The sequence below is a fragment of the Carassius carassius genome, chromosome 28 (assembly GCF_963082965.1).
Source record: "Carassius carassius chromosome 28, fCarCar2.1, whole genome shotgun sequence".
Taxonomy (NCBI): domain Eukaryota; kingdom Metazoa; phylum Chordata; class Actinopteri; order Cypriniformes; family Cyprinidae; genus Carassius; species Carassius carassius.
Window position 1 is genome coordinate 11,452,141 of NC_081782.1, and position 144,179 is coordinate 11,596,319.

General features: G+C 37.8%; 8 protein-coding genes and 1 long non-coding RNA gene across 10 annotated transcripts in view; 6 read left to right on the plus strand and 3 right to left on the minus strand.

Annotated features, from left to right (window-relative positions):
* The first annotated feature begins 410 nt into the window (after positions 1 to 410).
* On the plus strand, positions 411 to 15,652 carry LOC132107939 (multidrug and toxin extrusion protein 1-like). 2 transcript variants are annotated; one of them, XM_059514302.1, is made up of 19 exons: positions 411 to 508; positions 4,328 to 4,541; positions 4,769 to 4,870; positions 5,081 to 5,146; positions 5,381 to 5,529; positions 6,755 to 6,797; positions 6,936 to 6,980; positions 7,215 to 7,312; positions 9,765 to 9,862; positions 9,979 to 10,092; positions 10,408 to 10,475; positions 11,100 to 11,208; positions 11,307 to 11,382; positions 11,467 to 11,536; positions 11,982 to 12,114; positions 12,409 to 12,503; positions 12,827 to 12,901; positions 12,981 to 13,301; positions 15,554 to 15,652. In XM_059514302.1, the coding sequence occupies exons 1-18, from the start codon at positions 486 to 488 to the stop codon at positions 13,251 to 13,253; spliced, it is 1,851 nt and encodes a 616-aa protein (XP_059370285.1). In that variant the 5' UTR covers positions 411 to 485; the 3' UTR covers positions 13,254 to 13,301; positions 15,554 to 15,652. The 2 variants fall into 2 exon arrangements, with proteins under 2 accessions (XP_059370285.1, XP_059370284.1); XM_059514301.1 differs by lacking the exon at positions 15,554 to 15,652 and having other exon boundaries at positions 12,981 to 13,851.
* Positions 15,558 to 22,811, plus strand: slc47a4 (solute carrier family 47 member 4). The gene is made up of 17 exons (XM_059514303.1): positions 15,558 to 15,827; positions 16,330 to 16,431; positions 16,531 to 16,599; positions 17,126 to 17,274; positions 17,389 to 17,431; positions 17,550 to 17,594; positions 17,678 to 17,775; positions 17,849 to 17,946; positions 18,508 to 18,621; positions 18,811 to 18,878; positions 18,954 to 19,062; positions 19,166 to 19,241; positions 19,424 to 19,493; positions 20,382 to 20,514; positions 20,604 to 20,698; positions 20,801 to 20,881; positions 21,264 to 22,811. The coding sequence occupies exons 1-17, from the start codon at positions 15,687 to 15,689 to the stop codon at positions 21,552 to 21,554; spliced, it is 1,782 nt and encodes a 593-aa protein (XP_059370286.1). The 5' UTR covers positions 15,558 to 15,686; the 3' UTR covers positions 21,555 to 22,811.
* A 588-nt stretch (positions 22,812 to 23,399) lies between these two features.
* Positions 23,400 to 29,932, minus strand: slc47a3 (solute carrier family 47 member 3). Its single transcript, XM_059515118.1, has 17 exons — positions 29,658 to 29,932; positions 28,904 to 29,005; positions 28,713 to 28,791; positions 28,560 to 28,680; positions 28,340 to 28,382; positions 28,072 to 28,116; positions 27,900 to 27,997; positions 27,719 to 27,816; positions 27,509 to 27,622; positions 26,191 to 26,258; positions 26,010 to 26,118; positions 25,779 to 25,854; positions 25,368 to 25,437; positions 24,816 to 24,948; positions 24,204 to 24,296; positions 24,053 to 24,097; positions 23,400 to 23,972 (listed from the first exon to the last, which is right to left on the minus strand). The coding sequence occupies exons 1-17, from the start codon at positions 29,769 to 29,771 to the stop codon at positions 23,758 to 23,760; spliced, it is 1,623 nt and encodes a 540-aa protein (XP_059371101.1). The 5' UTR covers positions 29,772 to 29,932; the 3' UTR covers positions 23,400 to 23,757.
* Positions 23,965 to 24,297, plus strand: LOC132108414 (uncharacterized). Its single transcript, XR_009424442.1, has 2 exons — positions 23,965 to 24,103; positions 24,210 to 24,297. It is a non-coding gene; the product is annotated as an uncharacterized LOC132108414 (long non-coding RNA).
* A 5,112-nt stretch (positions 29,933 to 35,044) lies between the features above and the next one.
* On the minus strand, positions 35,045 to 42,125 carry slc13a5b (solute carrier family 13 member 5b). Its single transcript, XM_059515120.1, has 12 exons — positions 41,959 to 42,125; positions 40,591 to 40,719; positions 40,357 to 40,493; positions 40,044 to 40,255; positions 39,288 to 39,459; positions 39,091 to 39,213; positions 38,800 to 39,012; positions 38,492 to 38,598; positions 38,262 to 38,383; positions 36,815 to 36,976; positions 36,294 to 36,431; positions 35,045 to 35,966 (listed from the first exon to the last, which is right to left on the minus strand). The coding sequence occupies exons 1-12, from the start codon at positions 42,058 to 42,060 to the stop codon at positions 35,841 to 35,843; spliced, it is 1,743 nt and encodes a 580-aa protein (XP_059371103.1). The 5' UTR covers positions 42,061 to 42,125; the 3' UTR covers positions 35,045 to 35,840.
* Positions 42,126 to 43,984: 1,859 nt separating this feature from the next.
* wdr81 (WD repeat domain 81) lies at positions 43,985 to 56,087 on the plus strand. Its single transcript, XM_059514304.1, has 12 exons — positions 43,985 to 44,225; positions 45,195 to 45,603; positions 45,832 to 49,355; positions 49,478 to 49,585; positions 49,689 to 49,882; positions 49,986 to 50,167; positions 50,286 to 50,451; positions 50,596 to 50,761; positions 50,854 to 51,681; positions 53,638 to 53,783; positions 53,951 to 54,133; positions 55,147 to 56,087. The coding sequence occupies exons 2-12, from the start codon at positions 45,245 to 45,247 to the stop codon at positions 55,471 to 55,473; spliced, it is 6,183 nt and encodes a 2,060-aa protein (XP_059370287.1). The 5' UTR covers positions 43,985 to 44,225; positions 45,195 to 45,244; the 3' UTR covers positions 55,474 to 56,087.
* Positions 56,088 to 57,592: 1,505 nt separating this feature from the next.
* On the plus strand, positions 57,593 to 62,064 carry serpinf2b (serpin peptidase inhibitor, clade F (alpha-2 antiplasmin, pigment epithelium derived factor), member 2b). The gene is made up of 9 exons (XM_059514306.1): positions 57,593 to 57,680; positions 58,533 to 58,604; positions 58,719 to 58,796; positions 58,875 to 59,175; positions 59,263 to 59,406; positions 60,572 to 60,760; positions 60,957 to 61,099; positions 61,177 to 61,381; positions 61,494 to 62,064. The coding sequence occupies exons 2-9, from the start codon at positions 58,548 to 58,550 to the stop codon at positions 61,823 to 61,825; spliced, it is 1,449 nt and encodes a 482-aa protein (XP_059370289.1). The 5' UTR covers positions 57,593 to 57,680; positions 58,533 to 58,547; the 3' UTR covers positions 61,826 to 62,064.
* A 525-nt stretch (positions 62,065 to 62,589) lies between these two features.
* On the plus strand, positions 62,590 to 88,110 carry rpa1 (replication protein A1). The gene is made up of 17 exons (XM_059514307.1): positions 62,590 to 62,752; positions 63,234 to 63,281; positions 63,673 to 63,751; positions 64,209 to 64,317; positions 67,477 to 67,565; positions 67,735 to 67,806; positions 68,851 to 68,977; positions 69,091 to 69,193; positions 69,267 to 69,335; positions 69,442 to 69,634; positions 70,206 to 70,342; positions 70,993 to 71,141; positions 78,923 to 79,055; positions 82,584 to 82,760; positions 83,348 to 83,455; positions 83,743 to 83,829; positions 87,459 to 88,110. The coding sequence occupies exons 1-17, from the start codon at positions 62,720 to 62,722 to the stop codon at positions 87,561 to 87,563; spliced, it is 1,818 nt and encodes a 605-aa protein (XP_059370290.1). The 5' UTR covers positions 62,590 to 62,719; the 3' UTR covers positions 87,564 to 88,110.
* A 45,949-nt stretch (positions 88,111 to 134,059) lies between these two features.
* Positions 134,060 to 144,179, minus strand: part of rtn4rl1b (reticulon 4 receptor-like 1b) — a 179,025-nt gene continuing 168,905 nt past the window's right edge. Inside the window, exons 2-3 of the mRNA XM_059514309.1 lie at positions 137,050 to 137,501; positions 134,060 to 136,965 (exon numbers count right to left, since the gene is read on the minus strand). Coding sequence (XP_059370292.1) covers positions 136,015 to 136,965; positions 137,050 to 137,501 — 1,403 coding nt within the window. The 3' untranslated portion in view covers positions 134,060 to 136,014. The remainder of the gene's footprint in view (positions 136,966 to 137,049; positions 137,502 to 144,179) is intronic.

Sequence of the window (144,179 nt, forward strand, 5' to 3'; positions counted from 1 at the left end):
AAATAAAACAACTAAACAATAGTTTACATTTTCTTCCTTTTTCCTTATGACATATTAATAGATTGCAGTGGGGGAGCTATACCAGAGAAAAAAAATCTAACAATATGTAATTCTATAAACTAAAAATAGATTACACTTTGGTATGCATTTAGCAATATTTAACTTGCAAAATGTCAACGCTAACAACATACTAAACATTTTACTTTTGTGTGAATAAGCGCAAATAACATTTAAAAAAGTAAAAAAAACTAGCATATAATTAACATTTCTTTGCAAAAATAGAAAGGCACTAACATCAGACCAAAATCTAAGAGACAAATCACAATTGTGTGATAATACTAGAGTTAACTGTAATCAATCCGAATGGCTAAACGCAATGCACGCATTCAGAGCGCGTGATTCCAGTAACGCCCAGATCTTCAAAACTGAGCCTCCCACCTCTGAGTCTGTAAACACAGAGATGTTAATCCCCTCAGAATTGGTACATGAAAATCGGAGACGTCAGGTGGTAAGAATCGAAACTCAAACGTAGTTTAGAAAACTAGTGCTAAAGGGTTTGTGCAGGATAAATAATGCTTTTATTTTGCTACCTGTTAGGCTACTGGATGAAAGCACAGGAGAGGGTGAAAGGCCCTTCAGATTTGGGTGATTTTCTTTCCAGGCTGCCAAAGCTAAACGAAGAGGACAATATATTATACCTGACAGAAATAGCCAACAGTGGGCTGAGAGTGTTTTGAGACCCCACTTCTGTTAATAGCACGAAAACCGGAGCGGGAATAAACAAGCAGCAGACCCATAAATCACACACGACAGCGGGATTTGACGCATCTGTACGCGGACAACAAGCCGTATTGATTTGGACTGTACCAGCAAACTAAATAACAGTGCCAAAGAGTCAGCATAATAGGCAGAATTTCATTAGCTGTATCATTTGCTGTCACCCTCCCTGTTCTCTAAAGCAATTTCTTTGAGCTGATTGGTGATATCGGGATGTCTATGTATGTGGAGGGAATACTGAGAGAGAGACTGTCATTGAAACGCTATTTAAGAACAGCGCGCTCCTCGGAGTTTAATCGCTACTATATCTACACGGAATCGTCTTGTTAGCCGTCTTCAACAGCCTGTTCGAACTTATTGTTTTTGGCAAAACAAGACGACGCAATCTCCATCATGTCAGCCCAAATCATGCGTTTCAGTTTGCTTATAGATCAAGACGTGTTTGCATAGTAATCCTACGGTTGCCATGGAGACCCCTGTTCCTCTGCGCCGCATCCTGGGTAATTAGTGTATGATAACACCTTGATACACTAAATCTCGGTGCGGAAAATTAAATCTGCAGAATTAAGCGTATGTAAATGTCGTATTACAAACAATTAGAGAAGTTAACAAAAGAACGAGCCCGATTTAGCCTGCTGCTTTAACTTTGGAGTCATTCTACGAATGTACAGACTCCAAGTGATGTTTTTACAGACATGCAATGCGTTTCATTCAATTCAGTCACGTGTACTGCAGAGTGGTGTTGAAGTAAATCATCAGGGTTTCAGGCGTGAATACAAGCAAATAGGGATATGTCGGAATCAAATTTTCATGTTGTGATTAATTGCTAATGCTTTTGTCATGATATACGGTATTATCGTGGTATTGAAATTTCGGTCTTAATACAGTATAACAGGTTTAATAACTTTTTTCTTATAACAAAAATAACTGAATATTTAAATGCAATATAGAAATATATATATATAAAAAGTTAAACGTTTTACACAAAGATTTATAAAGACTGATAGGTATCACTTTACAATAAGACCTCATTAGTTAACCATTAACATTCACAATGAGCAATAGCTACATTTGCTACAGAAGTTATTCATCTTTGTTAAAAAATACATGTCTTAGTTCATGTTAGCTCATTAAATAACACAGTTGCAAATTTCGATTTTAACAATGTGTTATTAAATATTGGAATACCTTAGATTAATGAATGTTCAAAAGAATCTTTCATCATCAGTTTATGTTAACTAATGAATTAACTATTGTTAACTAATGAAGCCCTAATGTAAAGTGTGAACAAACAATAAAGAATCAAAACACTTTCAGACAATATCTAGGGCATGTTGTAGTGCAGATTAAAATGTAAACATTTTTTTGAAAATGAATAGCCTATTAAGTCTAAATATTTAAGTATTTGGCACTGTGATGAACACCATAGCGAATCCACAAATCTTAATGGCTATTTAAATCTATTGTTTTAGAAAGTAGCGCAGCTGCTTTATTTATGGGGTTTCCAGGGTAAGGGCTGCATTTTCTGTAGTTAAGCGCCATCTGCTGTCAGAGAGTGAATGTGCTTTCATTCAGCACGTCTCTCAGTGTTCCCCCATGTGCTTCTCATGCATGCTTGTTTACATCAGAGCGCACACGGGTCTTTCAAGGAGCATACAGTGGTGTTGTGCATTTTGACCATTTGATGGGAAAAGTATTTTTAAAATGCATCCCATATTCTGAATAATTTGTAATGTATAATTGTTCACGGTATTTAGAAGTGCCCACTACAACAATATCGTGCATATTCATTACCGTGATATATCGCATCACCGAATTCTGGCACATGTCTACAAACCAAATCAGTATCAAACATTCCCCTAAGTTATATCACGCTAGATATTGTAGACCTATCTGTCATATATTATCACTAGATTTCTTTGTCAGGAAACATCCTGTCACGGTGGGTATTTGTTTAATAGCATGCACTTTATAAAAGGACGCAGTACATTTCTAGAAGAACAAGGCAACCGTATAGATAGACTTTATGTACATTATGAAGTTATGAAGAACGTGGGAAGTTTTCCAGTAGGCCAATAATTAAAGCTCTGTTGCCCCCTCTTGTGTGCAGTTCATGCTGTGAATTCGAACCATTGTCCAAGTTCTAGTTCATGTGGAAGAATAACAGGGATGAGAATCTGGAACGATTCCAGTACCTTAATATTCTATTAACGAATTGTTTAGCACTTTTAAATAATATAAATGAAAAAGAAGTGTTCCTTTGTCAGATGATGAGAGAATTTTAATTATAGAATTTTACTCCCACATGAAAAAACACTATAGTAACTTAAAGTAAATACTGTAGTGTTTTTGAACCATACTATAGTAAAGTCTATTATACTGTATATATTACAGTATTTACAACACTTTTTAATGAATGCTACAGCATACTGTACTATTAACTATGGTGAACTGATAAATTGTAATAAATACTGTAGTATACTTTAGTTTTTACTACAGTAAACTGAAGTGTATTGTAGTATACTATAAAATATAAACTTAGTACATTATTAGGTAAAGTAATTTTTTTAAATAACTATAGTTGTTATATTACCACAGCAACGACAGAATTACCACAACAAATTAATTAATGTACTTTACTATAGTATTGTTCAAAAGCAATAAAAAATAAATTACTATTGTATTTTTTCATGTCAGTTGTCTTTTTGCAGCATTGTAAATCTGTCAAAACACAACGAACAATGAGGTAACCTAAATTTATGTCATTATAAAATTTGACTGACAGAGCTCATAATGTGTATCTAAAGATAAAAGTTGTCGTGTGAACAACTAGTCAGTAACAATGCTAAAATTATTCTCATTAGTGAGTTATAAGCTGTATGTTTGATTCATTAAAAAGACCAGACTCATTAGAGTCGTTCATTCACTGTTGATTCAGTGGCGATATTGTGGCGCCAGTCTCACAACTTATGGCATACTAAAATGTCCTAATTCCGTAAATAAGAATTCAGAATTATTAGATAGATGGACAGTCAAGAAAAAATATATATATTTTCTTTTTTTTTTTTGCCAAGATTTGCCATGCAAATTAAGGCCTAGTAGACTACCCCAAGTTGGCTTTGTTAGTATTTGATCAAATGTGAGCTGTGCTTTAAAATGGCACAGTAAAAAAAAAAAAACGTTTCGAAGTTGTAAATAAAACAAATATTTTTGGAGTACGTTTAACAAGAAAACACTGTTTTTAATTTATTGTTACTTGACATTTCCTTGCAATTATTTGTGAAATTTACTAGGAATTTCTGAGTTTGTTCTAAAATTCAGTCAGTCAATTTTATTTAATGAAAATCCTGACTGTTCTGGCACATGCTGAACATATTCCTCAAATTCCCATCTTGTAACCATTCTCTAAAATTAAAGATACACAATATATAATACATATATACATACAATCTCTGTTTGTATTTAGATCATTTAGATGCAGATTTCAACCCTTGCACTCATATGCTTTATCTAATCAGAAGCTTTTAAGATTGCCACATTGCCCTGTTAGTGTACACAGCTGCAGCAGTGGGACCGTCCCTTACACTTCTCTGGCCTCACTGCAGATCAGGTTTAAGGAGATCATGGAGGTTTCAAGTCCCAGGACGGAAGCTTCAGCAATGGACCCTAGTTCCAAGCTTTTCTGCTGCAGATCTGTGAGGCGTTGCATCCCTTTGGTATATAGACAGGAGCTCTACCACATCCTGTGCCTGACTGGACCCATGGTATTTTTTTTTCTCTCACTTACACTCATGTATGAATGTAAAATATTCATCTATTCATATTAACATAAAGGAAACATTGGAAGTTTTAAATCAATTTCACCTCATGTGGCAAAGAATGAGACTGCAAGCCAGAAAAGCAAAGAACTGTCATTATTTCCTCCATATACTGTAACTCAGTGCTCTCATATACTTGTCATCCACTGAGAATTCTCAGGTTGTCATTCCAGGTTGCATCGCACATTCTGAATCATCTTCTGCCATTTGTCATAACAATATTTTGCGGTCGCCTGGGAAACAGTGTGCTGGCTGGTTATGGAATGGCCTCAGCTGTGAGTTTATGTTTTGCTCTGCTTATTGTTTCTCTGGAATGTTATGTACTTGTCTGTGGTAAAACAGAAAAATGTATATGAAATGCAAACGTTGGCACAGTACTGTAAAAGTTCAGCCATGTCACACGCTTTTGGTTTTAAAGCTTGTGTATTGAAGTAGTTCAGAGCATGGCTGAGAGGAAGCTGATGCTTGTTATTCTGATTCATCAGATGATAAACATAACTGCAGCTACAGGTGGAGGTCTTGCACTGGCGGCTGACACCCTTATCTCTCAGGTACGAAAATATGTATGGATATGCAGTGGGTTCCAACAGGATGAGACCAGACCAGAGAGCTGGGATGTAAACGTAAATTGAATTATGCAGAAAAAAGCAAAATTGGCCCTCCTGGATCTCCTGCAATGAAACATGAAATACATAACATTCTGCCGAAATTCTAAATTTGGTACAATATGAGACATTAGGGAATACAGAAGAAATTTTTTAATTCTGATCTAATGTTCTTGTCAGACCTTCGGTGGGAAGAATCTGCGCCGTGTTGGCATCATCTTGCAGAGGAGTGTCCTGATCCTCCTGATCTTCTGTTTGCCCTGTTGGGGTGTACTCATCAACACCCAGCCCCTTCTCCTGCTGCTGGGTCAAGATCCAGAGGTGGCCAGGTGATTCAGTGCAAAAATAAATAAATTAAATTAAATGATTGAATTAATTAAAATATTTTTGTCTTTTTGTTCAGTAGAATATCTAATTATATATAATATTTTACATTTATAAAATTTTTGTTCATATTAAAAAGATATTAAATATATTTCATTTTGTTTGTCTTACCCAATAAGCATTGTTGTTTTTTTCTTGTTTTAAAGGAAACTTTTAATGAACATTCTCTGAGTATTTCTTTACCTTCAGGCCATCCAAGATGTAGATGAGTTTCTTACTTCATCTGAACAGATTCGGAGAAATTTAGCATTACATAACTTATTCCCCAATGGATCCTCTGCAGTGAATGGGTGCCGTCATGATGAGAGCCAAACTGCTGTCAAAAACATCACAATAGCCCACAAGTAATCCACATGACTCAATAAATTAATATCAAATCAATAAATGAATGTCTTGTGAAGTGAAAAGGTGTGTATTTGAATAAAATAAAAAATGTATAATTAAGGTGTTGTGACCTTTAAACTTTCACTTCTGGCCAAAATACCAATCCATAATTCATAACTTCTGGATTACTTCTGGATTATTGAGATGTTTTTATCAGATGTTTGAACTACAGTGTTTTTTCAGCAAATTTTCATTTTTGGGGGGTTAACGTCTAACAAAATATACTGAGGTCTATGCTAAAAACAAGAAAAACAGATATTTTTCAGTGGGAAAAAGTTTCAAGATATATTCTCTAAAACATTTTGCTTCAAGGAAAATGTATATTGTTTCAAAGACATTTATGTTTTACTGGATTATACACGAAAACATTGATCTATCTGCCAACAGTAGGTGGTGAATGACTCATTGTTTACTGTTTAGAATGAATAAAAGATTTTGACAAGAACCAAAAAAGCTATATTTATTCATGTCAGTGTAAAATTATAGATCCACAAAGTTTTGTACAAATAAAGATAGTGTCTGAGAATGACAATCCTCCCTATCTCTTCTAGCAAATATATTTGGCAAAAAAAAAACATTTCTAAATAAATATTGACGATGTTGTTAAATGAGGCATTTTAATGTGCTCAGGCACACGCTCTAATACTTAATTTAGATGCAGGCCAAGATGAAAATGACACTGCGCAGCAGATTTATTCTGCTGTATGAAAACTCACAGCTCTCTTTTTAAAATCATTCATGTTGCCTTGTCCTCTATATCACAGTTACAAATGTGCTTCTTTTCAGGATAGCTCACCTCTACGTGGTTTGTTACCTGCCAGCGGTTCCAGTGAGTCATAAAAAATAGCATAATTTTCCTCTTGCCAGCACAGTCACATAATTTACATGACATAGCTTGAAATATGATACATATATACACACCCCACTTCAACCTGCAGAGTTTCTCATTCTCTCTCTTTTCAAACAGGCTATATTTTTGCATCAGCTGCAAGTAGCCTATCTCCAGAACCAGGTATGCAATCTTTTTTTTGGCAGATAAGTGTAGATAAGCACCTTAGCTGATCTCTTCAAAAAGCATTGTTGCATGCAAGATCTTAAAACCTGCAGAGCTGTGTAACTATCACAGTCAGCTTCCAACTGTTACGGTATGATCTTTAGTGACTTCATATGTGTCACTCAATGTAATGTCACAGCAGTGACTATAGATCCAAAGGATGGTTTAACAGTGGTTGTTTTGGGTCTGTAGGGAGTGATTCTGCCTCAGATGTATGCAGCCATTGCAGCCAACATTGCAAATGTGGTGACAAACTACATCCTTCTGAACTGGTTGGACCTTGGGTTATAGTAAGTTTGAAGGGTTGTAATCTCTGTCAATCATTTATACACAGTTGTGCTGCATTGGTTATTTACGCAATAGTTCCAGTTCTCGAAACAGAGTGAACATACAGGTGCTAGTCATATAATTAGTCATAGAATATCATCAAAAAGTTGATTTATTTCACTAAATCCATTCAAAAAGTGAAGCTTGTATATTATATTCATTCATTACACATAGACTGGTATATTTCAAATGTTTATTTCTTTTTTAATTTTGATGATTATAACTGACAACTAAGGAAAATACCAAATTCAGTATCTCAGAAAATTAGAATATTAGTTAAGACCAATACAAAGAAAGGATTTTTAGAAATCATGAAACTAACATGAAAAGTATGAGCATGTACAGCACTCAATACTTAGTTGGGGCTCCTTTTGCCAGAATTACTGCAGCAATGCGGCGTGGCATGGAGTCGATCAGTCTGTGGCACTGCTCAGGTGTTATGAGAGCCCAGGTTGCTCTGATAGTGGCCTTACGCTCTTCTGCATTGTTGGGTCTGGCATATCGCATCTTCCTCTTCACAATACCCCATAGATTTTCTATGGGGTTAAGGTCAGGCGAGTTTGCTGGCCAATTAAGAACAGGGATACCATGGTCCTTAAACCAGGTACTGGTAGCTTTGGCACTGTGTGCAGGTGCCAAGTCCTGTTGGAAAATGAAATCTGCATCTCCATAAACTTGGCCAGCAGCAGGAAACATGAAGTGCTCTAAAAAATCCTGGTATATGGCTGTGTTGACCTTGGACCTCAGAAAAACACAGTTGACCAACACCAGCAGATGACATGGCACCCCAAACCATCACTGACTGTGGAAACTTTACACTGGACCTCAAGTCCAGTCCAGTCCTTTTTGTCTTTAGCCCAGGCGAGACGCTTCTGACACTGTCTGTTGTTCAAGAGTGACTTGACACAAGGAATGCGACAGCTGAAACCCATGTCTTGTATACGTCTGTGTGTAGTGGTTCTTGAAGCACTGACTCCAGCTGCAGTCCACTCTTTGTGAATCTCCCCCACATTTTTGAATGGGTTTTGGTTCACAATCCTCTCCAGAGTGCGGTTATCCCTATTGCTTGTACATTTTTTTTCTACCGCATCTTTTCCTTCCCTTCACCTCTCTATTAATGTACTTGGACACAGAACTCTGTGAACAGCCAGCCTCTTTTGCAATGACCTTTTGTGTCTTGCCCTCCTTGTGCAAGGTGTCAATGGTCAGCCTTTGGACAACTGTCAAGTCAGCAGTCATCCCCATGATTGTGTAGCCTACAGAACTAGACTGATAGACCATTTAAAGGCCTTTGCAGGTGTTTTGAATTAATTAGCTGATTAGAGTGTGGCACCAGGTGTCTTCAATATTGAACCTTTTCACAATATTCAAATTTTTTGAGATACTGAATTTGGTATTTTGCTTAGTTGTCAGTTATTATCATCAAAATTAAAAGAAATAAACATTTAAAATATACCAGTCTGTGTGTAATGAATAAATATAATATACAAGTTTAACTTTTTGAATGGAAGTAGTGCAATAAATCAACTTTTTGATGAAATTCTAATTATATGACTAGCACCTGTATTTAGTCGTGCAGTAATGTGACTACTTGAGCAGTCAAACTGTTTCTCGATTTATTTCGAAGACTCTGATTCATTTAGGAGTAAATCAAGTCACTGTCTTTATGAGCGTCCTATTGCATCATCACTGAACCAATTTATTCAAAACACTGATTCAGGAAACAGGCTCTAATACTTAATTTTACATTTAGCTGACGCTTTTATCCAAAGCGACTTACAATTGCTATATATGTCAGAGGTCACACTCCTCTGGAGCAACTAGGGGTTAAGTGTCTTGCTCAGGGACACATTGGTGTCTCACAGTGGATTCGAACCCCAGGTCTCTCACACCAAAGGCATGTGACTTATCCACTGTGCCAACTTTGGCAAGTCATAATTGTGACATACAAAGTTGAAAATTTGACTTAAGCCATTTTTGCCTTTTTATCTCATACTTTTGACTCATTGTCATAATTTTTTTGGGGGGGGTCAAATTCTGAATTTAATCATGTCCTCAAATAAAAAAAAAAATCAACATTGTGTCATAATTAAGGCATTTAAAGTTATTATTTTGACTTTTCATGACTTACCACAGCATGATGTTTTTCTTATGTGGCAGAAAGAGGCTTCCAAATGATTCTGGTATATCATTGTATATGATATGGCTCTGTTTGGAACTATTTTTGTTTGTAGAATAAAAATACTCATGTGGAGCTTTTCTCCTACAGTAATTAGGTTTAGTGATAGGGTTAGGCCTTAGATCTGTAGAGGTGGAGCTGGACTAGGAAAAGCTCCACCCATGTTATCCATACAAGGACATGCAACTACTCTACCATTTTTACAGTCGTGTATTTTTCTGGCTTTTGTATTTTAGTGGATCTGCTGCTGCCAATACCATATGTCAGATCTATATTTGTGTTTTCCTCTATTTATATATTCGCTGGAAGAATCTGCATGTTGAAACATGGGGAGGTGAGCTAACTAGCTAGTTAAACTTACAGATAAACCAGTCAACCCTTACTATATTGTTTAAATAAATGCATAAAATACCACTCTATGTTTGTGAGATCTTTCTCTGCTCTCCACAGGCTGGTCATGTGACTCACTGCAGGAGTGGGATGGATATATGAAACTGGCCATCCCCAGTTCCTTGATGCTCTGCTTTGACTGGTGGATTTATGAGATTGGAGGATTCTTAGCAGGTGCTTTCTAAAGACTAAACTCGAAAACAAACCTTTGTGTTAATACACAGAAACCACTGCCTGTAAAATTAAATTGGATAATGCATTTTATTAGGCCTAGACATGAGGAATGGCCTCCAATTAAAATATCTGTTTGGATGTAATGCTTAATGTGGTTTAAGGTTATTAATTTCAGCCACAAATGATTTTTCATGCATGATTGCTTTAGGAAAATTGAAAATGCTTGTGTAAAAGCTTTAGCACAGAGAGAAACCACTTTTTTAGTGTAACATTATAATGCTTTCAAATGCATTCCCTTATGTCTGTCTCTTTCAGGCATGTTAGGAGAGTTGGATCTGGCAGCTCTACATGCAGTCAATATGCTGGCTCTTACAAGCTACGTGGTAATTTTAGTCTTAGTATTTACCCAATTATAAATTTCCCAAAGGAAAATGAACAGATGCTTCCATTTTCTCTACTTTGTCAATTGTCAAACAATGATTTACTTGATACATTATCAGAAAAACAAAGTATATGAAATTTATTAGAGAACTCATAAATTATGTATAACTAGGTTTACACATATCCATTCAAAGGTTTGAGATCAACAAGATTTGTTTTTATTGATTCATATATGGATGCATTAAATGGATCAAAAGACATTTTTAAAGTTACAAAATATTTATGTTTAAACAAATGCTGTTCTTTTGAAAATTCTAAATATCAAAGAATAATAACTGTATAACTGTTTCCATTGATAATAACATGTTTCTTGAGAATCAAATCAGTCAGCATATTAGAATGGTTTCTAAAGGATCATGTGACGCTGAAGAATGGAGTAATGGCTGCTGAAAATTCGGCATTGTCAACACAGGAATAAATTACATTTTGTAAAAATTTATTAACATAGAAAAGCGATTTTAAATTATAATCATATTTTAATGTTTTTCTGATAAGAAAAAAAGGTGTCCTTGGTGAGCATAAGAGAAGTCTCTAAATGACCCCAATGTATTTTCCTGGGATGCCAGTTTCCTTTAGCGATTCAAGGTGCGGCGTGTGTACGTGTGGGTAATGCACTCGGAGCAGGAGATACGGCCGGAGCCATCCTCACCAGCAAGGTGTCCCTCACCTGTGCAGGTTTACAAACAGTCATATTCTTTATAGACACAGTCATCTTTCATTGTCTGCTCATGTCTGACACGTCCTTTTTCTTTTCCTTTATCTTTTGGATGCAGCTGCCTTGGCTGTTTTGCAAGGTCTTGTGCTTGCATCAACAAAAACTGTGATTGGTTTGTTATTTACATCAGACGGGTAGGTATCTGTATTTGTTTTTCAAATCAGTCTTGCAGTAATGATGTTCTTTAAACAGTACTGTACTGGTGTCTTGTTCTGTAGGCATATTGTGGCACTCGTCTCCAAACTCTTAAACGTCTATTGTGTGCACCAGTTGTTTGATGGTCTTGTTGTGAGTATTTTACATTACTATAACCTTTTTTTTTTTCAGATGAATTGATAAGTGTTTTATTTTTATGCATGGTTTTAGGTTGCTGTCTTTTCCTTAAAGTAAAAGAAAAGAAAAAGAAATCTGTACTTTTTTTTTAAGTTGAAAAAGTGTTGGCTATATCATGATTTTAAAAAGTTATTAATAATACGAGATTTAAAAAAATACTATTTCAGTCTTTCTACCTAAAGCTTGTAATGTTTAATTCAATGTTTTACTTGCCATTTTTATGCATTTGTAACAATTGATAACAATTGTAACATTTTGCTGCTTAGGTAAATTTAAAAAAAAAAAATCTTTTGTCAGTGTAATCATTTAAGCTAATAGTTTTTGAATGCACAGTCAGATAAATGTACTGTAAATGCAAAAATGTAAATGTCTAAATGCATTCTTTTGTTCTGTCCTCAAGTGTGTCAGCATGGGTATTCTGTTGGGTTCAGGGAAGCAGAAGATTGCAGCTTTAGTTAATTTCCTTGGGTATTACTGCATTGGACTTCCACTTGGCACCTCACTCATGTTTGCTGCGAAATTAGACCTTATTGGTTTGTTTTTCATTTTTTCATGCTATGATCTTATTAACAATTCAAATAAATTGTCACTCATTGTATTCGTTGATATTCTTTGACCTTGTCATCTTCTGTGGTCACCATGTTAGCATCTGGTTTCTAAATCATAATTTTATTGGTTTGAAGCACGTAGAGAACATCAGTGGACTCAGTACAGGTCCCTGCAGAATTGCATTAATGCATCTCGAGCACTCAGAACAGCATTCATTAAAACATCTCTGTAATGGGATAACAGCTGTCCTACAGCAATGTCCTTTCTTGCTTTCACAGGCTTTATGCTGGGACTTCTCGTTTCTGTTTGTGTGCAGTCCAGTATTTTCATTGCAGTCATTCTTAAACTCAACTGGGAGCAAGTGACTAAAGAGGTATATTTCAGTATTTCAGGTGTGCTTTCTATTTTTAAATTACAATTCACAGTCTATTTTACTTAATAATGTGTTGAAAACAGATATTCAGTGAAACAAATATTCAGTGAGGGGAAAAATATAGGATGAGACTAGATTATGACCATCAGGATTTGATCAGATTATGAAAAGTGGCTTTTACATACTATTTTTTTAAGGCTGTTTGTTAACATTTTCCTTCCAGAAATGCAACTGTAATTTTTGTTAAAATCTGTATGCTTTTAATTCTTTTCTGTTCTCATCAATTATATGGTATGATGTATGGTACATCCGTAACATTTCAGGCAGTGGAAAGAGCTGGAAAGCGTAAAATCCCTGCAATGTCAACTCTGGATAGTCTCACAGCAAGGCACAGAGAGGTATGTCTGATGACTTTTACTGTATCTTAACACAAAACATATCTGGAAACTTGAGCTTGATGTCTTTTGTTGCTCTCAGAATGGGGATGAGTACATGAGCATGAACTCAAATGATCAGAACGAGGAGCCAGACATGGAGGAAAAGCCCTCAGTTCTGCTCTCTACCACTCAGCTGATCCTCAGGAGAGGTCTGACCACCCTCGCTGCTCTTCTCATCCTAGCTGCTGGGATAGCTGTCCATCTCACTGTACCTTTACCTGAGGTGTCTTACGCTGTCACAGCAAATACTACTTTGGACTCAAATGTTACTACGCCTTCATCTCTCATCCATTCAACTACAGTCTCAATCTGAAAACCAGAGGCTTGAGCTACAGCTGTTCATACATGCAGTTTATCCCAGGTATTTTCTGTTTAGCCATTTTCTAGAAAGTTATAGTATCCAAAACACTTTTAATCATTTCTGAAGCATTAGAAACAAACAGAAATGCAAATATATTTGATTTGAAGAATATTTTGTTTTGTTGGAAAACAAGACAAAACACTGATTAAGAAAGTAATATTTTAAGAAGTTTTATTTGAAAACCTATTTTTAAACATCATAGCTTTGCATAATATGCAACAAATAGAACTGCAGAGTTTTCAGTCATGAGCAGTCTCTGAATCATATTTCATATAATCAGGCATTCCTGATTTGATTTGTTTTGATTAAAAAAACTGATTAAAGGTTAAAATGTTAAAACAGATGGTCTGCTATTCATTCATCCTTGGCACACATCCTTAATATTTTAAACATAATTAGAAAATAATAAAAGGAGACATATTTTTGTATGCACAATATTTATTTGGCAATTTGTTGAAAGGTTACATGTATAAAATAACATACATGTATAATTTGTTACTCATCACACATTTGCATTATTAAAATTCATGAGTCCAGCTATAGGATCTCAAAGCAACTGTTTTCTCTTTTTTTCTTGAAATCTTGCCAGAACTTTCAGCTTTGTGAACATCACACTGGTTCAAAGGTTGGTGTGAGGCACTGGGGAAGGGGAAAACATGTTAATGTTTGCCTTTCTCCTTAAAAAACTAATCCTTTTTATGAAATCACATCTACTGTATATGATAGTCCAACACATTGTGGGTCTAATGTACATAAGTTTAGGTATTAGTCACTCGTGAAATTGATTCCTGAAACCCGATTGATGATTCAATGATTTGTTTGTATATGTTCTTGGCTGCGAGATGTACTATATGAAGAAACAAACCAAATCTACAATTACAGTGACATTACCAGCAAACTACAATCGAAAGCCAGTTGTAATGGTAAACAAACCTTAGCTTTTAAATGTTAAAGTCATATTTTCTCTAGCTTAAAAGAGCAGCTGGATGAATCATTTCATATGGGTTAATGGAGGGGGATGTGGAAAAGAGGAAAGATAACATGTAAATATTTGTCATTGTAATCTGAAGGTCATTGAAAGTGTAAAGGCCAAAGGTCATGTGGAGTATAAAAAAACCTGAGAACGAGATGATTTAGTAGCATAAGTTTTATGCAAAGTGTTTAAATAAGCTTCTACACACTCTGTTGTTTAATGTTTTTAAAGAAAGATTTTTCAAGAATACAGTAAAAATGGCAATATTGCGAAAATGATTACAGTTTAAAAATGTTTATTTTTTTATATATTTTTAAATGTAATTTATTCCTGTGATGGAAATGATGTATTCTCAGCAGGATTACTCTTGTCTTCAGTGTTACATGATCCTTCAGAAATCATTCTAATATGCTGATTTTCTGCTCAAAAAAAACTTTTCTTATCATCAATGTTGAAAGCAGCTTTATTATTGCTTAATATGCTTAATTTTGCTAATTGTGCACTGCTTAATATTTTTGTATAAGCCATAATACATTTATTTCAGGATTTTTTTGATGAAATAAGAAGTTCATAAGATCAACATTTATTTCAAATATTTTTTTGTAACAATGTAAAATGTCACTTTTAACCATGTTAATGCATCCAATTGCTGAATAAAACTACAAATGTCTTTATATATAAATATATACATATATATATATATATATATATATATATGTGTGTGTGTGTGTGTGTGTGTGTGTGTGTGTGTGTGTGTGTGTGTGTGTGTAAGAATTATAATAGCTTTTTTGTTTTAGCCATATAGTATTTTCATTAAAAAAAATGTTAATACTTTAATAACTGCCTTTTATTTTCTGTTTAGATTTTTCATATGTATTCCAGAGAAGACTCCACTAGTAAACGATTCACCAAGCTGTGATACAATAAGTCAATAATTTAAGTAACAATAAGTTATGTGTAAAGCTTTTTTCAAAGTAGTAACTTTGTTGTGGTGGAGCTAGAGGCAGCTGTAACTCAGGCATGGGTTACATAGTTAGAGGTGGAAGTCTGCTGTTAAATACACTAAACTATAAATATTAAACTCAATACTGGCTATATTAAATATAATCATTATATTTATTACATTTATGGGTTGTAAATACAGTTGCTAATCAACTTGTAATAAGATTTTAAAAATAACTGATTGATTGATCTTGTGAAAAAGTCTATTGCCAGGATTGCAAACGTCCTCCTCCCGTCCTGTGGATTAAATCAAAGCTTCTCGTTGTCTTCACTTTAGTTAATCAGTAAGCCTTCAAAGGTGCTGAATGCAGCAGACCTGAAGAAAGAACAGCAGTAGAAGGGTCCCTTACAGTCTATGAAGCAAAGCCAGGCCTCTTACAGCGTCTTCAAGGAACACTACTGAGAAGATCATGGACTTCTCGAGTCCCAGAACTGATGCCGTGTCAGTGGAGCCCAGTGCCAAGCTGTTTTGCTGTGGTTTTGTGAGGCGTTGCATCCCTCTGGTGTTTAGAGAAGAGCTATACCACATCCTGCGCATGACTGGACCCCTGGTGAGGAGTCTGTCACATACACATCATGATGATGTGCTATGCTTGTTTTGTATGTATAGTAGAGAGCTGGCAGAGAAATGCAGCCGCGTATACAAAAATGATCCATTACTGAATAGACCATGTTCTGTTTTGGGTACAGTTTGTATTATTTGCATATGACTGTATTATACTATATTTGTATTATATCTTCATGCATGTCCATTTGAATATAAATTAATCCTGGATGAGTTGATTCTTGATTGTTAAATGCATCCATAATAATGCATATATATCTTGTGTCTTGCATAAAATAAATACTGTAGAAAGAAAGATGCCTATCATGAATAAAATGAATGTCATGGATATTTCCAAAAGAAGATCAGTTAAAGAAATTGGTTTTATTTTACTTCACAGAGGTGCTTTGTTTTTGTTTTGTTTTTTGTATTTTCACAGCCATAATCCATGTGAGTCCAGAACTTTCATCTTCAGCTTGTGCTAAATCCTTCCTTGTTTGTATTCTTAGCTTGTGTGCCGGTTCCTGAATTTTCTCCTTTTCTTTGTGGTGACGATGTTTTGTGGCCGCCTGGGGAACACTGTGCTAGCGGGTTATGCCATGGCCTCAGCTGTGAGTCTGTTCGATTCAAAATTTCTTATGGACCACATTATTAAGATGTCCAATGTAGTTATAGAGCATTAAGCAAAATGTGTTCGATTTGTTTTTCAGACAATAAATGTAACGGCTGCAGCAACGGGGTTGGGACTTGCTTTGGCATGCGACACTTTGGTATCACAGGTGTGTTTTATACACAAATATCACTCCAACTGCTTAGTAAAATAATAAACCAAAAGCCTGAAATGAAAAAAGGAGAATTAAATAATGAAAGGACTGCCATGAATCACGCAACAGTTTTTGACAGTAATGAAAATTATACTGAGGGATTAAACATGCGTTTAATTTCTTGTATTGTTGTTTAACAACATACCGACTGTTCAGCTGACAAAATGTCTTTCCAAAAAAAAAACCTTTCAGTGGACAAAAACTCCATAAATAGTTGTGAAAATTGTTATCTATTAGTTTTTATTAGTTTTCTATAAGTGCTTGCTTCTAGCCTTAATAGATAACTTGTGTTGTTAATGTTAAAATACTTCAAAGGCATAAGAATGCAAATTATTCTCCATTGTTATATTCAATCATATTGTATCATGTCTTGCATACCTTTTGAAAAGGTATTGTCCCAGTGGGAGTTTTGTACCTTGCTTTCTGACATTGTATGCTAAAATAACTAATAGCTTATGACCGTCTTTCATCTTCCCCTCAGACATTCGGGAGTAAGAACCTTCTCCGTGTAGGCGTCATCCTGCAGAGAGGCATCCTAATTCTGACGCTCTTCAGTTTGCCCTGCTGGGCTTTGCTTGTGAACACCCAGCCTCTCCTTCTCTATCTGGGGCAGGACCCCGAGGTGGCCAGGTGACCGGCACACCCTTTCTGAACATACTTGAATCGATTTTGACTGTTGAATGCTTAAACTGATCATAGATGCACTAGAGTACACTATAGACACTGACACTTCCTCTCTCTCAGGATTGCACAGCTGTATGTGGTTGCATATGTTCCAGCAATTCCGGTAAGGTCCATAAATAGATAATTATGGATTGCATTTCCGGGCACAGATGAACTCATATGAAATAATTCTTTGTATACATTGCTGTTCATCCTCATTCTGTCCCATGTCTATATCACAGGCCATGTTTCTGTATCAGCTGCAACTGTCATATCTTCAGAATCAGGTACATAAAATGATTTTTTAAGGAAACTAACAACTTAATAACTGCATTCAGTTGTATGTTGATGGTGTCATGCTCATCTGTAGGGAGTGATCAAGCCTCAGATGTATGCAACTGCAGTTGCCAATGTTGCCAATGTGATAGTGAACTACTTTCTGCTGTACTGGTGGGATTTTGGAGTCTAGTGAGTATGAATGTTTTCCATATTATTATGTCTTTGATCTTCAGTATTTACATATCGTTCTGTTAATATTTAGTGGGTCTGCTGCTGCAAACAGCTTTGCTCAGGTTTTTAATTGTTTTGCCCTGTTTTGGTTCATCCGCTGGCAGAGGCTCCATGAAAACACTTGGGGAGGTGAGTTTTGTGGATGTTACCTTGAAACTGTAGTTTGCAAAGCTACTTGATTGCCTATTTTTTAAACTACCTAGTCAAGCTACTTTTTGTTACTTTAGTATTTTTCTGGAACAAAATAACGCTTTGAATGCAGTTTAAGGCTGAACCATTTTCCTACAATAATTCGGATTTAAGCAGATGACATTGTTTGGAATGATTCGATTCACTAAATTGTATTAGACTTTTCATGGCCATCTACTGGGAGTCGATTCACTGGAGTAATTATTGCGTATTTATATTCTTCTGCATATGGCAGAGAAAATACGAGGCTATTAACTAAACTGAATAAGACTTTCCAAGACAATAAACTGAATCAGACTAAGGCTTCGCACTAAAATGAATCTCTTATAGGACGGTTTTGAAGAGCGTGTTTGTCTGTTCAGCTTGTTGAGCTTGTTACTGGACAATCTGCACAGTTTTAAAAACATAACCTTTTCAGATATTGAATTCCTTTTCATAGAGCCTGGGGGAAAATAGTTGCTCTGTGGCTAATTTCTTACTGTTTTCCTTTTCCTCTGAAAGGGTGGTCTTCAGAAGCATGGCAGGATTGGGGGTCCTACATGAAGCTGGCCATTCCCAGCACACTGATGACCTGTTTTGAATGGTGGATCTATGAAGTTGGAGGCTTCTTGGCAGGTACATTGCATGGTTAAGTGAACTAAAACCATAAAAAATAAAAAAATAAAAACAAATGTAAAATATAGTTTATCTATAGTGGTAAAATAACAGTGGCATATTCAAAGAACAGAATATAAATATGTTTATGTTTGTATACTTAACCAGTTTTACTTTTTCCTTCATGAATAACTCTCCTCTTCCCATCAGGAATGCTGAGTGAGGTGGACCTGGCTGCTCAACACGTGGTTATCATGCTGGCGTACATCAACTACATGGTGTGTTTGGATGATCTTTGCCTTTTCCTTTTCATGACGGTGCTGTTTTTGTTCACCTCCTTTCTTATATGCCAGATTCCATTAGGAATGCAAGGTGCGGCGTGTATTCGTGTGGGAAACGCACTTGGTGCTGGGGAAACAGCTGCTGCCATCCTCACCAGCAAGGTGTCTCTCATCAGTGCAGGTAAAACATTTGAGATCAATCATTCGCAAGCCTGTCATAACACTTAGACAGTCATATGCAGCACTGATTGATGTCATGTAAACACGTTCATTTTGTTCCTAAGCTTTTATAGCAATCTTTCAAGGTTTTGTTCTGGGCTCGACAAAAACAGTCATTGGCTACATATTCACTTCCGATGAGTAAGCCACTTATCTCATTATTTCAAGCACCAAAAAAAACAACTAAATGTTTGTTTGCATATGTACACATTAACAAATCTGTAAACACTCCAGTCTTCAAATTAAGAATTAAGATTAAACAGAAACAATGTCAACAACAGCTGCGTTTCAGTTTTCCATTTTGTGATGTTTGTCATATTTAGGGCTATAGCAGAGCTTGTGTCTCACCTACTGAACATCTACTGCCCTCTTCAGTTCTTTAATGGAATACTGGTGAGTTCTTTAACTGAATTTTTACCAGTGACAGTATATAAAGGGAGGAGAATGGACCACCTGTATTGAAGTGTATTGAAATGAATGGGAGAATCTGTAATGCAGAAGTATAGGAGTGTAGGAATAAAAGTCCATCCTTTTAGATAAAACTTAAAACTTTTTAGCATGAATTGAACTAAAAAAAGCCCAATTTATAATGCCTTTGTTGCAGTGTTATTTTAGTATCATTGAGATAGTATTACAGTTTTAAAATTTTAAGTTAGATTTTATATTTTTAATTATTTTATATTTATTGTTTAAAATGTATAAATAACATTTTATTTACGTTATTTTATGTATTTTAATTATATTTTCAATAAAAAATGTTTTTGTTCATTTTTAGTTTTCTTGTTATCGTTTTAGAAATGTTGTTGTTTTGTCATGTTTTTTTTAAATGTCTGTATATTTTTATAAATTTCTATTCATTAATACTTAGTTATTTCAAGTTGAAAAACAAAACAAAAAAAGACTGAAATAACTGAAATGAATGTATGTATATGTGCCTGTGTGCTGTTACTGTATTAAAATGAATATTCAAGTCAAGTCACCTTTATTTATAATATGGCACTTTTTACAATACAGATTGTTCCAAAGCAGCTTTACAGTGTTAAACAGGAAAATTGTGTGTTGATAATGCAGAAGGACAATAGTTAACAAAGTTAAAGTCAATTCATTGTTGATTCAGCGATGTCATCATCCAGCTCAGTTCAGTTCTCTTCAAACAGTCAAGCAGACAATATTGCCAGAAATTAAGTTTATATTATATTATATTATATATCAACTTCATTGGTTTGTACGTGTGTGTTTGTGTACATTATAAGTTCCTGTACAACAGTTTTTTTCTTTCAGTGTGTTGGCATGGGCATTCTTCTTGGCACAGGCCAGCAGAAAATAGCTGCTATTGCTAACCTCTTTGGCTACTACTGCATTGGACTCCCATCAAGCATTGTTCTGATGTTCACCGCTAAATTACAAGTTGCTGGTTCGTCTAAATGTGTCATATTGACTCTTGTCACAATTACTGGTGTTTGATTACAGTGAACCTTTTAATATCTACAATTATTTATTCAGGCTTTTGGCTGGGCCTCCTCATTGCAGTATTTTTGCTAGCAATTTTTTTCATTGTGGCTATTTTTAAATTAAACTGGAAGAAAATGACAGAAGAGGTAGGCATATCAGGTCTATTAAAACGGCACCTTTCTTCTAATTATACTCCTCATGATCATGTGCTGAGTTGATGACTAAAAGAGCTTCTTTCTCTTTTCAAGGCAATTGAGCGTACAGGAAAGAGTTCAAATGGAGCGGCAAATGGAGCAATGACTCCGAACCATCGCAACAGCTTCTACCAGGTGGTGCTCAATGCAGAGCTATTTTTTTCTCTTTGTTGTTTTATTTTAAATAATCATTAAGAACTAGAATTTTAATGCATAAAAATAATAATAATAATAATAACAACATGCTAAAAAATTAATGCATTCAATGATCTCTGCTGATTTGTACATTCATACATACACTTTTAAAGGGATGGTTCACCAAAAATAAAAATTGTTATTTGCTCATCCTCATGTTGTTCCTATGATAACTATATATACGTTTATTTGCATTTTACAGAAGAGATTAAGACATTATGAAGAATTTTCAACAATTGTGTCCATATAATGAAAGTTGGGGTCAAAAACATAAATTTTACCTCATTTACATTGATTGTGTTGACAGAAAAAATGCTTATAGTTTCAGAATGAGAATGGATACGTGGTTGTGAGCTCTCAAGACCAGGATGAGGGGCTCAACCATACTGTGCTGCACGATGGGCCAGACGTGACTCAAGTGGAGGAAAAGCCCTCAGTTCTGCTCTCTACCACTCAGCTGATCCTCAGGAGAGGTCTGACCACCCTCGCTGCTCTTCTCATCCTAGCTGCTGGGATAGCTGTCCATCTCACTGTACCTTTACCTGAGGTGTCTTATGATGCAGGTGCAAATTATACTTTGGATTCAAACTTTACCACAGCCACTCCCATCTAGTCCATGAGTATCGTTTGAAACCTGGACCTCAGATAGATTCACCGTGAATATCTCTATGCTGTGAACATGAGAGGTAATGAAGAAATTGTATTGAATTAGAAAAGTAGAAGCATTTTCACATTGATCTAAGGCTGTATATTGTGACCTAGACACGATTATATTTTATTCTGTGTGCACTTGCTTTGTCCACAGCATTAGGCCAAGTAGTAAGAAAATCGAGCAGCTTAGCAGGAAAAGGTCTGTTCCCCAGTAACACAGTCATATAATCTCTTCAGTTGACATTTCTAGTCAGGCGGCTGGAGAAATGCTGCCAAAAAGAAGACATTCTTCAAAGCCGCTGTCATATATTGAGAAATCTGTATTATGGAAACTCGAAGCAAATGTTGCCAATTGCATGCGGGACCTTCCTAAGGAATCCTGCCGGCCTATATTAAGGGGCTGTTTAAACGGAACACGTTTTTGTGTTAAAAAGTGTGAGTTGCAGGCTAGCGGAATGAAAAAAAATAGCATGGTCTAGAGACATGCTTTTTAAAAGTTGAACTTCGCTTAATTTAAGCACCACACTTTTGGAATTACATATCACGTGCAAGGTCCTGTGAAAGAAACAAGGGGCTTTTCACTCAGAATACACTTATGTTTTCAGTTGTTTTCTGTGTAAAAAAAATGCAATAGATGGGCATGTTTCAACATAGCATTCTAAAAACACAGTGTTTAAGTTAAAAGAAATTCAACTTCATATTTCGATCATCCTTTTTTCCAATCATATTTTGTCCGTCCGAAATACTAACGCTCCATCCTAAGCCTACTAATATATATTCACATGCCGATATGCATCTCCACAGCTCTGCTGTCACATTTTTTGTTGCTAGCTTGTTATACTGTATGTAAATGTTCAATCCACCTATAGGCCATTAAGATTAACTAATCATATGAATTTTCCTGGTTAAACAGTCTGATGTGATTGTGACTCTGGGCTGTTTTCAGATAAGTGTCAGGTGTGGAAGGGTAGTTCAGCTGCAGGGAGCAAAGAGTAATATTAGAGGGGTTATTTCATTTGAACTGGTAAAGTCAGTGACACAATTTAAATTGAACAAGACATATAAAAAAACACACATGCCCTGTGCTGAGCAGTTGTTATTATTGTAAAAAGTTACATTTAATTCATACTTTCAAACAGCTGCAAAAGATTGCACATAGCTGACTTAGAGCAGCTTATCACAAATGAAATCCCTGGGTCTATAAATCATTGTCCCATTACATAGAGAGTGTCTGGGATTATTTTTCTATATCAGCTATATTCAAAGCCAGGTATATACAGACAGAATATATAAAATGCACAGCACATCGCCAGATCCTTGCATGTTGGTCCAGCCTGAAATCATAATTGCAATGTGGCATGGTCTCAGTCTACACCAAACTAAAGTTTTCTTCCATATTGCAACATATGTCTGAGTTAAATGTTTTTGAACCACAAGAAAAAAAAATGTTGGGTGGGACTTGATTTTGTCCACTGGATCATTATTGTTTGCTAATTGCTGAGATCTTAATGACCGGTTGTATGTTTAAATTAATTTTATGAGTACACATGAATTATATGCATAAAAAATCATTTCTAATAAAAGCTGCATTATTTTATAAATAAGGATACTGAATTTTAATTTCATGGTGGCTTTCTCTATCTACTTTTTTGCACCAGCATGCAAAAAGTAGATTTAAGTGCATTTCAACTTTCTGTCCATGAAATAGCATTCACTTAAAAGGGTTCCTGAAATGTTTGTCATTTGTGTTTGTGGCAAAACGTTAGCTTAATATAAATTCATGAGATGATAAAGACGTGAGAGCATGTGGGAATGAGAGTATAGCCTTACATGCTGGATTTATTGCAGGACTCGGTATTGTACAAGTCGTTTTTGTTTGAGTAAACAACATATTAATAAATAAATACAAAAGGAGTAAGTACAAAATGACATGGCCAATGTCATGTAAACAAAACAGTGCCTTGATATTTAATGCCTGGACAATGACTGACATCCCAGAAAGCTGCTCTGCTTTGTGCCTGACATGCCTCCCCTGTCTTGTAGATACAGTACAAAGTCCACTGGTTGCTTTTGGGTAGCACCCTGACACGCAATAAGCTGGACTCTCTATCTGCTTTAAGACACTCTAACATTTCCCCAGTAGCAATCCTTCAGCTGTTATAACATCATCTCTTTAGAAAGAACCTAACGGAGAGTCCAGCAGCTAGGAGCGCAAGCATAGTTGCCAGAGCCAGACCGCGGCGCAGCACTAACACACTCAATGGCAGCTGCACCCTCACTGTAACAACTAGTGTTTCAGTCTCCTCAATTACTACCCCATCCATGTCTGTGGTATTATTCACATCACAGCCCCCAATATATCTGCCATCCTCTTGCGCACCTGTCAAGAAAATGACCCTTATTAGCACGCCTCATTAAATAAAATGAGACTTCTTGAGTTGTTAGTCACAAACATATTACCATCATCCGCCCCTCTCGTCAGTACACCAGCCCTGATCTGTGCTTTGGGAAGTGAAGAGTTCATCAGAAGATCAGTGAAAAGTTTCACTTAAGTGCACTGCAAAAGGACTAAATCAACTTTTAATGGAAGGAAATCCTTTATTCCTCACCTCTTCAGAGACTTTCTTCCAGTTAAGTTTGAGAAGAAGGGCAATGAGGAACACTGACTGAAGGAAGACTGAAATTAACAGACCAGTCCACAGACCTTGAGAAGATTAGAGGAATGGATTACATAGAATGCAAGACAGAGTGAAACAGGAAGAAATTAAATATACAATAAATAATAATAAATGTCATTATAAAATATATCAAATGCTATTTTTCATCTGTATTTATATTTTAAATTAGAAATATTGTCAAATATAATGTACTATTAATACTATTATTATTACTATTATTATTATGTTTTTCTTTTACATGTAATATTAATAAATATATGAAGTCATATAAACAGATTTTAAATTCTATTCCTAATGTATATTTAATATTAATTATAAATATTAAATACATATTATTATTTTTATTATATACACACAATTTATTAGTATTAAGATAAAAATATACAAATTCTGAATTCATTAATTACCTATAATATATAAGCATACTACTAATAAAGATACATTGTATTTAACAGTAAAAAAAAAAAACAATATTTAACTGATAATACAATATGTAACTGATAGAAAATGTATATTTATTTTCATTTATTATATATATGCCTCACCAAAAATTCCCCATTTCGCAGCAAACATCAGGGTAATTCCAATAGGAAAGCCAACAGCATAATATCCAACAAGGTTGCAGACAGCCCCAATCTTCTGCTTGCCCAGAGCTTTCACTATACTGCCACTTGCTGCCTGGTTGGTTTGAAGGAATAAATAATCATTAATATTTTCTTCCTGGATGACCCTATGCAGTGTCTCTATGGAAGCCCGTTTCCGCCACTGAATAAAAAAATAAAAGAAGGTAACTGTGACTTTATATCTCGCAATTCTGACTTTCTTTTATGCTCAGAACTGCGAGTTCATATTTCCCAATTCTGAGAAAAAAAGTCCGAATTGCGAATTTGTATCACACAATTCTGAGAAAAAAAAAGTTGCAATGACCTTGTTTTATTTCTTATTTAGTGGCGGAAATGGGCTTCCATAAGGGATAACATTCAATATAATAAGGGTTTGAACTCAACTTTTCTGATCAGTGTGTTAGTGTTGTCAGTATTGTTATTAACACTAACGAGGGCTGTGAGTGCTCTAACACAACCCTGCCAATGACTTACCGCTGTGGCGTCAAGAAGATGGAAAGGAGCGAATAAAACCATTACCGTGGCAACCCTCATTGTGATGTCTCTGTGAGAGGAAGAAAACATTTGCCCCAATATTTGTCTTGTTTTTCTCAAAATGCTGTTTTCCAAAGTATCAGTTTGACATATAATTTTGTGGCTTTAAATGATTTTTTTTTTTTTTTCGAAGCAGGCTAATTTTATGTTAATTATAGATGCAAATATAATGCATCTGTACTAATGTTAAACTAAAGATTTTGAAATGCATTAAATACATAAAGTTCATTAAAGTACTACATGAGCAGAGTTCATTCTAGAGTTGCCACTTAAGTACTAGTTATATTAGGAGAAATAATTATGAAAAATAGTTAAGAATCAAATGTTTTTTAAATGTGGAAGAACACTCACTTGTCATTTGTGAAGATATAACCAATTACATTCCTTGAAGAACCAACGACAGTTGCCAAAACCACTGCAACAGAGACTGAAAATAAAATGCAATGAAATATTTTCCACATTATCATAAGAACATTTGCATGGTATAAAAATAATTTACAGTACTAGCTAGTGATGTATACAGGCATAAAGTATTGATTTGTGTAAGTGGAATCTAAAATCTTTGTTCTTTCTTAGTATTACCTGCACAAATCATAGAGAGTTTAGCAGAGAGCTTGGCTTGGGCAACATCTCCTGCTCCCATGGCATTGCCCACCCTCACATTGCCAGCTACACTGAACCCTATAGGGAACTGAACACAAGCCACTGACTAAGTGTCCATGCAACCTTGAAATATAACACTTTCACACTAATAAATATATACCATATATGCAATATTTGCCAGTCCATACACAACTGACTGTGCTCCGAGCTCCACCTCACTTATCAGACCTAACATAAAAAATAATAATAATAATAATAATAATAATAAAAAAAGATTAGGAACAGGGTTGTTTTCAGTCAAATCTAAATTAAAATGGATGCAGAATTAAAAAATTAGAATTAAATTTAACTCATACATCAAAAATATGCAAATAATGCTGCTGCAGTATAATGTCCATAAATCAGTGCTTTTTGGATGTGGGATTTCTAAATTCATCAAAAAACAATACACTTCAAGGCACTAGAAATTATAGTAAAAATGTAAAAAGGCTATATTCACATGGCTTTACATGAAAAATAACACACAAGTGTACCAACGAATTGTAGTTAAGGGTGTCACATATCATTTCAAGCTCCTTGGAGTGATTCCTTTTTTGAAAAATTTTGATCACATTCATTCATACATTTGTTTACTGTAAGAGTAGTTTTAAAAATACATCTTGTTATATCAATTTTATGTAGTTGCTGTCAAACGATTAATTGCGATTAATCACATCCAAAATAAAAGTTTTTTTACATAATACATCTGTGTATACTGTGTGTATTTATTATGTATATATATAAATGCAAACACATGCATTTATATATTTTAGAAAAGTATTATGTTTATATATTAAATATATTTTTATATAATATAAAATATAAGAATATGAATATATAAATGTATATATTTTCTAAATATATATTGTATGTGTGTGTATTTATATATACATAATAAATACACACAGTACACACACATATTATGTAAACAAAAACTAATTTTATGTTATCATACACAAGCAATCAGAAACATTTTAAAATACTAATAATCAAAGAAAATACATTTTCAGGTATTTTTAAAAGCCTTATTATTTGCATTTTAGTTTTTTGTTGCGATAGGACAGATCAGAACTAACAGGAAGTGAACGCCTGTAGCACAACGGTGCTGTATGTCGACGCACTGCCCACAAGGCTATCGGTGCTGACGTACATTTACATATTTTAAAAGCATTTTATTTCTGTCTTTTTATATTAGGTTTATCATATACTTTATATAAGAACTCTTATTAATATTCAAGTTTATTAACATATTAAAGTCATAATTTCTAAAAACTAATAATGTATGTAACTTCTTTCTGTCATTCCAATTCCACATCCTGTAAGTTGTGGTCTATTCAACTCCAATATCTACTCGAATTATACCAAACAAATGACTAGACTTATTCTAGAAATGCTCTAAAAATGTTGTATAACAGTTTGACAAGTGTGCCCTCTCTAACCTGACAGCAGTCCTCCAATCTCATAAGTCCACCACTCTGCACACATCATGAGCATACTTGGAATGGCCAGATGGATGAATGAGTCCCACTCCTGCAAACAGTCCATCGACCAACCTATACAGCAATGAAGAAATGCTTTAATGTATCTGTCAACTGGATCAGCTTGGAGAGAGGACGTACTGTATAATAACAGATTTATCACCAGCTTACCAGGCCAAGTATCCTTATGAAGGCCCATGCATCGGATGTAGATAAACAATATGATCGCCAAACTGTACTGTGAGATTGTATTAGCAGCTGCTGATCCACTGCAGGTGAATTGCACATGGTGGGTAAGTTCTCGAGTTACTTTCTGTACTTTAGTTTAACAGCAAATATCATGGAAACTCACGGAACACCCATGTCCAGGACAAAGAGGAAGATATAGTTGATTAAAGCATTTAGGAGATTTGCCACTACTCCAGTAATGACCAGCGGCCAAATAATTCCCTGTAATGAGAGATTTCCTTAAATTTCACATACATGCTTTCACAGAGCATTACATTTTAATGTCTTTCTCATACCTGATTCTGTAGATATTTTGCTTCAATAATGAACACAAAAGCAGCCTGAGACAAACATAACAGTGTTATTTTTCTACACTGAGAGCACCTGAACACTTTAAATAAGAAAAAAAATCATATTTTAGTCACAAAATCTACGAAATAACAACCATTAGACCAAAAAGGAGAGCCTTTCTTTTAAGCGTTTAGTAGATTTGAGACGTGACAAAATAAGAGTGTGTATAACATTGAAGTGGGGATCACTTTTCTAGATAATGGAAGTACATACCAGAAGACCAGGCAAAAATATGTTCACATACAGCTGAGATACTCTGAAACAGAATAACAGTTATTGTTTTAGCCTTTTTCTTCTTTAATAACCAATTCCTGTTGAGCACATGAACATGTTCCATAAAGCTATTATTGAACGATGTTATTGCATGCATTCTCGTTTTATTTCAGAGTCAGTATGTGCCAATATGCTAATTACAATCTTGAATAGTGCTCACCTGGCAACCTCTGGGCTTTGCCCTACAAGCAGTAATATTGACTCTGTATTGATAAGAAAAGCACAGCATGGCAAACATGCGAGCAGCAGAATTAAAATTGCTTTCTGAGTTATAAGACCAACTAGAATGTTCTTCCTGAATGTACAGGAAAACTCATTTCTACCTGAGAAATCAGTGTGTCACATGCTGCGGACAAGCCAAAACCAATACCAATACCCATAACACTGATGACCTGTAGGTGAAAACACAATGAACTCTCATTAATCGCTTTATATATATGTATATTTAAAATTACATTACACATATCAGTTAAAGAGGAGATACAGTAGATATATAAAACTCACAGCTGTGGCAAGAGTCACACCATCAAGCTCTACTTTTCCCAGGTGCCCACAGAACACAGTGCTTACAAAAATAATTAAATAGTCAAAAAGATAGGACAAAAACTATGAGAAGAAACAACAGAGACATGGGTGACATGGTCAGTGAATAATAAAGCTTTAGCAGCATGCCATTTCTGTGATGCTAGCTCAGTTAAAGCTCAAATATTGTTTTATATAGGCTAAAGATTTTTTCCCCCACCGAAACGATACTATTTTACTGCTTTTGCTGGCTTGAAACAATCGTGGTGACAACTGGTTTTCAAAGCAAGCAGTTGTCCATTTATTTGCTATTTTGTAACTGGTTGCAGGTAGTGGGAGACATCAATTCCCAGACCAGAGGACATACTAGATCAAATAAAATAAAACCGGTTTGACCAGCAGGCGTCACCAGCGTGTGAAACACTGACTCAGTTTGCGAAGCATTTGCTTGAACTGGAAATTGGAAAGCTTCGTGTCTCCCATCAGGACGTTTCTAATGATCTTGAACATCTTGCTTAGCTGCTTCAGGTCTATATTAGGGAACTAAACTCTGATTGATGGATGGGACACCTCTGACATAACTAAACAGGGCTCAAAAAGACACACTTATGGATGATAAATTGATGTGCTGTACAAAATTAAATACTGGTTAAAAATAAAAATGTTCGTAGAACAATTCTAAACATTAAGTTGACCGATTAAACCATACAATAAAACAAGGACGTACTGTACTTACCACAGGCAGAGCTAGAGAGCATAAGTTTACAATTTCTCTTGAAATGTGTACAGGTAAAAAACGAAAACATTTCAAGCACCCTTGACATCTGGATGTGTTTTCTGGTTCGTTCATCCTCACAAATGGTTTAATATATCAGAAACAGAGCTATAACTGAAGCAGAACCTGGAATACGTGCCTTTAGAAAGCTGTTCTTATATCTGTAGTTCTGATTCCACAGTTTATGGTGGTCACAATAAATGAGGCACAGTTCAAATCCAATCCAGCTGACGTCGAATGGGCTACTGTTGTATGGCGAAAGGTGAGAGGATCGATCCTCACATATATTAATAATTAATATATGTTTCTTAAACTAGTGGTTTCAGTATTTGTTTATCACCCAGATTAATCTCTATCGTAAAGTTTTAGTGAAAAGTAGAAAAACAAGTTTGTTTGATAGGAACCACTTCTTCTGCTCAAATCAACACGCGCAGAAATACTGAAACACAGAGCAGATCACACACAACAACAAAGTTAGAGGTAGAACACAAGGGTTTGTGGCAGAGCTCACATCGTGTAGGTTACGTGTCTCAGTGTGCACCCCAGTTTAAATAAATATATTGTTATAATAGCTTGTAATATAAAAAAGCAAATGTGTCCTTCAGACATTCCTAAGTTTGACAGGTCAGCAATCAGAGACTGTGTTTTGGGAAGTCCTCAGAGCATGCTTGTTGCAGTGGCGCCCCCAGAAAATTTTAACAGGGGTGGCCAGATGAGGCCACAGTAAATCTTGGGGTGGCACACCAAAATAAAGAGAAAATAATTAAGGGTTTCCAATATTGACAAAAAAATGGTATCCCTGGTATTTCTGGGATTTTATCGATAACGATAAATAGACAATAATGTCACTTTAATTGTGCTGATATCTTATTTCTAATTGTGCTGACAGATGACTCCTGAATTTTTTATTTTTACCTTTACGCCATTTTTTTTAGAAGTGTGCACCATCTTTTAGGTCAAATTCAAATGCAATCAGTATCAACAAAAATGATCTTTGCAATGCAGAGAAAACAGAAGCTGCATCTGAAGTGCCATTGAGATGTTTTTACACACTGTTTAATGCAGCTCTGTGGGACATGGTAACTTTAGCCTGCAGTTATAAATTAATAAATAATGTTCTGACATTTTAAAAATAAAACATTGAAAACTGATGTTCGAAATTATTTAAAAAATAAGAAGGTACCGTAAATATGAAATTAAAACCAGCAGTAGGTGGCAGTGAGTCACTGTTAATAAGTGAGTCATTGCGATTGAACCGAATCATTTAAACGGTTGATTTATTCAGGAACGAATCACTTTCATGTTGCTCAGAGACGCAAAACAGTGGCTGTGTTTGGAATGATTTTTGTTTGAACTGTTGTATAAAAGCAATGTCACACTTGTAATTATGCTGACTTTTAGAGAAAAATGTAACTCTTCGTGTGATAATAACTATATGAAATTATATAAACTATATAGCCTAGATCTATAAATTTTCTGCCCCATATCTTGAAAAATGTGATAATTCTAAATTTCCAGTCAAAGAACGCACTACAAATGCGTATGCGAACCAGTCTAGACCATCTAGACGTATGTGCACACTCTGTGATTTGTTTGGACGGGGGAGGGCGACGGGGGCAGGACTACTCTGGTGCTGCCAATCTGCGATCTTTTTTGATCGCCCCCCCCCCCCCCCACACACACTTCTTAAACTATTACGAATATACATTCTGCATTTAAATTTATAGTAGGTTACACACTGAAAATCATCATAGGGGTGGCCATAGGGGTGGCCACAGGGGTGGCCAGAGTTTATTCAGTGGTGGCCGTGGCCACCCCTGGCCACCCCTTGGGGGCGCCCCTGGCTTGTTGTATCTTTCGATATCCAGTAAAGTTTTAAATCCATGATTTATTGAACACTATCCTCATGATGGTGCAAAAAATGACATTTGATATTTCTAATCGGTTGCTATGTTCAGCCAAACACTGCTTGCTGCTCGTGGACACACACTACTGCTGCTGCAGTTCCTAATGTCGCCAACTGGTGGCGTTATTTGTTCTAACATTCTATGAGTTTGAATACTTGGATTTTTGTTCCAGTAAAGATTTCACTGGGTTGATTTATGTATTTTCTATTTCAGCACATACCTTGACTACATGTAAGTATTGGCTACAACAAAGGATATTGTGCATTTCCACTACTGCTCAGAAAAAAAGAAAAAGAAAAAGTTTTGACTTACCAGTGGATGTTGTTACAATGGAACCTGCCATTAAAAAGCTTTTTATAATATGTAGAGCTTATTTTAGTTTTATTACAGCCTGCTATAGAAAATTGGACCTTTTCCTTCAAAATCGTATAGATGCTATACATTGGCCCTTGTGGGAACTCCCTTTGTGACCCCGTCTCCACCAGAGTATATACTTCTTTGTGACACTAATACTGGCTAGATGTAAATTAATTATCTTTTTAGCCAACATATTATTATTCCGAAAGAGTTAACCATAAAGGGACAAAAGGTCTTTTACAAGAATAACTTCCAAGCAAAAATGAACATTTTTTCTCTTACTATATTTTTGGGATCTCATATGTTTACAGTCAAATTGGAGGCTGAGGTATATGCGCTTTTTGGTTCAGATGGATAATGAGTGGGTGTTGAAGTTGCCGAAAAGCAGAAAAGGGCACTGTAATTATATCTGTTCTACGATCATAGTGATCACAGTGTCACTGCACACCCAACCGCTTGTTAGATGCTTACTTGTTAGGCCTATAACAATTTAATTTCTTAAATAGAAAACAGGCATTCTGTGGTGAATGGCAGACCTTTTTGGGGACCTTTTTTCTGTAATTCAATTTTATCGCTTTGTTTCATGCCAGAGATTTTAATTTGTGTGTGACTGTATTTTTAAGAACGATTTCTTTGTTTGGCGCTTTTGGCATCATGCATGTGATCTAAACCTAACCAAAATTGCAACATTCCTCTGTAGTTATTGCAACAGTTGTAAGAAATTATAATGAGGTTTTAACCTGGTCATACCTCAGCAATTGAGGATTATTATGCACTATGGGGATGCTGTGTGGCCACTTACTGGAGACTGTAAATACATAGTTGTGAAGTCTAGTCTTTTGTCTCTACAAGACCGTGAACTATCATTAATCCAGTGCTTCTGACCTTGCCAGGTTTATGAAATCATCAGGTGGATTTGCAGTGGTGCAGCGCTGTCTCCCCTTAGGATTTAGCTTGACCTTAAAGATTTTCATTGAGAATCACAGTCACAACAAGTACATCATTGACTTCACCAAGAGCTTACTGATTTCACCGCTTTCTACCCTTTTTGTGTGGAACCCCCTGCTTTCTTTTGACATTAATTGTAAGCATACATCATGTTCCTGCTCGAGTCCAGAGCTTTCCCACACTTTCTTTTCAAAGAAAGGAGACTCAGCCCAGCTAACAACTTTTGGTACCCAGAACATTTTGGTTATAAAATAAAACCGTAAAAATAACCATAGAGAATGTTCTGTATTTGTTCTCTTTAGGTTGTTACAAGACAAAACTCCCTGAAATGTTCCGACAAATGATTTTGGTTACAAAAACCTATGGAAAACATTCCTAGAATGTTATTATTTGGATCCCAAAATTACCTGTAAGCACTGATTGGAGAATTGAAGAAACATGTGGTCTCTACTGTATGTACACAGAATATTGAAGTTGCATATTTAACAACTGTAAACTCTGTTAAATGACAACAACATAGAGAGATTACTATAGTCTGATTGCAAAAAAATAGAAATAAAAAAACAGGAAATTCCTAGATTGTTATTATTAAGTTTCTAAAATATCCAAGCGGGAACCATATGCCCAAGTTTTCTGGAAGGAAAGTTAAGAAGAAAATAATATATTGAATTGTCAGTCTTGAAGTTTTATTTCCTGTACTGATCCATCATGCGGAAAAATGCTTTTATTGTGCTCCAGGCAAGTTGAAACACTAAGGATTTGACATTGCACTTTTGGGAAAATCCGTTTACTTTGTTTTTACATTACAGACTGGCATTTTAATTTTATTTTTAAGTGACAATGGGCATTTCTGGTTCTGCTCGCATGAGCGAGAGTCAGCTGAGCTATTTTATAGGACTCACTGTTTATAGTACACTGTCATTGCTTCTGTGCCATGTTGTTTCCCCAAATAGTTTTTGCTTCACATTTAATTTGTACTGGCGGAATCACTTTGAACATAATGAAACTTCTTGAGCTTAATGAAAGTTGTAGTTTTAGTTTACTTGATGTACAAGGTTGAAGTTATTTTAAAACAACAGCTGTCAGTTTTTCTCCATCTTCATATACCAGTATATAATAGAAATTATTGATGCTAAATTTAACATTAGGCATCTGAGATGTTATGAAAAGCATATTGTGTATATATACAAAATGCAGTATTTCATCCACAATAATAAACATAATGCAGGGAAAGGTTTTATACAGTTTTATTCAATTTGATCTCTTTAACATAATAGAATAGCAGTTTCAGGACATATTCCACTCACATGCCCTATACTGTAAGTGCTTTATTTTTCATAAACAGCATTATTTTTTTTAATTTTTTTTTTGTATAATTTCTCCAAAATTGCAAAATAATGTTTCAGTAAGCATTGCAGTATTTAGTCAAATAAAATGTTATACAGTGTATCAGTGAACTCGCACATCACACTGGTAATGTGCATTAAACTCTGAGAGACCATCCCTGCCTGTGCGTTAATGTCATACACTTTCCAATTGTGCATTATTTTCATTTTAGAAATATTTCTAAATAAAGTCATTTTGATGCTATAGGTACAGACTGGAACTGTAAAACGTAGATGTACACATAGTATTAAAGTTGCATATTTGAACTCTGTTTAGAGAGAATACAATAGTTTGATGGCCCAAAACGAAACACACTCACAGAAAAACAAAAGAAAATCAGTTGTTGCATTAATACAAGGAAAAAATAACATTTTAAAATTGCACTTCTCCAGTGATGTAATAATGCATTATTCATGCAGTTTGTGGCGTTTAACACTATAAATTGTATATATACTATATATATATATATATATATATATATATATATATATATATATATATATATATATATAATTTATACATGTTCAAATGTTTCAGCATACCTGTTATGAACTAGGACTATTTCATGTGTCAAAACCATGAGGTATTTGCAGAATTGAATCTAGGAAATTGCCCGTGATGTGTCTTACTAGTTTAATGGCCTGAGATTTTTAAGGCAGTTGTTGGTGAGGCTTTCACATCTCAGTCAGGTTTTTCCCAGAGAATTTCAAATGATTGGAACGAATTTGTAACGAATTTCAAATGATTATAATTGAAACGAACATCCACAATATGTTTTTGTCTTCTGGGTCATCGTTTAGTCTACTCTTATCAGATAATCATGCCATCTAAAGCTATGTTTGTGAATATATGAAATGTTTGAAACATTTGATTGTTTCAATGTTTGAAACATCTGAAATGCATATTTGGTTGATAAAGTTGTGTTGCAAAATGTTATGACAATGTAGTGTTCAAAAGTTTGGGGTTAGTAAAATTCACCCTTTTCTATTCATCGAAGAATCAAACAAACATGGTTTCCACAGACATTTTAAGCAGCACAGCTGTTTTCAAATATGATAATACGAAATCAGCATATTAGAATGATTTCTGAAGGATTGTGTGACACTGAAGACTGTAGTAATGGCTGCTAGAAAATCCAGCTTTGCCATTACAGGAATAAATTACATTTTAATATATATATTAAAATATAAAATGGTCATTTTGTTGCAAAAACTTTCACAATATTATTAATATTAATTAGAAAACTATTTCACAATATTATTCTTATTGTATTTTTTTAAATCAGATTTTAATGCATTTTTGATGAGCATAAGAGATTTCAAAAACATTAAAAAATCGTAAGAGCCCCAAACATTTGAACATACTGTAGTATATCCTGGTGCTTAGTTACTGTAGGTCTGAAAGAGGTTATGAGTGTGCAAAATAGTCCTGCAAGACATGACAGATTTCATTTTCTGTCTGCTGCAGCTATGATCCACGATGTTTATGAGAATGATGAGAAGAAATTAAGCAGCTTGCTGGTTTCCATTTGGCCTTGTAGTGTCTGTCATATTACTGTTTGGTTGGCCCATGCAGGGAAAGAGTCTAGGTTGAACATAGCCCTGCCCCAGGTGTTGATGGATAAGGTGATGCAGAAAATCCCTATGATATTCATCATCATGCCAGTTTTTGCCTGAGAAAAAAAAAAGTTAAAGATTGAGTGAGTTTATTGGTCACTTGAGCAGCTGCGAAGGAATTTTTTTAGATGTGGTAAAATGACTTGTGGTTTGTCTATATGTGGGGCCATAATTGTTTTAAAAATGCTACGTCACTGACATAACTACTTATAAATGATTGATGTCTGGCAGCTGATCATGTAAACTGGTTATTCTGTATTATGATGAGTTTTTAAACACACTTTGAATATGGAAATAGGCTGAAATTGCCACTTGGGCTGAGAACACCAGGGAACCCTTTTTTCTGTCTGGAATAAAATTGGTTGCCAGATTCTGAAACTCACCATGTCTGAAACCTTGAGGTATCCGTAGGAAAAGACTATAGCGTTTGGTGGAGTTGCCACTGGTAACATGAATGCAAAGGACGCACTGAGTGTGCATGGCACCATGATGTAAAGAGGGTTGATTCCAACCGATTGAGACTGCGAAACAGAAACAGAAATGTCTGATGTACTTATAAAGCAGAAAACAAGATTTAATTGTGGACAGCGCTGACTCATATGTCTCTGATCTAACTGCATGTTTTCTAAGCTCATCACAAAGTGTCTGTAATTGGGCTGTAATTCTTAAAGATTATAACAAACTGTGAGTCATGTCTACACGGAGGCTGACGTTTCAGTGAAGCTTTGCACAGCTGGTGAGCAATACACTTCACAGCTGATGCTATTTCAAGAATTTAGGCACCTGCCTAAAAATTATGCATACAGATATGATTTACATATTTCATTATAGATTTTTTCTCATCTTCTGAGCATCTATCATTTGGTAAATATCAGACCTTTACAGGTTTATATACCAGTCTTACCATAGAAGCAAGGACAGGAAGAAATAAGGTAGCTGTGGCAACATTGCTGGTACACTCAGTGAAAATGGCAATCAAGAGGCACAGGATGATGACAATGGCCCAGGGAGGGATACTATGCAGAGGAGTCAACTGGTTTCCCATCCATCTGGACAGACCTGACTCCTGAGATACAAAAGAAAAATATGAAGTCAGATTCATCTTACAAATGGAGTAAATAAAGAAAATGATGGTAGTTTTTATCATAAAAATGATAATAGTCAACAAATTTTTTTTTTTTTTTTTTTTTTACAGTTTACAAACAGTTTATCGTAGTTTTTCCCTGACTATCCCTTTATATTAATCAGACTGCATGAAACAGTTGCAGAACCACTGCATTTTAATCATGATCCAAACAAACATGCATATTGCTTGAGCGGTTTTTGATGTAAATTAGATTGTATAATTTGTTTAATTTATAGCAAAAGCAGAACGGTCTGACCTTTGTGAAATGCAACATAAAACATCTGAACGGAACAAACAAAAACAGCAGACGGACTGAATGAAAATGCAAATTAGTGATGTAACATACAGCCAAGTATGGTGACCCATACTCAGAATTCGTGCTCTGCATTTAACCCATCCAAAGTGAACTCACAGCAGTGAACACACACACCGTGAAGAGCCATTTTTTATGCTTCGGCGCTAGGGGAGCAGTTGGGGGTTCAGTGCCTTGCTCAGGGGCACCTCAGTCGAGGTATTGCTGGCCCGAGACTCGAACCCACAACCTTAGAGTTAGGAGTCAAACTCTCTAACCATTAGGCCACAACTTCCCCATAATTCCCACAATTTAAATGATGATAAAAAAAGCAGTGATACCACATTTCCTTCACCGCTTTAAATAAAGCAGCGCTGCGCTTTTAAATATGCATCATACGGAGATAGGATAAAAAGAAAATACCATCTAAACTTTTCCAAAGAAAAGTCAGTTCCCCTCAATGATACATTCATTTAAACCCGTCACCCTCTGCGTTTAGAATTTTCTTCCTATATTTTGTGCATCGTGAACAGTGAGCTTGATCTGCCTGATACAGAATTCTCTCATCTTTGCATCCGTCTCCAGCTTCTGTGGCTTCTGTTAATGGCCATTTACAGTCGGACAGTACAGCCCTTTTCTCTGCAAAGTTTCACTAATGTGACTGATTTCTAAACATATTGCCACTATTGTAAATGTAGTGTTAAATAGATGCACTATTATAAACACAACGTAATTTTATTTATCCTGTAATTAATGTATGTTTGAATAAATCTTCTGTCAAAAATTTCTAAAAACTGCTTGCACACTTCAAAAGCCATTTTCACAAAAAAAGCCACAGCCACAATTTAAATGATTATCTTCACAGCAGTTTAAAGAAACATAATAATTATGACATTGAGAATGAGACATTCCTTTTTCATTGAGTGTTCTCACCTCGCTACCTTTGGCCAATGCAAATCCTCCACCTAGGAGCAAAACTATGTTCCAGGGTAACTTCTTTTGAGCTACTTTCCAGGAGAGCAGGGCTGGACTGGGCGCAGAATAGGGTTGAGGCTCTGTAAATTAATATACAAAGTACAGCGAGTCAATCCAAAAAAGAACAATAGATCAAAACTATCTTAGTCTTCTTTGTAGAACTTTTCATTGTGTAAAATTCTTCTCACCCGTTTCAGAGCCAGTTGATGACCCGAAGCAAAGCCGGGGTGGTTTAGATGGCAGAATGAAGAGCAACAGGGCAATGAAGACTGCAACTGTAGCATCTGTCACATATCTAAATGAACGGAATATTACACACCAAAAAGTCATCTTTTTATTCCAGTATTTTTGGAATAATACCTGCATACATACTCTTGTTAAATATGAATATACATATTTTTATTTACTAATTTACTTTATTCACATGGTTAGTGACTTTGATAAACTGCACTTTTGCAATAAATTCATTGATCTAAGCCTGTAGTGTAAATCATACTCTGCTTCAATGTTAAAGGTGTGTGTTGCCCAGCCTGTTACAAATCCAGGATCTCGAGTAAACCACAGTGCTATAAGCAAACTGAAGAGAGCCAGAACGCTGAGTTCGCCAAAACACATCGGTCCCAGCTGAAGATGCTGCTCCCGGATCACGTTATAGGCAGCTATGTCCTTCTCTGACTTTACCGCTCCACATCCCCATGTCTTCCTAATGCTGGAGACATGAATGAAGCACTTCATTAACGAAGTGGAAAAAGAAAATATGAAATGTAACAAATCAATTATCTCATACTTGAATCCTATGAAAATGAACTGAAGATACAGCCAAGCTATCGTCAGCATGATGATCATGTTGGGGAAGGCAAACCCAAACCATGAGGCAAAGTTGATGACATCACCATTATCAGGAAATAATCTGAGGGAAATAAATAAAAGGGTTCAGTTTCTTGAAACAAAATGGTAGAAGTGAAGTGTTTATTCAGTACTCACTGGTTCATCTGACCCTTCAGTACTAGGTTAGGTCCAGTGCCTGTGAGTGTGGCCGTTCCCCCAACACTGGCCGCATAACACACACACAGAGTCATTCCTTTAGCCATGAACCGCTTCTCTGCTGATTCCTTTTGTTTGGCCTCTGGTGAGACATCTAGCATGCGTAGCACCACTAAGAAATAGGGAATGCACATCAAGAATTATGATAGTTGATCCAAAAATTAAAATTGTGTCTTGAAATGAAAACTGTACTGTTCAAATATTTGGAGTTCATGAGAAGGTGAGAAAAAAAGCCCCTGGGGATAATAGTTTAAAAAACATGATACATTACTCTCATAACCTACAGTTCAAAGGTTTGTGGTCAGTAAGTTATTTAGATGTTCTTAAAATAAGTCACCTAGAAGTTTTTTTTGCTGATTTGGTGCTCAAGAAACAGTTCTTCCTTTAATGTTGAGAATGTGCTGATTTTAGTGCATACCATGATGCAATTTTTGTTGTTGTTTTCAGAATTTTTTGATGAATAGAATTTGTTTGTTTGAAATGTAAAAAAAAAAATTAAACAATAAGAGAATTAACTATAATCAGTAATCACTATTGTGAGTTATTGTGAGCTTTAATGCTCCTTTGCTAAATAAAAGTACACATTTCTTTCTTTAGTTTTTTTTTTTTTTCACTGACCCCAAACTTGAACGGTAGTATATGTACGGCTAAAATACCTCTTATTGCATGGACCTCATAAACAATTCTTTGCCTTACCTTCTGAGTCTCTGTCTTTTGCTGTCTGTTTGTATTCTGCCTCAGGAGCCTGGGGCCGTTCCTCACCACAGGTCGTCTGTGACGACTCTGTCTCCTGTTTGTTCAGCTGTTCCAGCACAGCCTGCACTATTGGGACCATCATGGCCGTAGTAGCCGTGTTACTGATCCACATGGAGAGGAAAGCTGTCACTCCCATGAAGCCCAGCATCAGGCTGTATTAATACAAAGGAAGCAATCAGAATGTGAACACAAAGAGTAAAGATTGGATTTAACAACCTATCAGTGATTGTACCCATTACAGGGTTTAACTTACAGCGCTGGGCGCACCCCAACAATGAGAAGCACTCGAAGGGCAATGCGTTTGTGCAGGTTCCAGTGCTCAACTGCCACAGCGACCATTAGTCCACCCACAAACAGCATGTTAGTGTCCTTCAGGTATTGCATACACACCTAGAGAACCAAATCGGAGTCTTAGCTGATGTGTGCTTTTTTTAATCTCTAATGAATTTTATGCCTTTCTTAACCGGAAACACTGAAACCAACTTACCATTTTGGACTGCATGATGCCAAGCATGGGGAAGAGGACAGCAGGTAGCAGTGAAGTGACAGCTAAAGGAAGAGCCTCAGTACACCAGTAAACTGCCATCAGTATGATCACATAGGCACAGCTGGCCTCCTGGAAGATGGAAACGTGCTCTTTTTAAAACCACATGCTAGTATGATTCTAGACATAATTTGGGGACATTTTGTTATGGGTATCTGTGTTTTGCGTTTGCTTTAGTTGGACTTTGAGTTTTCACTGTTTCTAGATCAATTTCTTTTCTCTGTTTTCTCATGGTTTTGTTAGTGTTTGCACCTGCTGTTCATTTAGTTGATTGGTTAGTTTCAGTGTATTTATCCCCTGTGTTTTCTTCTGTTCGTTGTCAGTTCTCAGTGTGTTTAACCTGGTTGGTCTGTTCAGTTCCTGTTTCCAGTTTTGAGTTTGTGTAAATCTAAACTGCTTATATATCGCCTCATCCTTATTTGCAACCATTTTGTAATGCATATTATTATTTATTTATTTTCTCAGAATGTTTTCATATTTGATATGATCTTTTGCTTGGAAAATGGAAAAGGAAAGATGAAATGTAACAAATTAATTGTCTATCTGGCTCATCCTTAGAGCATAGCTATAATAAGCATGATGATCATGATCATATTGGGGAATGCATTAGCATGACGCAAAGTAAATTTTTTCTTCCAAATACTGTATTTTATTGAAGTTATTAACTTTTTTTAAATTATTAAAAAAACGACAGTGGCGCTCATGTTATTCAGCATGATTCGAGTGTATTTTGTAATTCAATGAATGGAAAGACATCTGTTTTTGATTATCTGTACAAAGTAGTTCTCAAAATCAGTATCACAAATTTACTGAAGTTGCGAATGCAAATTTACTGATTTTAGTGAAGTGCTCTTTGATTTATGTTTATTATTTTTGAGAGTATAATCCTGGCAATAAGGAATTTTTTTCGAGAAGTGATTTTTGATCTTACTGTCAATGGGAGTAGTTAATATGAGCACTGTCTCAAATATGCACATGAGGGTCATGACCACAACACATTGACTCAGGAATTTAGACTTATGTGTTCCCACGCTTGAACATACACAATGACAAAGGGTTAAAAAAACAAATTTGAGGCACATTGAATTATTGTACATGGAGGCCTCAGTGTATGAATGTAGTATCTATGTATTAAACAGAATTTGTATTAAACAGTGTTTATATATGCAGTGTTTAACAGGTGCATAAAAACTAACAATTATAACCTCAAGACAAAAGCATACAAAATCGACTTAATAGAAGTAATAAGACAAGTGTAATTTAATTCAAGTGCTAAATTAAACATTTGTGGAAATTTCCTTTGATACATACCCTTGTGTTGATGACCACTGGGAGTGGAAGAAAAATCAAAGGAGTGAAGAAAAGAACTATCCCATTCTTCATGTTCCATATGGATTTTAGTGTTGGGATCATCTCAGAATAAAGAAAGTTTGTCCATATAAAGTAAGTTTAACAGTGTTGGACACGTCCTTTTAACCTGCTCTCTGGGGTGGAGTGAGAGAGAGCGAGTGAGGGAGGGAGGGAGGGAGGGAGAGTGAGAGAGAAAAAGCAATTATTATTACAAAATCCTGCACACAGCCATCTTTTAAATCATATTCTTAGGGTGTACTCACACTAGGCGTTTTGAACCGCCCCAAAGCCCGGTTCGTTTGACTATTGATCGTCTGCCGACAACTGATTGGCGCCTGTAATCACTTTTTGGCAAGTGTCAATACATTTAATTCAATCAAGTTTATTTAGGTTTGTAAATGGCTCTTGTTCTTACCTTATTGATAAACAGGAAATATAGTTTGCGAGTAAAGCTGCAAATAATTTAATTAACCTCAGTTGTCTCCGTAATAATTTTCTGATACATACAAGGGAAAATCAATGTACGGAGTAGATAAAAAAAATATTAATAATAAGTGGTTTTCTCCGTTATCTCATACATGACGTAAGCGTGTTGCGGCCATGGTTGCGGCTCGGAAAGTTGTGTGAGTGCCTGCCAGGGCTCGGGCTCGGGCTCGGTTCAGGGCAACCGTGCATAGTGTGAGTAGGGCCTACACCCTTAGAACTTGATGATACTGTAAGGAAGCAGCTGCTGTTTATGGGCTGTGTAGATATAGCAGAAGAGTGGATGTCATTTAACATTGTTATAGACCTGTCCCTGTTTAGAAGTTATATTAACAACTTTGCCTTGAACAAAAGTGGTTACAAAAGTTTGATTGAATTGTGTTTAATCGTTTAAGATTAAATAAATCCATGTAGGCTACAACTCAAATGTTTAGTTCCATGTTGATTAATGAATTCTTGTTATAATCAAGCCAGAAGTAAGGGAGTAGTTTTGATACTGTTTGCTAGTGAATATTCCCCAGACTAGCTGTATTTTTGAAAGTATCCTATTTTTGTATAGACATACCTTAAAATCTTAAATGCATATTGACACAATTTAACTTGCCATAAAATTGCATATTATAAATTTTGTAAAAAAAAAAAAAAAAAAAAAAAAAAATTAGAATTCGGTGTAGTGAATTGAAACAATACTCAGAAATTGCCAGTCAATTTGACAAATACTGACTTGACAGTGTGTTGCACTTGACATGACAGTTATAAGTAGAAAGACAGAAACAGCATTTTCTTTTAAAACTTCTTTTTTCACTTATTACCCAAACGCAAAAAAATTGGATGATTCTGAAATTGTAGACTGGAGAACAGAATTTGCATAAAATGTAAATTAAAGATGGTTTTGAAAACCACGTCTATAGAAACCACACACTTGTGTAACTGGACGTTTTATTCAAAACCTAGTTTTATAATACCGACAATTTCCCAACAGCTATAGTTTTTTGGTGGGTCTGTGACTGTGCTGGAACTTTTGAATAGCTAAGCTCAGTCATAAATCAGAATTAATAGCAGGACGCCCTCTAGTGGATTTCTTTAGACAACAGGTTTATTTTTCGGAGTCAGCACAAGACACTAGTCATGTATCAGCGGCATGTCATGTGTTTATCATAAACTGCTCAGTAAATTGCAAAATTGGTAGTAAGTACTTTCTCATGCCACCTGTGAATAGGCCTATGACTAAACGTTATATATATTTTTTTCATATTTCTCAATCTCACGGTTTCTCCTGCTCTTGGGCCTGCACATTTTCAGCTCATGCTCTGGAGTCTTTTATTAGAAGTCATAAACTATTCGCATGGCCATATGATATATAACAGTGGCTCTCATTCGGGGGTCAATCCGGGGTCCTTAACCAAGATTAATCAGAATGACGATATAAGTTTAATGTTTGATCATTTATTTATTTTTTCTTTTATGATCGTGAGGGGACTTGTATTATGACACAATTCTACTGGCTGAGAATCACACGGTCTGGGAGCGCACGCAGAGAAGGGAGTCACGTGACGCTCTGAACTCAACACTGTGGCTTCTGAGGACAACAAAATATTCTCGAGTTCTTAGGAAATTTTTGTGCGGTTATGGTGGTTCTCAAAGTACTGGAAATACAATTTGTACATCCCGCAAACATGGGACTTGGCATTGCGATGGCAGCTGTTCCAGAGCGCAATTGCTGACAAGCAGCAAACAGTGCAGAGGTGAGCAACAAAAACATCTTTATGGACAGATCTCCTCCTTTCCAAATGTTTGCTTAACGGTGGTGCTCGTGTGTTTACATTAGCCAAACAAGTTGTGGCTTAATGTATAATGCAGTGCTCTTTTGAATCTGAAACTTTACCATCGGGAACTGACAGAAGTGCACTATTTCCTTGTTGTCTGTAAGAGGAACTAAAAATGTAGAAATTAGATGCAGAAATCAAAGATAAATGTATGTGCTACATTTTACACTCTCGATCTTTTGTTTTGGATGTTATAAATTAAGTTTATTATTTCTGATGAAGTGTGGAAAAATACATTCACGGGGTAATGCATGACATTTTAGGCGATGACATCAGTGTCCTCGACAAATCATTAGTTGTTGCTATCCTGAAGATGATTTGATCTGCAAGCTTCTACTGAAACATATTCTATAGTGTTATTTGCATAACATTATTTTATTTGAATAATAAAATAATTCTATAATTATTAAATACTGTAATTATTTTGTTTCTATTATTCTACAGGATTTTATTTTAAAATAGTTTACATCTGTACATCAGAAACATTACATTTATGTTTTTATTATTAGTAGTAATAGTTTTAGTAATATGCATTGTTGCCATACAGTGTTGAGTGGATTTCTTCTGAAATCTACGTATTATGAAACTGTAAAAAATTATGTTACTATAAATAGTGTAATCAGTAACAATTTTTTGACTACACTTTTAAGATAATCTTTGATAAAATAATTTTTATTTGGATTTCACATGACTTGCACAAAGCACATTAAGTATGTTATTTAAGTATGCAGTGGATATAAAACCCACGTGTGTCTCCATACAAGTAAATTTTTTATTAATTATTTTATGTCATGAACATATGTGTGTGTGTGTAATAGTGTCTACAGAAACCGACAGAAGTATCTTTAGTGGTTTTCTTTTAACTTCCTGTGCCGACATTTTTTTTAGATTCTTATAGGGGCCTACAAGGGCTACAGTCTGGTTAACTGAAAGAGATCATGGAGTGGCTAGCACCAGCCTTGGAGAGGGACCTTGGTATTGATCAGCGGCAGACTAGACCAAGTCAGCGACCCAATGAACTGGTGGTCCTGGTCCCAACTCGATGGGTAATGGCCCTGAGAAACAAGAGAGTTACTCGCAGTGCACGATACGAGTGCTTCAGCGAGGGGGAAATCTGCACTCTCCTCCAGCGCTCTCAGATGAAATTGCCATCTGGTTGGACACGTGTTTGTATCCAAGGCCTTAGAAAGCACAAACTGGGATACCGATTAGCCAGGGAGCCAGGCTGCCATGGGGAGGGACTCTCACAGGACTCTTTCATGACTCTGATGCAGGGAGTATCCCAGTCTAATTTCAGGTACAATACTGTGTGAGAATATATTTGTGTAATTGTTGTGTTTTTAATTCTGTTGATTAAAACAATCTATTCAAAATCACCTTGTATTCAGATGGGCAAAACGTTCACTATATATCTGATAAAATGTTAGAATTGGATATTTAATTGTGCTTGTGTTACTTTTATAAAATGTGTTAACTTTTTCAGTCAGTGTTGACTTGTAATATCATTTTTTTATTTCATTTTCAGAAATCTATGGCATGAAGCTTACATGAATCATGTGCAACCATATGCAGATTCCAATGAGCAAAAACCTGTTTTGGCAATTGATGCTGTTCGACAAGCCTTACAGAAACTGTTTTGCTCTAGCATTATCTCTACCGATCGAGTGTCACCATCCCTCTCTCCAGCCAAAGAGAAGGAGAAAGACAGTCCATTCCCATCCAGCTGCTCAGCTCTTAAGCAAAGTACTGATAGTTTGTGTCCAAATGTGCTACCTGCAGAATGCTTGCTGGAGTCGGAGGAGGTTCTTTATGTGGTTTTCCCTTACACACAATACACTGTTCATGACATTGTCACTTACAGTCCAGCTAAGCTGGCTAACAGCCATGCTAAGATATTGTTCATTTTGTACCAGCTGCTCATAGCAATGCGCGAATGTCATGCCTCAGGGCTACTGTGTGGTGAACTCTCCTTACTCGACATTGCAGTTGATGAGCAGCTCTGCAGTCGCCTAAAGATATCTCTGACACATTATGAAAAGTTTGGAGAGTACATTAATTCTATGCCGCATGCATTAAGAAGTAAATTGCCAACAAGTGTTACAGCAAAAGACAATCAGAGTCATAACAGTGGTGTGAATGAACATCTGTGTAAAAATTGTCTGGATGAACTCAAATCTCTGGTCTTAGACTGGGTTAATGGCCAAGTCAGCAACTTCCAGTATCTGATGGAATTAAACCGACTGGCAGGGAGGCGTGAGGGAGACCCAAACTATCACCCGGTTTTACCTTGGGTGGTAGATTTCACTGTGCCATATGGAAGGTTTCGTGATCTCAAGAAGTCAAAATTTCGTCTGAATAAAGGTGATAAACAACTGGACTTCACATATGAAATGACCAAAGAAGCACTAGCAGCAGCTAATGGAAGTGGTGGAAGCAATTTTGCCTTAGACTTTGGTGGGCCAGTAGGACCTGGTGGCTCAGGCCAGTTGGATCACCTCCACGTTCCCCATCATATCTCAGATGTTCTGTCAGACATCACTTATTATGTCTACAAAGCTAGACAGACTCCCAAATCTGTTCTGTGCAGCCATGTTCGTTCCCAGTGGGAGCCCAATGAATATCCGGCTAGTATGGAACGTATTCAGAGTTGGACCCCAGATGAATGCATCCCAGAATTTTACACGGATCCCTCAATATTCCACTCCATTCACCCAGACATGCCAGACCTTGATATACCTCCATGGTGTAACTCCTACGAAGAGTTTATTGCTGTGCATAGACAACTGCTAGAGAGTCGAGAAGTGTCTCAACAGTTGCATCACTGGATTGACCTGACATTTGGCTACAAGTTATCAGGTAAAGAAGCCATCAAAGCCAAGAATGTGTGCTTGCACTTGGTGGATAGCCACACACATCTCACCAGCTATGGAGTTGTGCAACTATTTGACCACCCTCACCCACCTCGTCTTGCACCTTACCAGTATTCACCTCCAGAGCCTCCCCAATTTGGGCCTATCAACGTAACGACCTGGCACATTCCATCACTTGAAACCACGATGGATGGTGCGGATGGACTGGTCCCAGAAACAACAGGTTGTGAATCCAGTGGTTGGTCAGTTGTAGGCCGGGACGAGGAGCTTGAGCAAGCAATGGAAGCCCTTGACTTAAGTGGCTCATCATCATCTAATTCTGTTCCAATCCCTTTGGCTGGGTCTGCTTGTGGAAAGACCAGTGGAGAGACTATTGCTTTGGCTGTGTCTCCTTCTCATGGTTCTTTCCCTGGTGAAACACCTGGAAATGGCAAAAATACCCTAGGATCAGGTATTAGAGCACCCATGCTTCACAGAACAGCCTCTGTTGGTAAAAGGCCAGAGGCTTCTAATTTTGAGGATTTTAAGATAAGCCTGCCAGAGGGATTTAAACCTTTGCAGCCTTTGGAAGAGTTAGAGAAGCTCAACAACTTCTTGGTGAAAGGTCTACACTGTCAAGCCCAGCATACAATGGGTCTTGACATGATCAAGAAAGACTTGAGACCTGTACTGAAAGTTCCTCTGTCATTAGCAGATCTTTTCCAGAGAGATATACAAGCCTTGGGTGTTCTCATTGCTGAGATCTTTTATTCCTCCAAACTGCGGGGACTGGGACCTGGAACACATTTGAGTGATCGATTTCAAGTAGTATTGAAGCTGTGCTCTACAAACTTTCGAGATGTTCCACTACCACTCCATCATGCACTAGAGTCACTTCTGCAGGTCCACAAGCATTGCTCTGAGACAGAAACATTCACAAGACACCCGCAAGGACTACCGTATCTGTTCAAATATGACCCTATTTGTGAGGGTCTTCCACCACCAAACCCTTGGCAGTTGCTTAGTCCTGTTCTTTCCCCTCTACCGTTTCCAGCATATTTCCCAACATTGCACAGATTCATATTTTCTTACCACTCCAAGATGGAGTCCATTAACAGTGTTCAGGGCCGTGACATTGTGTTCAACTTATGGCAACAGCTGGAGACACTTCTCAAGGACAACATAAATGCAGAGGGGCTTGAGATTCTTCTACCCTTTGTGCTTTCTTTGATGTCAGAGGAGTCCACTGCTATTTATGCTGCCTGGTACTTATTTGAGTCTGTGTCCAAGGTTCTTGGGCCTCGCAATGCCTCCAAGTACCTACTAAAGCCTCTGGTATGTGTATACGAGAATCCCAGATGCCTTCGAGGCCGTTTCTATCTCTACACGGATTGCTTTGTGCTGCAGCTTATTGTAAGACTGGGTTTGCAAGCCTTTCTTTCCAGCCTTCTTCCACATGTTCTACAGGTCATCACAGGCTTTGAAAGCTGCAATACAGCTGCAGGGACTGAATGGGAGAGCTTGAAGGTTTTAAGGGGAGCTGCTGGTGCCTTAGATGAGGAAGAGGAGGACTATGAGTGTGAGGATGGGAGGTCATCTACTGTCACATCATCTGGCAAAGTAGGAGGAGGCAGTGGAGGTGGTAGTGGAGGTGTTGGCGGAGATCAAGGACTTGTGGATTACCCAGGCATCAGTCTCAATGACCAGGTTTTTCTGACTGAAGGTGAGGACTTTCAGAATGGCTTTTATGTGAATAATAGTGCATCTGGGGCAACAATGGCACTTGGCACTAAACAGCAGAACCAAAGCCTAGCAAACAAAGATCAAGACCAAGAATCTCTCAGCATGGGGAAACTGAGTGACAAGAGCAGTGCTAGTGAGGTGTCCATTGGAGACCGTGCAAGTTTAAAGTCTGCTGATAGCAGTCAGGACCTAAAGCAAGCTAGTGATGGTGAGGATGGTGTAGAGCTTGAGCATGAGGAGACAGTGGAAAATAGAGAAAATACTGTGCAAAGGGTGCCCAGTTTAGAGATGACTCTTTCAGTTTGCAAAAAGGAGTCTGAGGCAACCATGGCCACACTTGAGGGAGACGTCATGAATGGAATTGTGCAAGAAGATGCAGAGAAAAACATGGAGGAAGAAGACACTGAACATGACTCTTCAGAAGATTCTGAGGAAAAAGAACACAAGATACTTTTAGGTGAGTCAGAACAGATATTTTTGTAATTTTTATGCATTTATTTGATTTATGTCTACATGTTTAATATTCAAAGTAGCAGTTCAATAGATTATGCAGTAACAAAAATAAATTGTGTTTTCCAGACACTGTTTGCAAAACTGTCAGATGGCTGTCTGCAAAACTGGGGCCGACATTGACATCTCGATTCATAGCCAGAAACCTGCTGAGACTTCTTACTACATGTTACATAGGTACAATTTCTGAACCGCATACACTTATCACTATATTCTGCGGTATTTGGTGATTTTAGCTTAATTTATTATCTCTGTCATGAGTAATCTTTTTCTTTTTAAGGTCTTGATAAACACCAGTTCATGCTATCTGCAAATGAGGAAAATAGCCTTGAGAGCGTTGGAAGTGTATATGAGAAGAAGCCAGTTGTTGGTGATCAGACTGCAAGACCAGTTCTCGAGTGTCTTATTTACATAGCACATCTCTATGGAGAACCAGTCTTGACTTACCAGTATCTACCCTACATCGGTTACCTGGTAACTTGGAAATTCCTGAATCTTACAGATTTACAGTTAGGCCTGTACATTTTTTTTTCTTTATAGATTTTTACTTAAAATTTTACTTCCGTGAAACTTGCAGGTCTCTCCACCTTCTTCTTGTCGTTTGAACACTCGAAAAGAGGCAGGGCTTTTGGGTGCAGTGGTACTCACTCAGAAGATTATAGTATTCCTGTCAGACACCACTCTAATGGATATGCTGATGAAGATTAACCAGGAGGTTCTGTTGCCTCTGCTGGATTTGTTAACATCAACTAAGATGGGGTAATAGCTTGCTTATAGTGCATCAGTCATAGTCAGGAAGTAAAAAAAAAAAGGAAGTTGGCAACTTATAAAAAAAAATTTGAGTTGTCCTCTGACTTTTTTTTCCATCTGTGTCCAGCTTTCCTAGTGGAGTGCAGACTCGTTCCGCTGTGTGTCTAAAGACTCTGAGCCTCATGGCACTGATCTGTCTGCGGATTGGCCGAGAGATGGTACAGCACCACATGGCAGAAACCCTCTCCAGGTTCTTCCAAGTTTTTTCCTTGCTGCAGTTTCTGCAAAATCAGGTAACCAAAGACAATTTACAATATTTCATAATGTATAATTATACTTGTACTTGTAATAGTACTTGGCTGAAATAGTTTGTAGTCCTTTTCATAAACAACTGCATCATTACTCAATAACTTAAAATGTATTTTCTTTATGTGCAGATGGGAAGTGCCCCACGTAGGGAGGTTGGAGACAGCACATACCTGGACATGTGCAGTCCAGATGGAACAGAGATTACATTTGAGCTTAGAGTTTTGGAGGAACTTCAGTCTGTGTTTAATCCTGAAATGGCTTATGCATCTTATATTCCTTTCTACTGTCTTATTGGTGAGACACATTTGTACTGGTTAGCTTTTAAGCATTGATAAATGTGTTCCTATTCATCTTCATAAGATGAGTTGTATATATTTTTTTTTTAGGTGATGCAGCGATTCGGAAACTAGTTACAAATCATGAGCTAGTTTGGAGACTGGCTCAATCATATCATGAACGAGCAAGTCCAGGTAGCCCAGAAACCAACCCTGCTGGAGGTCAGAAAACTACTGCTATAGGCCTCTCTCCTAGCATGGGCCGCCAGATGGGCCGTAGTCCCTTCCCTGCTCCCTCGTCCACTTCCACACCACTAGGTGGAGACATCCTGCCTGAGTCAGGAACATTTGGCAGTCATCTGGTGGGAAACCGTATCCAGGTACTCCGGGACACTGAAGCCTGTGGGAGTCCTAACTTGTCTTCTTTGGAAACATGGACACGACAATATGGTAGCAGTGCTCCTCAGACAAGTCTAGCCACCACTGCACCTTCCTCAGCCAGACCATCTTTCTCTCACTCCTCATACTCTTGGGTCCTGGGACCCACTCCAGAGGACAGCGCACTGAAACAGGACCTCCCACACAGCAGTCGCTCCCTGCAGGGCAATTGGCTTGCCTACTGGCAGTATGAAATTGGTCTTAACCAGCAGGACTCACATTTCCATTTCCACCAGATCCGTCTTCAGAGTTTCTTGGGTCACTCAGGCACGGCAAAATGTCTGGCACCACTAGCAAGGGAGGACTACTTCCTGTCTGGGAGTAAAGACAAAACGGTGAGGCTGTGGCCACTTTATAACCACGGTGATGGCACACGAGAGGTCGAACCTCGACTCATGTACACAGACCACCGCAAATCTGTCTTTTATGTCGGCCAGTTAGAGGCCTCACAGGAAGTGGTGAGCTGCGATGGTACTGTGCATCTGTGGGATCAGTTCACAGGTGAGAGAACAACAGTACTTTAATTTGAGCATCTTACAGTATTACAGTAACTGTCCTTTTTATGTATAGGATAGGTGATTTTGTGTGATTAATTGCTTAAATTTTTTTGCATTCACATTCACTACCGTTCAAAAGTTAACGGGTCAGTAAGGTATACATTTTTAAGGAAAATAATACTTTTATTCAGAAAGGATGCTGTTTTTTTTTCTCCAAAGAATCCTAAGCTCAACCCTGGTCTAAAGTCTGGCGCAATATTTTTTTCTTTGTTATTTAAAGAGCATACACGCTGCTTATTAAACACAGGGACACACAGCAGCACACAAACATGCCAAATATAAAAAATTGCAATGCATAAGATTTTTTTGTGGGCTAAATAATAATAAATAAAAAAAAAAATATATATAGATAGTCATCGCATGTATCAGAATTAGGCTATCTATTTGCTCACACACGAGCAGCTCCGTTTCATCTCGGAGATGCTTTCTGTCTTTGCACTTGCCAAATTCCACCATGTAAATAGCAAATCCATCATGGCACGAGTGCAACTGGCTCCTAAAGGGAATGGAAGATGAGACTCTGATTGGTTTATTGCACTTTACGCACAAAAAACTCCCATTACTCATTAAGAGAATAGGGACAACCCATTTAGACCATGCGCGCCAACCATTTTTCCTTCATTAAAATAGCAAAAGTGGATTTGGACAAGCCCTGAGTGCACCTGCGCCGTGCGCTTTACACTTGGCGTTTAGATCGTTAAAATAGGGCCCTCTGTCTTTGGGCTTATTCACTTTTATCAGGGGTAAAATGTTTACAACACTGATAGGAAGAAATGTTTCTTGAGATATAAATCGGCATATTAGAATGATTTCTGAAGGATCATGTTACACTGTGTTTACATGCACAATTTTTAGTTCAATCAGACTGAATTCATACCTATTGTTGACTCTGAATGCAGTGTTTACATTAACGCTAAATAAAGTGATAGGGTTGATGTGCAGGTTTATTTGTCACAAGCTTCAAATCAGAATAGATTTGATTTGAGATGCGTACACTGCCAAATATAGTTTCTCACTGTTTGCACATAATAACCACTCTCCAACACTGTTTCTTTGTTTGTTTTTAACAGTATAAATAATATTGATACATTTCTAGATAAATATACATATAAATGGCAGTGCCGACATGCATTCTCAATCGTATTAGAAAAAGAATAAATCCCTTCCTTCAATCAGATTGAAATTTCATTCCTATCGAGCTTAATCGTATCAATTAACGTGTTTACATGAAGGCTTTTCAGTCCAATTGAGCCATCAATCTGATTACAAAAGGATTATTTGGTTCCATGTAAATGTAGCCAGTCTGAAGACTGGAGTAATGGCTGATGAAAATCCAGCTTTGCCATATGAGATGAGAAATAACATTTTAGACTATATTAAAATAGAAAGCATCTATTTTACTCTTTAATTATATTTTACAATATTACTGTTTTTACCGTATTTTTGATTAAAATAAATGTAAACTTGGTGAACATAGAGATGTCAAAACATAAAAAAAATTCCCACCCCAAGATTTTGAGTATATAAATTAATATTTATATACTACTTTTTAAAAATGAAATAATCTAATCTTACTGTGTATAATATATACAGCCAAGCTGTATATGATGCATACAGTATGAAAATAGAATTTTATTTTGTTGATGTCAGATACATAAAATGGTAGTTTTTTTAAATTAGCCATAGCATCTTTTTATTAAAAATTTCCACAATCTCCATTACATAATGATATTATTATTATATCATTGATATACAAAATTTATACATTAATACAATTTCCATTACAAATAATACATACATTTATACATATATTTCCTTTATAGATTGCCTTTTGCCTGTGTCTGTCAGACCAACAGCTTTCACATAATGTCTTGTTTTGCTATCTCCTACATATGACTAGGTAAGAATATTCGTTGTGATGAAGCTCTGGATGGGAAGAACCCCATCACGGCTGTTGCAACCATGCCTGCTCCTCACTGCAGTGTAGTGTTTGCTAGCGCAGACTCTGTGCTGCGTTTCATAGATGCACGCAAACCTGGCTTGCAGGTATTGCTCATTCCTTTTTCTTTAATACATGATTTGTTACAAGCAGTTATTTTTTCAGATCAATTTTTTTTTTATCAAGCATTACAATGACCAGGCTGGTTTCTATATTTTCCTTCCTGCAAAGCTTATGAATACCAGTAAGGACCCAGTTTTTTCTCTGTTGACAGCATGAGTTCCGTCTGGCCTACAGTAACATGAGCGCTGGCCTGATCCGCTGCCTGGCTGTCAGCCCGAGCGGACGCACTGTGGCGGCAGGCTTCTCCACTGGATTCATAGTGCTGCTGGATGCAAGAACGGGTCTGGTGCTAAGAGGCTGGCCTGGTCACGAGGGAGATATACTGCAAATGAAAGTGAGTATGCATGCCGTTGGTTAATGAATAATGTAAGACGTGCATATGACTGCATGCTCTGTTGTCCTCTGATGTTTTTATAGATCAGAAACTGTACTGATTTTAGGGAACATTATGTTATATGGATACACACTGAATCGGATTGTCATACTACCACTCATCATGAAGAGTTTATGGGAGACTACATGCACTATATATAGTCAAAAATTAAAATGGAGAAGAACCATGAATCATTACAAATCATGGACTAGATTCCCATCTTTGTTTTGGGATTTCAGTATGAGTAAAAGTTGTACCCTGCTGGTTTGTTCAGATGCAGTCAACAAGAACTAAGAACTAAGCAAGCTTTATTTAACCCTGATTTGTAGGGTCAAAGGTCTGTCTCTGCCACCAGAGGCCCATGTTTTGGCAAATATAGACACGAGTTACTCATTAGAACAAAATCTATGAGCTTTGTAGATTGCTTTATTATTTGTGACTATCAGGAAATTGATGAACCTTTGTAGAGCTCAACAATAAGGACGTCCAGCTGGACCAGGGCCAACGTGAGGGAGTTTCAGGCTGATGCTTTGTTGCTATTAATAATCTCACATTCACGAAATACATTTGTATGCTTTATGAATTTAAATATTTGGTTTTCTGTGATACATTCATCATAATCTTTACAACTTCTGCTCATTAGTAATCAATAAGCAAAGACACTTGGGTTCATAATTCTGAGGTCATTAAGGATTTTTTTTTTTAGCTTTTAATTTTATAAATTAAATATATGATCAAATATATTAAACAATTGCTGTTCTTTTAAACTATGTTTATGTTGGGGGTTATAAATTGTGATTTTTTTTGAAAGAAAAAGGGAAAAGGTTATTTTTTTATGAATGGAAAAAAATAGTAAACATTTTTGAAATTAAAAATATAATTATTTGTATCGAATATACACAACGAATAGTAGCCAGAAGTAGCCATCTGTTTGTTAGTGACAGTGATTTATGTGTGTTTATAATTTTTTTTAGGCAGCAGAGGGCAATTTGCTGATTAGTTCTTCATCAGACCACACACTGACCGTTTGGAAAGACGTGGAGCACAAGCCACTCCACCAGTACAGGACTCCATCCGACCCCATCCATGCATTTGATCTTTATGGTGCTGAGATTGTGGCAGGCACTGTTGCTAACAAGATCGGGGTGTACTCTATTTTGGACAGCACGGCCAACCTGGTGGGATCCACCAAGCTCAGCACAGAGAACTTCCGTGGGACTCTCACAAGTCTGTCTGTGTTGCCTACGAAGAGGCTTCTGCTGCTCGGCTCTGACAACGGTGCCATCAGGCTGCTGGCTTAAACTAGCTAGTGTAGCTTTTTCAGAAAATTATATTCCTTGTGCCACCTTTGGCTCCTTTCCCAGAATGAAACATTCTTGCCAACCATGCACAAAGAAACCTGTTTCAGCCGTAAAAGGAGCAAGCCTGATATTTCCATTTTAAACTTGCTGAAAGAGAACTTAAAACCTCACTCTTTAGTAAGTGACCAAAACTGAATATTGCCTCTGATTCATACAATCAAAAGAATTGTCTTTTTTATTATTTTTAGGGTTCATGTGATATAACTGCACTAGCTGCTTTGTACGTAATAATCAACTCTGTAAATTCTCTTCAAAAAAGTCAAGCGAATGGATTCTTAAAGGCATGCATGAGATGAGCTGCTTAGGAAAGTTCAAGTGTGGTTCTAGTGTAGCATTTACACTTTCCATTAGATTAGTGAAATCACCAGAAAACAACACTGAGAATCACAGGTTAGTCTATGTTGATCATATCATATGATTCGATTCACCAGACTTGCTCAGCAACTATGCAGTATTCGTGGTAGACCTTCATAGTGCACCATGTTTGGCACTTTGTTTTGTATTAAACAGTATGTTTCTTCATCCATGTCAATGAAGCATAATGAACAAGCAAATGTGATCAAAATGTGAGTCTGTTACACTACACCGATTGAGAGTGTAAATGCCTAATATGCAACGGGACGGTCCTGAATTTGGACCTTCTGACACAAAAAATGTATCTAATGACTATATAGAGCGATTTGATGCTGTATTAACCCTGATGATGTAGCAATTCACTTGTCACATCAACCCTAGGTCAAGCAACATGTTACATTTTAAACACCATACTGTATGTATGTTTGTATATACATACACGTTTATATATGTATGTATATATCTTTGTTGAGTCTAACGCTTACTATCTAAAAGAATGCTTTTATGCAACATCCTTGAATAGATATGAACTAGGAACTATTTAATTTATTACTGAAATGCTTTGTGTAAAACATTATCGTCTCCAGACATTCCAATTATATAATGTTCAAATACTTATGAAAATGTATACAGATTACTAAAACATATGTTACATAGTAACCCACTAGTTGTCAAAATTGGTTTGTGGATTATGAGTTCTGATTTGAATTCATGCCTTTATTATTTTGTGTTGAAACAGGCTTAGTGTTCTAGTGTTCATTTTGAACAGCACATTATTTTATTTTACTAAGTAGAGGATTTTGGTGAATCCCATATGGCAAAGTATTTAAAAATGTAATCGGTTGTATTTTACTCCTCAAACAGCTTGATGATTTTGATGATTCATGCTAAAGATGATGTCTGTTTGAGATTGACAAACATCTGTCTGATGTACAGTAGTAACACAAGCAACACACTGTCTTGACATTGGCCATTGCTCTTTTGTATTTCATTGCAAGTATTTTTCTTTTTTACTTTTAAACTGTGACCTTTTTCTAAATGCTCACTAAAATGAACCTTTTCAATGATTTAAAGTAAAAGAAATTTATCATAAATGTGTCTTTTAATTTAATTTATTTATCTTCTGAAAAACTTCAAACTGGGCGATTGATGACCTACTCATTGATGAATGAGCGAGATTACTCCATCATATGGTTTGCTTGGTAGATTTTCATGCTTGAAAACTGAGCACCAAACGGAGAGGTTACTCTGATAGGACAAAGTCCATTTGAGTGTTTGCAACACACTGCCTTTCAACTGCTCTCAATTTGGAGATCTTGGCATATGCTTGCGGATGACCCAAGTTAAATCTGGCATACAATAAAGCAATATAAAAGCCCTCTATCCAATAACGGTCTATATTAATTGGCAATGCTGACTTGTCATCTCCTCCTCATTTATGTGCAGTTTTTCTTGTGCAGCATGTTTACTCATATTCAGTGTCTCGCATGCACTGTCAGCAGTGAGTTTATTTAGCTCGGCAAACTATACAGTACCAGTTTATGCCCTACTTCATTCAAAGTCTTCACAGATCCACGAATCTACACACTTGAGTTTGATGTTTGACCCCAAGGTCTCTCAATATTTACATCTATGAAGAGGTAGGTCTGAGAGCTATATGAGGTAAAGATCAATGAAAGTTGAAATGTAACTGCCTGCTCAGAGACTGCCAACCCCTACAGCAAAGAATTTTCCCATTGCCTATTTTGTGTTTCTTTCCTGAGTCAGGGCTGGATCCACTGGAGATTTGCACGGTAAGCTCACAGTTTTGTTTATTTTCATACATTCTCACCTTAAATAATTGTTTTCAATATATTACGTAGATATTTTGTTCAAATATACAAGTTTAATCCATTGCCAGCTCTTTTGGTTTGTAAATATGTACACTTCATCTTTCGTTTTTGTATTTTCGAAGTGTAATTCTCAGTAATGACAAATAATTCCCACAAGAATGTTTTGATAAAACATTTAACAAAGCCTATTTTTATGTGCACAAGAAAATTGATTAGTAGTAATGCAGTAACATTTCCATAAATACATTTTCGTTTTCAAAATTAATATATATTTTTTAATTTTCCTGCAATCTGAATTTAACCTGTAGCTTTAAACGAATTTAAACTGCTTAACCCTGGAATTATGCAACAGCTGACAGACCTTTAGCCATGTGAAGCATTTATTGATTATTTGACTGAATATTTTGTTCAATCTGTAAGTAAAAAACAAAACAAAAAAACAATCCACCTGAAATTGGAGGCGTTAATCAGATCATGTATTGGTTTATTGCCAGTAGCTAGATTATGGATTTCTGTGCAAGTGAGGGAGACTTTCAGGAATGAGTTTCTATCAAAAATAATAGATTGATTAAAATTGTGTGTGAGGATTCCTTTCTTGTGTTTCTGCTGAACAATTTGATCTGATGAAGTGTATACAAAATGTGTATTAATGGATTTAATATGTTTTATCTAATAATAATATTTTAATAAGTAAGGTTATGTAAAATGGAAAGAGTAATTTTGTACAAATGACCAGTGACCGATCAATGCCAAATCATTCCATAATCTGTATAAACTGTGCTGTTTTATTTCTTTTCTTTTTTCCATTTTTAGACTAACTTCTAGAACATGAACTTTTGTTTTCTGGCATTCCTCCTCCTTTGTTATGCCAAGCAAGGTTGGACGGTAATGCACTCATCTTATGCTGTTTATTTTTTCCAAATGATTTAATTCTATTTTATCAAATTATTGATTTTATTCTAGTATTTAAATGCCACAAATTGCTCCTTGTTACTGTAGGAAGATGCGATTGAACCAGAGGATGGAGCAGAGCCTTTAATTCCTCTCATCCCACTGATCCCTAGTAAACCCGTATCAGTAAGAACCCACAATTACATTCTTAAAGGTATATACATGTTTAGTCTTTTGACACTCCAATCGCCTTGTCCCTCTCAGGATTTGAAAGGCACTCTTGACCCCACGACAACAGAAGCACTCACAGTTTCTCCAGATGCCCTAGAAGCAGATCCTTCAGCCTCGGTTCCCTCTCCTGAGCAGAAAGAAGGCTCCTCTGAGGAGGACCTTGATTCGCTCTGTGATGGGGACATGACCAGCCAACAGATTAAGCGGACCGTAGGCGATGGCATCCTGAAGCTTGGACTTTTGTTCTTGAAAAACTTGAAGCCTAGTCCAGAGCAGCCCAATGTCATAATTTCCCCTCTTAGCTTGTCTGTAGCACTCTCACAGCTAGCACTGGGTAAGTCTACAATGACAAACAATTTGTCTTGGCATGCATTGTTTTTGCATCTCAGTAAGACAATCTTGATGTTTATCTGAATCTTAGGAGCAACTAATGAGACAGAAGAGCTTCTTCTACATCACCTGCATGCAGATGCACTGCCATGCTACCACACTGCCCTCAGCAGCCTCCTGCACAACTTCCGCAAAAGAAGCCTGTCCATCGCCAGCCGCATCTATCTGAAAACTGGTGAGAGTCACACGTAGCCTATACCACAAAACAGATACTGTATACTGTATATTGCCAGGGAGGTTGATATTGTGTCCGCAAAAAGTTTCTCTTTTTTTCTTGGTCCCTTAAAATTGGGGTTGGGCGATTATAGAAATTTTGGACTATCCTCTATATCGCATGTAGTTACACGCTTATGTGACGTTGCTGTGCTACATGGTCACTGAAACATAACGTTTTTAAGTATTGCATTTTAAAAACCAGTGATTTTAAGCTGTTGAAACGCAATCAGCAGTGACAGAATACTCATTTTGTTAAATGCACACAGTGTCTGAGAGACTGTTTCGCATGTGAAGTCTTTGATCATAGAGTGCAGGAGTATTGAACAGAGTTGTTTTTGCTGCTTTATAGGCCTTGACCAGTTAAATACACACTTTCTATGTGTCAAAATGCCTGTCTTTGCATGGATCCTCATGAACATAGTAGGTCTTAAGTGAAAGCAAACAGCTGAGAAAGAAAATGTGTAACAGTATATTGGATCCAGTCAGCTCTTAAAGTGACAGTAGTCTAATATTCCTGCTGTCTGTCATTCATGTTAATCAAACAACAAAAGAGAGTAAATCTCTTGCTGCTCTTGACTAAATCAATTTTATAACTTTTATAAGAAGGAATATATATTTAATTTAATTAGTTAACATTATGCAGTGTTTTATACATTTTGATAATTACTATGTAGCTTTCCTTGTTTATTTGTTCTACTGTAGTTTTTTGTTCTATTGCTTGTAATTAGTTTTTTTTAATTATCATGTAATTGCTGACTATTTACTTGTTTTCAGTGAGCTTGAGTTATAAAATTCATGAATATGTTCCACTAATATATTCCAGAAAATATCCATCTCTCTGTTTCTCTTTATAATTATTTTAAATGATATAACATTTTACATTTATTCATATTTTAGGTTACATTTTTTTATATACATTATACTTAAAAAAATGCTGTGTATTGGGGTCTCCCATTAATTTTTTTTCATACACAGTATATGTATGTATGCATATAGGTTATCTGAATTATTTTTTTTAAAAATAGGATTGGGAATTTGATTACTGGCTGATATTTGCTTTCTGACTGAAAGTTGAGTGACACCATACTAAGCAAAGCTATGAATAGTTTTTTCTTTTCCCTTAGGATTTAAAGCAAAACAGGACTTCGTGGAAGACTCTCAGAAACTGTATGACTCAGATCCGGCCACATTGACGGATGTTAATGACATCAATGAATGGGTTAAGAAAGTCACAAATGGGCACATATCAGAGTTTTTGTCCAGCCTGCCTCTCAGCGCCGTTATGATGCTCATCAATGCTATGCACTACAAAGGTCAGAACAAACACCTGTTACCAGCAAGTATTTCACAATTTCCTCTTTTACATCAGTGAGTCACATCAGAGGTTTTGCATTACTCAGATCAGTTGCATTATTGTTCCCTTGTTATTTCACAAGTGTAAACTGATAAAGGACCACACAAGTCTAATTAAACAAGTCAAGTACACAAGTCTAATTTTCTCTCTCACAGGAGAGTGGCTCAGTCGTTTTGACCCTCACTTCACCTCCACTGAGCTCTTCTACATAGATGAAAACCAAATTGTTAATGTGGATATGATGCTTGGGCCAAAGTATCCTCTCAGCATTTTCACCCACCATGAGCTGGATGCCCAGGTTACTGCCTTTAAGATGCTTTTCTTTATTTTATGCCTCACTATTGAGCTCTGTTACTCACTATTTGATCCCTGTAGGTTGCTCGATTCCCCTTTAAAGGTGACAAGAGTCTACTAGTAATAATGCCAACATCTGGACATGTGAATGTATCAGCCATTGCAGCTAAGATCAATATCTCAGATCTTTACCGACGATTACCACGAGAAAGAAACATGCAGGTCAAACTCCCAAAATTCAAACTTGACTTCAACCAGGGCCTTCAAGAGGCCATGACAGACATGGGTAAGATATCTTGCATCTAATTCATGCATATTATCACCTTGGATTCAAAATCAACTTAATAATATTTCTTAATTATTTATATTAACAAATATATAATTCTACTTCAATCCAGGTCTAGGATTGCTATTTAGTAATCCGAAACTGGACCGCATCTCTGAGGGCCCCTTGTTTGTGTCCAGTGTACAGCATATGTCCAGTATTGAGATAAATGAAGAGGGGGCAGAGGCAGCGGCAGCAACAAGTGTAGTCATCTCACGCTCTAACCCTTCATTTACTGTCAATCAGCCATTTTTCTTTGCCCTAATGGATGACTTAAGTCAAACTCCATTCTTCCTGGGAGTAATTTCCAACCCAAACCCTGGAGCATCTACTATGGTCACAAACTCTGGCAATTCAGATAAAAATAATGACAAACCACACTCTTTTGATGTTCCTCCAAAGTAGATTGTTTTTATACATTTAGCAGAATGAGTCCATAAGTGATTGTTGATTGCGTAGTTGGTCCCCACTGGGAGGCAATTAAGGACATATATTCTAAAAGTTAATTCTATCAGATAATTTGAAATTACTTTCCCTATGTAAATCAATGTTGTGCTAAATATCCTAATCTGTTAAAAAGTCATGTTTCTTTCTTTTTCTTTTTTGGTTTGTTTGTTTTTTAATTAAAGAAATTTGACCAGAAACTTCAAGTGTCTTGTTAGTTTTTCTTTTTATTGAGGTTTAGTGAAATTGTGCCTTCTTTCAGATACTGTATAACAATCTGCTGCAGTACTAATAGAGAAATACTTTTACAAACTGTACTTACAATTTGCATTTTTTTTTGTCAAATAAATACTGATGAGAATTCAATGGACAAATAATTAACTTTTCTTGAAATATATATATATATACACAATAATCTAACTAAATTTATAATATAAAAAAAAGACTTTTGGAAGGTGTTTATTTAAAAAAGGTTTTAAACCACTGACATTCATACAACTTTTGCCTCGCAGCTAATGTTATTAAAAAACGTATTTTGCTGTTGTGGCATTAAATAAATGTTAAAATAAAAGTCTAAATAGCACAAACCTCTGCCAGATTACATGGTTTAAAATGCGAATACAAAACACATAGTGTTTAAAAGCGGGAGCAAAACTATAGTGTGCTTGCCTAGTGTCATATTTATTTTGAAGTTCACCGGAAGTTGTTGGTAACGGAAACGTGTCATCGTGTGTCGCACTTTCGCGCGTTTGGAGCGAGTTGGCGCGAGGAAACAGGAGACATCTGATGCAAGAGACGCTTGTTTATTATAATTACTAGATTAAATCCTTGCTTCGCAGTATTTTTGTTGAAAATATGACCGTTCGACTGTCAGAAGGGGCAATTGAGGTAAGAATAAGGCAGTAGCCTTATTTCAATGTTTACAAACATAAGCTTGCTAAGTTAGCCAGCAAGTTTTCATCTGCACTAACTTTATGACAGTGAAATCAAATAATTGGCTTTAATGTTTCATAGCATTTTCCATGATTGCATGTTTTAACTGTGACTAAGTTAAATGGATTTAATACAATTTTACTTGCTAATACATTGCAGTACAAATGCAAATGTTGTAGTCCGTTCAGAGTGAACTCATTGTAACGTTAGCTATAATTTACATCCATTCATTGATTTTAACTGTATAAGAAAGTCACAAGTCTTTGTAGATGGAAGATTGTTCATGTGACTAAGTCGTCTTTTTTCTTCGCATGTTTTGAGTGTGGGTGAAATAAGGCAATTGTCTGAATTTACTAATATTCTTACTTTGATTTATATGATAATGTTTGAAAAAAATTTGTATTCTCGATTGATAGTGTGTTCTTTTTCTTTTCAGTCCCTGACAAAAGGAATTGAAGTCAGCAGCCCTGTTCTGCAGTGTGTGGTAACTGTCAGATTTCTTTCACATTGTTTACAAATGAATCAGATTATTTTGTTACCACGTTTTTATAAAATAGTGATGATGTCAAAGCGGATATTGCAGACATTAATGCCATAATAAGATTTCATGATTTCTGAGGGAAATAAAATAGTAATGTTCCATTTATATTATAACTTACAATATTTGTAATATTTCAGTAAGCCTAAAATGAAACTTTTATGAGTATCTTACTGTACTGTTTCTCATTTTTTTTTATTAAACATATAATTTTTGTATCTATTTAATATTTAGTTTACTTGCTCATTCTCTTTGCTTATGTTTCTTTGTTTGGTTAAAGAAACAGACTATTTATTTATAAGCTAGTCAACTTTATTCTGTGGAATATCCTATGCAGAACATTCGTAAGATTGATGGGGGAAATGGCCTGTCCCGTTTCCGTCTCATGATGAGTGATGGGCTACACACCATGTCCTGTAAGTTGGATTCGTTTTTTCAGATGTGATCAATTTAATTTGATGTGTCTGACCTTTAAATCAAGTGTAATTTTCATGCTCAGGATGTTGTTTTGGACTTGTTCTGTTAAAGTGTTTTGCAAAACAGCTGTTACTTTAGTTCAGATGTGGAACTTTATGTTTGGATGAACATCTCCCCCAAAGCCGTATATATATAGCCGTTCTGCAATATTTTTGTTAGGTACACATATAAATGTCTATGTTAGGTGCTTATGTCTTTGAAAGCTGGTGGTGGGATAATTTGGACAAGGAGTTTCTTTAAAGTCAGGAGTGAGTGATGTGTATGGTCATTAGCCATTATGATCTAATGTTTTCTCATCAGTGGGATGCAAACCCCAGCTATTCTATAAAAATGCAAATAACTTGGCACCATGTATTTTTTATTTTTAAGTGTTTCTATTTTCCCCCTTGCATCCAGCATTCATGCTCTCCACACAGCTCAATCCCATGGCTGAGCAAAACCAGGTGGCCTCTAACTGTGTGTGTATGCTGAAAAGAAGCGTCACTAATGTTCTCAAAGATGGACGGTAAGCATTAGTCTCCAGGTCTTGATCCGATTTCCCCAGTTGCTGTTGTTAGGATGTTTATGTGTGATTTCGTGGTTCTGCTTTATGTAAAGTGTTTTTATTTTTATTTTATATACTGTATTTTTCGGACTATAAGTCGACCTGAGTATAAGTCGCATCAGTCCAAAAATACGTCATGACGAGGAAAAAAACATATAAGTCGCACCGGACTATAAGTCGCATTTATTTAGAACCAAGAACCAAGAGAAAGCATTACTGTCTACAGCCGCGAGAGGGCGCTCTATGTTTTCAGTGTAGGCTACAGGAGCACTGAGCAGCATAGAGCGCCCTCTCGCGGCTGTAGACGGTAATGTTTTCTCTTGGTTCATTTCTCTTAGTTCATTTCCCTTGGTTCATGTCAAATTAATTTTGATAAATAAGTCGCACCTGACTATAAGTCGCAGGACCAGCCAAACTATGAAAAAAAGTGTGACTTATAGTCCGGAAAATACGGTTTATATAATATATATATATATATATATATAAGTGCTGGGCGGTAAACTGGTTCATACCGAAAACCGGTGTATATTTTCGTTACGATGTTAATTTTGAATATACCGCCATACCGGTGTATTTAATTACTCAGCGTTCGGAACTAACTTTATGCTGCGCCGCAGCCACACGACACTGTTTCAGACGGACCCTTTACAATGTTGCACTTCTAAGCAGCAACTGCGAGGTGTGGTGAGGGTACACACAGCAGTGCTCTGGTGTTATGTTATAACGCCTGTTTCACACAGTCCGTCTGCAGTGCGTATTAACGGATTTCAGCTGCACGAGGTGTCAAGGAGTGGTGCTCTGCTGCAGTGCAGCGATTGTAACGTACTGAGTCTATTTTTGCTGTGCTGCAGGCGCTGAATTAAAGTGAAAGCGCATTGTTCGCGGGAAAAAATAACATGGATTGACATGTAAACCCAGTCACATGGGTTTTTGGCTAGGTTTAAAACAAGAAAAAGAGCACTTTTAGATAAACAAGGAAAACAATATATATGTTCACTATTATGGAAGCAGAAAAACAAAGTTCATTACATGACCCGTGGGATTGCTTGTGATAAAGATTTAAATGCAAAATGCACGAGACTGTTTCTGTCTAGTGTTTTAATTTTAAATATTTTAACAAGAAAAGTAGGCTAATTATTGTGTTTAAATGTTTTGCCGCTTGCTTAAGCAGCTTATTATACAAACCTAGAAGTAAAATGCATGAATAATGCGTTGTTTATATTTATTGAGTTTAAACTAATGTCTATATGAAAGATTGTTACTGTTCTGTGATAAAAGACTTACGATGCTGAAAAAAAAAAAGAAAAAAAAAAAAAAATATATATATATATATATATATATATAAATATATATAATATCCATTTTATGCAAGTGCTGTTGGTCTAAAATTGTCGCCAAAGGCGGCAACACGAGCAATTTTCTCCAGCACCTTAGCCGCAAGCACATCTTGGAATATCAACCAGCAGAAAATGCATTGTACACCTGATTATGCATGAAAAAAAAAACGTCATAAACCGGAAAACCGGTATAATTTTGAAAAAAAAAACGGTATATACATTTTTGGTCAAACCGCCCAGCACTAATATATATATAAAAGCATCTTATATTTACCAATTCCACATTTATTTAAAAATTAAGAAAATACAGTAATCATTAATATTATTGAAAATAATTATTGAAATTTAAAATGACTTTTTTCTGTTGTTTCTAAATTTTAATTTATTGTGTTTGCAGAGCTGAATTTTCAGTAGCCAACTACTGCAGGCTTTGGTGTTACATGATCCTTCAGAAATAATTCTAATATAATGATTTGGTGCTCAAGAAGAATTGTGTACTATTGATGATGAAAACATATTATATTTTAATATTTTTTTTAGTGCTGTCAACGTTAATGCGTTAACGCATGCGATTAATTTTTGTCTGGTTTAACGTGTCAAAATATTTAACGCAATTAACGCAGCATCCGCCATCCATTGGCTAGCTTTACATTATATGATAACGCTCTTATTCATTTAAATGCTTTTAAACATTTCAAGCGCGGCAAGACAAAAGAGAATGCGCTGTCTGTGAATGCCCTTATGTGACACATACACACACACACACACACACACAATGCATAGACAGGGCGCCAGAATCCACTTCTCTTAAGCGCTTGAACTAACAATAAACATCCCAAAGTGCCAGTTTTGTTGATTATCCTCATAAGAGCAATCTTAAATGATTTATATAAAGTCTAAAATGAACAAAAAGAGTTGTGAGAGAATGAGGCGAGATCCATAGACAGTATATAAACGGTGAGATCCGAGTGTCTGTCTGCTCTTAAAGGGACTGCAGCCAATAAAGCTTCCTGTCAGTAAAGTTAAAGAACAAAGGGAACAGAGAAAATGACTCGCTGCTCTTGACTAAATAACTTTTGTAGCTTTAATAAGGATTAACTATTTAATTTATAGTTTATGCAGTGCAGACTGCATATAACTTTGATAACTTTATTAAATTTCTGTATATTTCCTAACTGTTAAGACAGGAAGGGCAGGAGTAAACATGACATTTATTATGGGTTTATGTTAGCATTGTTTTAAGTTTACTTAAATTAAAAACTGTTATATTTTTGAAGCCTAATAATAAATGTAAAAAGAAAAAAAAAATCAGTAACTGTATTAATATCAGTAATACTGGCCTTCATTCATAAAAAGATGTCATTTAAACAAGTATTTAAATTTAACTGTGAAATTATTACATTAAAAAATATATTAAAAACGTACAAAAACATTTCTTTTTTTATTGCGATTAATTGCGATTAATCACAGAAAAAATGTGTGATTAATCTAGTTAAAGTTTTTAATCGACTGACAGCACTAATTTTTTTTTCTCCATGATTTTTTGCCGAATAGGAAATTTGAAAGAACAGTGTTTTTGTTAAATGGATAACTTCTTTATATATATGTATATCTTAGTAAATGATAAATGTCTCTGCTGTCGCTTTTGATCAGTTTAATGCATCCTTACTGAATTAATGTATTGATTTATAAAAAAAAAATTCTACTGACCTCAAACCTTTTAACAATAGCATATGTGTATTAATGCGTATTATCAAGTTTTGGTGTTTGATGTTGTACACAGACGTGTGGTAGTTATACTGGACATGGATGTGATCAAGTCTGCTGACCAGATGGCAGGAAAAATTGGAGACCCGACTCCTTATGTGGAGGGTGAGAGTACCTTTCAAATGTCAAATTTTATGAAAACTTACATTAGTTATGCTCATATTAAAACATTTTACATTTTGTTGTTAGCATTGATGTTCTACTATTTCAGTCACCTTGTCTAGAGGTATTTAATTAAATTTTTATTCAATTTTATCTAAAATTTGTGCTACAGGCCAGTCAAACCCACAACAGAATGCAGCTCCGGCTCCTGTACGTCCAGTTCAGCCTAAGAATGGAAGTGATGGTATGGAAGTAAACAAAAATGTATTCTGTTTTTATTATAAATATTTGTGTAGAAAAACCTTAGTTATGTATATTAATTATAAAAACATGTTCCTGAGCTGAAATGCAGTAGCTATGTTATGACATTCTGAATTGTGAACTGGTTGCATTTTAGATTATAAACATTACATCATTACTAAAATAATTAAAATATATTAGTTGAAAATCTGACACATTTTCAAGATGCTTTTTAAAGTGCTGACAAATAAAATTTCAGAAAAAATATAAGACCATAAGCCTTAAATAAAAAGCTGATTGTAACTATGGCGACTGATTTGAAAACTAACCGCTGACCAACGGCCTTTAGGTGAACTGATGAATGAGTTATTCAATCAAACAACTTTTTCTCCACTTTACCATTTGGACTATTTGTTGGAAATGTTTTAAACTTGAAGTAGAACAGCGGTAGAAGGTAGGAATCATATTGCAGCTGGTGTGCTGTTCCTTTAGTTACGTGCATGTGAATGACTATTAATATCATGACTAATAATAGGTGGTTGCTTGCACTTCTTGTCAGGGATTCGATCTAACTCAAAAGTATTAAACTTAAATGTGTAACTTGTCCTGTGCTGTAGATGGTTAAGGTAAAACCATGTGATTTGTTGAGGAGGGATATAATATTACTTCACTAAGGAATATATAAATATAGTTTTGTAGTGGAAACAAGTGGCCACCTTGTGTTAGTTGGCTGCTTCAATTAGAAAGTCTTAACTTCATTCTTTTTAAAATGCAGATACCCTTTTTTGTTATCAAAAAGCATTTAAAGATGTTTTAATTATGTATTTTGAGCACAGAGTCTAATCTTCTTTGAAGTTTTAACGTCATTGTAGATTCACAAGCTGTATTCGACAGCCGTTTTAATTCACACTTTCAAGATTGTCGCATAAGATTGTTTCAGAAGTGTTGTGTCATTACAGTCAGTCATTATTTCAATGTGCTCTATGTGTCTGTGACAATGTCTACCTTATTATAGTTCTTTACAGTGATGTTTGGTTTTCTCTTCTAGCCTCATTAGGTTCAATGAACAGACCTTCTGCTCAGAGCTTTGGGAAAAAGCCCATGGCTGCCCCCAACACTCCTGGAGGCAGCTCTAAAGTCGTTCCCATCGCCAGCCTCAATCCATACCAGTCAAAGTTGGTCTAAATCTCACACCCCTGAATATTTTTCTTTCCTGTCCAGTTGACTGTTGCATGTCACATAACATACTGTGTGGTCATAATTAATAAGAGTGTGTTGTTTTCTTCAGATGGACTGTTAGAGCCAGAGTCACCAACAAGAGTGCCATCCGCACATGGAGTAACTCCAGAGGGGATGGGAAGCTCTTCTCCATGGAGCTTGTGGATGAAAGTGTAAGCATTCATCAGCAGTGATCTGATTAGAAACTAGAAAGAGTATTAACTTCTTGCTTTTTGTTTATTATAGGGGGAGATCAGAGCAACTGGATTTAATAATGAGGTGGACAAATTCTACTCGCTCATCGAACAGGGAAAGGTGAGGTCTTCTAATGTTCTCGTCTAATATGGTGTGTAAGGAGGGCTACACAAATTATTAGAATAATGTGTTGATATCATAACCTGATTTTATCTCTTGTCCTCAGGTCTACTACATCTCAAAAGGCACCCTGAAAATTGCCAACAAACAGTTCTCTACGCTTAAGAATGACTATGAGATGACTTTAAACGGTGAGACAACCATCACCCCTTGCGAGGACAGCCATGATGTACCCATGGTGCAGTGTGACTTTGTTCCCATTGGTGACCTGGAGTCCCGGGAGAAAGACGCCATCGTAGGTGAGCGTATTCCCTGTCCTGTGCAATTGGCATCATCAGTAACCAGCATTTTAATAATTAACTGCGAAGGAGACAGTGGCATGGCTCTGTGTAACAAATGTGTTGAGACCCAGGAGGTTGAGGTAATTATAACATTGATGATGAATGCAATATTAATAATGCTTATGACAGTAATGGCCTGTGGTGCAGATTGACTTTGTGTCCCTGTCGGGTTCTAGCAGAACCAGAGGAGAAAGATGCTTTCACTGGTAGAATGAAGAGTCAATAAGCATGCCTCTAATTATGGTAATGGCAGTCGGAGCACGCCGAGGTGCAGCAAGCGTATTTCTTATCCGAGATTTGAGTCAGGTGCTGGCAGTGATTTGTGAAACGCTCCTAATGGCAGCTAAATGATTCATAACGGCGTCTGATATGAGCGGATTAAGATGGCGCGCTGTAATGGAGCATTGATGGGTGTTGTGGAATTACATTCTGGATGAGTGGTATAGGACAGTCATCCCAAACCTATTTACTGTTGGTAAATTGGGGGGAGTAGCAGTGTTGTAAACCTGCCTGGCGTGTGTGTTTGCAGATGTGATTGCAGTGTGTAAAAACACTGAGGATGTGACGCGCATCATGACCAAGAACAGTCGTGAGGTTTCGAAGAGGAACATCCAACTGATGGACATGTCCGGCAGAATCATCCAGCTCACCATGTGGGGTAGTGAGGTACGTAACTGATTGCATCAATCTTTATTCATTTTATATGATCCAGTTCAAAATAAATTGATTTTGTAAAATTTGTCCATATTGTCATAATTGTAATAATACTTAAGAGTATTGTTATTTTTTGTGGATCAAGAAGTTTCACATTAGAAATTATCCAATGTTGTTTCTGTTTAAAATTTTAGGCAGAACAACTGTATTTTTTTCTCTTGGTTTGTTAAACAGCAAATTCAAAAGAACAGTGCTTTTTGAAATGGTAATCTTTTGTAACAAATGTCTTTGCCTGTTACTTTTAATTAATTTTATGCATGCTTTGTGAATAAAAGTATTAGTTTCATAATACTTCTTGTAAAAGAAAATACACAAATGTTTGGAGTCCATAATTTATTTTTATATCACAGTTGATTGGAATCCTCATGCAAACATTCTGATCTTGTACCAGATTATGTTTTTGTCCAGCACTGGGAGAAACGTCCCTCTCCCATTACAGCTGCCAGATTTGCCATAAAAGACCAAATGCATAAAATCACAATTAGATGGAACATACTTAGATCCTTTGCATTAGTGCTTGCAAGAAAAATGTCACACTGTTGGAGTAGTATGTGGAGTTGTTCAGTGCTTAGCTATTTCTCTTTCCCTCCCTCACTCTTTAGGCAGAGACATTTGATGGCAGTGGGCAACCTATCTTGGCCATTAAGGGAGCAAGATTGTCTGACTTTGGTGGGCGTTCTCTCTCTACTCTCTACAGCAGCACGGTCATGATCAACCCTGACATTCCTGAGGCATACAAACTGCGGGGATGGTGAGTGATTTTTCTCTCGGTTTCAGAGACAATATGCTGCATCTGTTGTTAAGTGTTTGTCCTAGATGAAACAGATGCGTTCTGATGCGCTCCTGTTTTTATTTCTCCACATGTGAGAATTGGGATGAGCAGAGACTAGACACTAAAATGCACACTCTAGAACTCCGAGAGGATGAGCATGCTCATGCCTTTGATATCAAGATTAGCTCTATCAGCGGCGCTCTGGTGGGCTTTGCATTCAGGCTGATATAGGAATGCAAATTATGGCTAATCCCCTGCCAAGATGTTCAGTTTCCCCTAGTGGACTCGTGTGACCTGGTTCCTTTCAGAACAGAAATTTTTATTTCTGCTCTGGGGATATGAAACGAGGAAGATGGGGAAATGATGGCACTGAATGCCTTGAGAGATGGTGCTGTTCTAAATACTTGCATACAAGGTAGCAGAGCTTAGTATATGATTACTGCCTGTGTTTCTAGAGCACAGACGCGCGCTGTCTTAATCCTTATAGATTCTTATTGGCTACTGAAGGAATTGAAAAACTGTTATGACTCATTTAATGTTTTCTTCTGCCTTCTTGCCAATTTAGGTGTGTTGGGACTGCCAAATGTATAATTATGAAGCTTAAAATATCTTGGATAGACATGTCACAGTTATTAAATAATCACCAGCTTGCGATTATTTGAGAAAACAACAGTCATTGTACACTTTCAGTTGCAAAGTGTTTAATAATGCATTTTCCCATTGCAGTAGAGTATTATATGAATTTGGTAGCTGAACGGGAATCATCATCATAGTACATACATTTTGCATTATAAACTATATTTTCTACTATTTCATAAGAAAATAATACGAATACTGAGGTGAGGTGCACCACTAAAACTTTATATAGGCTATTCATATAAAAAAATGAATTATGGAGCAGTTCCACTTGGAAATAGAACAAATATTCCACTTCTGTCCAGTTTAATAATTGTTTACAATTTATTTTTTTGCCAAATTCAGTTGGAATATTTGAGTTCTTTAAGTGTTTATGTATTAGACTATGAAGTGATGTACACACATAATTGCTTGCGTAACTACATAATTGCATTTACTGAATGGCCTTTAATTGTCTCTAAAGAAAAGGCATTTTGATGTGTGTTTGTTTTTCTACAGTTGTTTCAGCCTCAGCGTTCTTTAAAATTGAATAAAATCATACAGGTTTAATTGGAATGAAATGAGGATGAGTAAATGACCATTTTAATTTGAGTGTACTATCCTTTTAAATGGTACGTTTTCTACTCATGAAGTCTTGCTCAGCCTTCAACCTCACTAAACCCTGTTTGTTACAGTGCCACACTGACTAATCCTTCCTCCCTACCTGTTAACAATCCATACTCACCACCTAGCAGCCCACTTGGCCGAAGCCATCCACAAGTGTCTCTCTTCATTCTCCCTGCAGGTTTCAATCAATTCCTCTCTGTGTGCTCCATTTATTTACCTCCCAGTAACACAGACCCCCAGCCTTGAAGGGAAATAATATGAAAGCTGTGCATAACAGTGTTGAAATACACTTTATTTTCTGCCACATTTTTATTAATTTTTTTGCACATTTTGACAAGCGATTAAAATCTCCGTTTAACCAGCCTCTAGTCTGCAAGTTTGAGAGGGTAATTATTTTGGGGGGATCTGAAGTCTTCATTTACATAATGAGGGTAGTGGAATGTGACTGAGCACAGTGGGGTGAGGTAGTGGAGAGGCAGTGATAGTCACAGCAGCTTTCCTTATAGTCCCAGAGTGCCAGCTCAAAGCATCTGGTTTCTATGCATGGCTGTACATAGGGGTTGGACCGGCATATTTCCTTGCATTTTGAGGGGCTAAAAATGCTCTTTGTCAGCGATGTTTCAGAACTTCAGTTTTGCTGATCCAGTCGTAGGTAAGTTCAACCACTTAGTCTCTGGACTCACGTCTGTCCTCTGCTCACTTGGAGAGCCAGAGATAATGAGCTTTCAAATCATGGGCCAATACGTAGTGCAGGGCCTCTTGACCAGCGTTCTGAAGGTCCAGCAGGCCACTGTGGAATTGATAGGCGCCCTTCAATTAGTAGAGCTGCAGTAAGCGCTGTTTTGAAGTTGAACCTAGAGGTGTTGTTGAGGTCTGCAGCATGAGGATACTCATTCAGCCACTTGACACACTGTGCCAGTTTTCTACTTCTGAGACCTCTTCAAGTTGTAACTTTATTTTACCGCTGTTGTAGCAATCCATTTTTCTGAAAAAAGTGGTTAAAAATAATGCACTAGATAGATCAAAGTGCTTTTTTTTTCAGTCCATAAATGGTATTATTAATGTTTTAAGGCCACTTGTGGATAAACAAACTATTACTTTACTAAATGAATATAACAAGGAAAAGATGAATGCACTTTTGGAAGTTGTAAGGGAAATGTAATTTTCTGTGGTCTAATGTGATGTTCTTATTCTTGATGAAGTTTTGTTGTAATTAATTTATAGCAAACAGGACGACGCATTGAATTTATTTTGGGAGCGATGGCTTATGAATGTATTTTTACTATAATAGTATAGTATTGACCAAGTTCAGAGGGTGTCATGTGGAATAACCATGTTTCAACAGTTTCAATATGAAAAATACATTTCATGTTGATTCAATGGATTTATTGCATTTTGAAGAAGAAAAAAAACTATCATGGATTCAGTGCATTTTGGGGGAAAAAATTTTTTTTATAAAAAATATTTTAAAATAAAAATTCAAATCCAGATTTTGAATGTTATAACCTAAAGATACTATGTGAAAGTTTGACACAGAAAATAGTGGTTTTCATCTTGCCTTTCTTGGTAAAGAAAACACATTTTTACTCAAATTAATCAAAATGGATTTATAGCAATTTTGTAACCAAACTCTTCAAATATTCTTTTGAAAAACATTTATTTTATATAATCCAGATGCTGCTTCTGTTTGATACTTTATACAAAGGAAGAGCTTTTGACTAAGCAATTTGTCTCTGAAGTTTTTTGATCGTCACTAAGCACTCGTTTATCAGCCCCTCTACTCAAACCATCTGTCATATAAATATTTTTGCTTTAAAAAAAAACTTATTCAGTTGCATATCCTGATTCTTGAAAATTCTTAAATGATATAAGTCAAATGTGTGAATACAGTACTATGTTGACTGAAATGACAATGTGCATATTTGATCTGTTAAGATGTAGGCCCAGTGGGATTAAACCTTGAAGTCTGTTCCTCGTGGAGTTGAACATGTTGGGGCGCACACGTTGTCTGCCATTTTAAAGTTAGCCCAATTAATCACATTGATTAAGGATCCTTAGTTCTCACGCTCCAGAGCTCAGTATTAGGGATGTTCATTTTAACCGGTTAACCGTTAACTGACCGCTAAGAATTTTGACCGACTAATACATCAGTTAAACAGTTGAAAAAGTCATTTATTTATTTCAGTAATTTTATAATTTTTTAAGGTTTGCTGTATAGTTAAAATACACAAAAAAAAGGTTTTTAGAGAACAAAAAAAAAACAAGTTGCGTAAAATAAGTCGCATTTTTTATTTCATTCAAAAATAGGCTTAATGCCAACTAGAAATGTTTACACATTAAAATAATCACTGTAAACATAGCTAGGCTATTTTAGTTGCCCCTTACTCCACAATTAATCCTTTCAATTAACATTATTTAGAAAAGAACAAGAATTAAAAATAGGGCTTTAAAAAGTTATAGCAATATAAATAAGCAAAAACGAATTAATTTAGGCTACAAAGAAACCGAAACCAACGTTCGGTTGGTCATTCGACACGCAATCAAATGTTTCCCTATTTGCAATGTATTTGAATGCCAAATGATTACTTATGTAGCCTTCACTCACGTTCCAATATCCACGTAAAACAAAATGTTTTAAATAACGGCGGTACGGGGATAACGCAGATTTTACTATATATTTAAACTGAGCAGTGTTATTTTTTTTTCCGATATGTTTGACTGACTGTATTTTATCATAATAATGAACAGGCTGCATGTCAAGGTAGCAAAACTTAACATGCGCTAATGCGACGCCAGAGTCACTTGAATTTTTTCCTTCTAACAGTGGAAGCAACTACTCCTTTTAGTCATAAAGAGAATCGGAATTGAAAACGGTTTGCTTTTATTTGTGTACATTCACAATAAAAACAATTCTTTGTGCGTAAAATAAGACTAAAGAAAAATAGGATGCCACTTTCTGCCATCTGGTTTCCTTTTGCGCAGCACAAAAATGAACAGAAATGGTGTTATTCGTTCATTTTCTTAATTTATGAAGTAAAAATATATTTTTTGTTAAGGCCTATTTATTTGTTATATTTAGGCTTTGTATAGCCTAGCTTTATTATGTTTTTCTCCGCTCGCAGAAGAGCTGCAGTTGCCTGATGTGATGTGATGTGAATCCTCATGTTCTGTTGTTGGCTGCTTTTTGCGCATCTAAAACAAATGTTAGTATTTTTAATGGGTCACAGAGAAACTTATCCTTTACTAATTTAATTCAGTTTTAATTTAAAATCTTGTTTGTTAATAATGGGTTAACGAGTGTCGATTAGGAAAAATAACTGAAATGAACATCCCTACTCCGTATAGGGAGTTGTCATCGCCGTGCTGCTTTACTGTCAGTATTTCTGACTTTTTGTAATTTAGTGTTGATAGTGTGGGCGTTGTATTTCTTTTAAAGTTATAGTGCAGGAATTGAAGGAATATTTAATACATGTTCCTCTAATTTTGTGTAATTCTCACTTTAAGAACCTGGGCATATCATGAAATTTTACATTTGTGTTGCCTGAGCCAAGGAAGGCATAGGCATTTAAATATGTTCTTTTAATGCTTAGTACTAAAATATTTAATTGACAGGTAGTTGCTTCGGTTGTTTTTAGTGTAGCAATCAGTTTACTTATTTGGCCGAAATTTGTATACAGTATATGAACTAACCCTTAATACTAGATTTTTCTCAGCGTTTTGATGCAAGTCTTCTTTTGTCCAATAGATGGCGTCAGAGATTAGGACCAGTCTTAGTCTGCTCTTCCTGCAGAGTGGACCGCATACTCAATCAGACACGCCTTCCATCTTTCTTTCTCACCCTTCCACTCTCGCCCTGTTCATTATCATTCTTTCTCGTTCGCCGATCCACTCTTACTTATAGGTTGCCAATTACTTTGACTGGATCATTTTCATTTTCGACCGTCTTCTCCGAGGCAGTGGAACCTCTCCTGCCTCCACCCCATCTGTCAGAGCCTTCAAACCATGATGTGGAATAAAGCAACACACACCCAGGAGTCTGTCTGCGCTTGCACTCCCTGTACTTACACTAGATGTCTCCATCAAACTCAATTTGAGATATTAAACGAGGGTCACTTGTTTCAGTGACTGTTATTTTTAAATATATTTTTTGGGGGGCTATCCGCTTGGCTCACACGTGAGCAGAGTTCTCCTTGGGGAACACTATTTTACTTTACAGTGAGCTTCAAGAGAACATTTGCTGCCATGCTGTTTCCAGGTCAAAGGAAGTGTTGACCCAAAAATGAAAATGTTATTGTTTACTCACCCCCATATCATTCCACCCCAGTGTTGTTTTCTTCTGTGAAACACAAAAGGAGATCTTAGGCAGAATGTCTAAGCTTTTCCATATAACAGAAGAGGATTTATACTGCCAAGCTCTATGAAAGCAGTCTGTATGACTGGTGTGTTTATTTTCTAGGTTTTCTGAAGCCATACTGTAGCATTGTGTGAGAAACAAACTGGAAGTTAAGTAGTTTTATAATGATAACTTAAATATCACGTTTTCAATTTAAAATATGACTTATGCTATACCCATCTACACTATTAACTAATGGAGCTTTTTTGTCTGTAATAAATTGCTGAAATGTAACTGTGACCACAGAGTTACAGCAGTAGAGAAGAAATCAGTCAATTAAGACTCCGTTTCATTGTGTTTCTTAAATGCATCATATGGCTTTTCATTATATTAAAAAGCTGCTTGAATAGCTGCCTAACATGTATTGCTACATGGAAGGATATTATTTTGTAAAGACATGTATGGGAATAAATTACATTTTTATTTTTGGCTAAATTATACCTTTGATTTTTCTTGCTGATGAAGCCATTTATGACATGCATTGTATACTAATGTTGGTTCTAATCAGCAAGTTAAAAGGGATAGTTCACAAAAAAATGAAAATCCTGTCATTAATTACTCGCCCCGTGTCTTTCCAAACCCGTAAAACCTTTGTTCATCTTCGGAACACAAATTAAAATAATTTAGGAAATCTGGGAGTTTTCTGGCCCTCCATAGACTGCAAGTGAATTACCATGGTCAAGGACCAGAAAGGTAGTAAAGGACATCGATAAAATAGTCCATGTGTCATCAGTGGTTTAACCAGTTTGGAATGACATGTGGGTGAGAAATGACAGAATTTCTATTTTGGGGTGAACTAACCCATTAACGGTCTACATCTCATAGTTTAAGGACCTAGTTATACCATAATGACACTTTGTTTAAATATAGTATATTGACACAAAAATTTTTAAAACCGCAATCATTTTTCAAAGCTACAGAGAAAAGGCACTCAACCAAGACTTATTAACAACATCTCTTCATAGATTCTTAATTTTTTTGCCTCTCTTACTATTCCTGTCACAAGTATTTCTTGTCCTCTGACATGTGGCAGTCCGTTCAGTGCTCAATCTCGCTGCTTTCCTCTTGTCTGCTTTGCTCAGTTCAAGCACACTGCACTGAGCGCCAGCCTGTCACTCCACTGCTCTAAAGCACATGCCATTTCCAATTTGCTCCTCCCGTGTTCATTCTGCCTTCCTCAATGGCACCGGCCGTCATCCATACATTCAGGCTTAGTCAGCCAATTACCTCACACCATCAACTCTTGGCCATGTGAAGCGGTTGTTTTATTCTGCGGCATTGTTTTTTTTTTTTATGACTCATTCGCAAGATTCACAATTAGTTTCTTGCTTTATTCCAGCATGGTATCAGTTCCTGTCACTGTCGTATGATAGCGCTTGCCTTTTCTGAATATCCAATTTTCACTGAAGTATTCTGGGGACAATAAAAAAATGTTTTAATCAGAAGTAGGCTGAACCTTTTTGCAACGCACAACTAGTATTATATTTAGGAAGTTATTTTGGGAAGTACGCAAGTACGGTGATACAACAAAGCAGCTGAAAACTAAGGTAGAAACCATGCTTTAGAATTAAACCCATTTTTCACGTGGCAAACAGCACAAGCAGCCAGGGCCACATGCTTGTCTTAACTTGGATATTTTCAATTAGTCGTACCACCCAGAACAAGCCCTGAACCCTTGTATTTACCGATCCATCCCGTCCTACCCCTCTGGTAACCAGGCCTACGGTCTCTAGATTATCATGCGGTATCGATTCCTCAGACACACTGCTTCATCCTGAGAGCTTTTTGTTTTTTTTATTCTCTCTCTCTCCAACCTCTGTCTTCCCAGCCACTCCGGAGCGTGAGTGAAAATGGGTTTCTGATTTCACCATTGCATTCTCTGACCCCATCTCCCTGAACCATTCCTACACTGTTGATTCGTTTCACAAGTAGCCCCCAGCGTCTCTGTGGCCACTGCTGCTGTTTTTCTTTGTCTCTGGAGATCTAGTTACGATATCAGCTACTTATCTGCCTGAACAGATGAGCTATTGCCTAGTATGTAGAGATGAACAGATGTCTGACTGATTTATTTTTTGATGATTGACATCATTAGAGGCTGACAATTTTTTTGTGTATTTGTTAACAGGTATGATAAGGAAGGACATGCTATGGATGGACAGTCGATGACGGAGTTGAGAGGACCTGGTGGTGGTGGTGGAAACACAAACTGGAAGACCCTGACGGAGGTCAAGAATGAGCACTTAGGACATGGAGACAAAGTATGTCATCCACACGTTTCTTGTCTAAAAGACCATATTCTCAATTGGCTCTATCTAAAATAGCAGAGTTTGTAACATTAGAAAACTAAAACACTTGACTGCCCAGATTTAGACATTAAAAGTGCTTATAATATTGTAGAAAATGGCAAACTTCTGTACATATGGCGAAACTGCAGCAGTGAATGATGAACTGATGATGAGAATAAGCTGTAAATAATACACTTTTTAGGAATTCCTTGTCTTGCAGAGCATCACTTTATTAGGGTTTGTTATTATCTGTTCATCTGATTAGCTGTAATAAGTCGGTCCTGCGTGACACGTGTTCTGAAACAAAAGACAGGGATGCAGTCATTTAGCTACACTGTTACTTTTCTCTCTGATCATTAATCACTCTATGTAATGCCCTTCCCATCTTCCCAAGGTGTGTGCTTAAGCATTACTCACATTCAGCACTGGAGATAGAGAATGGAGATTAGCAGGACTCCATTTACTAAGCCTAATAATTAAGAGATTATACTGCAGATATGCTGCATAATAAATCTGACCTTGTCTGCTGTCTATTTTTGGTTTTTCTGGCGTATATGTAGGAGTAGGATTGTCGTGATGCCAGTGTTTTAATGGTTAATACCAGTACCAGAGATTAGATTATATTAATTTGCAATTAAAGATGACAATTTCAATACCATAGCAATACCAATAATTTAAATATGAACAGAGTATGGCATGTGTCCTTCAAGTATTTCTAAATTAAATTGGCATATTGTTATAAATATCAAGTATATACTTACCTTATTGTTTGTTATAGTAATGTAATTGTATTTTTTAAATAATACATTTAATGTATTTACTATTCTTGTTTGGTTAAAGAGGATTTATTAAAGCATGGTTATTGTTGGGGATAATATCACTGACAAAATTAAAGATAAATGTCCCAGAAAAAAGAGAGAAATTACAAGCTTACCAGTGAAATATGGGAAGAATGTTTTCACATAAGTTAGAAATCAGTTTTTAAAGCAGAGAGAAAACAAGACTTTTTTTCTTCTTCTCTGCATTAGAAATTAGATTTTTTTTTCTCTGCATTAGAAATTTCTGAAGGATGTGATTTAGACACTGGGTGTTGCGTGATACCGCTGTTGAACACTGCATCATCAGTCAAGTGTGGTTGCAAACCAAAATTTAATACAACTACAATCGTAGTTGTATTAAATTAACGATGCTCCTCGCAAAAAATGTTTGTGTCCTAGTTTTCTGTCCCATGTTACCAGAGTTGAAATGTCCTGTCAAATTTATTGGAAGGGAATTTTAAAATTGTTTTCTAGGCCTGGAGAAGTAAGGGATATTTATGTAGTTAATGTAGAAATCTTATTCTTTTTTTTGTTTTTGTTTTTTTTGGTTAAATTAATTTTAAAAGGATCTAATCAACAAGGAATTGTGCTTTTGGAAATCTTTTTAAAAATAATGTTTTAAAAATTCTTATCTGGTATGAAAAGCTTAAATCATTAAATCATTCAGGTTTGATTGAGTGAATGGTACTTCAGCAACTGCATTTTATCTGTCTGTGCTAAAAGAATGAAATAACTGACTTTACTCTGACTCTCTTGTGTGTAAAAAAAAAATGAAAATATGTCAGTAAAAATGTCAGCCATATTGACTGGCAACTAGAAAAATATTCTGCTCTGCAGCCTCTGAGAGGACCCATTCATCTACCAAACAAATGTGACAATATTTACATAGATATTTACTGGATTAATTATTGTATTTCAGAGAGGTGGAAATGTTTAGAGGGATTTTGTTTGTCACTAAGTGAAATGACCATAATTTACGGGGATATTTCACTTATTGAATAGTAAGCCTTTTTTTTGTCTGCTTTCTGCCTTTGTCGTTCACATTTCCCGGGAGGCTTTTTATTTATTTGAAATGACACGGAATATCAATTCCAGCCCTTCGAGAAGTTAATTGGGGTCAAATTCTCAAAGCGAAACAACTGGGTGGTCAGCAGTAAACCTGTTAGAAGAGAAATCAATTACAGTGGTAACACGTTTTTGCCATTTGTTGTTGTTTTCATATCCCATTTCCTTAGAAAATATGGGGTTAAGACTTTGCTAGAGGCTCTGTATAGATTATGGTCCAAAGAGAGATGATAAATCCACTGCGAGCTGAATTCTCAGTCTTCAGAAAGGCAAAGTGCCCTTTTTTGCATTTCATTAAAGAGCAGTTTTACAGCATAAATATGAATCAGGCCCTGAGTTTCTGAGGAGTGCGAGTTTCTTAAACCCATTGTAGGTCATTGCAAAAAATCTTAGTACTTTCATCAACACCATTGTCACCAGGGTAAACGTGTGCTTGTGTGGGAAAAATTTGGTTTAACGTGTTTCTCCAGAGCCTTGAGAAGAGCAGTCATGCTCATGTCCAGCCACTGACCCCTTTTTCACCTTGTAATCCGCAATCTCCTGTGTCTGTGCTCCATCTTATTTCTTGATGTATGATGTGTGTAAAACAATAATGTGCTCTTAGCTGACTCTTCAAGACTTTTTTTAACCTCCTTTCTCTTCTCACCCTCAAACATGCAATTCTTTCTGTTTGAACCCCCTCTTCCTTCTATTTGAGGTATTTTTTCTTAAAAAGGGGACATAGGACCTGAAAGTGCATATTCAGAACACTGGTAAAAAATATTATTTAAGCTATCAGTCTGTTTTGGAATGTTTAGGACTAGATTTTGGTTTATAAATGTATTTGACTTGTTTGACCTTTTTTTCTCGCATTAACTTTGTTCAAGCTTAACCATTCAACCCTGTTATCAGTGCTGTTTAGATTGGAAAAAAAATACAGATATTTCAGATGCAAAAAAAAACTAACAAAAAACTCTTTATGCTGTTATGTTAGATAATGGTTTATTTGATATGATTCTGACTGCAAAACATGATGTCTGTGCCTCTAAGGCTTTCAGAAAAGTCATAGCAATACCAGAGAGTACCGTCTAAGCAGGAAGTGCCAACTGCACAAAATAATTCCTAGTATCGCTGTCTCCCTTTTCATCTCTAGCCCCACTGGCTGTGCACTTCCTGTCTTCCCATTGTCTCTTCTGCATACATTTAGCACAGAGCCTTTGACCTCCCCTCCAGGTGCTCTACGGCTACTGTTTCCCTTCTGCCTTCAGCCCCTTTCAGAAGCCCTTTTAATGTTTATGCATATTCTCTGTTTTGCATATACTACTTTTAAATTAATATAGGCAAGTTTTTTGTTTTGCCTTTTCTGCGTGGCCCATTTTGCTGGCAGGTTGTATTTTTAAACTCTATATATCATGTTATATAAGTTCTGCAGCTACAATCTAATAACTTCAGGGATTTTATACCATAGAAGTGGTAGTTAGGATGTACAGTATCAGTCAAACATTTGGACACACCAACACCATCTTTATTGTTGTGTAAAATAGTAATAAACTGCTACTGTGTTTAATAGAATCAGGTTTCTTTTGCAGAAACAGTACTTATGTCTCCTTGTATGAAATGTTATTTCTTCTCTTTCCAGGCTGATTATTTCTCTTGCATCGCCACCATAGTCTACATCCGTAAAGAGAACTGCTTATATCAGGCCTGTCCTAGTAAAGACTGCAACAAGAAGGTGGTGGACCAGCAGAATGGCATGTACCGCTGTGAGAAATGCGACAAAGAGTTCCCTGACTTCAAATATCGTCTCATGCTCTCGGTAAGGGACTTGCCCTTGGCTCTCCTGCCCCTTCTGAAATAACACATCAAACTCCTCCAGTCAGTATTCTCTTGTTGTCCTAAAATTAATTATCTCTGCCATCCCCATTTATGCTTTCTGAAAATAGTCATTTCTGAAATGACTTGGTAACAGTTTTAGTTGCTATTTTATAAGCATCGTTCATCTGAGGCCACTCTCTGTTTTGCAGGTTATCAGCTCAGACTGTTTTGTTAATTGTCCCCTTTTTGTATTTAAAACTGTATCTTGAATTCCAGGACAGGATAGAAATGGGCAAATAAATCTTGCTGCTGGTCGGCAGCCAAAAATGTTGTAAAAATAGAAACTTACAACTCCATTTGGCTCCAGCATCCAGACATGTAGAAATGTCCATTTCTCTTGTTTTTCAACCCATCTACAGAGCACATCACTGTCTTTAACACTGGATCTGATGTGCATGGCCTCTCATTTTTTTCAGATCTTCACCACCAAATTTTTCAATTCAGTCTAGCCTGTATCCTTTGGATGTGACTTCTAGGAGTGAAGGGATTGTTTTATGCTTTTTATGAATTGTCCTTTCATTCTGACAGGCCAACATTGCTGATTTTGGAGACAACCAATGGGTGACTTGCTTTCAGGACAGTGCCGAGACCCTCCTGGGCCAAAACGCAGGTTATCTCGGCCAACTCAAGGACTCCGTGAGTTTCTTCTTCCAGTCTGCTTCTCACTCATTCTTTTTTCTATGCTTTCCATCCGTGCGATACATAAAAGTGTGGCCTCAAGGATTGGCCAGCGTATTACAAAGACGTTTTGAGAAGCAGCACATTGTGTATGAATTGGAGTTCTATCTGTGGTGTGCTTATGAAATAGGCTTTCAAGCCCAAGGATCTTACTCCAAGAGGTTGATTCAATCTCACATGGAGTTTTCTTTTTCAATGTGTTGTTTGGAATCCTCTTATGTTATTGTCTTGCCTTGCTTTTACAGAACGAACCTGCATTCGATGAGATCTTTCAGCGCGCAAACTTCAACACTTTTGTCTTCCGGAACCGAGCGAAGCTGGAAACCTATAATGTAAGCTCATCAGAAAATATAGATTGGTTAGATTGATTTCTGAAGGATCATGTCACATGAAAAACTGCTGAAAATTAAGCTTTGCCATCACAGGAATAAATTACATTTCAAAATATAGTCTTGATAGAAAACAGTAATATTGTGGAATTCTAATTTAAAATAATTTGTAATTCTAGTCAATAAATGCAGCATTTTTTTTGTTTTGTTTCAAAGAGTAATGTACATAAATACATGAAAATTAGTATAGACTAGGTGTAAAATGTAACCTGTTGCATACATACTATTGAGAATGAGGAGTTGTCGTCATAGCACAGAGCCCCTCCCCTCGATATCACAACCTCCGCCATGTTGGCAGGACACCGGCGGCGAAACAAGATTGTTTACATGTGTTGTTAACTCGGTAGTAGAGGAGTTTTTTTGCAATTCCGCACTGTTTTACCATGCCTGGAAGTTACTGCTGCGTTAAAAACTGCTCCAGTACCTCACACGATACATATGGAAAACATAGGAACAATGGAATAGTGTTTTTTGAAGGTTACACCACGCGCAAAACAGCGGCATTTGGAGAAGCTCTTAGGCATCCAAAATATCGACCCATACGAGCTCCCTGCAGCGGCACAGAGACCTGGACCAATTATCTTGTTTTTGGTGTAAGTTACTACACAATTCAGGAGTTTAAAAGCCACAAGTCTTTGGAAAGCTACGAGTCTTTCTGCTGTGGCTGGGTCCATCTACAAGCCTCCAGGTGGTGAAAACAGCGTTGTACTGGCCAAAGTAAGTTTCTTCACATGCGTTTTAGCGTGTTGTAAATACATTGCATTTAGCAGACACTTCTTGACCAAAATGACAAAGTAACTTAAATAACTGCCATTGTTTCGTAAAGACTAGATTGTAACGAGATGTTCAATGTACACAAACGTTTGCAACATGTTTTGATGTAGGCTAAAGAGGTGTATGTTTAGTTATAATTTGATTTTAGCCTAATGATACATATTGTACCAGGTTTTTGTGTTGGGGGGCTGCAAAGTGGACAAACCAGTTCTGGGTTGGCTAGGGTAGTTAAATTTGTGATTGCAAGATGTAAATGTCCTGGTTAGATTAAAGCCATTAACAGCGTGAATGCAAGGTGACTTACATCATAAACAATATAATTCACAATGTCCATATGTGTGCGTGGAGGTAAATGGTCCAGGTCTCTGTGCCACTGCAGGGAGCTCGTATGGGTCGATATTTTGGATGCCTGAGGGCTTCTCCAAATACCGCTGTTTTGCGCTTGGTGTGAGCTTGTTCCTGTAAGGTTTCTTTCGCCTTATCTTTCTGTATTGCTTTACTTCATTTTTTTTTCTCATTCGTAGATCCTTTTCTGTTCCGCCGACATAATAAATGCGCAAAAATGAAAGAGCTCTGAAATGTTTAGTCGCGCCTCTGTGAAGTTCTGAAAGCGTTGCCCCTGGCAACCGATAGCGTGTCCTACCATCATGGCCGACCGGCTCAGACCCCTCCCAAATCGGCACGTGACTCCTCACTCTCAATAACAAACTGCTGCATTTCTCTCCACCAAAGGGGTCTTTGTCTTGAAAAATGTTGAAGACCCCTTTTTTGTTACTTCCTAACAAATTTAACTGAAATTGCTTACAAACCAGGGATGAAATAATAATTTTCAAACTGTATATCACAATGTTTTTTGCACCTTTTGATGTGATTGAGATTTATGGAAATGTGCACAGCATCTCCGCCCCCCCCCCTCCATCACAGTGCCGATGATATAAAAAAAAATTGCTCTGCACCTTGTTCTTTCTCTGCATGACATGCTACATGAGAGCCGTGTGAGAACCACGTTGACAGATTAGCTGTGAATATTGAGGATGTTGTTTCTGTGGACCTAAAGCAAAGAACACCACCTACTCCGTTTGCCTTCCTCGAACACACCTGCTGACAAACGTATTGCAAAGAACACCATCTCAGCATTTTCTTTTATCCCCTTCTTTCTCCTTGTTATGAGTTGAGATTCATGTTACTTTCTCAAAATTCAAATTAACTTAAATTTGAGTCCATTTCATATTAGCTACATATAATTTATAGCTTTAAATTGGCTAGCTTATTTTTTTAATCGAGTTAGGCATAAAGCTATGCTGCAGTCGATCTCTGTGTAATGTGATTTTATTATTCTGCAGGGAAATTAGTATGCATCTAAAATGCTGTATCAGTATCTGAAATCCCAGCCATCATATTGCTGGAGATCGTTAAATTCCAAGTTTAGATAATGAAATCAGAATACAAGGCAACAGTCAGCACTGGGGAAGGTCACCTTTAAGTTTGGTGTAGGAAAATATGGATCTTCTCAGGGTTAGTTTCTTCAGGTATAGACGTGAAGAGGATAAGTTTGGAATAAACTGTTCTGAGTTTTCAGTTGACTAAATGGGACCTTTACTTAAATATCAGACTAAATGGAGGCCATTTCGTACGATAAAGTCAAGTCATGATTGAATAAATACAACCAAGATTTGCCTATTCATGAAAAAAAAACAAAAAACTGAAATGTGAGGGAATTTTGAAATTGTGATTTTGTGATATGTATATATATATATATATATATATATATATATATATATATATATATATATATATATATATATAGAAGGTATATATATATATATATAGAAGGTTAAGAAGGTTTATTTAGGGGTCATAAGAAAATACTCAGCATTCTTCTAAAAATGTGAATGTAGTCTATTAACAGGTTATTCTTAGCTTGTGCCTCTACACTACTCCATCCCCCCCCCCCCCCCCCCCCCAAGATCATTCACTGATTATACGTACTTCAGGATTATAACTCAAAATAATTGCTGCTGATTTGTACTTAAAAATAGGAACCGTTCACATTCAAACTAAAAATATTAATCCCCATAGGAGACCTTACAATAGTGTTGTTTTTGGTGGCCTGTTTTAATTTTAGTTTTAGTCTAGTCTTTGTGTGAAGCTGTCATTTTATTTTTTATTAGTGTTATTGACGTTCATACATAATTATATTATTGTTACCTTATAGACTCAATACCTCCATTCCAGACACTGAAGATGCTCTGATTTGAATCTACAACATTTTACCAACAAAACATGTTAGAATTACACACATCGGTCCCTTTCTCTGTGTCAGACTTAACTTTGTTTGTTGTCATCTTTTTAAATAATGCAGAGTGGGGCTTGAGGAAGTGACGTCGCCTGCGTCTGCACAGTGCAGCCCCTGGAGTGAGACACAAAAAAACAGAAATACTGCAAACTAATAATTATAATGCTACTAAACGAGAAAAAATAACGTATAACATTTAGTTTTGTCTCGTTTTGGTCAACGAAAATGAAGAGACATTTTAGCATAGTTTTCATTTTGTAAACCACATTTAGTCTAATTTTTATTTGTCAACAATATTGCATTATGCATTTAATTATAGTAATCGTCACATGACCATCATTTACGTTTCGTCTCGTTTTCGTCACTTGGTAAAGGTTTGTTGACTATGATATTTAGTCATAATTCTTGTTGTTGAAAGCAACACTACCTTACAACTACTGGATGAGGACGAGTTGAAAAATTTGAGCACATGGATGCAAACCTTTTTGTTTTGTCTTCATAGGACGAATCTCGCATTAAAGTGACAGTGGTGGACGCCAAGCCAGTGGACCACAGAGAATACAGCAAACGGCTGATCATCAACATAAGGAAATTGGCTGCTCAGTAGAAGAACTGACAGTGTTACACAGAACAAAACCCTACAAAGTCATTGTGTGGAACCTTTGAGTTACTTATGGTATCGCGCATGCTAATTGTATAGCATCTCTAAAGTCTCTTTTTATGCTTTTTTTTTAGTTTATTTTTTCCCTCTGTTTTGTATTTCAGTCAGTAATTTCACAATACCTTTTTCAAAAACTCCAAGATCAGATTAGCTTGTGCTGCTGTCCCCAGGGTTGACTGATTGGAAAGGGCCTGAAGTTCTTTTAGAAATTGCTGACGTATTTTGTGAAGTGAAGATTGTAGAAGAGACAAATTGAGAAAGAAATGGTCTTGGAGTTTGGAGAATTATAAATCAGTGCACATTCAGGGGTCTGCTGCTGTGATTTAGGTCGGCTAGAGAAAAGTACAACCCCCTGTCTGTAAGAATGCCTGGACCAAACCTGCAGAACATTTGATAATCCTGTTCACACTCTTGCTTACCAGGCACACACTGTATTTATATAGATATAACTGTATGTCTCCTATACAAATAATAAAGCTGTTTGTGTTCTCGAGTTGGTGTTTGTGGTTTTATCTTTTTGGTAACACTTTCTATGAAGCCTGTATTTATAATACATTATAAGGGTATTCTTAAAGCTTTATAATGAATGCATAATGCATCATAATAAAACTTATGCTGTATCATCTCATTAATATTCATAAGAACAGTTTTAATATATTGTAAATTGTACTTATTTGTGGTTATAGCTTTTAAGAGTATGATTATTTATAACACAATGAACATGTTGCATCAACTTTTACAATGGATTATATTTCTCATAGTTATAATGTATTATAAGTCGCATATCTTGCCATTTTTCTGATGCTACTTAAAGCAGTCAAAAACCCATTTTAAGTAGTAATGTTATTGATTAAGGGGACCATCAAAATAAAATGTAACCATATCAAATATTGAATTTTTTTTCCGAGTTAGAGTATTAAGCTCACATCAATTAATAAACAGCGCAACAGGAAACACTCTAATAACACTCAACATCTAACCACTCACAAGCTGTAGTAAGATACTGTGCAGATCTTAATGTCAAGATATGATACAGTCCATTATACTGTAAATGAAGTAGATTCAATATGGTGTTCATTGAGTGTTATAAATAATCATACTCTTAAACTTATAACCACATATACATAAGTATTATGATGTATTATAATTGTTGTTATGATTATTCATGAGTTGATAACATATAATACGTTTTTTATAATGCATTATCCATTTGTTATAATGCCTTAAGAATACCCTTATAATGTATTATAAATTCGGGCTTCATGGAAAGTGTTACCATTTTTTTTTCTGCTTCATAATATAAATATTAACAAACACCATGTTAAATGCACCATAATAATGCCTTTTGCTGTAAAATGCTCACTTTTAACAATAAATTGCCTGGATATTGTGAATAAATTAAATGCTAAACATTCTCATTTAAGGGGTCATATGATATTGCTTAAAAGCACATTATTTTGTGTATTTGGTGTAATGAAAGGTGTTTATGCGGTCTAAGGTTAAAAAACATTTTCCACATACTGTACATTATTGTTTCTCTATGCCCCGCCTTCTAAAACCCGTCATTTTTACAATGCTCATCGGTCTGAAAAAGAAGGTGTGCTATGATTGGCCAGCTATCCAGTGCGTTGTGATTGGCCGAATACCTCAAGTGTGTGACAAGAATGTTACGCCCTTTGTTCACCATACTGTGATGCGTGTCCCGGTCAGAACACTGGCGCAACAAGACAAAACCAATAAAACCCATAACAAATAAACCATTTGTTGCATCCACTGGGTACATAATTATGGATTATAATGACTGTATTTATAAGCATTTCATTGCATCACGCCGCGTAAACATAAAACCATGTCTGCATTTGTGATTGGAGAAACAAACAACAAGCTCTACTCTATATTGCTCAAAACTCGAGTTTGATTCGAAAGTGGCAAATCCTTTAATTACGTAAATCTAACTTACAGTTTGTGAGTCAGGACAGCCAGCATAGTAGTCTACTCTCAGGATCAGGAAACAGTCCTCCATAAAATGCGCTGCACACAGCTGAATACTTGGGCTGAACTGATCTGGAACAGTGTTGTAAATACAACTTAACCACTGATTTCTAATTGTGTCTTTTTCGAAGAACAAACAAAGTAGCTTCACTTTTACAATGAAACACAGCATCTGTCTCCACAACATGGCAGCAGCAACAATACTACAGCGAGAATCAAAGTTACGCCTTCTTTTTTTTGCGTGAACATTTGGGTGGCGTTATGCAAATCTTCCCAAATGGTGATGTAGACGTGGGGGCGTGTTTAAACAAGGCATTTTAGGAGGGCGTGGTTGACTCGTAACTTTTATAAAGAATATCTCTTTGGGTTTTGCAACTTTACGGGCTCTTATCTATTCACGAACAGCTTGTAACACTCCAAAGAAAAAGGAAAACTTGAAATCACATCATATGACCCCATTAAGATTATTAGTATTATTATTTTTACTTCGTGTTCCACCAGTGTTCAGTGTCACTTTTATAACAATTACTAAAACAATTAGTTTATTATGAGAAATTATGTATGGGGTTAAATGTAAATTTGCTAAACTACATAACAAATTGTTTTAACTGAATCAAGACAGAACTGGCAATATTACAGTTATCAGATTAATAATAAAAAAAAAGAAACAACATTCTGTAAAATGCTGTATTGTGCTCGTTACTGAGGTCGAATGACTTTTACCAAACCATAAAACAAGCTAAAAAAATATCCCAAAGGCAGTTTCCAATAAAGAAGGGAAAGGCATATTAAGGAACCAGAAGATGGACTCTTAATTTGACCAACCGTTCGCACAAGTAACCACAACTGCAAGTCCTGTATGGGTTGGTTCTAGTCAAAAATATTAAAAAATAAATTTTTTAAGTGTTTTTCCCTACCGTTTAATTTGAAGTGTATAGTTTAACCCTTAAAGACCTAGAACATTTTTGGGGTGCCCGACACACCTGCACTTTTCTTTGTTTTTCAGACCTATACTAGCAGTCAGCATCAAGTGCCATATATCATTATAAACAGGAGAACTTACAGTTTAAGTCTGACTAATTCAAAGTCTCAATTTTACTTTCGTTTTCTCAAAGAATGAATGAAATTACAGAATTTTAAGAAAAGTTGGTTGGGTGTTTTTTTACTGTGTACTCAAACAGAAACTCCTAAAGTTTGGATATTTTTTTTTTAGAAAGTTGTGTCTGGGTGTTTTACACTTCCAAATAAAATTTTGTTTAGATATACCATTCCCCAAGCAAATAATAGCCATTTATAACAATATTGTTATCTGCGCTTTTAAGTAAAAAAAAACAGGCCTATTTCGTTAACTAACAATAGAGATGTGTCCAAAAACATTTTAATGAGTAAAGAAAATGGAAAGTGTTATTTGATAACAAAACCAAACAAAAGTTTTTTTCTTTTTCTGAGAAATATATTTTCAATCTGAGTATGAACTATAAACACAAACTATGCAGCATAAGCTATAGTAAAACAATTGTACAAATTGTCTTCAACAATACAGTGCAAAAACAGAGCAAATGATTCACAAACTACACGAAATGAGTGAGAAATACTTAGAGTGCAACAGAAAAAACAGTGCAAACTGTCTTTTTTTGAACTATACAATTTGTATAATTATTTAATTATAATAGACATTATATAAATGAGAGGTCCGATGGCTGTAATATGTGTCAGAATCGATTTTACCGGAGCATCGCCTAGCGACCTAATATATAAATTCCAGTGCTTTATCAGATATGTACCACTGTTTCATCCTTTGTTTTGATTTGTTTTATGTCAAAGTTCTCTGTCGTGTGTTTTTTTTGTGCTCTTTCAGAGAGTTTTCTCATGCAAATGTGTTAGTTTGTGTTTGTATCCATGCACTCGAGACTTCACTTTCACTTTGTGTTCGTTCATATTTCAAAAGCAATTTGTTAAGTAGTAGTTCAAATGACTACTTATTGGTTGAATATGGTACAGTTTGAACCAATCTGGGCTCGGGGGTGGGACTACGCGTCAACAATCATTTCTGTTTGGCTCAGAGGAACGAAAGCATTGGTTTCTTCTGACGAATCAATGTTGTCAAAATGTGATGACGTAATCACGTGCACTACGGCTCCTCTGAATATCCAAATGAGATAAGGAGAAAGGAGAATCTCTGCTTTACATCACTTTTTCAAAGCATTCAGATTGGATTAGCGGTTCAAAAGTTATTAAACATTAAAAAACAACAGTTATTTTTAGCCACGGGCGGCTATATCGTTCTTTGAGGGTTAAGGTGCAGACCTTCTATATAACACTAACTTATAAAGTGATGCCTTCTGTGTATGGCTACTATTCACCTGGACTGTGTTAAGTTCTATTTGAAGATTGTGTGTCTTGGCGAATCTCTTGAAGTCTGGTTCTCTGGGTTTTCAGAGGGGAGCAGCAGTGAGAATGTTGTTGTTCTTCTCTCCCATTACGTCTGCCGAATACTAAAATACATCTCTATAAAGGCCCCAGTCCCCTTAATACCTATTGCTGTCTGATAATTGCTGTCTATTGCACACGTCGGATCACTTCCTCCTCACTCTTAACCTCAACATGGTCCCTGCCACATCACTTACCCCTCCACATGTCATCTTTCGAAGTAACCTACGCACACTTTCACCCTCCCGGCTATCTGCAATGGTTTCATCTTCACTTCCTTCCCCTAAACTGTTTGCATCTTTGGATGCTAACAGTGCTACTGATACTTTCTGCTCCACTCTTACATCTTGTTTAGACACTGTTTGTCCCTTATCTTCCAGGCCAGCCCGTAACACCCCTTCTGCCCCTTGGTTATCTGATGTTCTACACGAACACCATTCTAAGCTTAGAGCTGCTGAAAAGGTGTGGCGCAAATCCAAAAATACTACTGACCTTAATGTGTATCAGTAACTCCTATCTTCCTTCTCTGCTAATGTCTCCACTGCTAAAATGACATACTACCATAACAAAATTAACAATTCGTCTAACTCTCGCATGCTTTTTAAAACATTTTCCTCACTTCTTTGTCCTCCACCTCCTGCTTCATCTCTAATAGCTGACGACTTTGCAACGTTTTTCATTAATAAAATTAAACACATTAGTGCACAATTTTCCACACCACAATCAGTCAAGCTCATATCACCAGCAAACATACACTCATTTACATCCTTCTCTTCACTCTCTGAGGCAGAAGTCTCAAAACTCATCCTTTCTAATCACTCTACTACTTGCCCGCTTGATCCTATTCCATCTCATCTCCTTCAAGCCATTTCTCCAGCAGTTGTACCTGCACTCACTCACATCATCAACACATCCCTCCACACTGGTGTTTTTCCCTCATCATTTAGACAGGCACGTATAACTCCACTACTTAAGAAACCCAACCTCAACCGATCTCTTTTAGAGAACTACAGACCAGTTTCCCTTCTTCCTATCATTGCAAAAACACATGAACGAGCTGTGTTCAACCAAGTCTCTACATTTCTCACAAACAACAACCTCCTTGACAGCAACCAATCTGGCTTCAGAAGTGGACATTCAACTGATACGGCCTTGCTCTCAGTTGTTGAAGCTCTAAGACTGGCAAGAGCAGAATCCAAATCTTCAGTACTTATCCTGCTTGATCTGTCCGCTGCTTTTGACACGGTTAACCACCAGAACCTCCTATCAACCCTACTGGCAAAAGGCATCTCAGGAAGCACACTTCAATGGTTTGAGTCTTACCTATCAGATAGGTCCTTCAAAGTATCTTGGAGAGGTGAGGTGTCCAAGTCACAACATCTAACTACTGGGGTGCCTCAGGGCTCAGTTCTTGGACCACTTCTCTTCTCTGTCTACATGGCATCATTAGGTTCTGTCATTCAGAAAGTTATGATGGAGTTATGATTGATGATCAGCTGACTTTCTCAAACCACATTGCTAAAACTGTCCAATCCTGCAGATTTGCTTTATTCAACATCAAGAAGATCAAGCCCTTTCTTTTGAAACATGCTGCACAACTCCTTGTTCAAGCTCTTGTTCTGTCCAGGCTGGACTATTGCAATGCCCTCTTGGCAGGTCTTCCAGCCAATTCTATCAAACCTTTACAATTAATTCAGAACACGGCAGCAAGATTAATTTTTAATGAGCCAAAAAGAATACACGTCACGTTTATCAATTTGCACTGGCTTCCAATGGCTGCTCGCATAAAATTCAAGGCATTAATGTTTGCCTACAAAACTACCACTGGCTCTGCACCCATTTACCTAAATTTGTTACTTCAGACTTATGTGCCCTCTAGAAGCTTGCGTTCTGCAAGTGAACGTCGCTTGATTGTGCCATCCCAAAGAAGCACAAAGTCACTTTTACGGACTTTTAAATTAAATGTTCCCTCCTGGTGGAATGACCTCCCCAACTCAATCCGAGCAGCTGAGTCCTTAGCCATCTTCAAGAATCGGCTTAAAACACATCTCTTCCATCTGTATTTGACCCTCTAACTTTAACACTCACTATTCTAATTCTATTCTTTAAAAAAATCTAACCACCTTTCTAATCTTTTTGTATTCTATTTTCTTTTCATTTATTATGCAATTGTATGTGTGTGTGTGTATATGTGAAAAGATCTCTAGCACTAGCTTGCTCTATTCTTTTTTTATTCTATCTGTTTTCTTTTTTTATTCTTCTTTTTTTTCTTTTTCTTTTTTTATTTTATTATTTAAAATCCCATGCTACGTGTACTGTGTTAACCTAACTGCAACTTTTTATAGCCCTTACATACCATTGCTCTTTTTGTTGTTTTTGATTGCTTCCACTGTCCTTATCTGTAAGTCGCTTTGGATAAAAGCTTCTGCTAAATAATAAATGTAAATGTAAATGTAAATGATAACAGCCTCCTCTGGTGAAATCCCCCAGCAGCATACACACAACACGACATAAACACCGTTCTATCGCACTGTTCACATCAGAGGTGCTTTGTTGTGCGTGAAGGCCAAACAGCCTGTTTTCCTTTTATTCTTTTCTTTTTCGTCATCCCACAATGGCACATCCTTATTTTCTTCCTCCCGGGCTGCTGTGAATTGTAGTTTTGAATGGCATTATTCTAGTTGATTAATTTGACTGTTAATACCAACGGCGCTGACCTACGTGCTCAGCGTGAGCTTTAGCACTGGAACACTAACGTTAGTCAAGGCGATTTAAGCTCATAAAATCAGAGACATTTGAGTAAAAACAAAAAAAAGCCATATATAAAGTTGGACTGGCGTGAAAATGCTTCTATAGTGTCATTTGCTGGGTCATATAAATGCGCATTAGTCTTCGCGAGGAAAAGCGACATAATGAGCTGTATGTATTTTGTCTAAGCCTCAGGGCAAGTCTAAGCTTGGGATGGAGGCGGGCGTGCACGGTGCAAGTTTATGCCCCTGGCTATTTTAAGAACAACATTAACATTTGGTTTAATATTTCTTTTTTTTATGTGATATATCGACCTCACTTTAGTCAATATTGTGAATATTGCCATGTTTTAGGAGCTGTGTATATTCGGTTCAAATCCCACTGGTGAGCCTACTACTAAACTTGCGTTTCTTCACATAATAAGTTAAGAATTCAATTCCCAGTTGTGTTTATACCTGCAAGGCTCACACACTTTGCTTTGCTTTATCATTGTCAGTATAATTGACTGACATACCTTATTGATATACTATTAATTATGTAGTGCCATTGTAGGAGAAAAAATTAAGATCATTGTGTTATTTATTGACTCAAATTAGGCTATGAACTTAGCATTAAAATTAGTATAAACATAAATATGTATAAACATCTTATTTGTCTTCAACTGAGGTATGTATTATATATATATTTTAAATCTTAAACAGTATTTCATATCTTAAAAAGTTCTTGTATAATGACAATTTAAATACAAAGTAAAACACACACACACACACACACACACACACACAAAAACAGCTACGCACATTAGTACCACAATATAAAACTATGAAACATCAAAACTTTTGAATTAAATTAACAAATAAAATAAAATAAAATGAATATACTGAAATAAAATCATAATTATTATTTTACATTAATCTTTATGCCTCTACATTATATTTAAACACTTCTGATTGGGCACAATAAATAAACTTAACAGTACAAATACAAAGTAAAAATCACTAAAGGAAGGCTCATTATGAAAATATAAAACAGTAACAGAATTATTAATAAATTAATGAACAAAGTAATTATTTTTTTATAGAACATTTCTGGGCTCATGTTGATTTTGCATCTCTAGCCTTTTTGCATTATATTGCGTCATTATTTGTTCTGCTATTTTTGTGTTCTTTTGTGACATCTCATTAAGAAGCCTAACAGATAAAGGATTTGTCAACTGCACTTACCAGAATCTAAACATCCTGAAAAGTGTTATAAATCCATTGAAGTGATAACAACTGAGAAGAGAGTGGCAGAGAAGTTTCTGCAGGAGGATTATCTCAGACGTCTTGGAGAGAGATGCACTTTGCTATTATTCAGACTCCGAAAGGGCTCTTGGCAGGTCTCAGAGCGGTAGATAAAGGCAGATGTGTGTGGTAATGAAGATGCCAGTTTGCCTGGTTGCTTCCCTGGAGCTCGTCCTGCGAGGGAGTTGTGTTTTGCATTGCGCTGAGGCCTTCTGCCCTGATTAAGACCTCAAACAGTGATTTGGCTCAGGGGAGCGATGAAGATTATCTTTTAGGCTCGCACTGGTCTATCCCTGCTTATTGTGACAAGGCTGAGAAGTACAGATAGAGTGCAAAGTGCTGTCATTCTTTCAAATGAAGTTAATGCATACACCTTCTGCACCAAACTTTGACCTAACTGTAAAGGGCATTTTGAGAATTCAACTTATAGCATCTTTTCCGCTTGCCTTCCTCTAAAGCTGAATTTTGTGGGGGGTATTTTATAAAATAAAATACTTTTTATTTTATTATTTTAAACTTTCCTTTTTTTAACGCTTATTTTAATGTTTTTATTTTAATTACATTTTATTTAAAACTTTAATTTTTTTTTTTTTTTCTTCTTTTTATCCAGATGAAAACTGAAACTGGCTTCTATTTATATATTATTTTATTAATATTTATTAATATTATTATTCTGACTTCAGTTTAGTGCCACTAGTGACATTTGTTCTTATATTTTATTTTATTATTTTTTTCTCTTTTACTTTTGTCTAGCTGAAAACCGAAACTGACTTCACTTTATTATTTTATTTTATTTTAAACATTTAAATAAAATTTTGGTCATATTTTAAGTAGCTGAAAACTAAAACATGCATCCAAAATTTAGTGACACTAATGGAATTTATTTTTCTTTTTTTTTTTAAGGTGAAAAAGTATTCCATAATTTCATGCCACTAGAAGCATTTAGGTTCTTTCCTTTTCATTTTTCACTTTAAGATGGAACTGGCCTCCATCGTTTGGTGCCACTTTTCTTTTATTTTATATCATTTTGTTCTGTTATTTTATACTATGTTTTACTCTGAGATGGATTCTAGCTTCCAACATTAGGTCCCACCAGTGGCCTAGAACTGATGCATATCACACAGGTGTTTTGGAAGTGGTTGCCTCGGTCTAAATTGTTTGCGTGTTCATGTGATGTGATTCTTAAACAGATTGTAAATCAGTAGTACTGATGATGGCAGCATGTTGGAGACAAATGCAGAGATAGCCTTCAGATGGGAGAACATAATTGTAATGGATGGAGAGGCGAACAGTATGTGGGCGTCTCACTTAAGATTCATGGGCCTGCTGCAGATGCGGAGGCTTGGAGAAGAGAAAACAAAGAGATAGAGAAAGCGAGTGTCAGTAAAACTCAACCAGCAGACCTTCTAACCTGAGCAGGGCTTGAGATGCACATCAGCATAACACTGGTGTCGGAGTAAGTTATATTGTCCTGCCCTTTCAAATAAATTTAACAAATTCCACAGACAATTATGCGGTTGTCAGGTGCAATGCGGATACTTTTCATAATTGTTGAGATAAAAAAAAAGCAGGCTGTGTATTCTGCGAAAAAGTGGTTGAGATTGAATTTGTAGATACAAATGACATTGTGACTCCTCTCCTGTTCTCCTCTGTAATTGGATTAGGCTCTAGATAGTGTTTTTGTTTTCTATTGTCAGACGCCAGATTACTAAGATGTCTTCCTTCATGCCAATAAATAATACATTTTGGCAGCAAAAGGGGTGAGTGTTATTTCCTGCACAGCATCTATATCTGTCATACTGGAGCTTTTTTACTCCAAATGTGGATCATTCCTTTTTATTCAGCTTCAGTCTGTAAATCCTTGTACATGTACATGACTGGGAAAATGAATAGAATTTTGGAGAGCATCCTTCCCATCACGACGACCCTTGTGACAATAATTTGAAAGTGGATGGAATTGTGTAGCAACATGAAAGACGCAAAATCGTTCCAGTATTCACTTGCAAAAAGATGGTTTCAACCATTTTCTTGCACCGAAGACTGAAAAACATTCACACTTTTTAAAAAAGTAATTTATTCATGTGATGGCAAAGCTGAGTTTTCAGCAGCCCTTAATTTTATTATTACCAGTGTTGAAAAAAACTAATCTGATGACAGCATGTATTTAAAATATATTTTGTACCATTAGAAATGTCTTTTATGTCAGTTTTAATAAACGTTAACAAATGCATCCTTGCAGAACGATACACACACATACATACACACACACATATATATATATATATGTGTGTGTGTGTGCGCGCACGCTCTTGCATGACTATTAGCACGCATATATCAGTGTAATGTATGGATGAGCAGAGTGCAGTGAGCAGTTTAAAGTGTGCCACTGTAATGAATGAATATTTAATATCCGCTAAATGGTTACAGAATTATGTGACAGGACAGAGTTTGAGTTATGAGATGAGTCCAAGACTGATCATTTTTGTTCTGGTCCTCCAGCACTAGAACATGTGACTCAAATTGCAATTCAGTTAACGGAGCTAAATCGCAATGTCCTGAACAGAGATAAATAGACACTGGCAGCAGTTTATATGATGGAAACTAATAAAGCCATTATGATGAAATTCCATATCTTCTTGTTATTTATTGTGACTGGAGAAAGTAGACTGATTTCCTCAAAATGTGTTTGTCAAGAGGTTTTGTTTCTTTGCAGGAAGCAGGTGAAAGGTTTGGGAAGTGAGATTGCAGATGCACAATAAATCTTGAAAGAAACATAATACAAAGGCAGAACATCAAAGGTGCGTCACGTCACTGGCACATCTACATTCTCCTTAAGACCTAACTTTGAAGTCACATAGCCCAACTTTTGATAATCTTTGAAAATCCTTTGATATTTCTAGATACTTCTTATGTACAGATATTGTAGATGTTGTCTATTTAGATTTTATTTGAGTTATAGAGTTTTTTTTTCATCGATGTTGAATGAAAGATAATATTCTGGTACAAGATCAAAAGTACTTCTAAAACTCAAAAAAAAAAAAAAAAAAAAAACCTTGCTAGAATAAGAAAATAAAAATGTTCTAAGGGTTTTCAAACTGGGGTTAGAATGTATTTTTAGCATAATAATTTTTTTACACATTTATTTAGTTTGATATTATTACTATTTTATTTCTCTTTTATTTAAACATTAATTTAATAAGGAATTTGTGACTAGATTAAAGCCTTAGAAAATAACAATAGAAAAAATAATATATAAAATATAATTATTAGAAATAATATAATATAATATAATATAATATAATATAATATAATTGTCATGATTCTGCCTTCTTGTCTCTGATTTTTCTCTAGTCTTGTGGCAGGATCATGACAGGCCCATGTTTTATGTGCAAGCACATGGCCATTTGTTTGGGCCATGTGCTTGCGTTGTCTCGTTCCCTTGCCCCGCCCCCCTTGTTACCCTAGTTTTGTCTTCATTGATTTACCTGTTCCACCTGTTGTGTTCATTAGTAGCCTCCCTTTATAACCTCGTGTGTTTCTCTGTCCCTTTGTCGGTTCATTGTTTAAATATTGTCACGTTGTTTAAGATTGTCTACTGTTGCTACCAGTTGTGATTTTGTCAAGTCTTGTCTAAGTAATTGTTTGATCGTGTTTTAGTCATAGTCTAGTTAAGTGCAGTGCAGTGTTAGTCTAGTTTTGTCTTCCTTCGTCTGTCTAGCCCTTGTTTTGCCCCCTCGTGGGTTTTGTTTTCCTGTTTTTTTTGTATAATAAACTGTGTTGCTGTGACTACTGTCTGCATTTGAGTTCATCCCTCCACCACCCATCCTGACAGAATGAACCGACCAAGAAGGAACTCAGCAGACAGGGGGTCCTCCGAACTCCAGCGACAACTGGAGTTCCGCAAGCAGTGCTGGCTGTCCTCCCCTACTGACAAGAAGAGGGTCACCCTCCCTTACTCGTCCGAGGGTGAGTGGATCCTGCAGAACTATGCCCAACTATGGGAGAGTATCTCCCAGGAGGAGCCGCAGGTCTCCCCCTCGAGGTCCCCACCTTCGGCCAAGCTGCCAGTGATCCCAGAGGGTCGTCTCCTGGCCGTTGCAACACTGGGGGATCAGGCACATCCCTCCTCGAGTCCTGAGGCGCCTCCCACGCCTGTTAATCTTCATGGTAAACGAGGGAGACGGACTTCGTGGGATTCTTCGTCGGAGTCATCCTCGGCTGAGTCAGCGCTGTCTGAGACTGCCCATCCAACGCAAGTCACAGATCCCGCTGAGCTTCTCCAACCGGTCACAAGTCCGGCTATGACTACCACACCGCGACCTAAGAGGAAGAGGAGGAGAAAGGGAGCCTCTCGCCCTTCATCTCTGCCGGTCCCAGAGCCCGCTACTGCAAGCGCTCTCCCAGGTGCTGTCCCAGAGCCCGCTATCGTAAGCGCCGTACCCCAGTCGGCTGCCGTGAGTGTCATACCCCAGTCGGCTGCCGTGAGTGCCGAACCCCAGTCGGCTGCCGTGAGCGCCGAACCCCAGTCGGCTGCCGTGAGCGCCGAACCCCAGTCGGCTGCCGTGAGCGCCGAACCCCAGTCGGCTGCCGTGAGCGCCGAACCCCAGTCGGCTGCCGTGAGCGCCGAACCCCAGTCGGCTGCCGTGAGCGCCGAACCCCAGTCGGCTGCCGTGAGCGCCGAACCCCAGTCGGCTGCCGGGAGCGCCGAACCCCAGTCGGCTGCCGGGAGCGCCGAACCCCAGTCGGCTGCCGTGAGCGCCGAACCCCAGTCGGCTGCCGTGAGCGCCGAACCCCAGTCGGCTGCCGTGAGCGCCGAACCCCAGTCAGCTGCCGTGAGCGCCGAACCCCAGTCGGCTGCCGTGAGCGCTGTTCCAGAGACTGCTACAGACAACGCTACTGACAACGCTGTTTCCAAGGCGGAGATGTGGAGCGTGGGTTCTGAGTCAGATTCTGTGAGCTCCATTCCTCTCTCCGCTCCTCGGCCGCCTGCTACACCCCCAGTCATGTGTCCTGTTGTGTCCCCTGCTGTTTCCCCGGTCGGGTTTCCTGTTTCTTCGCCCTCTGTACCCCTGTGCGTTTCCCCGGTCACCCCTGTCACCACATCACCCCAGACTGTTCCTCATGTGTCCCCATCGAAGTCTGCCCGGTCCCCTCGCCATCAGCCATCGTCCTGTCCACCCAAGACCCCCAGTCCACTTGTTCACCCTGGACTGCCCCCTATGAACTTTGTTGTACCCCCACCCCCCCCTCCCGTGTTTGTTATTTTTGTTGTTTAATCCCAACCTTGTTTTCGTGTCTGCCTTTATTGCTATTTGTCATGTTTTGTTGGTTTGTGTCCTGGTCTCAGTCTGTCATGTCACGTGTTTAGTGTTCCCTTAGGGAGCGTCTGGAAGCCGCTCCTTAGGGGAGGGGTTCTGTCATGATTCTGCCTTCTTGTCTCTGATTTTTCTCTAGTCTTGTGGCAGGATCATGACAGGCCCATGTTTTATGTGCAAGCACATGGCCATTTGTTTGGGCCATGTGCTTGCGTTGTCTCGTTCCCTTGCCCCGCCCCCCTTGTTACCCTAGTTTTGTCTTCATTGATTTACCTGTTCCACCTGTTGTGTTCATTAGTAGCCTCCCTTTATAACCTCGTGTGTTTCTCTGTCCCTTTGTCGGTTCATTGTTTAAATATTGTCACGTTGTTTAAGATTGTCTACTGTTGTGATTTTGTCAAGTCTTGTCTAAGTAATTGTTTGATCGTGTTTTTAGTCATAGTCTAGTTAAGTGCAGTGTTAGTCTAGTTTTGTCTTCCTTCGTCTGTCTAGCCCTTGTTTTGCCCCCTCGTGGGTTTTGTTTTCCTGTTTTTTTTTTTGTATAATAAACTGTGTTGCTGTGACTACTGTCTGCATTTGAGTTCATCCCTCCACCACCCATCCTGACAATAATATAATAAAAAATGTACAAAAAAATTAAATTGTAAGAAAAGAATAGACCTTTATACATGAAAATATCTTGGTTAATATTTTATTAAGGAGGTCCCATTTGTTTATTATATTGGAGATTTGAAACCCATGACATTGGATATCATTGCCTCTACATATTGGCATAGCATGGTAGAATCACTCAACTAAACTGAATAGATGTTTTGTTTTCACAATTTGATTTCTGTCTTGTTTTTTCCTGACTGCCTGTCACAGTGGTTACACCATCCAGAAAAGCTCTTAACATCTATGGACTTCAATATACTGTGATTTTAAAACAGCTCTGCAAGCTTCTCTACATACAGTTGTTGGTTATGTAACAGTCCCCTGCATTCATACAGTTTAATTACACATCAAAACTGCTGAGGCCTCAAGGAAAAGTTCACCCAAAATTTGGTTGAAGATTCTTTGAACCGGAACTATTTTCTTCAAAGTACAGTTCTCAAGCTAATAAAGATGGTACAGTCACAAAAGAGCATGTCTGAAGTGAAATGAGTTCTCACTTGTACTTTATGGACTGTTGTCTAATCTTAGTTTGATAAATTGTTTGATCAGTGCAGTTTTTCTGCACTCTTTCCCCCCACCTTTAGTTCAGACCACCTCCTACATTTGAAAGAAATTGGCTCATTTACTCTCTGTCAGTTAAACTGTCTCAGGATGAGTGGGAGAAATCTGTCTCTGTCTATATGAATGCTGTGTCTAACTGAAAGCACACTTAGATAGCTTTACACCGGGTCAATGGGAGAGAATCTGACATTTTATTTTAGATCTTAAAAGCAAAGGCAGATTTCACAGGATCCCTCCAGTCACTCATGAGTATAGTTGATAGTGGGCCGGGGAGAAGACAGACAGCTGATGACTGAGTTGAAACGTGGAGTACTACAATGAAAGAATTCTCTGCCGTGTTGTCAGACATTACTCTTATCTCTTCCGTTTCCACTCCATCTGTCAGTGAATGTATGACGAAAGTTCACGATCCTCCTTTGGTCCCACCAAAACATGTATGGAAAAGAAAACATGACATCAAAATTCTAAATAAATGTTGTGAACAGTTCATCAGTAAATGCTGTTCTATTCTCAAGAACTTTTGATCTTTGGTCCCTCTGTTTTCATTGACGTAACCAAAGATGGATTTTAAATGGACTTACTTAAAAATGGTTGCAAGTTCGATATTGCTTTTATGTACAATAACATTTAATATTAATAATAAATAAAAATTTATTAACTTACATTTTAGACACTACTGGCACTTACTTGTGCTCCGCTAAAGAAAATTGAAAAAAAAAAAAAAACTCCTGTTCTGACTTCTATATTTTCTTATTTTAATTTCTTAATTTTTTCTGACTTCTATAAAATATATATAAGAGAATGCCAAGAGTGTGCAAAGCAGTAATCAAAGCAAAAGGAGGCTACTTTGAAGAACCTAGAATATGACATATTTTCAGTTGTTTCACACTTTTTTGTTATGTATATAATTCCATATATAATTCCACATGTGTTAATTCATAGTTTTGATGCCTTCAGTGTGAATCTACAATTTTCAGTCATGAAAATAAAGAAAACTCTTTGAATGAGAGGGTGTGTCCAAACTTTTGGTCTGTATTGTGTATATATATATATATATATATATATATATATATATATATATATAAATCCAAAGGCATCTGCTAATGGGATGCACCTGTAATGAGTTACATAAGCATATAAAACACAAGACCGAAGAATCCACAAGAGTCCTGTTTGTCATTTTAGGTTTAGTGCCTTACATAATTTGCCATTGCATATTATTCAGTTTGGAAGTATGTCAAGTTCATAATGTTCCATTGCTCGTAAAAATATTTTTTTATTTCATGCTGTTTTTGCTACGGCTAAAACCACATTTTCTCCTATAGGACCCTACTAGGGGAACATTTTGTCATCCATCTTCTTAATGTTCTTGAACCAGGATGAATGCTTTGATTGTAATCCAATCAAACCCCTTTTTAAAATTTTTTTTGCCACCACATATAATTTAACGCAACATTATAGTTGATTGTTTGTAGATGTCATTTCACGTTGTTTTTGCCATAGTGGAAATATTGTTTTTCCCCAGTCAGGGCTTATTGCTTTGATTATAATCCAACCAATTCCCACCTTGTATTATTAGTCACCGCATATGATTTAACTCAGAAATATGCCAAGCTCTTACAGGTAATTTGGTCGTAAATGCCATTACATGATGTTTTATCTATGATGAGTCCCTTATTTTTCCCAAGTTAGGACTATGGGCAAAAATTGTGTCACCTAATTAATATTCATGAACCAAGATGATTGCTTTGATTGTAATCCAATCAAATCCCACTTTACATTTGTTTGTTTTTTTGTTTTTTTTTGCCACTGCTTATCATTAATGCAGAATTATGTCGTTCTTATAATCGATTGGTTGTAAATGTCATTTTACATTGCTTTTACCATGGCAGAAATCCTGTTTTTGCCTAGTGTGATTGTAATCCAATCAAATATCACTTTACATTATTAGTCGCCACTTGCCACATATGAGTTATCTCAGAAATGTGTCAGGTTTTTAGATAAAAAGTTAATTAAATTGTTTGTAAACACCATTTCCACAGTGAGTGCCCTATTTTCTCTAAGTTAGGATTATGGGCAAATGTTGTGTCACTTAATTAATAATCATGAGCCAAGCCATTTTTTTTTTTGCCATTGCACATAATCTAACACTCAAAAAAATCTAAAGTTCATAAAGTTAAATTGGTTGTAAATGTTGTTTTATGATAGTTCTGGCCATATTTTTCACGGCACAGAAAGACAAATGTCAGTATCCCAACTTATCCAAAAGTCTTTTTAATTAGCAATGTAAATTCAGTTGGGCAAATTAGTTTAGGTTTGGCAGATACCTTGCTTGTTGTAGAGCGTTATTTACAGACCAGCTTGACTAAGTATGCTTACTGCCAAATGAGCTAACAGACCCGGTCTGTGGTGTTGAGAGCAGTTATTGAGGGTGTGTGTTTGTTGAGGATGTGGCTTTGTGACAAGCATTAAAGAAGAAAAACCAAGGTAATGCCTGTGCATAACTTTAAGTGGATATAATCACTGGAAAGTCACCAATGCTGGAAATATCCATTGGAGGAGCTTTAGGCATGGCAAAAAGGCCTGTAAAATGAGAGATAAGACAGTGAGTAGGCAAGGTCTATCCCTCACAGCCAAAGGCTGCACGTCTGTAGTAATACTCTCCCATCTTTTGCCGAAACACTGTGTCCTAAATTGGCCCACTGGTGACCCTCTGTTTCCTAGTGGGCAATTGATGTTGTTGGCAGACCGCTGTAAGATCAGCAGCACAGGCTGTCCTACAGTCTGCTCTGGAACGTGATAGGACTACACAGATCTGTCAAGAAAGAGATATGTCTGTTTGGATGCCATGACCATGTCTTGTTAGCAAAGGTTTGCTGTGAGCTCTGTCTCTGAAAGTGACACTGTGGGCAGTGTGACGAAGGGCCGACTCAAAGCTTCAAAGCCATTCTAAGCAGCAGGCGAGCGGCAAGCCCTGAACTAAATCCGTCCTTTCAAGCCCACGGTGTTGGTTTTCTTTCCAGGTCCCGTCCTCAGATTCTCTCGGCGGGAGGTCTGGCAGGACATAATGTGAAAAACAGAAAGCAGCTATCATTGAAACCCGAATTCCACAGATAAAGAGAGGCGGGATATGTTAGGCTGTGGGGCAACATCTTTTGGCATTGTTACTGTGGAATTACTGTGACATTTTGGCATTATTAAAGGTATTACTAAAATACCTTTTTATCCCTATACATAGTGGTTTGTCTAATTAACTTTAAATGCAACCTGCAAATATGCAACAACGCTCAAAAGAGCATTTATTTTAAAAAATGCAGATTGTTGTAACATTTTTAACACGGTTGTATGTTGTGTAAATTTGAAGACAAAATGCATATTCTTATGCAAAAAACTGATTTTTATATATATTTTTTAATCCTCACAGTCATTGATTTTAATCTTTAGCTACTATGATGGTGGGTGGAAATAATCTAACACATATTTGCTCTGCTCCAAAACCTACGTAGACAGCATTTTTTAGCCCCACATGAATGTCATTTCTAAAGGATCTGAATTATGCCCCTAAAGAATTAGATTAATTCTAAAATAAAAAAATTAATTATTATATTCATTGTATGAATAATTTCAAATTTATTTATATATATCTGCCTGGAAACAGGAAAAGAAAGCCAAAGAATTCCACTTTGACTGCAGCTCCAACTTGTAAGCTGCATATGTACAGTCCTAAAAATAAGGGGTTTATTGCCATTTGTGGTTCCATGAAGAACCTTTAACACCAGTGGAACCTTTCTAATGCACAAAACATTTTATACACTCTTAAAAATATAATATAATCGCGTTTGGGCTCGGTTCAAGGCAACTGTGCCTAGTGTGAGTACACCCTAAGAAAAGGTTATTTTACAAACTAACCACTTAAAGGTTAAGGAACCCACAATGGCACTTCAATGGCATCACTAAAAAAATGATTCTAGACTGTGGCAGTCAAAATAAACGTGCCTACAGAATTTCATGTTCCAACTCATATTGAATATTCCTTACCAAAGCTCCCATAAATCCCTCCCTCACATATAGTAATGCATTTATTTTACTTGATGGTTCCACAGGCTTCACATTTTCTCACTGAATCAAGAGAAGATGTATAACTACAATTTTCTGGCTCAGTGGTTGGTCCTTTCACAGCCCTTTTTTTATTTCATTTTTTTTTTTTTAAAGGACCTAGTCTAACAGTCTGCTAACAACAACACAAATTAGTCATCTGTGTGTGTATTTGGACCCCAGAAAAAGTTCTAACTCTAATTCCCCTCAGACACATTGTTCTGCCTAGTGAAGAAAAAGTACCACATCAGGTGAACAAATGCATTGTTGCCACTCTGTTTTGTTCTTCCCTGTATAAAAATATTTCTGTTTTTCTCCGTCTTTTTCCAAAAAGACTAAGTACCAGAAACTTGGCACTAGTAACTTTAAAATCACCAAGCAATTATCTTACTGGCAGCAGACATGTTTCACAAAAACACTCCTCCAAGTTATAAATCACAGTCCTCTCCATCAAATCGTTTCAATCCCAAATTGCTAAACATACAGGCGGTAATAACGATTACACGGAACCGTTTTCGATTACTCTGCATTTGATGCCGTGGAGTGAAGTGTTCTTGTTACTTGTCTGGAATTTCAAACATTGCGCTAGGGACCTCTGTACCTCTGCCCACGGCTAGGAACGCTGTGAACTCTAAGACTGGAGTAAGTATTTGATTGACAGCTCAATGAGCACTCTGTCACCTCCTGCTCCTCCTAGCCAAGTGTTATTGATTCAGCTAGAATTGATTATGGCTTCAGATGGCTTTTCAGTGGACTGTGGCCTAATTAAGACAGTAAGATTGGGACGTGGTGTGGAATGAAAGCGCTGCTGGATAGAGCAGAGATGGGAGATGGGAGACAGATAAAAGGACTGTGAGGGGAAGATAGGATTAGGTCAGAAACGGCAAGTAACAGGTTGTTCGTGGTAATCACATGGCCAGTCGTAGCTTAGAGATTCTGCCCTGAGATCAAAGAATTCTCACACAGAGTCGGACACGACATCAAATGAATCCCCTGACACCGCAACCCTTGGTGTTGGTGAAATCGGTTTCCTAAATGACCTCATGAGCGCCTGGGACGAAACACAGTTAAAATTCTCTTAGCAGCGAGTAAGACAAGACCAGGTTACGCTGCAATTACAGTCACTCATTCTGTGGCGCTCGTTGTATATTTAACCCGGTGTCTGGTCACCGTGAAGTGAATTCTGTGCAGCTGGTTAAGCTGATTAGTGTGTTGATGTGGTGCTGGCTGTTTATTGGCCTCAGCTTGTGTCAGGTAGTGTTATGCTGTGTCCAGACTAGCGCTATAAACGCTCCCTCATTAAGCACAGTATTTATGGCCTGCAGTAGAAACCGCTTACAAGAGGCTGTGTATTTCTGCTTATTGCAATTATCGATCAGTTGATTTGCTTTTTAGTGTACAGGCTACTGAAAATATGAGTGTGTTTTTCTAGAGAGGGTTGAAAATACTGGCAACGTTTACTCAACCTTATGTTGTTCCTATATGACTTTCTTTTTTCCGTGGAACATAAAAGAAGATATTTTGAAAAATGTCTCATTGTTTTTTAGAAGTCAGTGGTAACCACAGAAGTCAATGGTAACCAAAACTGCTTCTTTCTAACAACTTTCTAATAATTTTAGACATGAAATATTTTACACTTGAGTTGAGGCATTAAACTCACAAGGTGTATTTTTTGTTTCCTGTACAAAATCACGATGATTGGGTTGACATTTTAAGGCTGCTCCCTACTGACCGACATAACATAAAGTGAGAAAGATGGCAGGAAACTTGAGCTGGTCCTTAAATAGTTTTGGAGAATACATTTCTCTTTGGAGAATTGTATTAGTTATGGAATAATTCAAGAATTTAAATATGATGATAATAAGGTTGGGGGACATAACCTGGGGACACAACTTCAAGTCTCACATATATAGTATGTTTGAGAGAATAAAGGCAATTAATTAATGTAAATCTTTTATAATTTGACATTTTATTTTAATATACTCTAACACTTTTTTTTTGGTCTCCTGTGATATCAAGCCATTATGATTCAGTGTCACTTGATCCTTCAGAATCATTTTAATATGTTGATTTGATGCTTGAGAAACTTTTATTATTATTATTTTTATTATCAATGTGGAAAGCAGTTGTGCTGCTTAATATTTTATTTTTTAATATTTTTGTCATAATTTTTTGATGAATGGAAAGTTCAAAAGGACACCATTTGTTTTTACAATTTATGTTTTTAATTTTTTTAAATTAATGAATTCATTAAAAAATGTACTTTATGAATTTATTAAATAATAGCTGGGGAATTCAGTGTTCTGTTGGCTTAAAACTCATTTAAAATGCATTACTTCCTCAAATTTAAATTACACTTCTGCATCCTGTGGACTATGTTAATTCAACTTCATGGTCCAGTTTTTTGAATGACCTATTGCTGATTCAATAATATAGCCAGTGTGATAGCAGAACAGTAAATTTCTTATTCACCGTAGTTAATTCTGTCCCCTGCTGCTGCATGGCGGGCTAATCCTTCTTCTTGTGAAGTGCATGAAACGCCCCCTTACTAGACCTACCTTCCAGGAGGACACATCCTCTAGATTCTGATGTAGGACATCTGACTGCCCTCACAGGCTTTTTGCACATCCTGTCTGACAGCTGGTGGTATTGTTAAGCTCTCCCACCGTGTGACATTAAACCCTCTCAACCGTATCATCTTAAACTAGTCTTTGGCTCTGTCAGGGTGAAGATGATAATGCTCTTACTGTTTAATGTCAGAATCTGCTCCCCTCTGACACCTTTCTGAGCTCAGTGCTATTCTCGTTTGGGCTGGATGGCAGTTGTGGGATATGGCAGTTCATCAGATTATGTTCAGCCTCTATCCCGTTACAAGGTCTGCGCGACCTCCTTGTGTCCGTGCTGATGGGCCGGTTAGAGAATCATTGGTTTAGTGAGTGACGCCGGCATGACCTGTCTTCTCGGGGTCATTAGGGTGCCTTGTAAATGTCGACCTTCTGTCATGTTCAAAGTTGCGCCTTGTTGACACACTGACAAAATGCTAAGCTAAGTAAAATGTGGGGAGAGCGGCAGACGTTTGACCTGATCTCTGCCGAAGCACTAGTGATTATTTCTCCAAAATGAGGCATCTTGTATATGCCGTTACGTCAAGGCTCTCTTGTCCCGGGTGACAAGGTCAAATGAGACATAGCATCTCAGCAAACTCTCACAGTCCCAACACATGAAGACATCATTCGCTTATTCAAAGTCTTTTTGTGAGGCATTATTTTTCGAGTAAATTCAGTCATTGTCAATGCTAGATCTTCCTCTGTGAGTTCCTTCATGTGATTCAGAGTTAATTGTATAGGAGGTGCTGAAAGGAACCCGAATTCCCTTGTCACGTCAGTATAATGGGAGTCATTATACATGCCTTTATCACTTACGATGCAAATTAGGGTATTGTGTAATAAATGTTGTGACAGCATTAGAAGAACTTCAAATATTAAAGTTATAAAATTCCTAATGAGATTTTGCAGCAGTGCTCTGTTAAACAAATTGAAATCATCTGTAACACGAGATCTGGTTTCATAGAGAATTTGCCTTTTTGTATGCTGCTCTTGAAATTAGAGCACAATATCAGATGAGTGTGTGCAAAGCAGGGTGAGAAATGAATCAAGAATGCCTCTAAAAATGACAAAAAATACCCCAGAAATTGTGTCAGGCTGGTAATGGATTCCTTTCGTTGTTGTTGTTTTTTATTGAAGGAATAGTTCACCCAAAAATGAAAATGATCATCATTTACTCACTCTCATGTTGTTCCAAATGTGTATGAGTTTCTTTCTTCTGTTGAACACAAGAGAAGATATTTTGAGGAACGGTGGTAACCAAAAACCAACAGTATCCAAAAAGTACTACTTTTGCTAGTAGTCATTGACTTCCATAGTATGGAAAAAAATGACTAGAAGTCAACGGGGACCAGCATTCTTTGGTAACCAACATTCTTAAAAATATTTAAAAAATTCATATCATTTTGGAACAACATGATGATTAAATGGTCCCTTTCATAACATTATAAATGTGCTCAGTTAAAATGCAAGAAGGGTACTGTTTATATATACAGTATATATATATATATATATAGACCTATCGATATAACATAAGTTTTAAGTTAAAATTTATTTTTAATTTTTGGATAAGAGTTAATTTTTAACAAGATTTTATATAAATGAACCGATTAAATTGAAGTAATTGACACAAGGATGACAGATTTTTTATATGATTAGAAAGGAATATGCCCTCATAAATGTCAAAATGCCCCTGAAAATCACATCCATGGGGCAAATACCCTCTTCTGAAAAGCTAATGTCAGTCTCCAAAAAAAGCAACGGTAGCAGAAAAGTTCACTCTCTTTTAAACTTTTTTTGGCAGAGGGAAAATCTATCTAGACATATTACAAATCCCACCCAAAAATGTATTGCCTCAGTACATGTTGTACAAACTGGGAGTTAGACCAAAGTCAGCAATTTGCAGTGCCATATTTGTACACCGACATTTCATTGTTTTCATTCGATGAGTCTGATTTAGCATTATTGAATTGCATCGTAGCACAATTTCATTAACTATAGAGGTATGCTAGATGTTCACTGAAGTATGTCTAATCTAATCAGTGCTGTCTGATGTCCTGCGATGACACTGTCTTTCATTGTAGTGTCAGCAGTCTAATAAAGCAAGACCTTGTCATCTTGATATATATTAGATTGAAAGTTGTTGTGGAATAATTAATTGAATCCTTAGTTTCTTGGACATCTTGAGCTGTTCGGAACAGTATTAATGTTTAAGGCCATATTAAGCTTCCTGGCTTTCAATAGGACAGAGCAAGCATTTTCATTTAATTTCAGTTCATTAGGGGCGTTGAGCTTCAAGCTCTCGCAGCGCATTGTATTTTGGGATTGACAGCAGAATGAGCATCAAAAAGGTTGGGAAATGCTCAGCTTCATGTAAACACCAGGCAAAAAGCACAGACGGCAGCCAATCGCTGTGAGGTTTAGATAATGTCTAAATTGAGCTACATTGAGCTGGAGTTTATGCTAAATGTAGTGCATAAGCATTAGTGGTGGGCCGTTATCGGCGTTAACGTGCTGCATTAACGGGAGAGTCTTATCGGGCGATAAAAAAATATTGCCGTTAATCTATTCTCAAAGTTGGGTTGGGAGCTGGGTCTGGGACTCATACTCATTGTGCTTTCACACAGGACGCGTTTGCAGTCCGCTACTCAGTACGTGAACGATCGCTGCACTGCTGCAGACGCAACGCTCCTGGAACGCACTGACGGACCGCAACCGCGTGAACGCTGGAATCCGTTATCATGGGTTAACATGGGTCGTAAAAAAATATGCAATGCATATGCACTGCAGGATTATGTGTGAAACAGGCGTAAGGTTGTTTGCACCTTGTGAAATGTGGAATTAGTTTACTGCTTTCTCAAGCACTTTGTGATGCATTTTGGAAACAGGAGATGAGCCCCTGGTCTAATGCACCACCTGTCTTGAGAAACCCGTTCTAAAAGACTTACTTTTAGTCATTATTTTATTTGGGTAGCACACATATTCTGAATGCCTTGGGCAGAATTCAAATGAGCCATTTTAATCTAAATTAATTCCAAGATTACAGTGAGATTAATCTAGATTAAAAAAAATAAATCTATGCCCACCACTAATAAGCATATTTGTTAATTATTGGTTTTGCACTAAAATTAACAGCATATTGTTACTTTGGTCATTCAGCGCAAAGCCTGCATGTTTCTAACTCTAATCCCATTTAAATATTATGATTATATTGGCCATGCGTTGAAATAAACAGATAACTAGCTATAAACCCACTAGCTATAGACACACCACAAAGTGGAGGCATTCTATTTAGTTGCAACTATAGAGGACATTCACCTTAAAGGGTTACTCCACCGCAAAATGAAAATTTAGTCATTAATCACTTACCCCCTTGTCGTTCCAAATCCGTAAAAGCTTTGTTTGTCTTTCAGAACACAATTTAAGATATTTAGTGAGATGCACAAAGTGACTGGCAGCATTGTGTCTAAAATTTAAGTGACTTATTATTAACTTTTTATCTGTTGAACTTTTATAAAGGCAATATCACACTTTTGCCTGTGATTACTTAAGCTTATGATCTAGCCACAAAAAATGCTAGTGCATTTGAAATCATGAATAGTATGCAAACTGACTTTGAGAAGGACCCCCCTTTGTGTGTGTCTGTGTGTGAGAATCATTCTGCATTCATGTGGAGATCGTAGCTTATTCTCTTGCTCCTCAAGCAGATCAAACAGCCTCACAGACCACTTTCCTAATTGAACTGGAGCAGTTGTGAGGGACGTATCGAGCAGCGAATGCATCATGGGATCTCTGGGCAGAGTGCTTGCCTGTCCTCGAACGTCAGCTTTGTTCTCCTGATCCGTCTTGAATCGTGAATAAAAGCCAGTGCTCTTTAGCCTCCCTGCATTCTTCGGGGGGTTGTTATGTGTGCAAAAGTAAATGGAAGTCTGTTTGATCTGACAAGTCTGATTTTAATTGACTTGGTTTAGGCTAAGGAGGGCAAATGGAGGAGAAGGACACAGTGAGGCACTGGAGAGCTAAGCTGTTTTAATAACTGTCCCTTCATTCACCTTCTCACCCGTGCTTTGAACAGAGGATCCACAGTCTGGTAAATGTGGTGATGCCGTGAGCCACACAGGAAACGCATCAGAGCAATAGAAACTTTGTTTACTGGGCCACACATGCATTGGTAGAGCTCAAATAGATCAGTTTATCCTAGGGTGACCATATGTCCTCTCTTTCCCGGCATTTTCTGGCTGTACTTTTTAAATGAACTGGAATGTCTGGGTTTTGACTTTGTTTTTCTATTGATGTGCTCTCTGCAGTCCACATATATTATATGTATGTGCAGTTGCATTGCTTCGACCGTTCTCTGTAGATCCTGCATGCCATTAACGGCTGATTATGCAAAATGCCTGCATATAAACTACTTTTCAGTTGTTACCTTTAGCAATAATGAAAACAAAGCTTAAACCTGACATTTTAGGCAATTTAGAAATCCTGGCCTTAGTATTAAAACATTTTATTAATATCAAGAGGTCCTGAACATTGTGTTTGAGGGCGTGGCCATAAACTTGCAAATTAATATTTAATTAGAAACTGAGAAATGAGCTGAATTATCAGCTGGATTTGTCCTTGATAAAATAATACTAGTTTTGGAAGCACCAGAGTGTCTGCATTTAAAATTAGAAAGCAACATGCTGGTTTCAACTACTGCATGGACTAACACAATCTCAGTAGACAGAATTTGAAATTGCCTCTCTTCTTTCTTTCTTTCTTTCTTTCTTTCTCTCTCGGCCTTACATACAAACAAAACATTTCTGAGAAATGTCCTTGGAGGGACGGAGCTCCTATTCCGTATGAGCTGTCAAAGCAAAAAGTCTTTTCACCAATAGTTTTTCCACCTGTATTTGGGCTGTGTGTGTGTGTGAAGAACACTGCTGTGTGCTCCCCAGTGGTAGAGTGCCACTCACAAGTCTGTGTTCCTCAGTGCTGTCAGCACCATGGGCTGTGATGTGGGGCTCTGTGTCCCCCGGGCAGACCGTCAGAGTGAGATGCCTCCAGACTTATTTTTTTACATGTCTATTGGAGCTTTCTCTTCACGCCATTTCACCAGATGGGAGTAGTGCTCAAGCGGTTTTATTCCCAGATTAACATTAAGGCGATCCAGGCATTCCTTACATCTGTCAAACCTCCCACTTCTCAAAGTCTTCGTGTTTTGCCATTCCATATGAAGAAAAATATGCAAACAAAATCTCTTTAATGTTTCTCCTAGACAGTAAACAGATTCAATACAAAGCAAATGGAGAATGTTATTTAAAATTTCAGTATCTCTTTTTGAGATAAAAAAAAGCAGTAAATGTGTCTCCTTAAAAAGTCAAAAAGTCAAGACAGGTTTATCATCATATTTTGACAATGACCCAGATACAAATGAGACAACTGATGGCATGTGATAAGAACCTACTCTAATTTGCTAAAAAATTGTAGATATTGTTGGGATCTCTTCAGTACAGAGCCCCGCACATGACGTGCAAGAAAAAATTAATAAATTGTGCGCACAATTTACTAATTCGTTCCCTCAATGTTCTAAATCGTGTACGTTTTAGTACTTGGAGGGAACGAATTAGTAAATCGTGCACAAGATTTAGCCTACTATTTTTTCTTGCATGTCATGTGCAGGGCTCCGTACTGAAGAGATCCCAACAATATCTACAATTTTTTAGCAAATTAGAGTAGGTTCTTATCACATGCCATCAGTTGTCTCATTTGTATCTGGGTCATTGTCAAAATATGATGATAAACCTGTCTTGACTTTTCACTCAAACATATTTAAATAGTCAAGTTTATAAAAATATATAATGGTTTGCGCATTTAAGAAAAATATTTTTTTGTTTATTAAATCATCTTCTTTCCTGAGGTTAAACTTTAGTCCAAGGTCTAACAACTGGGCCCAAAAAGGTCGAAAGAAGTAATTAATAATGCAAATAATTAAGAAAAATTTTGTATTATCTATGTAAAAACTTAAAGGACTTACAAGGTCAAAGTTCAGAGTAAGAAGCTGCTAAAACGGGCACATTAATGGATTTTCTTTATATTTGGTTAATTAATTTTTTTATTTGGTGTTTCATTGTTTAATGTGCATGTGAAATATTAAGCAAAATTAGCATTAGCAATTATTTTTTAAAGGAATTTTCAGTATTACAACCCTTACTTCCTTTGTGAAAGAAATCAAATAAAGAACAACAGTAATAAGAAAAGAGAAAAATAAAATGCCATCTATTTTTAATTCTCCTAAGAATTTTAAGATCTTAAGTATATTTTGATTTATTATTAATGAAATAACTTAGATCTCTATGTGACTCTATTCTTCTGGCTATGGAACAGCCTATGATCAATAAAATATTCCTATTTTTATGCTGATGTGTTTTATACTTGGTCATTGATTACTTAAATGCATTACATTCGAGGAAAATGAGGGAAATGTGGCGTATTCTGGGATCATGGAGAAGCTATGTGATGAATGATAGTCATGTTGTATTGTCTTGCCGTGCCATGTGGGTGGTTTTTCTTTTCAAGCAGAGCAGGTTTGGTGCAGTAATTCTCTCCTGATGGTTTTGTGTGTGAGTTAGTGTGTTTGTGTACATGTGGTTGATTTATGATAACATGTCTGAAAATGGACAGCTGAAACCATAGACATTTCCCTCTCCACGCTGCTGACCCTGTTCTCCATGTGTCATGAACCAGGGAGAAACCAAGAACGTGTCTGTGTACATATCTATTGACTTTCACTAAGAGCTATTGATGTTTCACATGCACTTAGCTGGTATTATTGTATATTGGCATTGAAAGCAATGTTTATGGTTCTTGGTTTATGGTGAAAGCAGTTGAAGTGCAAATAGGAACACAAATAACGCTAATAGTTACCAAGTGTCAAAAAGCAATTTGGAATACACATCCAACATTTTAAAGTAAGCTAGTTTAGCATACTAATCGATTAGTTTGCTACTCATAAGGTATGTTGGATTTGCATGCTAACTGAATAGCGTGGGTATGGTAGGTTAGCATGCTAATTGTTACCTTGCTGTGTTATCTTATCATGCTAATCAGTTAATTTACTAAACGTAAAGTATGTTAACTATTGCTAACCACAAGCTAACAACAAGATTATTTTCTTGATAATTTTGCAACTTTGGTTATAATGTGGCATGTGATGTGTAAATGAAAATAAATAGGAATTTAGGATTTTAATCAGCCACTGAATGGTATACCTAAAAAGTGATTTCAGCCAATGGAAGCATTTAGAGGTAATCTTAAAGACACCATGAAGAGAGAAGCCATTATGTGAATAACCTCAGTAGTATTTCGAAAGCCTCAGTTATTACTACCTTTATATCTAGAAGTTTGTCAACAGAATGTCCAAAAATGTGAGATTGTCCAAATGAATACATGAGGGAGGGAAGAAAGCTGAACAATCGAAACATTGATTGATTGATTGGTGAAATGTTTTAAGGCAGGGTTTAGCGAAAGGGTCAATTGATTGTTTCTTCACTTGGAATATAAAAACAGCAACAACAAAAAATATGGCCGACCTCAGCCAAAAAATATATTTTGACTGCAACAGCCACAAGAGAGTATAAAATAATCTCCAGACCAATGCATGCTGGAAGGATAGAAACTGTGCATTTTATTGAGCTTGTTTGTCAAATTCTGTTGTTTGTGGCATTATCTTTTGAGTTGAGTTGTGCTTATTTGGGGTCACAGTGATAATGGATTGACAGACAAATATTCAGCCACTTTTCAGGACTCATTAGTATAGTTTTCCGTTAACATTATAAATAAGGTTTAAATGTCAATGCTGTCATTTGTTACTCGATACCTTAGAACGTGGTTGGAGTAATATGATACAAGTGCACCTTAATGTGATCCAGTGCTAGCTAATTGTGATATGTGACATACGAAAATGTGTTTGAATGAGTGAAATGAATAATGAATAAACATTCTTCATTATTTACTCACCCCTACATCATCTTCCACAAAAAGAAATGTTAGGCAGAGTGCCATGTGTAAAAGAGACCTAACTGATTGACTGCCGTTACTTGGTCACTGTCATGAAGGTATAAAATGAGAGGAATTAAAAGCTCAGATATCATTAGCATGAATTAATATGAGATGGTTATGTAGTATAGAGTTGTCAGCGATCACATCCCTTCCCACCAGGAGATTTTACACAGCGTTTCCTGCTTGCAGCATCTGTCAGTATAGGGTCATTCAAAAAGTGGAACAAAATGGTCCAAATGACACGTTCCGTCATGGGTTTCATGGCTGTTTTAGAAGCAGATCTGCGTTCTGTTCAGTTACAGATAAACAATTGGAGAGAAAGGAGCATTCCCGCATTGTGCAAATGGGGTTGTCTCTCTTTTCTATTATTCTGCTTGTCTCATGACATGTTGTAATTTTGAGTGTATGGAAGGCATTTATTTTGTGTGAGTGGCTGGTGTTCTGCGGGAAATAAGAACTCACAACTCCAATATAAATCATAATGAGCTGCCTTTTTCACTCTTCCAGAATGAATTCTGCTATCAAGGCTGATTTATTCAGCACCTAGTTTAAAGACTATAATTTTACTGACTGATACAGGCTCACTAGAGCAAAACTGTCAGACTGTTTGAGAGCATGCGAATGAGTAGAGGCAGAGCAGACATATACACTTCAAAAATCTTCTTAATCAGTATTTTTGTGTTTTCCAGTAAATCATCTCTAGAACAGGGTAGATTTATTTGATAAGCAAAACCGTAGGATATGAATTGTTATCAGATAATATATATTTTTTAAGTTATTTGATTTAAATTAGTTAATACATATATTTGAACCATCCCCAGATAAATTTTTTAGTGCCACAATTTCCCCACCCCGATACATTACATTTCTATTAAGACAGATTTAAGCTTACTTTATGTGGTATTTGGTTTAAATAAATAAAAAATAAAACAAAAATGTACATTTTGTTTTTGGAATTTATTAAAGATTGCATTTGAATATAATGTGTATTTTATAAAATGCTTTTAAAGTAAAATTTTAAATGAACATTAGATGACATCAAATGGAATGTCTAAATCATAAAAGGAAATATAATTTATTTATTTACTTATTTATTTGCAATAGCAGTGTTTTCTCATCTATACTTTGGTGTGCTGATTTATCTTTGCATGTGTTTGGCAACTTGCTTACACAATTGGTGTCTGTTCAGATATGCAAATAAAGAGTATTAATATTAACCATTACAAATTCATATTATTCAAACTGATGTTTTGTTGACAGTGTTTGACAATGACAAAGTTTTCATAAGGAGTGTTAGTATTTAAAAAAATAATGTTTGTTAAATCATACAGGTAATAATTGAAAACGTAACCTTGCTTCTAAATGAAATATATCTGACTCTACAGATGTTTAGGCACTTTAAAAGTCCTTGAAATTGCTCTCAGTCTATACTTGGCTAGCCTAACTTTTTGTACCTGTCAAACACAGCACTTGTGTTTAGGCATGTATGTGTTGGCGTATGTGTCACCTTATGCCTCGTGGATAGTATGGGGTTGTGTCTGTCTGAAAGAGATGCACAGTCATTTCTGTCAGTGTGAGTTTGGAGAGAGCGTGTTGCTCCTGGTAAAAAAAAAAATAAAAACCCAAGAGAAGGAGAAACCGAGTAAAATAAAAAGACGAAGAGAAGAAGTTTGAACTCTGTCTCACAAGCAGCGCAGCCTCCCACGGCGCAGAAGAGCAAGGAGGTGGAGAGAGAGGCTCTCCCATCTCTCCTTTGTTTTAAAAGTTGATGCAACGCTGTAGTCGAGGAAGAGCTGCAGGGGGAGAGGCAGAGGCAGCTGACACCGATCCCCCGATGACACAGATCGCAAATCAAGAGATGATGTTTTATAGTGCGTTTTTGGGGTGAGGAACTGTGTCTAAAGTGTCAGCCTTGATCTTGGCATTGAAACTCAGCGCCTTTGATTGTCGTCTGACAAAAACTGCAGAGTTTGTAGCAGTTCTCACCAGTCAGGCAAGATATATGATGACAGACAAAACGGGCATACTCATGTTAATCAGCCTCATGTTAATCTTAAATCTTTTAATTAGAGGCCAAGCTGCTTTGGCATGTGTCTAATAATTTTTTTATTTTCTGGCTGGAAGTCTATGGCAGCCAATACACTGAATTTTTTTTTACTCAGAAACCGGTTCTAAATTTCACAAACAAACAGCAAACAACACATTGAATGACTTTTGAAAAACTGAAAAGTATTTTCTTGTAAATATTCTTTTACTACTTAATGGGCTCAATGTTGTGTATTTGGTGTAAAGGTAATTTTTCACATATATTCCACAAAGCGCTCAGGACAGTTTAGACATTGCGGTTAATCTGAGGTAAAAAATGCTATAAATACTGTTCAGTTTCTCGCACAGGCGGATCATTTCATGTCTATGCACATCAATGTATCGTCAAGAGTCACAGGGTTTTATTTGTTTTTGTCTGCGTATATTTTTTTTTATTCTCATTGACTTTATATTATATTACTGACAGACTGCAATGGTTTGAGTTAAAAATATTTGTTTGTGTTCTACTGAAAAAACAAAGCCACCTTTGACATCTTTGATGCCCTGAGGCAAGCAGATAAACATCATTTTTTGGTGAACTATCCCTTTAAGTAATTGGTCTTGAAGAAATGAATAAGACATTTGAGTTCATACCAGTACTAATCATAGCAGACATACTGTATAGGCAAATGGCTCAGTTTTTCAAAAAAATTTTTAAATCTCTTTTGAAACTCTTGAGCATCAGTAGACAATACTAGAATCTCTTTGTCGTGACAAAAACACGCGCAGAAGAATTCATCTCCATTTGCTCTCCCGTTAGTCCCATTGCTGTATAGGAGCAGTAATGCTACGATCTCTTGTGTGATTCTCTTTCTTATGGGTCTGTTTCTCATACCAGGCCTCTGGACTGGCTTAGAAGAGAAACACTTGTTTACGAGAGCTTCCGTCTGTCGCAGATTCTTCAAAACTCATTAGTGTAAGTGTCCTCAATTCAGTGCACATGTGCGTCGCCCTCAGCGTGAACCTGCTTTTGTGTGGGATGTCCTCCAGCCTGTGATTAATTGGCGGTTCATTATTGAGAATGTTTATTTGGTCCTGGGGACACGGGGGACTGAGGATTCAGTGACTTGGTACGGTTGCAACGAGGTGATTAAGCAGATGTTATTGGAGGATTATGATGTTCTCCAGTGTCATTTCTAGATAACAATACTCAATGCTAATTGAAACAAAGATTATGGGCTAATATAACTATATAAATGTCCTGAGGAAAATGTGGACCTGATGAGACATTTATAAATATAATATGGTAATTTAGACTGAAAGATAATAGCCACTATTTTACTTCAAGGGATTGTTCATGTTTTGGGTCATAGTTTACTCACTCTCATGTTGTTCCAAACCCAAGTGCTATTTATTTTAAATAATGACGAGGCATTCCATAAATTCCTTTTAGATTCATGACTGTAGGGATATGGTATCCAGACACTATTAGAAAATTACAAAAATAGGAGAAATAAAAATGAAGGAAAAACTGCACATGGCCACAAGTTCTCCACAGAGGAAAATAAAACCTTGGGAAGTGGATGGTTTTGTGTTTGGGAGTGTACCATGTGTCAGGCCGGTGTGTGTGTGATTAATTGAAAGGCAGAAAGTGCTGTGTATGTCATTAGCCTTGCTGCTCTGGGGCTTGTCTCAGCTTGGAATTTGTTCAGGACTGATGTGGCCGTGCAGTTTGAGCCCAACTTTTATTGGGTTGCCCCAGCTGAAATTGATCCGGCCTTTTAATTATAGCCATTGATCAGCCGTTAGCTTGACAGAGACGGTTTCAGCACGTCGCTGCTCTGTGAGTGAGCACAGTTGTCTTTTACCAAACGGTAATAAACAGCTATACAGTAAATCATGGTAAAGCCTGCGGATACACCAGACTGCACGTGACTGCAGGCAGCACTAGCTTAAGTGGAGGTGTTTGCGGCCATAGCTTTTGTCGTGACAGGTTAAATCCGAACTGGTAAGAACTACATCATACACAATCATCAAATACTTGAAGAAGTCTCTTTTGATGCATGCTGTATTTTATTTTTGCACTTTTGGGCGGGTAGAGTTTGACTTCAGAGTCAAGTAGCGTCGTGTTAGCTATAAAGCGCCTGCTGTTTTATATGCAGCTGAGACGAGTGAGGTTCAGCAGGGCCTAATGGGACTTTCATGCTAAATAAATAAACAGTGGAGTGGAGAGAGGAAGGGCTTACATAGAGGAAGATGATATTAGGTTTGTGATTGATTGGGGAAAGAGGGACTAGCATGGGGAGGAAGGGGAGGTGGTGAGAGGCAGGTGCTATGACGTTTATGTCATTTTGTTTATTCTGTTAATTATCATGTCTCCCTCTCTCTGCATTTCCTGTTGCTCTTCCTCGCTCGCTCTTCCTCTCTCTCTTTCTCTTTTACTTTTTAATTTTCTAAAGGCTTGCTTTTAATTAAACTCATGCAAGAGTGAAAGGAAGTCAATTAAACCTGTGCATCTCACTTGCATACTGGATTCCTCACTAGTCTTTTGCCTCTTTTGGGTTCATGTACAGCCTTGCAGTGGCACATTAACACATATATATATCTATATGTTTACACTTGACCCAAACAGTATATATGTCATATTTAATAATGTTGTTGCTTTAGATATAAATAAAAATTGTGGTGTTTATTTTAAAGAACGAAGAAAAATTTCAGTATATTTCACAAAACAAACCTTTGTTTTTGTTAAAAAAGCAGTGATGATCATGCGATTTAATAGTCAATTGTCTGTAACTATACAGAACCCACCTTCGTGATGTGTATTAGGGTATAAATGAGAGAAAGTATAGGGCAGGAAACAAATGGGTCATGAAAAGTGGGCTTTCTGTAGTCCATGTGATCTAGTCGTAGGTATCTGTAAAATTTGGCTGTAGCACACATATATTTTCATATGTTTCCACATATACTTAAACTAAAATTATTGAAGTTGGCATGAAATTAATCTATATTGCATGTTATAAATACATGTTGCTGTGAATGATCTGTGAATATGTTTTGATATCACACTGTTTAATAAAAATGTCTTAGCTTAGTCTTCTTGAGAAAATAACAGGAATCACAATATGGAACTTTGGAATTTTGCCAGCATCTAAAACAATGCTTTGTTCATATGAGCCGAACAATGAATGTCATGATTACCAATAAAACCAATAAAATGCAAAGAAATGCAATGCATAACATTTTAATACTTTCATTTTGTTTACTTTATTACTTCACACCTACACTACAATATCTATATAATAGTATATAATAACCATAATGTTGAGAGAAGAAAGGTCTTAATGTCTTTAAAATAACTATACATTAAAAGAATTTAAAAAAATATTGTTGTAAATACACGCAGTATTTTAGATTAGATGCTATCAATATGTCCATATGATTCCAGGTAACCAAACTTACAAAAACGTGTGTCTACAGTAAATGGTCTGTATGAACATCTATGAATACTAATGAAATCAGGCTACCATACTTGAAGAGTTTTTGTTTAAGATTAGCCATTTATCCATTGCCCCATGCAACATAAGCTATTTGTTTCATATGAACAGCTATTGCTATTTACATTGTTATTCTCTGGAATAATGTTCACAAAAAATCATTCACCATAAGACTAGGAATATACATATTCCTACATAGACATATTTAAACAGTGTTGATTTAATTTAGATTTCAAGAGTGGGTTAAGTATCCAAATCCTACTTAGGGTTGGTGTACATTTGGTAGCCAAACTGTACAGACTGTGAAAATGAGGGAGCAAAAGAAGGAGTGAATGATACTACTGTACTGTACAGTAGTATCATTCACCCCTTCTTTCGCTCCCTCATTTTCTCTCTCCCCCAGCTCCGGTGGTCCTCATCATTTCCCTTGACTGCTGTAGTTCTCGTACTCCGGTTCTGCCAATGGCCTGGTGTGCCTCTTCCACTCTCCCCCCCCGGCCCGCCATCTGTCCGGCATCTGTCTCTTTTATCACCTCTTCTCCCATCGTGTCCTTCCTCACCTCGTTCCCCGGCCCACTGCTCTCCTCTTTCCCTTTAACCCCGTTCCCCTCTTTGCCCTCGTTCCCTCACACATTCTCTCCTCCTTCATTCAGACGTTTTTTTGAAGTTGAGAGGGGACTGAGCTCAGGCTATTTTTAGCAGCTTTGAAGCAACCCGTCCCTTGCAAATAAATGGCAGTAAAACAGTGGGCTGGGAATAGAAATACCGCAGGGTTTTTTTTTTTTTGTCGGACTCTGGTCTTCCTGACTGCAGTGGCACAATCATAGTTTTTAGCTCCCGGGGTTTAGCTGAATCACTAATGTGCAGCTTTTGTTCCTTTAGCAAGTGCTTAAAATATTAAATGTTTTGAATTCAAGCAGGGATTATCATCAAGGCAAAATGACATCTGCATCACGCATTTTTAAAACGGTCATACTACTTTTAATGTTAATGATTTATTTTGTCAAAACATGACAATTTTACATAATACTTTTTTTTTGCCGCTGTGCCTTTAAGAAGCACCTTTTTCTCATGTGAAATTGTGAGTTTGCTGTGTCTTTCCCATCTGTCAATAACAACCTCGTTGCAAAGCCTGCATTACAGTAGCTACGATTTCATGCATCCTAATAATCCATTAGTAAATCGATTACAACAGATAGCTCAATGTAAACCTCAGTAGGATTAAAACTGACCACACTCAGCTTGATCTGCATTAAATGCCTTTCGGACTGAAAGTGGTCGTGCAGATCTTCATTTGTTAAGAATAATTAGCATGTAAATTAGATTTTACGTATGCATAATTTCTATTGTGCATATTTGTGTCACAGCACTACATTTTGCAGATGGTGTGAAAAACAGGTCTTGTGATACACATACAAATGGATATTTTCACTATATTGCAAATTTTTGTGTACAAACACTGCTTTTGGACTGATGAGAATCTGTGCATGTAACCATAGTTACTGTGATCATAAAACATCACTCAAATACAATGTTTAGATCAAACGTACTCGGTTACTAACGTAACCTCGGTTCCCTGAGATGAGGGAACGAGTATTGCGTAAGCTAGCTTACGCTATGGGAAAAGGTCCCCTTTTCTCGAGAATATGAAGCCAAAAATTATCCTTAATTTTTAAATAATGTAAAACGCAGTGCTGCAGCACAGCAGACCCAAGCGAAGCGGCTCGCGCGCTTATTGGCTGTGCTGCGGCAACTGCAGCAACCTATGGTGAGGCGGCGGAGAGTAACGAACCAATGGGGGCGCTTCGCGCCCATTGGACGTCAGAGCGCGCCAAAATAGGCGTGGCTGGAACTATATAAGCCACCGCTTCACCATAGGGATCAGGTTTTAAATCGACTGAAGCGATCACCCGGTCCGAGCACATAGCACGGCAGGTTACGCAGTACTCGTTCCCTCATCTCAGGGAACCGAGGTTACGTTAGTAACCGAGTACGTTCCCTTTCGAGAGTACTCTCGTACTGCTTAAGCTAGCTTACGCTATGGGAACACAATGTAAAACGCCGTGCGTGCTCGGGAACTTCGACCTGTCACAGCCCGAGGCGAGAGCTCGGGGCTTTATAGCAGGAGAAATCCCAGTCCCAACAGCCAACCTTAGTGAGCTTTATATAGGGAACGAAAAAAGGGGGACGTGATAAGGCTTAGCACGTCTATATAGAAAGTACCCTGGCCTGCAGGGCAGGGACTTGCAGATTATAGAATCTAATAAATGTGGACGGAGAGGCCCAGCCTGCCGCCGCACAGATATCATCCAGTGGTATCCCGCAGGACCATGCCCATGACGAGGCCATACCTTATACGGGCAGTGAAGGCCCTTAGATTTGTAAGCCAGCGAGATAGTGTCTACTATCCATCGCGATAGGCTTTGCTTCGTGGTGGCGAGACCTCGGGTGCGCCCACCAAAGCATATGAAGAGCTGGTCCGACCTCCTGAATAAGGCGGAGCGCGCAATATAGGTTTTAAGAGTCCTGACGGGGCAGATGAAGCTCGCGTTGCTTTCGTCGCTTTGCGAGGAAAGGGCTGACAGCGAGATGACCTGCGCTCTGAACGGTGTTGAGAGCACCTTGGGGACATAGCCGTGTCTTGGTCTGAGAATGACTCTGGAGTCATTAGGCCCAAACTCGAGACAGTCAGCGCTTACAGATAGCGCATGTAAATCCCCCACTCGCTTGACTGAGGCCAGAGCCAGTAGAAAAGCGGTTTTGAACGAAAGAAGCTTCATATCGACAGACTGAAGCGGTTCAAAAGGGGGGCCCTTTAAGGCCTCTAGGACCGTAGACAGGTCCCAGGAAGGGATTGAAGGGGGTCGGGGAGGGTTCATCCGACGAGCTCCCTTAAGGAAACGAATGACCAGTTCGTTTTTTCCCAGTGATAGGCCGGCCACCGGAGCATGAGAAGCTGCAATGGCTGCCACATACACTTTGAGCGTAGACGGGGATCTGCCCGCATCTAAACGCTCCTGTAGGAAGGAGAGTATCTCCGTCACGTCACATAAGTGAGGGTCTAGGTTCCGTGTCCCGCACCAGGTGGAGAACATTGACCATTTCTGCGCGTATAGGCGCCTGGTTGAGGGCGCTCTGGCTTCCGTAATGGTCTTTAACACTCCCTCAGGGAGGTTCCCGGGTACCCGTTGAGGGGCCATACATGAAGGGCCCAAAGTTCGGGGTGGGGATGCCAGAGCGCGCCCTTCAGCTGCGTGAGGAGATCTTTCCGCAGCGGTATTGGCCATGGGGCTGTACTGGACAGCTGCATCAGCTCGGAGAACCAAGGTTGGGTCGTCCAGAGTGGGGCTACTAGCAGCATAGCACATCTGCTCTTCCTGACCCGATCGATGACCTGCGGTAGCATCGCGACCGGTGGGAAGGCATAAAGCGGGCGTCTGGGCCAATCGAGGGCCAGCGCGTCCCTGCTCTTTGAAAAATATATTGGGCAATGAGCGTTGTCTTCTGAGGCGAAGAGGTTGACCTCTGCCCTGCCGAAGATGCTCCACATCAACTGAACCGTCTGTGGGTGAAGAGACCACTCCCCAGGGGGAACATTCGCCCTGGAAAGCATGTCCGGGCCCCGGTTCAGGATGCCAGGTACATGCGCTGCCTTTAGCGAGCGCAGATTGTAATGTGCCCATGTCAGAAGACGCTCGGTCAGGGTGTGCAAGGTTTCTGACCTGACACCACCCTGGCGATTTATGTAGGCCACCACTGACATGCTGTCTGATCTGACCAGAACGTGGTGGCCCTTTAAAAATGGGAGGAAAGCTTTCAGGGATAGTTCGACCGCTATCATCTCCAGACAGTTTATGTGTAACAGTCGCTCCGGGCTTGACCAGAGGCCGGAGGCAGACCTGCCCTCGTACAGGGCGCCCCAACCGAGGTTGGATGCATCTGTCGAGACTACTTTCCATTTCGAGACAGCGCCCATGCTTACGCCTAACTGATACCAGTTGGCTATTTTCCAAGGGGCCAGAGCTGTGATGCAGCCGTGGGTCACCCTGATGCGCGCGCGGCGGGAAATCCAGGCGCGCGCTGGAACACGGTCTCTCAGCCAGCGCTGTAGTGGGCGCATGCGCAGCAGGCCCAGTTTGAGAACCGCAGAGGCTGATGCCATCAGACCTAGCATTTCCTGAAATCGTTTGAGCGGGTAAAGAGACCCGGCTTTGAACGACACGGCTAAATGCTGAATAGTGAGAGCGCGCTGTGACGTCAGACGCGCTGTACATGTCATAGAGTCTATGTCTATCCCCAAAAAGGAAATCCTCTGGCTGGGAGACAGAGCGCTCTTGACAGTGTTGATCGTGAGACCCAGGCATTCTAAATGGCTGAGGATCCAGGATCTGTGTGTCGTCAGTAGTTCCTCGGAATGGGCTAAAACTAGCCAGTCGTCGAGGTAGTTCAATACTCGCACTCCCCGCATTCTCAGGGGTGCGAGAGCGGCATCCATGCACCGTGTAAACGTACGGGGCGCTACGGAGAGGCCGAATGGAAGAACCATGTACTGATAAGTCTGCCCCTCGAAGGCGAATCTCAAGAATGGCCTGTGATGGGGTGCTATTTGAATGTGAAAGTAAGCGTCTTTCAGATCCACTGAGAAAAACCAATCCTTCGGGCGAATTTGCGCGAGTATTTGTTTGGTAGTTAACATTTTGAACGATCGCGTCATAAGCGCTTTGTTCAAACGTCTGAGATCTAGGATGGGTCTGAGACCGCCATCCTTTTTTGGTACGAGGAAGTAGCGGCTGTAAAAGCCTGACTCGCGCTGCGCAGGGGGGACAGTTTCTATCGCCCCTTTTGCAAGAAGGTTTATCAGTTCGGCGCGAAGGACGTGTGTCATTTCGCTTTTCACTTTCGTTTCGACCACGGCGCGAAAGCGCGGCGGTCTGCGAGCGAACTGGAGCGAGTAACCTCGTTTTATTATATTCAAAACCCAATTTGATATGCCGGGGATGGCCTGCCATGCAGCGGCTCGTGCGGCTATGGGTTGAATGTGCTTCGGGCACTGGCCGCCTGTTATGAGGGGACCAGTAGCTCGAGTATGCTGTGCTTGTGACACTGTGGTGACAGCGCTTATTTGTAGGGTTGCGCACTGAGAAGTGGGCATGCGCGCAACATTTAGAGCACCTCCGGCGCGAGCGGGAAGGTGGGCATGAAAGGAGACACGAGTGAGTCTTTGTGACACTTGGGGGAGTGTGTATACATGTAGGGGTGCGTACTGTGTAGTGGGCACACTGCCTACATAGAAAAAGCTCTTTTTGTGCTTTATTGAGGTCGCCGTGAAAACGGCGTTTGTGTGCAGGCGTGCGTGCATTGTAACAGGCTCGTTTACTGCAGTATAGACATCTCCAACCGCCTTTAGTGAGGGGATTGGAGGAAGCATGTGAGGTTTCTTGTGTGGTGGTCCGGCCGCAGCGGGACTTAACCACGGTCTTTTCAGCCCGAAGGTCAGGAGGGCTTTGGAGGCTCGGGGTTCAGCACAATCCTGGGCCGAGGTCCCCGTCTCTCTGGCGGTTTGCGGCTCGTAGAGCGAGAGCGGTGCTGGGTTTTGGTCGCTGGGCGAGACTGTAAGTCTGGCTGCGATGGCTTCGAGGTCTGAGGGGGCGGCGCATTTCTACGGCGTCCCGCAGCAGAGCTAGAGCATTTCGGCAGGAAGTGTCTCATTGCCTGTGACGTTTTCTGAGCCTCAGTGAAGCGTTCAGCGAAACCCTTAACCGACTGGCCAAAGAGGCCGGAAGGCGAGATAGGAGAGTCGAGAAAGGCGGATTTGTCGGCGTCTTTCATCTCCGTGAGCGTGAGCCAGAGGTGTCGCTCTAAAACAGCGAGGCTTGCCATGCTTCGGCCGATCGCTTGTGCTGTGGTCTTTGTCGCACGCAGGGCTAGATCAGTAGCGCTGCGGAGATCTTTAAAGTCATAGGTATCTGGGGCAGACTCGTCCAGGTTACGGAGAAGTCTGGCCTGAAAAACCTGCAGCACAGCCATGGTGTGTAGAGCCGAAGCAGCTTGACCAGCGGAGGTGTAAGCTCGGCCAGCGAGAGCTGAGGTGGTGCGGCACGGCTTGGATGGATGCACAGGCTTCGACCGCCATCCAGCGGCTGAGGGCGGGCAGAGGTGTGCAGCAATAGCCTCCTCGAGAGGGGGGAGGCTCTCGTAACCGTGGTCTCGGGCGCCGTCGACAGAGGAGAGCGCTGACGAGACAGAAGTCTTCAAGCGTGCGGAGAATGGGGCTTTCCACGACTTCGTGAGTTCATTGTGAACTTCCGGGAAGAAGGGGGCGTTTCTTTGCGGAGGGGCCGAAGGGCGCCCCTGCAGGAACCATTCATCCAGCCTGCTTTTAGCGGGCTCGTCTGGAGGAGACCAGTCGAGCTGAAGGTCGCTGACAGCCCTTGTAAGCACGCGAGTAAGCTCCGCGTCGATATCGGCGCGTTGTCCGGTGCAGCTGGGTGCTGTAGGGGGGGGGGGTCCGCAATGGAGCCCGACCATTCCTCACTACTGGACGCGGCGAGAGAAAGGCTGTCGTGTCTGTCCTCTTCCGCCTCAGGCGCTCCGAAGGAGAAGGGGGCGCTGGTGAGCAGGGACTGGCGCTGCTCGTCCACGAAGAGGACAGGCGAAGGAGAGAGAGCGGGCGAGGCACGCGGGGAGTGTTCCGGCGTGAGCTCGCGTGTAGCAGTATGCTCAGGCATTCTCTGATCGCGGCGTTTCTTACGCGGCACTTGAGAGAGAAGAGGCGGAGCGGGTGGAGCATCGTGGCTGGTTTGAGCTAATCGAGCCCGCAGGGTCGATATAGCCATGTCGTCGCACTCAGGGCAGCCGCCCTTGAAGAGTGCGCTCTCAGCATGCTCGCGGCCTAGGCAGGAGACACAGATGATGTGGCGGTCCTCGCTGGGCAGAGGGCCTCGGCAGGAAGCGCAGGCCCGAGGCATTTGAAACAACGCCTCGAATTCTGGAGGAAAAAAGTGTGATGCAGCGGCAAACACACTAGCTTTGAAAAGGATATAGTCACGCCGGATGGCGCAGCAGGAAGCGAGTGCTGAAGGCGGCGTCGAGATGTAGCACGAGCCGGCGTCCTCAGATCTGCGTTGCAGTGCTATCCCGCTGAGAGGCTTTTCGACGGCGTGTAGAGGCTTCTCCGGAGAAGACAGCGAAGTGCAGGTGAGATCGCTGAAGGAGATGAAATCTGATCCCTATGGTGAAGCGGTGGCTTATATAGTCCCAGCCACGCCTATTTTGGCGCGCTCTGACGTCCAATGGGCGCGAAGCGCCCCCATTGGTTCGTTACTCTCCGCCGCCTCACCATAGGTTGCTGCAGTTGCCGCAGCACAGCCAATAAGCGCGCGAGCCGCTTCGCTTGGGTCTGCTGTGCTGCAGCACTGCGTTTTACATTATTTAAAAATTAAGGATAATTTTTGGCTTCATATTCTCGAGAAAAGGGGACCTTTTCCCATAGCGTAAGCTAGCTTACGCAGTACGAGAGTACTCTCGAAAGGGAACTGGAATTATCAGGGTCTTATGAAAAGATAATTCATCAGCTTGTTTTTTTTTTTTTTAATCTTGGTTTGTTTATTATCTAAGTGACTTTTATAACTAGCCAGTTATAAAAGTCAGTGAGTAGTTCCTGATCACCCAATTTTTTACACGTCAGTTCCTTATAGGAACACACACTTGGATAGAAACACAAGGCTTCCTCTGCTGCCTGCTAGTCATTTGTCCAGTTTTTTCCACAAAGTAATGTACTAAGACTGTGATGTTAAATGTCACAAATAATTGAAATTGTTGATAATGTGTACTATATACAGTCTAGCATGCAGCTGCGCCCAGAATATGATTCTTAACATTGGAAAGTAATTCCTTAACATGCAATAGCAGGTTGTGTTCATATGGGCTCATCTGCTTGCCTTTATCTAGAAAACATCATCAATAACTTGTAAACTAAATGTATTTTTTTTTCAATATCTCTGTATTAGTGCATTAAGCCATTTGCAGCATGTGCTTTACATGGATTGTAGGAGCCCATAACTTGCAGTTCGTTCACATACCTTTGTTTTCATTCTTTTAGAGGTTATCTAAATATTTATGCCTTGTAAAAAAAGACAGAAAATTGACACGCATGTTCTGCATTTCTATGGCTGTTTTTCTCTGAATGTCTCTGCTATGAATAGGTATTATTGATGTGTGAATGGTCATATATTGTTGAAGTCATCTGTGTGACAAAGGTGCTGAAATATCGAACGAGTAGTCTGTTTTTGCAGCTTTTTTTGTGTCAATGCATTATTTTTACTAGGAAGTTTTGAGTTTTATATTTTCAGTGTACATCAAGTTGGTTTTTATTTCAGAAGCTCAAGGATAGTTTTATTGCTTATATTTTGCCATTTTAAATATTGTGTTGTCTTCCTGTAGTGCCAGTATTACTGAATATGACTGAGGCTCCTGTGAAATCCTACTTTATCCACTGGATGTTGTAAATCTATAGGATGGAGGTGAGGATGGAATAAAGTAAGAGTGAGAGAGAGGGAGATGGAGAGGTGAAGCGAGGTGAAACGTCAGAGAGAATGAGCCGAGACCCACCATGTTATCACTTTAGAGATGCTCATCAATTCAGATGTATTTCTGCTTCTGTCCTCTGTCATGCAGAAAACTAACTTTTCCCTCTTTTCAATTAAACAGAATAAAAAAATAAAAAAAAGTAATTTACACTCTAACACGGGAATCGATTTCCATCACGGTGGGTGGATAGGATATAGGGAGAGGAAATGGGATTTATGCTGTAAAGTCCGATTAAAAATCATAATGATAACCTTGAATATCTTCAGATTTGCAGTAACACATTCATAAATACGCAATGCTTCAGAGATGATTTATCAAGTGTTAGTTGTATGAGATTTTCCATGTTTCACTGATTGAATAGACTTCATCACACACACATGCACGCACGTTCACACACACACACACACGCACACACGCACGCACGCACGCACACACACACAGACAGTGAGCCTGTACAGCACTTGTGAAGTGAAATTGCTTTAATCAGTTAAATTAATAGTGTTTGTGGGTGGTGATGTTCCTGAGCTCTCCATGTAATCAAGCACATATATTAGTGTATGATGACTCATAATAGATTCTGGTTATGTGTGTGTGTTTGTCTGCAGATATACACATGATTATAGAAGTAAATTCAATTCAGATCCAAGAAGCTGTGGTGTGGGATCCAGAGAGACAGGTTAAGTAGAGCATGTTGGGACAATGTGTGGGATAATCAGTATTATTGTCTTGTTTTCCAATAAAAACATCCTAAAAACAAGATCATTTTAACTGAATTCCAATTTTAATTTAAAATTGAATTCAAACCAATTTTGGAATTGCATTGTAGTAGCGGTTGTTAATTAAGAGTTAAGAAAAATTAACTCTGAAAATGTCCTATATTAAATCTAGCTTTTAGGGTAATTGAATGTTTTTAGATATTTAAAAAAGAACAAGTACTTCCCTATTAAAAAAAGTCATTTACAAACGGTTGGGACACTGTACAAATTGTGAGTAAAAAAGGAATGGAATAATTTACAAATCTCATAAACTTATATTTTATTCACAATAGAATATAGATAACATATCAAATGTTGAAAGTGAGACATTTTGAAATGTAATGCCAAATATTGGCTCATTTTGGATTTCATGAGAGCTACACATTCCAAAAATGTTGGGACAGGTAGCAATAAGAGGCCAGAAAAGTTGAATGTACTCATAAGGAACAGCTGGAGAACCAATTTGCAACTTATTAGGTCAATTGGCAACATGATTGGGTATAAAAAGAGCCTCTCAGAGTGGCAGTGTCTCTCAGAAGTCAAGATGGGCAGAGGATCACGAATTCCCCCAATGCTGTGGCGAAAAATAGTGTAGCACTATCAGAAAGGAGTTTCTCAGAGAAAAATTGCAAAGAGTTTGCACTTATCATCATCTACAGTGCATAATATCATCCAAAGATTCAGAGAATCTGGAACAATCTCTGCGTGTAAGGGTCAAGGCCGGAAAACCATACTGGATGCCTGTGATCTTCGGGCCCTTAGACAGCACTGCATCACATACAGGAATGCTACAGTAATGGAAATCACAACATGGGCTTAGGAATACTTCCAGAAAACATAGTCGGTGAACACAATCCACTGTGCCATTCGCCGTTGCCGGCTAAAACTCTATAGGTCAAAAAAGAAGCCATATCTAAACATGATCCGATGATTAGACAAGAATGGGACAACATTCCTATTCCTAAACTTGAGCAACTTGTCTCCTCAGTCCCCAGATGTTTGCAGACTGTTATAAAAAGAAGAGGGGATGCCACACAGTGGTAAACATGGCCTTGTCCCAACCTTTTTGAGATGTGTTGAGATGCCATGAAATTTAAAATCAACAAATTTTTCCCTTAAAATGATACATTTTCCCAACATTTGATTAAACATCTGTTTAAACATTTGATATGTCATCTATTTTGTAATCTGAATAAAATATTGACACATCATTGCATTCTGTTTTTATTCACAATTTGTACAGTGTCCCAACTTTTTTGAATTCGGGTTTTAAAATACATTTAGTTTAAATCTATTAAAATATTAACTGACATATCGCTCAAGATTTCGAGTATTACTTATATTAACTTATATTACTTAATATTAAGCCTAAAATGTATTTTAATGTTACTATATTGATGAGGACTGTATGATCTTTGAATAATAGTTGTCTTTAAATACAAGATATTTAACGTTTATCTGAAGTATACTTGCAGTAGTTCCACTTTAGTACAATCAAATATACTTCAGTGTTTAGTTGAACTTCAGCCCTGCTTCTGCACAATTAAAGTGCATTAAGTACGATATTAGTTGTTTCAGTTTAGCAGACTTAATAAAATACTTTTAAAAATACCCTTCAATTTTACTTTTGGTATACTAAACTGGCATACTGTATTGTAATTGTAGAATACTTAGCATTTAAGTAAATGTATTTCAAACACGTTTTAGTATATACATTCTTTTTCACTTATCAAATATCCAAATTTTAAATGAATATTTAAGGCAAGGAGTGGTGGAAGTATGTAAAAAGGCATCTTCTGTCAGGCCACATTGGCATCTAGAAAACACACAAGCAAAGTAAATGTAAACAAACACATTTAACATAAGAAGATATAGATTTTAATATCTTTATAAACATTTTTTTCTTGTTTTGTTTTTTGAGAATGACTCGTTAAAAGTCAAATCACTAGGATGGAGAGACACAGAAGAGAGAGAAAGGGAGGGATGAGAGCAGACTGGATTGTGCAGTTTAGTCAGAAAATGGTGCCCTACGGACATACCAAATAAATGTGTAAACAAACAAATAACAAAAAAAAAACAACAAAAAAAAAACAATCAAATCATAATAATTATAAAAATAATAATTGCGTTATGAAGAGAGGTTCTTCAGAGATTCAGGAACCCTGTTGTAATCAGAAATGTCATTAATGATGTCTGTGTCATAGTACTGATTAATATTTCCATTGCAGATTGTGATGATACAGTTCTCCTTATTTTTACAAAGTGTGTCTTAGAACAGGAGGCATAATTCTCCTGTACTCCACAGCATCTGTGGCAGCAGACTGTCCGTCATCCGTAGTGTCCCAAGTGTTCAGGTGATTGTCCCTTTCTTGGACTCCCATTTGCATTCACAGCAGACACTGTAGAGGCAATCAAGCAGGCCGATGGCTGCAAAAGGTCTTTTTTTTAGCCATGCTAAATTTGAAATGTGTTTTTTGTCATTGAGTCTCTTAAAGATACATTTAGTTTTTGTGTGTGTTTTTTATTGTTGTTTTCTTTTCTTCTTGTCTGTCTTGTTAAAACGGTTGATTTCACACCGCTTCTAAGAAAGAGAGGTGTCTATGTTTTCAATGGCGGGCTTAGGCTGAAGGCGCTTTTCAAAATAGAGTTCACTTCAATTAGACCTGTGTCCCCTCCAGAGTCGACGCCCCCATCAGCAGTCCATTTCTAAGTCCTCTGAGTCACAGCCAAACAAAACTAACAACACAGAGGACAAGAAACAAACACAACTCTATTTTTTTTCATAGCTTTTTATACTGGACACACACACACGCACACACAAATTGTGTTTTTTGAAAGCAGATGAGGTAAAATGGGTCTCATTTGCTTCTATAAACAATATAGCAGCTAGTATAACCATTGGCTTTTATGTTCTGTTATAAAACAATACAATACAAAATAAGAGTGATTCACCTGAAGTCAATTTTTTAGGGCAAAAGCAAAGAAAATATGAAAAATAAAGTTAGGAAGTTACTGAAAGGCCAAAAAAATAAATAAATAAAAACATCTAAAGTGAAAATAATATTGTATTTAGGCCTTAACTTTTCTGAGGAAAGGATAATGGATGGCTTATGTACTGGCTATTCAGTTTAGGATTTTTTATAACACTTTTTAATTTCATACAACACTTTTTGTTTCACATCATTCTGTGTATAATATTCCTTCGGAGAAGAAAGCAAGTCCTACCAATGGTTGAAACTCCTGAACATAGGAGAATTTGCAGTGATATATTTGTGCCTCTATTTGGCAATAATGTAATATATTTAACACAGGACAGTGTACTTATAGAATTAGGAGCATTTGATGATCTCCTATATGTTTGTTTCTATATGTTGAAGCAGTAGGACATGCTTTCTAAACACAATCTCCATTTATGTTGCTAACTTGTGCCTCCTATTATGCATTTTTTCTATACATTTATTTGGTTATCTGTGCTTCCTTTCATTGAAATGGTTTTCCATTTAGAGGGGGATAGACCAGACCAACAAAGGACAAAAAAAAGAAAGAAAAGATCTACAGTGGCAGTGCAAGCATGTTCAGTTTGCTTCACTATTCTTCTTGTTCTCCCAAATTTGGAGTTTATTTGATAACATCCGGTGTTCAGTTTTCATCTATTTCAGTCTAAATGGCAAAGCTCCTTATACAATGTAGTACACATTATCACTCACACATACAAACATACACACATTATTAGGCCTGGTAATGCTGGAGCTAGAGCTGATCTGGGGACTGCGGCGTATCCTTGATGCCACAATGCTCCAGCATCATAGTTCAGCGCAGAATGAACACAAGCAGTCCCAGAATATTAGAGAGAAAGAAATGTGTATGATGAGAGTGTCCCCAGTTGTTGGCTTGCTGGACCCCACTAGGGGGTTGCACAGAGGTCCGGGGGGTACATTTGTGCTTTCTGCGGGTGTTTGAACCATCAGAGGATGTTTCATCATATTTCCCAGTGAAATCGGGAGAGGAGTACTCCTTATCTGCCATCTCCTTTAGGGTGTGGACCTCATTAGGTCCCTTTCCCTTGCTGCCCCTGACACGTTGGCGTGTGCAGTTCCGAGAGCGGCCTGGCCTCTGAGCAGGGACTATGCCCAGAGTCCCTCCCGGTCCTGCATGTACGCCATTTATGGCAGGGGGTGGCTGGGGCAGGGGAGAGGGAGGGGAAGGGTATTGTTCATTCAGTTGGGGGTGGTGTGGGTGTGTTTGTGGAGGCTTCAGTGAGACTTTATCCGTTCCTGCCCAAGTCTTGGTCTTACTTTGGTGCAGGGATTCCGATCCAGAACAATTTGGGAAGTCCTCTTTCTTCAGCTGCTTCAGATCTTTGCCTGCCAGTTCTACCGGTGCTACACAACCCACTGACGATGTGGACCCCCGAAACTTTTTGAGCCAGTCCCACAGTGATAAAGCCTTACAATCACACTCCCAAGGGTTGTCGTTGAGGCGAAGGTACTCCAGTGCAGGTAGCTGGGTCAGACACTCTCCAGCTAACTCTGTCAAGGAGTTGTTGAACAAATAGAGGGTAGTGAGCCGTCGCAGGTCGTGGAATGCCAGGCGGTCCACCGACTGAAGTTGGTTGTGGTGAAGTAGCAGCCGGTCCAAAGCACCCAGTCCTCTAAATGTATTTTGGTGCAGGCTCCACAGTCGGTTCCCGTGAAGAAACAGGTGGCTCAAGTTATGCAAGTCCACAAAAATATCATCCTGCAGATACTCCAAATGGTTGTCCTTTAGACACAGAAACAAAAATAGTTCAAATGACATCCAGTGCCATTTCATTTTGTTACGAAAGCAGTTATGTGAGTGTCTTACCTGCAAGTAGAGATACTGGAGGTTGCGGAGACCCTGGAAGATGTTATTCGGCAGTGCACTGAGGCCACAGCGGTATAGATGGAGGGCATGGAGCCGGTTCAGCCCGTGAAAGGTTTCTGCAGACAGTGAACGTAGGTGGCGATTGTCTCCAAGGTCCAATTCCTCCAGCAAGGTGAACCCTTGGAAAGTAGTTGGTTCGATATATGTGATATTGTTGGAGTAAATCCAAAGAGTGACTGTTGTAGGGCTAAAGTGGCCCCGCAGCAGTCGATGGATCTTGTTGTTTTGGAGGAAGATGCGCTCACTGTGTGGAGGAATGCCTTCCGGGACGGACAGGAAGTTGTGGGCTTGGCAGCTGACAGTGCTGGGGGCCATGTAGCAAATGCAGTGACGTGGGCAGGACCAGGAGAGCTCCAGCCCACAGAGTACCAGCAGGAACTCCAGCCCACAGCCTAGAAAGATATTGAGAGAATGAAAGAAACAGACTTAGTGTTTGTTATTTGTATTCAAGTCATAAATTCTGTATTGTAAAGAAATTTGCTGCTTGTTCTTCTTTGAGAAAGTTTCTCCATAATTGCCCCCAGAACTATAAAAACCTGTGAAAGACAAATAAGCTCAGGTGTCTCATTAAATGTAGACACTTTACTTTACTGAGTATTGAGTGAAGACACTATAAGGCTTTTTCCATCCACAGTATTTTATTTTTGTATTTGCCACTTAAAATGAATGATAATGCTGAACGATACTGAGTATAATATCAAGAAAGAGCAGCAAATTTCTGGTTTGTTTGCAAACAACAAACTTTTGTGAGTGTTTCTTTAAATCATTAAAAAATAAATTAATATAGAAATTTTCCTGAAATTTCACTGATGTGTCCTCTCACGTCTGGCACATTAAATTGTGCTTTCTTTAGATGCTCTGTGCCTTATACTCATGGTGGTAATCAAATTCTGTAGAAAAGAGCAGCATTGTATGTGTTTTTTTTTCCCAGGCGCTCTTAAAGAAATAGTTTTTCGATAAACTCATATAATATCTACTATTTTTGTCATTGAATGTGTGACATAAAAGAAGATATTTTGAGAAATGTTGAGGTCTGAACAAAACTGGGCCATACTGAGTTTCACTGTAAGAAAAAAATACTATTTACTATTTCAACAGAATAAGGGTTTAAAAGGACATGAGGGTGACTATATGATTTTTGGGAAAACTATTCCATTAACTCACTTAACCACCTAAACTTCCTTGCATCTAAACCGACTTCTGAAAGACTAAATCAAATTTTGTTGAAGCTCATTTGGTCTAGGGTGGCCTTTTCAGAAGCGATTGTTGTGACTTTCAATGAAATAAGGTGTGCCTATGAAACTAATCCTCTTTTGAAATAGAAATAAACAATGAAAAGAAAATACAATCGCTTTAGAGGCTATTGAGCCCTTCAGGGAAGCAGCAAAATCTGGTATTTTACGAGTATTTATTCTGTCCGTGTGTGTTTAAGTCAGGCTCACCCTGCTTCTGCGGAGACTGATCCTAGAGCCTACCAACAACCTCTTGAGTGCTTAGTTAAACCTGTGTTAAGCCTCTGAAAGGCATACAATACCCCTGCTGCTTTCTGACATGCTTCCTTGGAGCCATTTTGTGTAACTTATCCACCAATTCATCTTCACACAGAATGGCAGGGAAAGAAAAAATTTTCCACTATTATAAGAGTCCCAATTGCTCATGAGTGGCGGCTTTACCCCCGCCCCTCTTTTCAAAAATACATTATTCAAAGCATCATTCCTGTCATTCACTCAAAATTGATTCGCTCCCGCTGCCTCTTAACATCATCATAATCCTCCAGGTGTCTGCCTCAAAATACAGAGGCGGGACTTATGCTTTTACAGGAGATGAGCGGATATTTATTGGAATGCCTTTAAACACCAAATGTGTCTAAGCTGTGGCATTCACACGCAGACTCTGCTGACCTTTAGCAATGATTCCCTGGGCGTCTGGTGACAGTGCCCAAGCAGCTTGCCTCACCTGCGCTTGAGCCTCGCTCTCAGAGTGGACATGTAATCCCATTTGTTCTAACAGCATGCCAAAATTGAATACTGTATGTCCTCACCAACAGACTAAATAAGCAACCAGAACCCTTCACAAGCTCCCCCCATGGGCCTTGCATGTACATGTGGGATTAACAGAAATTTTTTGTTGTTCTAGTGATGTCGGTCAGCTACCATAATAATAATAATAATAATGCATTTTATTTAAGGCGCCTTTCAAACCACTCAAGGTCACCGTACAACAAGTAACAACAGTAACAATATTAAAACAGAAAATAACAGCAAATAACAATGTCAATAAAAAACAGCAATAATAATAAATAAATAAGAAAGAATAAAAATACTGGACTTGAGTGCACAAAGTAATCATAGAAGATAAGCAGTTCTGAATAAATGAGTTTTAAGTTTGACTTTAAATTGAGCTAAAGAGTCTGAATTACGGATGTTGACTGGGAGAGAATTCCAAAGACGAGGAGAAACACGACTAAAGGCCCTATGGCCCATGGTGGTAAGGCGAGCTGAAGCTGTATGGAGGAGACCCAGTGAAGAGGAACGTAGAGTTTGACAAGGGGTGTAGGGATGTAAGAGGTCTGAAAGGTAAGGTGGAGCAAGGTTATGAAGAGATTTGCATGTGAGGAGGAGAATTTTAAATTCAATCCGAAAGTTGATAGGAAGCCAATGTAGCTGTTGAAGTGATGGGGTGATGTGTTCAACAGGTGAAGTCCGGGTTATGATACGAGCTGCAGAATTCTGAATCAACTGGAGTTTATGAAGAGATTTGTGTGGTAGACCAGATAATAGAGAGTTACAATAATCGATGTGGGAGGTGACAAGCGAATGAACAAGAATAGAGGAACTATGCGGAGTGAGAAATGGACGGAGGCGAGCAATATTGCGGAGATGAAAATAACAAGACCTGGTTATGTTATTAATGTGAGCATCAAATGATAGGGTACTGTCAAAGATGACCCCCAAGTTCCTAGCCTGGTGGGAGGGAGAAATGGAAGAACCATCAATGGATAATGAAAAACTGCATGACTTCGAGAGAGTAGAATTAGTACCAATGAGGAGTACTTCAGTCTTACTGGCATTAAGTTTGAGGAAATTGGCAGAAAACCAAACATTTATTTCATGAAGGCAGTTGGTAAGACAGGCGGGAGGGAGAATGGAATCAGGGTTTGTAGAAATGTAAAGCTGAGTATCATCGGCGTAACAGTGAAATTTAATACCGAATTTTGAAAAGATATTACCGAGTGGGAGAAGGTAAATTAGGAACAATAGGGGGCCTAGGACAGAGCCTTGGGGGACACCACAGCTAACAGGAGAAGGTTGGGAATGAAATTTCTTTAGTTGTACAAACTGTGTGAAAGGTATGAAGTGAACCAGGCATAAGGAATACCAGTGAAACCAATGCTAGATAGTTGATGCAAGAGAATACTGTGTGAAATTGTGTCAAAAGCTGCACTCAAGTCAAGTAGAACAAGAATAGATAACAACCCGCCATCAGCAGCCAATTAACAGGTCATTCGTTACTTTCACTAGTGCAGTTTCAGTGCTATGCTTAGGACGAAACCCTGACTGAAAACACTCATACAAGTTATTATTACTAAGATGAGCATGAACCTGTGCTGCCACTGCTTTTTCAATAATTTTTGAAATAAATGGAAGATTTGAGATAGGACGGTTTATTATCTACGTAAATTGTTTGGGTCTGCGCCAAGTTTCTTAAGAACAGGGGTTATGGCAGCTATTTTAAAAGATGATGGAACAATGCCGGAGCTAAGAGAAGTGTGAATAATATGAGTTATAAGAGAAGATAAAGAAGGAAAACAGGCCTTTCCCAAATGAGTTGGTATAGGATCAAGTAGAAATGTGGAAGAATTAGATTTATAAATTAACTGAGAAATTTCTTCTTCAGATGGCAAGTTGAAAGAAGAAAGGAAGAGGAGGGGCAAATTAATTGAGACACTGTGTGACGAACTACAGTAAGGGGTAGCCAAAGAGGCCAATTGTTGGTGGATGTTAGTTATTTTGTCATTGAAGAAAGACATAAATTTATCACATTGAGCAGTGCAGTACAGGTGTGCGGGAAGTGTGTCAGGAGGTTTCAGAATACGATTAACAGTTGAATACAGTGCTTTAGTATTACCATCTCCAGGCTCAATTAAGTGTGAATAGAAAACATTTTGGGCAGCATAAAGAGCATCTTTGTAAAGATGAACATGTTCACTATACAGCTCTCTATGTATCATAAGACCAGTTCGTTTGTAAAGGCGTTCCAAACAACGGCCTCTGGTTTTGACCTGGCGAAGTTCAGGAGTGAACCAGGGCGCAGAATGGGTGAATGATACAGTCCGAGTTTTAAGAGGTGCAAGAGTATCAAGGAGCTGCTGTAATTCAAAGTTGTAAAAGGAGACCAAATTGTCAGGAGAAGTGAGCTGGTCACTGAGTGGAAAATCAGCAATTGCGCCAGTCAGAACAGAAGGGTCGATCTTTTACAGTAACCTGGAATAGAAATACATATTACTCTACCGTTGCATATTTGCTAATCTATTTTAGCAAAAAACTTGCCTGGATATGGTACAAATCTGTATTTTAGCAAAGATGGCAAACATTTGACATTCTTTGCACAAACCACCCAAAGAGGATGGCAAAGTTATAGGGAATTTTCAGAGTATTGTCATGAGGGATCATAGAACCCATGCACTATCTCCGCCCTAGATCAGACAACAAACTGATGATGTCTGGTTCACAAGCCTTAAAAAAACCTTAGTGCTGTGTGTTCAGATCAACTGCTCATACAGCCATGGGTTCGAGAATTACCTAGCCGAGATGAGGGGCTCAAAAGATTGATTTTAATAAACACCTCAATGTTTAAAAGATCTAAAATAATGAGATGTGTAGTCATCCAATATTACTTTAGCTGTTATCCAATCAGTACTGGATATTTTTCATTTTTTTGTTAGTATGACACCTGTCCTTTGAGTGAGTTAACAAGAGTGTGTATGCCGTGTTGCTTATGCAAAGTTAAGCTTCTGGGGATTTCAGCCAAATACATCGGAAAAGAAAAAGCAAACAACTCTGCTTTGGCTGGTGGAGCCTTTTCCCTTTAGTATTTTACTCGCTGGCTGTTCATGTCTGTTTGCAAACCCCTTTGCATTAAATTTTGCATATCACATATAATGAATTCTTCATCAGCACTTTACATAATAGACATTTTCCTTTGGCATAGCATTGGCTTTTGTGGAGGCGTATCACCTAATCACACATACTGTGCTTCCCTCCGTTTATCACAGCTTTCGTCACACTGCAGGTGTAATTATTTTTTTTATATTTATATATTATATATATTATATATGTTATATATTTTATATATAACTCCTGCTTTTCCTTCCGCTTTTCTATATAAAACTTCAAGAGAACTGGGTATCACCTTGTAGATAACAGCATGAGTTGATATATATATATATATATATATATATATATATATATATATATATATATATATATATATAGATATATAAAATTTTTTTTCAACCTTGGATAAAGAGGCAAGTTATCTGTGACTAACAAGTTGTTCATGAATGGTACACCACCTTCCTCATCTTAATGAAACACATACAAAGCTCTGTTTACCTCAGTTCCCTGAGATAAGGGAATGAGCGTTGAGTTAAGACACTAAGGGAAATAAAGCTGTTTTACTCTGTACTGAAGCCTGATTTGCTCACGTTTGCCTGGCTGCACAAACCAATGGCACTTTAGCCCACCAGAAAGGGTGGAGACAACCCCTTTATAAGTTGGCTCAGAGCGCCATTCATCAGATCATTCGACTGAAGCAACAGTCATCGATTTGCGTGCAGCTTATAGGATGGCAAGTGACGCAATGCTCATTCCCTTATCTCAGGGAACCTAGGTTACTTTAGTAACCGGAGTGTTCCCTTTTGAATGGTCTCTCCCATTATATGAAGACGTAAAGGGGAATGCATCCAGTCACGCCATGCTATGAGCAGATACAGGACATCCTGCTCTGCAAGCCCAGTCCTGGAGCACTAATAAAGACCCCTAAGAACGACAACATTTTGCCCCAAGCTAGAGGCTGAGAAGCACTAATACAACCAGCTTCGCCCAAGAGGGAAGAGTGGTACATTAAACTGAAAGAACTTACGCCTGTAAAGCTGGGGCATCTAAGTTATAGAATCTGGCAAATGTGGACTGCGACGACCAGCTGTCAGCTGCACAGATCTCACCAATAGAAATTCCACTGGACAAAGCCTAGGAGGAGGCCATCCCTCTCGTGGAATGGGCAGTCACACCTACTGTACATAGGGCATTGCAAGCCTTCTGATGTGTAAGCCAAGGCTATCGCATCGATGATCCAGCAAGAAAGTCGCTGCTTTGTGGCCAGCAGTCCTTTATGGCGGCCTCTAAAGCAAACAAAAAGCTGGCTGTCTAAACAGGCTTGAGCTCTAAGTATACTCTCATAGCCCTTACTGGACAGACCATGTTCAGACCCTGCTCACCATCAGTGACAATAGGGAGATCACCTGAGCTCTGAACAGAGTTGAGAGCACTTTAGAAAGATAACCATGTCTTGGTTTTAGAATTACTTTACAGTCATTAGGCCCAAACTCAAGGCATGAGGCGCTGATTGACAGTGCTTGCAAGTAACACACTAAGCGAGTCACTCTCTTATCTGAGAAAGGCCGATTTAAGTGATAAGGGTCACAAATCGGCCGAACTGAGCGGCTCGAAGGGGGGCCCTCTTAGGGCCCACAGGACTATAGATAAGTCCCAAGATGGCAAGGAGGGTGAGGAGGATTCTGTCTCCATGCACCCTTTAAGAACTTAAGGATCAGGTAGGTTCTGCCGATCGATTGGTCAACTTTGAGTGAATGGTTCGCTGGGTGCACCCCTTATCCAGCAGTTCTTGCAAAAAGGCTAGCACGTGGGAAACGTCACATGATATTGGATCCAAACTTCATTCTGAACACCAGTTAAGGAAGACCAACCTTTTGTCAAACTCAGTTCCTGGAGGGCCGGAGCCCTGTAGAGTTTTGTTCCAGCCCTGCTCCAAAACACATACCATGTAGT

Bases quoted from the DNA above. Each gene is read 5' to 3' on its own strand.
- LOC132107939 (XM_059514302.1), top strand. From the start codon at position 486: ATGAAAATCGGAGACGTCAGGTG. The intron at 4,871-5,080 runs GTGAGTTTATGT...CTGATTCATCAG, and splicing joins GTTATGGAATGGCCTCAGCT to ATGATAAACATAACTGCAGC. The intron at 9,863-9,978 runs GTGAGCTAACTA...TGCTCTCCACAG, and splicing joins GCATGTTGAAACATGGGGAG to GCTGGTCATGTGACTCACTG.
- slc47a4 (XM_059514303.1), top strand. From the start codon at position 15,687: ATGGACTTCTCGAGTCCCAGAACTGATGCCGTGTCAGTGGAGCCCAGT. The intron at 18,879-18,953 runs GTGTGTTTGGAT...CTTATATGCCAG, and splicing joins TGGCGTACATCAACTACATG to ATTCCATTAGGAATGCAAGG. The intron at 20,515-20,603 runs GTTCGTCTAAAT...TTATTTATTCAG, and splicing joins CGCTAAATTACAAGTTGCTG to GCTTTTGGCTGGGCCTCCTC.
- slc47a3 (XM_059515118.1), bottom strand. From the start codon at position 29,771: ATGAACGAACCAGAAAACACATCCAGATGTCAAGGGTGCTTGAAATGT. The intron at 29,006-29,657 runs GTAAGTACAGTA...TTCTTCTCATAG, and splicing joins GCTCTCTAGCTCTGCCTGTG to TTTTTGTCCTATCTTTTTGA. The intron at 23,973-24,052 runs GTAATATGTTTG...TTTTCTTGACAG, and splicing joins GACGAGAGGGGCGGATGATG to GTGCGCAAGAGGATGGCAGA.
- slc13a5b (XM_059515120.1), bottom strand. From the start codon at position 42,060: ATGATCCCAACACTAAAATCCATATGGAACATGAAGAATGGGATAGTT. The intron at 36,432-36,814 runs GTAAGACTGGTA...TCTGTTTCGCAG, and splicing joins TTCCTGTCCTTGCTTCTATG to TCTCAATCGGTTGGAATCAA. The intron at 35,967-36,293 runs GTGAGTTTCAGA...TTTTTTTCTCAG, and splicing joins ACCTCAAGGTTTCAGACATG to GCAAAAACTGGCATGATGAT.
- wdr81 (XM_059514304.1), top strand. From the start codon at position 45,245: ATGGAGTGGCTAGCACCAGCCTTGGAGAGGGACCTTGGTATTGATCAG. The intron at 50,452-50,595 runs GTAACCAAAGAC...CTTTATGTGCAG, and splicing joins TGCAGTTTCTGCAAAATCAG to ATGGGAAGTGCCCCACGTAG. The intron at 54,134-55,146 runs GTGAGTATGCAT...AATTTTTTTTAG, and splicing joins GAGATATACTGCAAATGAAA to GCAGCAGAGGGCAATTTGCT.
- serpinf2b (XM_059514306.1), top strand. From the start codon at position 58,548: ATGAACTTTTGTTTTCTGGCATTCCTCCTCCTTTGTTATGCCAAGCAA. The intron at 58,605-58,718 runs GTAATGCACTCA...TTGTTACTGTAG, and splicing joins ATGCCAAGCAAGGTTGGACG to GAAGATGCGATTGAACCAGA. The intron at 59,176-59,262 runs GTAAGTCTACAA...TCTGAATCTTAG, and splicing joins ACTCTCACAGCTAGCACTGG to GAGCAACTAATGAGACAGAA.
- rpa1 (XM_059514307.1), top strand. From the start codon at position 62,720: ATGACCGTTCGACTGTCAGAAGGGGCAATTGAG. The intron at 63,282-63,672 runs GTAACTGTCAGA...TATCCTATGCAG, and splicing joins GCCCTGTTCTGCAGTGTGTG to AACATTCGTAAGATTGATGG. The intron at 79,056-82,583 runs GTATGTCATCCA...TTCTCTTTCCAG, and splicing joins ACTTAGGACATGGAGACAAA to GCTGATTATTTCTCTTGCAT.